At 42.3% G+C, this 144179-nt stretch overlaps 1 protein-coding gene across 1 annotated transcript; it reads right to left on the bottom strand.

Moving 5' to 3' along the window:
• Positions 1-39410: 39410 nt before the first annotated feature.
• RNF180 (ring finger protein 180) lies at positions 39411-124335 on the bottom strand. The gene is made up of 6 exons (XM_048503939.1): positions 124294-124335; positions 122040-122172; positions 105976-106899; positions 64690-64915; positions 55193-55318; positions 39411-40260 (listed from the first exon to the last, which is right to left on the bottom strand). The coding sequence occupies exons 2-6, from the start codon at positions 122142-122144 to the stop codon at positions 40061-40063; spliced, it is 1581 nt and encodes a 526-aa protein (XP_048359896.1). The 5' UTR covers positions 122145-122172; positions 124294-124335; the 3' UTR covers positions 39411-40060.
• Between the last annotated feature and the right edge of the window lie 19844 nt (positions 124336-144179).

Genomic DNA, 144179 nt, shown 5'->3' with positions numbered 1-144179 from the left:
TAAAGAATGTGCTTCTTTCTATTGAATTAGTAAACCACAGTTAATTGTATGAAACCACAAACTTTTCCTGCTTTAGGTTAGCTTTATGATTGTTACAGACATTGTTCATTGTAGTTAAACAAATCTTATGCATGCATATTTATTGTTGCACATACATTTATACATAAGCACATGGCATCTTTCACACCTAAAATTGTATTTAACATAAAGCAAAATGCCTTGAAGAAATGTTTTTATAAGCAGAGGCTGACAGATAAAATCTGTGACTAGAGCTATCCTTTATTCATTCTCTTAGTGTGTACTCAACCCACTTAACAAATTTGCAGAAGTGTATAGATGCTGTTTCAAACCCCCTCTGCCCAGAAAAAAACAAGGAAAATTTGTTGGGAGTCTGAGGTAATAAAAAATTGTCATGCACCAACCAGCTCATTCTCTGCGCCATTATTATAATAGGATACCATGACTTTTTCCATGTCATAAAATTTAGTCACCTACACAGACAAATAAATTAAAAATCCAAGATTATTGCAAAATGCAGTGTATATACTCCATATCCAAACAGAGACAAGATTTCACTTTCCAGCATCCCTAATTACCTCAGGTAGCTGGAAAAGACAAGTATTTCATGTTCTCATTTTGGAGTCTTTCAAGAGAATGCTGCCTTCTCTTGCTACCCTTTGAACCATATTTGTGCTTGGCCTGATCTCACACTGCTTAAAGGTATGTGACTGGGGGGAAGGAGGGAAACATTGGCCCCAGATAGTTAATATTTTCTGAACCTTATACCCCGGTCTTTAACAATATAAGAAGAGTCATGTTGTATCAGAGTAGTGGTCCAGCTAATCCAACATTCTGCCTCACACAGTGGCCAACCAGTTCATCGGGAGTGGCAATACAGACACCTTCCCCGATGTTGCTTCCTAACACTGGGATGCAGAGGTTGATTGCCTCTGAAGTTTCATTTAGTCATCATGGCTACTAGATGTAAGGATGGCAGTTCTGCCTGGTTCTCTCCCAGCCAGCTGGCCTTGACCGGAGTGCTCTGGTACCGGCCGCTGGCCAGAATCGGCGGCAACAACCTTTGGTGGACGGCTTATCTTGTTGTCCAAGATGAGCACCGTCTTTACGAGATGGCCTGGATGGCCCGGAAGGATTGAGCACGCTATAACCTGTAGTTTGGGCGGAGGCTCCTTATTCCGTCATGTCGTAGGTGTTTTCTAAGATGTCTGAATAAACGGCCTTACATCCAAAGCCTTTTTTTATTTCTGCTCTTGAATTCCTTACATTAAGACAGGAATCACTTTTAACCTTGCCGTTACATCGGCGGATCTCTGGTGTTTCTCGACATGCAGAGATTGAGCACGCTTTGACCATGGGCGTAACGATAGCTCCCCATAGAGGCTTCTCGAAATTTCCTTCCAGATTCCGGTGATCTAGAGTATTTTGAGATGGCCCAATTCTGGTACCTTCCAGACTCTAGAGACAAGTATTAAGTTTGCCCTTGTTTCATTCGGGATGAACAAGGTGGTCCGATCAAGGGATGCATGAAACGCTATATTTATCCATGGATCGGGCTTCTGTCGAACGTTCGCTTCCTCCTAATAACAGTGGATTACAAACCCCAAATGCAACCAGTCCCTGAGGAACTGGGACTGACAACCATCCATCACCCAGAATCCATTGAAAGATTCTAGACAAGTACTTTGATGATATCCTGGTGAGCAGCAGTGGTATAGTACCGGGCGTCCCAAGACTACGCTGAGGCTGGACAATGACGTTTAAAGTCGACTGAGCGATCGGTAGAGGGTTCCGACATTTAAAATCCAGTGCTCCAGAGCCGTGAAGCAGTGAATCGAAGCCCCTGTGGAGCGTCGGAGGAACGAAGTTGAAGTCCGCCTGGAGGTGGAACTTAATCCTCACCCCTGACCTGCTCCCAATGCCCTCGAAGCGATGGGGACGATGAAGCGGCCCTGCTGCGAAGCCAAATTTTGCCTGGTTTCAAACGTAATCCTGGGAAGAGGAGCCAAAATCTGCAACGGGATCTCGTGGAGAAGCAACGCGCAGAAATCCAAATGGAGTTGATCGCTAAAGAGAAGCGCTATGCCGACAGTTCCAGCAGAATTCGACAGTTCGCTACAAAGTACTGACTAATCTCAAAATGATTTCTACAACGCCAGCGCTGAAGGCATCAGCTATCCAAACACAGGATGAGCTGAAGCAATTGATCGTGAAAGGGCTGCCTTTGCATGCTAATTCGTGACGCTTTAACACGTAGGGCGGAAAAGCGATGAGCGGCTTTACCTGAATCAGGGACGGCGCAAGACAGCTGGCTACACTCGGCGGTGGGCCTGTAGATAGCCATTGAATTCTCCTCGGCTTCAGTCACCCTCGCCGAGGTACGCCTTTGGCGTCGTCCAGCCGCCCCCCAACCCAGGGCGTTTCAGCCAATTTCGGTTCCTCCAGCCCGCCTACCTCCCTTGCAGCAACCAGGCTACCTACAGCAACAACCTCTAAACGACGCGACTCGAAGCTGTTGGAGAGAGGATTTACAGACTCATCCCAGCTCGCTTTTGACGGATCAACAACTTCCCTACTTCATCTTACAACCTCGATGCCCATATGTTATATGATGACTTATATCGCTCTGAACGGGAGCAGTCCGGCGACATTGATCAGTCTGATGGCATAGCCGCCGGTTCGGTTCGCTACTCTACCGCATCACAGGCTGACGACACCGCATTGCGGTTCCTCCAGGCTACCTCTGCTTCAAGACCCGACGCAGAAAACATTGCCATACCACAGTAAAACCACCAGCAGCGTAAGTAACCGCTCTTTCGAATATACCCGATTTGCAGCGCCAGTAAATCCTCCAGACTGGCCGGAAATATTACAGCCATGAGTACTTTTTTTCGGCGGCATGGACATCAAACGGTAAACGGTTGTCCTTTATCCCGATCCTGCGACAGTAGCTCTAATGGATCAACTGGGGATCACAAAGTCGCTGCCCGTTTTGCGCTACGCTACCAAGAGATGGCCGCCCGCAAAACCCGCCACAACACTAGCACCAAGTACTTCGCGAAATCAACTCCTCTGCCGCCGCAGAAAGAAACTATCGCTGAACGTGCTGCCGCCGCTGGGATTGTGCGCCTTTACCGCGGGGCCTGCCACCTGGCTGCCAACGCCCCGGGTAGCGAAACCCCAAATTCCGACATTAACGCATCGCGTATGCTGCTTCCTCCATTTTAAATCAGGTCCCAGCCAGGGATCGCCTAAAGTTGCTATCGAAGATTTCGAGACGAGATGTATACCTGCCTGTCAGCAGCACCTCGACATTAACCCTACCCAGATGTGAGTGAAGGCAGTGCTCCCCATTACCATTTTAACCGCTGCTTAAGCCAACCCGCAAACATGATTCTCTGCCTCCGTGACTTGTGGACTCTCGGCTGTTCCCGGCTCGTTCATGAGCACTGCCAGCGGTCGACGAACTTGGTTTAGACCGAACCTCGAGAAACCTATCTTCACCCAAATGGATGTAGCCTCTAGGCGTGAAGGTCCCACGCTTTAAACCCAGCCAGTATTTCTCCAAGCAAAGTCGCACCATTGGGAGAAAATAAGTTTCATCCTGCTCCTGTTGCTAAACACTCTATTGTGTTAGGCATGCCTTGGTTGCTCTTACACGCAACCAACCATCATATGTAGCGATGATCCTCCAATTTCGATCCCCCCCTGTGGAGATCATATGAACGAGGAAAGCCCACTTCACGGAATTTGTTTCCGGCGGTCTTAAAGCTTTTAAATGCATTGTTCGCCTCTGGTCCTATCGAACTTCGCATGACGAGATTCTTGTCCAAGAGCAGCTTCAAGAACAGGAGTACACCACCGCCCCCCATAGGGATTTCCGACTGCAAAAAATTCCCCATTGCAACCCAGAGCCTGGTTACCTAAAGGTAGACCTATCGCGATGAGTCCCACCGAGTAGCTGAAATCTCCTCGCTTCTGATAAAACTTGGCTCGCGGATTCATAATGACGAGCCACAAACATACCCATGCGCTTCCTGTTCTATTTGTTAAGAAAAAGGATGAAAGTTCGTTAAGACTTTGTACTGATTACCGATTGAATGCGTAACCAGATCCAACAAGTATCCTTGCTCCTAATTAAAGACTCTTCGGATGCATTGGGCAAAGGGCTGATCTTTACCAAATTGGACCCTAAGAGAGGCTTATTACAGAGTCCGCGATGGCGGAAGGTGAACACTTGACAGCTTTCAATACAAAAGTTTGGACAATAAATATTACCGGTCGATTAGCTGGAGCCCAGTATCTCTATCAACGAAGTTTTACAAGATCTGTTATATGCGGGTGGTCGATATTTAGATGATGTATTAATTTTACTCACAAAACATTGAGGAGCATGAGAACTAGTAATGAGAAGTCTTTACAACGCCTACTAGATAACTCCCTTTGTCAAGTTGTCAAAATGCTGTTTCCATCGCCTCCATAGACTATCTCAGTAATCTAATCTCTCATGAAGGTTTGGAAATGGACTCCAGCAAAATAAAGCCGCAGTAATTGAATCGGTTTGCCTCTACCAACAGGAAGGAACCGTATCCTTCCTAGGCTTTGCCAATTTCTACCGCGGACTTTATTCCCCGATTTGCCGAAATTCGCCTATCACACCGATCTCCTAATGACTAAAGGTTAAAGCAAGCATCGGGCAGGCTTTCTAAACCCGAGCTCCTTCGGTCTCAAGAATTAGCCAGCATTCCAGCAGCGCTAAAACAGCTTACTACAGAACCAATTTCTGGCAATCTAGACCCAGATCTTTCCTTACCGCGGTACGTGGATGCCTTCGATAAGGCGCCAGGGCTGCCTCTTGCAAGAAAAAAATAAAGATAACAAATTGGTAACCGTGCCATTTGTCCAAAAGTTTCTAGCTTGAAATCCAAATTGACTGTGGGGGTTAAGGAGACCGCTGCTATCGAAGTTAGCATTGAAGCGTTTGGCCTAATACAGAAGGAGCCAAACACCTTTCCAGGTTTGGTCGATCAATAGTAACCGGCTGCCCCGTCCACACCACTCAAAGTTCGCAAAACAATTCGGCAATTATTTTTCTCCAGGTTCTCTTTCACAGTCCATTTCTCCCCGGTAAAAGCAAAATCGAACTGGCTGATGCGCTTTGCCTCCCCGGGAGGTATTTATTCACGCAGATATCCTGCACACCGCTCTTCTCCTCCCAGCTTTGACAGTTGTCACCATCACAAATCCACGGCGGCTTCCCTCCGACCATCCCTTAACATCGCCTCCCTTCCTCCAGGATCTCAAGGATGGCGGGCTCCGCCAACTGTCGGCGGAGTAGCTGAGATCCGCCACAACCGCTTAGAGTGGTCGTGTTTGGAAACGGGAGGGTGCTGTACGCCCCTCCTCCTCCGAGTGCGTTCTCGGAATATGCGTCATGATGCCCGCCAGGCTAAAATTCACTTCGTTTTGAAAACGCGTATCTGGCCTACAGTTCTGCGGTGGCGCCCATGCTGTTATTACTGAAACGATATCAAAGCGGTGTTCCGCTTCCAGTGGAAGCTGCCGTATACCGAAAGCCGCATAAGCGTTAAAACCTCCCAGTTGCACTTCACTCCCGGCAGGTCATTTCCATGATTTTATAACCGATGCCGAAAGCCACCGAACACTGTTTTATGGGTGGTGGTGGATCTTTTTTCTAAACAGGCTTATTTTTCTTTGCAACACCATCCCGCCGGGCACCTAAACTGGCCCGTTGTTTATCCAACATATCTATCGCTTACACTCCTACAAGGTGGTATCCTACCCGCGTCCCCAATCCGGTATCTGTTTTAGTTCTGGAAATGTTGGGAACCACCCCAGCAGTCGCCGCTCTTACCACGCCTCAAAGTGACGTGCGCTAATCAGAACGGACGAACAGAACGTTAGAACAGTATTTACGCGCAGTTATACTAACTATCATCAGGACAATTGGTGCGACATTTTGCAGAGTATGCGATAACAACTTCATTCATAGTAGCACTTAAAAGGCCCCGCTTCGAGATTGTTTCTGGTCGGTTCTTTTCCACCGCTATTCCAGCTGCAGAGTACCTGCAGCCTCCAGAATTCAAACACGGATTTCTTCGCTAGCCGAAGCCGTTCAGTGCAGTCTACCTTACAGCAGGCCCAAGAATCACAAAGTAAGTTCGAAGCGATACGCCGCCAGACTTCCTTATGCAAGGCATGGGTCTATTTGCCACTCTTAAAACTTAGAGACGTGGTACAAATATTCAAAACTTGGTAAGAAATTTCCAGGGTCTTTTCGATTATGTTGCGATCAATGATACATTGCCTATCGGGAACTACCTAACCATTAAGTAAATATCTACCCTGTCTTTTCATTCCAGCTTGCTCCGCGAGTGCTCCCCGCCTTCGGCATTACGGCAACCAAATCCTATTTAAAATTTGATGTACACCGGTAAAATGATGTTATTCTGGACTTCGCTTTCTCCTCGCTAACGCCTGGCGGTATCTAGTTTGCTTAAGTTGCTGTCCTTTCCGGCTGCTAATCACGGGTATACAGAAAATATATTGATGCCCCTCCTCATTTCTCTTCTTCTTTTTTCTACAAAGCCTTTTCCTTAGACAAACCGGAGGTTTTTCGGGAAGCAGAGGAAGATGGCAGTTCTGCTCGTTCTTCCCCAGCCAGTTGGTCGACGGACGCTTCCCAGCCGGGCGGCGCACAAGAATCACGCGGTAACAACAGCTTGCAGTGGACCGGCTTATCTTGCTGTCCAAGATGAGCATATCCGTTCCCACATATGAGATGGGCCTGGATGGCCCAGGGAGGGGGAAGGGATTGAGTACGTTATAACCTGTAGTTTGGGCGGGAGGCCTCATTCCTGTCATGTCGTGTGTGTGTGCTTTCTAAGATGTCTGAATAAAAGGTCTTACATCCAAAAGCCTTTTATTTCTGCTCTTTGGAATTCCTTACACTAGACCTATCCTCCATGAATCTATGCAAGCCCCTTTTAAAGATGTCTATGCTTGCAGCCATTACTATAATCTTTGGCAGTGGATCCCACATTGTAATCACTGTGTAAAGAAGTATTTTCTTTTGTCTGTCCTGAATCTACTGCCCATCAGCTTCATTGGCAGCACCTTCAGTTCTAGTATTTTGGGAAAGGGAAAAAAGTTCACAGCTAGAATCAGCTGGGTGTTGAGGGTTTTCCGGGCTGTGTGGCCATGGTCTGGTAGTTTTTGCTCCTAATATTTCATCTACATCTATGGGTGACATCTTCTGAGGCATGTCATTGTAAGATACACCATAGAGAGAAATAACGCTTTCAGTGACATGCCTCTGAAAATGTGGGTGAAATGTTAGGAACAAAAACAACCAGACCTCAAACACACAGCCTGGAACTCACAACACCCAGTCTTTAACCTTCTCTTGCAGTGAAGGTACTCCAGTCCCCGAATCATCTTGTTGCCATCTTCTGTTCCTTTTCCAGCTCTGCTTTTTGAGATTGAGGTGGAATCCCCATGGTCAATATAACATGTGATACTCACGGCAAAAAACACAGTTTCAGGAAGATCTCCCCACTGCCTGATCGCTGAACATGGATTCATCCCAGTTCTGGTGCCCCCTCTCCCCCTTATCATGTGTTTTTTTCAGAACCTGCATGGAAGTGCACCTTTTTTAAAAAAAAAACATGTCTCCAATCCAGATCGGTGGGGAGGATTTGGGTTTGAATCTAGATTTGTTTTTCCCACCGAAAGGAGTGACGCGAGCTTTCCAACCAATCAGAACACAGTGGGCTGTGGGCAAAGTGCGTGCAGACTTTTGTTTTGCGCCAGCGGAGGCTATGTGGAAATGGGGCCGTGTGGAACGTGATCTCTGTGCCAACTGTAAATCAAAATTAGACTTTTGTGCCAGCGCGGCAATGTGGATGTAGAGTACCGAAGCCGCGCATAAACGGAGCTTAGCGCGAAAAACAGCTACTGCCCTATCTACGCATGCGCATGGTGGAATTTTTTTTAAAAAAATTCTCGTCCTAACACAGCACAATCAGGACAAGGAAGGAAGCGCCGCTGAGCAGATTGCACGTTCGATCGCGCGGAAGTGGGGATTACTGCACTGTTTGAAAGCATGATAGAGATTGATGTCCTCCTCACACACATGCGGCAGTGGGGAGGGTAAAACCTTAGTGAAAAGGTGCTGTTTCTTTTGAAACCTGGTTGTATCTAGATTAAATTTCTTGGTGGGGATTCGCCCACAGTGACCAGAACTGTACACCGTATTCCAAATGAGACTGCACCATAGTTCTATCCAGGGTCATTGTACTATTGGTTGTTTTGTTTTCAATCCTTTTCCTAATAATCTCCAACCTAGAGTTTACCCTTTTCACCACTGCAGCACACTGGGTTGGCATTTTCATCGAGCTATCTACTATGACCCCAAGATCTTTCCCATACTCATTCTCAACGAGTTCAGACCCTGTTAGCCTATGCTCCAAATTGGGATTTTTTTTGTACCAATGTGCATCACCTTATTCTTAACAGAACTGAAATACGTTTATTGCTGCTCACTCACCCAATTTGTACAGGTTCTCCTGGAACTCTCTATAGTTTCCTTAATTTTCAGTATCCTGAATCATTTTGTGTCATGTGTAAACTTGGTCACTACACTATTCATTCCTAGTTCTGGATCATTTGTGAATAAATTAAATAGTACCGGCTCCAGTGCTGATTCTTATGGGACTGCTTATTTCCCCCTGCCTCCAGATGTGGACCCCTCCACTAACTATGCTTAGCAATAATATGTCAAACCACAACTTCATTTAAAACTGTTTTATTGACCACCAGTATTTTTAACTGTAACTACATGTTACAACTTCCACTTCAGGACTTATATTTTAAAATTTCCTTACAAGAAGAAATGTCTATCTATATATTTTTCTCACTTATACCCCATACTTTCTGTACTGAGTCCATACTAAAGTACATAAGATTATCAGCTTCATGGATCCGCAAGTCTTTTTTCTATCTGTTATCCCACACTTCATTAACCATCAGTGTAATAATGTGTAATTTTTATAAAATGCTTTGCAATGGGTGTTTCCCCTATTACATACCTCCATAGATACATGAAAGGATGCAACGGTAATGCATACAGTCACAGATCTACTGTATTTAAATACAGATCTACTGTATTTAAAGAAAAGTAAAGAAAAATAAAATACTGAATAGCTGTCTTGAGAAAGAATGTAATTAAATTTGAGTCTAGCAGATGTCCAGTGATGGCAAAATCTAATCTACAGTTACATACACTGGAGTCCTATTAGTTTCAGCAGAACTTAAGAGACTGCATAACTGTGACTGAAACTTCTGAATGTATATTAAAATTATGAGGACAGTGGGCAGAATCAGAGTAAATTTTGTCCTGCTGGGATGAATAAATTACACAAGAATGTAGCAGCTTGCTGGTAAATATTATTGAACTCAATTAAGTAATACACCAACTGTGACTGAAGTACATATCCATCTGTGTTACTCAGCTATCACTCTCATAAGTTGTAGCCTATAGACTCAAGTGAGCAAAGAAAAAGAATTATACAAAATCAGAAGTCTGCTGAAAATACTCTGAGTAGCACACTGGCAATCTGATCCTAAGACTCCAGATACTGGAACATTGCTGGTGCCAAAATAGTGCCAATATGCTTAGTGCCTTGCTTGCATCCACGCAGTGAGGATTCTTCATTTCCCCATCATTGTCATTGGAAATGCAAAGGTATTTGCCCTGTCGAGAGAGTACAAAGATGGGAGTTTTGTGTGTACTTTCTTCTGACACCCACCATTTCGTTTGCATCCCCCCCCCTAATACTATTAGATGATTTTTTAAAAATAGTAATTGCTATTATGTTAAGTGCAATAATGTTAGAACTATGTATTGCCAGGTCATCGTCAATATCCCAGCTTCTATTTTTTAAAACAAAGGCTTATTTATTTTTTTATTTATGCTCATTTTTCTCCCGAAAGGGGACCAGAAATGGCTTACATCATTCTCCCCACTTTCATTTTTTAGTTCATTTTGTTTCTGCAGCAAAAAGGACTAGAAGAGATTTTTTTAAAAAAATCCTGGGAATTCAGAGCAACTGGTATGGCAACAGATTGTTATACATTATTGCAGAACAGCCCACTAGCAATTACTGCTTTTAAGAAAGACCTCCAAAAGCCTTCTATGGAACAAAAGATGGCTGTGAGAGACTGATGGAAGAAAACGGTGCTAGTGAAGTTGTAACTTTGGAAATGTGCACTTTCCTGTTCAGACAGCTTGTTAACATGCTTGAACTGCATTCTTTTTGGGAAAAGCTATGATACCAAGTTTGAGAAATGCAGGGGCGTACCTGGAGCCCTGGGCAAAACCTGAGTTTGATGCCCCTCTCCCCCACGGGCGGCCAACCTCTCCCACGGCAATCAAACAATGATTTTTTCCACCAGGTTGTTTCAAAGTCACCATCACATTATAGAACATGCCCCAACTCACAAATCTGAACACAGCAGAAATATGTTTTGAAAACATTTTCAAAATGCTTTCGAAATGTTTTATTACTGCTATGAAAACATTTTATGGTGTTGTATCCAATCCCCCCAATTGGGGAAAACAGCACCACTTTCAATGTTATTTAAACAGGGGACCCCAGATTCTCCCTTTAAGGTGGATTTAAAAGGAGAATCTGGGCTCCCTAGTTCAAACAAGTGATGCTGGAATCCACCCCCAAACAGCATTATTTTCAATGGTGTTTAAGCTACGGAGCCCAGATTCTCCTTTTAAATCCATCTTAAAGGGAGAATCTGGGGTCCCCAGTTTAAATGACATTGAAAGTGATGCTCTTTTTGGGGTGGATTCTCCCCCACCCTGAAACAGCATCACTTTCAATGTTTAATCCGGGGACCTCAGATTCTCCCTTTAAATCTGTGCCGAAGGGGATGGATTTAATAATAATAATAATAACCTTTATTAGGGATTGAGAGAATAAAAGAAAGAAAGAAAACAAGCATTGGCAGGAAGGGGGTGGATTTAAAAGGAAAATCTGGGGAAATTTAGGGGGTGCCTGCTGTCAGGGGTGCAATTATTAAGATAGCAGCACAAAAATTTCAGAGTATCTTCGTGAGACCCTACTGATGATACCACCCAGGTTTGGTGAAGTTTGGTTCAGGGGGTCCAACGTTATGGACCCTCAAAGGTGTAGCCCTCATCTCCTATTAGCTCCCATTGGAAACAATGGAGGATGGGGGCACTCCCTTTGGGAGTCCATAACTTTGGACTCCCTAAACCAAACCTCACCAAACCTGGGTGATATCATCAGGAGTGTTTTCTGAAGAATCCCTGAAATTTTGGTGCTGCTAGCCTAAAAACTGCACCCCCTGCAGGCCAAAAACGGAAAAAACACTGAAAATACAAAAAATCCCACAAATGAACCTATGCCCCCCCACAAGGCTGCGCCCAGGGCAACTGCCCACTTTGCCCAATGGGAGGAACGCCTCTGGAAATGATAAAGCAAGGAAGGGGAAAGCTTACGAAAGATAACATGGTGCTAGAGTTGCCAGCCTTCATGGGGTGTATTTGGAGGTCTCCTGAGATAACTCATCCTCAGACTACAGATATCAGTTCCCTATCTAGAAAAAGCACTCATGAGAAATGATAGGTACAGTGTAGTTGTTGGATCCTTCTCCAATTCTGTCCAGGAAGGAAAGAAAGAGCAGGTGTTGCAGAAGGATGGGAGATGGCCGGCCATTCATGAGTCTTCCTCAAGAAATTCAAGAACTCCTGGTAACTCTGAACTCAAATGCTTTATTCCAATCAAGCCCAGTTCTCTCATGCAGGACAGTTATGCCACTCCCTCAGAAGTGTATTGAGGGGAAATGGTGCTAGGGCAATACCTTCTCCAGGAGCCTTTCCACCCCCGCATTTGGGCCTGGGGAGGGCAAAAAGCAGCCTGTACGGAGTCCAGGGGAGTGGGGCTCAGCAGCGGCAGGCGTACCAGGTGGGTGCCACAGCTGCCCATTGCAGAGCTCCGCCCCCTCCCTCTCGGTTGGAGCGCATGCCGTTTTGTCATGTGAGGGGAACCTGGCGCCCCCCACATGACAGAAAGGCATGCACCCGGGGATATGGGTGACCCCATGTCCCTATTGTACATACGCCCCTGTACTCCCTGTTCTAATTGCCTGGCTCTCTATGCTTCTGCATGCCATTGACGTCTCAGCTCATGTGTCCTCCCAGCTACTTTCCATGACTGGCTTAAGAGCCGTCATGAGCCTGACTATCAGGAAGAAGCCCTGACTTGCTCTGCGTCAGCATTCTGTCAAGCCCAAATGGGATGCCTTCTTCCATTAGGACAGTTGCTGATCTAGTTATCTAGCCACACCCCAGTCTTTGACCTTTAGGCCACAACCTGGCCAAAACCTCATCATTGCTGGCAGGGGCTGAGTCTTCAACCCTTCTCCCTACCTCCAGGGCCCAACCCTGGTTGGAAGGGCAGGATATAAATTTAATTTAAAAAGGTGTCTTCCCTTCTCACAGATAGGTTCTGATACTGCCAAGGGAGAAACTGTGAATTTGGAAAAGCTTACCTTTTGTCTAGCAGAAAAACAGAAGAAAGAACATGAGACCAGGGTGATGATGTTCCATGGTCATCTGAGATATAGTTGTTTTGGCTGAAGTTTCTAGTAGTAGTGCTTGGGAGAACTGTGATTGTAGACTTAGTTGTTATTCTAAACTGCAGCATGATGGGAAGCAAGCTGGGAACACTTTCCCCCTCTCCCATTGAATTCAGTGTGAGTACTCATATCCATGCCATCTTAGGTATTCAGAAACAAACTAGAAGCAAGACAGTGCCCAACTGTATGTTTGGTCACTTGAGGGAACAAATGATTGATTGTCAATGAACTGCTTTCCTCTGGATTCCAGAGACCTGCAGCTACCTTTTCTTCCCTGAGTCTGAATTCATTTCTTGCAAGGTTAGCCTCATTTAACTGACCCAGTTGTCAGCTTAACATCATAGAGAACTAGATCCCCCGGGTGTTATCCACTCTGAACTCGTAATTCCTATAGCGTGGATTATCTTTCCTGGTGGCTCCACATATACATGAAATATAAATGGACTTTATACAGTTATGGGAATCAAGGCATTCTGATAAAACAAGAGAAGAGTCCTTTTCATAAATATTGCATCAGCAGTGTACTTAGGAGCAATTTATGGTGATATTAATTCTATGATCTCTGAAGTTATATGTGTAGGGAGAGAACTGAGTCATGGAGCACTGCAGGATTGCTTCTAAGATGTACAGGAACAATCCCATATCACTGCTTCCCTGCAATACTCAAATAGATAGTGCCATAAACCCTTTAATTGGGCAATATCCATGCCATTTAAGAATACTGTAAAACTACGTTATCTTTGGCATCTAAAGTTATTATAAATTATTATTATTATAAATCCGATTTAATAAACCATTCTCCCCTGGAGGACTCAGAGCAGTGTACAGGTCAATAAATAACAAAGTTCAGAGAAACATCAGATAACATCATTAAAATACATAAAAACAATAAAATAAGATAAGATCAGTAGCAGCAATACAACCCACCCACAATTTGGTGGATGGCGTCTGGTCCTACCCCCGGGAGGGGACTGGCAAATAGCCAAAAAAGACAGATGGTACTGAGGGCATTAGGAAGGGGTGGTAACTCAGTAGCCAGCCCCCCCCAAAGTCCGGTGGAACAGTTTAGTTTTGCAGGCCCTGCGGGACTCCCCGAGGTCCCGCAGGGCCCTGACAGCTGGAGAAAGAACATTCCACCAGGCAGGGGCCAGAGCTGTAAAAGCCCTGGCCCTGGTAGAGTGGTGGGGGACCATCAACAAATTCATATCCGCTGAATGGAGGGATTGAGTCAGGACATATGGGGTAAGGCAGTCTCAAAGGTATGAGGGCCCCAGGCCATGAAGGGCCTTAAAGGTCAATACCAGCACCTTGAAGACGATTTGGAATTTCACTGGGAGCCAGTGCAGGCTGCGAAGCACAGGGGTGATATGATCCCTGGCTGAACCGCCCGTAAGAAGGTGGGCCACCACATTCTGGACCAGCTTCAGTTTCAAGATCAGCAGCAAGGGAAGGCCCACGTAGAGCGAGTTACAATAGTCTAATCTGGAAGTGACCATCGCATGGATCACAGTGGCCAGGTTAGCCTGAAAGAGTTAGGAGGCCAGAGAGTTCCAGAGAGTTCCACCACAGTCAACAACATTTCCTACTGAATTTTAAATGAAGGTTGTCTGCTAGGGCTCCTGGGAAAATCATGGTCTTGTAGCCAGGGTACAAGCTGAACTGAACTGTATTTAAAATATTGTGTCATGCGGATATTTCTGAAGTTGCAAGGCAACCCAGTTATCAATTACATTCCCCCTAAATCCTGATACATCTAATTTTTCCCTTGTAGTTTTAAAACTACCAGGTGACCATGACTTTGCATTTTTGGAAGAAAAGAACATAATGGCTGTTTATGCGTGGACTATTTGTTCCAGACCCAGTGCTGCTGTTCAGAGGTGGGTTTTTTTTTTTTGCTTCTGCACAGCATCATGGGACACTGGTGTGTCTCTTAGGGTTATCCCAGTTCTTCTCCAATTTTTCCCAAATGTATTTTGTTGTGAAGTTTCCGGAAAGATAACAACTAAGCTTGAACGGCTACTATGAGAGGAGGAAACTGCAATTTTCCCAGTCATGCCCACATGGCAGCCATTATTTTCATTTCCTCCCGTCATAACTGGGGGATTTTTTTTCAAAAAAAAGGCCACTGAATATTGATAAATCATCATAACAATATAATAATTTAGCCCTTTTCACGTGTTATAGTGAACCTACTTACACCCTGCATGTACATGTAGATGTAGATGTCCCCTCCTTGATGAGGGGAGCTTTGGCTCATTCTGCACATGCAGAATAATGCACTTTCAAACTGCTTTCAATGCTCTTTGAAGTTGTGCGGAATGGCAAAATCCACTTGCAAATAGCTGTGAAAGTGGGTGCTGTGTGGTTTCTGGGCTGTATGGCCATGTTCTCGCAGCATTCTCTCCTGACGTTTCGCCTGCATCTGTGCAGGCGAAACGTCAGAAAAGAATGCTGTGAGAACACGGTCATACAGCCCGGAAACCACACAGCACCCAAGTGATTCCGGCCGTGAAAGCCTTCGACAGTTGTGAAAGTGGTTTGAAAACGCATTATTTTGTGTGTGTGGAAGGGGCCTTTGATTCTTGAAAGTTTATACCCCGAAAATTTTACTGGTCTGTAAGGTGCTTTTGGACTTGAATGCTGAAGTAGTTAAGGAGGCTTTGAAGTTGTGTTGAACTGAAGCTACTTCTCCGCTTTTGCTTTATGTAACAATGTCATACTACCTTTATGTAACATTACTATTTGTTGCCTAAGAGAATGCAGATCTTTTTGAATTTGAATATCATCACACTTAGGTATTTTGTCGATTCGATTTTCGAATACCTTTAATGGCATATAAAGGTATTTTGTCATTATCTTATAATCCTACTAGGGGCACTTAGAATTTATTTTACCAATTGTATATAAAAGGGCTAGAGGACGTGTGCCTCTTTGGAATGGTGATCGTTCTTTCTCGGAACTGAACAAATCAAGGACTTATGAAGTTACCAGGACAATTGGAATATGGACTATTAACTGTACTCTGTCACTGTGAATTACAAATGCCACTTTCAAACTGTGGTTTCTTGTCATTTAGCATGTAATCCTCATGCAGGCAGCATTGATACATCTGGGAGTTCTGCCAGTGTTTTCTCTCTTTTACGCTTTTCTTTTTTTTCAGTTAAGGCTGACTGTGCAATCCCAGGGGGGGCGGGCTGAAGAAGCTGCATTGGAAGCTGCAGAAGGGTTTTGCTGGTGCCCATGTCACCACAGCCATGCAAGTTGGCACGGACGGTGGCATGAAGGGACTTACCCCAGCAGCCGGCTGCCACAACACTCCTGGAAGCTGACCCTGCAGTGGATGGCGGCCACCACAAATCCCTGTGCCAGCATGGGGGGAGGGGGCATTCCAAATGCACTATCAGCCCAGGAACACCTTTTTCTAGTGGCACAGACTTCTGCCGCCAAAAAAGGTCACCTAAATCATTTGGGAGAATGGACTATGTGAGAAAAAGTGAGTGTTTTCTCCCTGTCCTCTGGTCCCCATGCTGCTGGTTTCCCTCGCTGTCTCCAGCATCTGCTCTACTCCCCCTCCCCGGATTGGGCTGCCTGTCTCTATTCACAAATAAAACAATATTTCCATCACTGAGTCATGCATACTCCTGTTACAGGCTGGGAAGGGATTTGAGCTTACTGAACCAAGTTGTACTAAACTTGAAGCATTTGTATGTACTCAGTTCACACACTAGATGTTACTTTTCCATGTATTCAATCCTGACTGTTCCCATGCGCACATTCACATAGAAAATCTGACCCTAATCATAGGTGCAAACATTCAAGTGCCAATGACATCTGGAACAAAATGGTGCCAAACATTAGTGCACTGCTTGTTTCATGCCTTAGTTTTTCCAGATACTCATGGGCATACCTCTGATGAAGGACTGAGTCTTCCATAGATTATCCCTGATAGATTTGCACATGAATTTCAACAGAGATAAATGTAAGATTCTACACTTACGCAAAAAAAAAAATGAAATTCAAAGATATAGGATGGGTGACACCTGGCTTGACAACAGTACATGTAAAAGGGATCTGGGAGTCTTAGTAGACCGCAAACTGAATATGAGTCAGCAACGTGATATGGCAGCCAAGAAAGCCAATGTAATTCTGGGATGCATCAATAAGGGTATAGTGTCTAGATCCAGGGAAGTAATTGTTCCACTCTACTCTGCATTGGTCAGACCTCACCTAGAGTACTGTGTTCAGTTCTGGTCACTGCAGTTTAAGAAGGATATTGACAAGCTGGAACATGTCCAGAAGAGGGCAACCAAAATGGAAAACTGTCTGGAATCCATGCCCTACGAAGAGAGACTTAGGGAGCTGGGGATGTTCAGTCTGGAGAAGCAAAGGTTAAGGGGGGACATGATAGCTATGTTTAAATATCTGAAGAGATGCCATGTTGTAGAAGGAGCAAGCCGCCTCAGAGACTAGGACACAGAGTAATGGATTCAAGGTGCAGGAAAAGAGATTCCTCCCAAATATTAGGAAGAATTTTCTGATAGTCAGGGCTGTTTGACAGTGGAATTCCCTGCCTCAGAGAGTGGTGGAGTCTCCTTCTTTGGAGGTTTTTTAATGGAGGATGGATAAACATATGTCAGGAGTGCTTTGATTGTGTGTTCCTACATTGCAGGGGGTTGGACTTGATGGCCCTTGTGGCCTTCTTCCAACTCTATTATTCTATGATTCTATGAAATACCAAGGAATATTGAAATTACAAGCCTCTTTTTTTCCCCACAGCAGCAGCAGTGGCAGGAAGTTTGTGCGTGGGTGGGGGAGAAGAGCGAATATCAGTTCTAGTACATGGTCCCCTTCTTCAGCAAAGTGTGGTCCAGGGAATTGTTTTGCCTCTTTCATCTGGAGGGGTTATTTTTGGAAAGGGGCTGTAATATCGATATAACAGCAATATCAAAATGTCAGCAATTTAAAGGGCTTTAACAGAGCCAGCAATCGTGTGACTATCCAGTGTGATGAGATGTTTGCCTTTAAGAGTGAGTTGATGGGAGGAGTTAAGAAATCCAGGAATTGAGACCTGGGAGAGTTCAGTAGGCAAACAGTGCAGTTTCCCTAGCACAGCAGGCTGTGAGATGTCTCCTTCAGTTTAAAAAGAGAAATGTGAGGAGACCCCACTACAGCCCCACTGCACAGCAAAGAGCCCCAAGGAAAGTATTCCATGCATATTGAGCCTGACTGAAGGTTGGTAAGAATTTATTATTTATTATCTAAGTTACAGATGGAAGAACACAAGAATATGATGATGTGTGCCAGAAATTAAGGATAGCAGACCAGTTCTACCCCAGTGGTGCAATTAAATAATTTTAGACACTGGACCATGGTTTCATGGGGGCATATTATATTAAAATGGTTGTATGTTGTTAAAATTTCTGCACTTGGGAACTCCACTGATCTGTGAGCTGGAGCTTTGGACTTCTTCCACAAAGCCTAACCCTGATGGCACCACTGAGTATAGGGTAAGCCACTTGCCAATTTTTCTACAAACCCAGCATCATTGTGTATACATTTTTTAAAAATGTCATGATAGTGTCTTTTGAAGACAGATTCATTAACAGAGCACCCAACCCCCTCCCAAGCCTCCCTGCTTCTGGAAAGCCCCCCCTGGGATTAATGAACTTATTCCACCCAAAAAGCGGTGTAAGTCCAAAGCCCCAGCTGCCAGCATAACAGGGGCAATGGCCAGTTGGAAGCCAATAGCACTGACTCCTCCCCTGGCCATGCCCCTGGACTTGCCCCTGCTCTGCTGGTGGAGGTGCAGGGATGCTGGTGCAGCATTCAGCAATGCCCTCCATTGCCATGGAGTGTTGTGGTGGGCTACCCACCAGGAGATCCGCCCCTCCACCCTGGCCAGTGCACCAGGAAGGGCAAATCTGCTGGCGTGGCCCCCCATCACTCCCAGAAGTGGATTCAGCCCCTTTTGGATGGAGATGCAAGTTAGCTATTACCAGAACATTCAATATAATTAACCATTGTTTCTGTGTGTGCAGCCTGCCAGATTTAGATGCATACACCATCAACATAAACGTTGGCTTTAGCAGTTGCTTGCAAAGCTACATGAACAACACTATTTGTAAGTGAGTATAGACATGTGTGGACACTGTGACATGGCTTTTGTGTCTCACAATTTCTGTCCCTAGCATAGAAATTGCTCTGCAAGCCTGCTTAACTTTATGTGAACATTAATATTATTCAGAAAAGCTGCCCCTCCCATGAACTGCTGTTGTGTGGCCATATATCTTTCCTCAATTTATCCAAATTTTTAAAAAGTATTTTGGATCGTCAAGATAAGGTGAATTTAAATTTTGGTTTAAGTGATGTGAAACCAACATAAAATTGAATGCTTCTCAGTGACTGATCTCTCTAAAACTTACTTAATTTAATAAAAAGCTTTGGACAAAATTACAGAATTAGCTCAAATTGCCTCTTCGTAATGATGTCAGATTAATTTATATCTTACAATCCTGAAATGATCTGCAAATTAGGAGAAGAGGGGAGAAGAGGGGAGGAACAGCTCAAAGGCCAAGAGCTCCATTTTTGTTTTAAAAAAATTGGTGGCACAGTTCTTTCGCTCTCTCCTTTTAAAAACTTTTGGTCTGGATAAGTTTGCTGGAGTTCTTTTGAAGTGTAGAAAGATAGCTGAAGAGACTGACAGTGAGACTGAGAAAGAGCACCTGGCTGTGTCAGGTACTCCAGCACAGGGGCAGGCAGATATCTGGCAGGGCAAGGCAGGACAGATTACTGGCAGGACACAGATAGGCTTCAGGCAGACAGACTGGAGACAAGATGCAGACAGGCTGGTTGAAGGCCATTAGTCTAGAGTGCAGAGCGAGAACAAGTTACACTCCCTTGGTGCTGAGTTTCCCAGACAAAGTCTTTGGGCTTGAGAGTAATGCATTTGCTTGCCCATATTACCTGACTTCCTGGGCTGGGGAAAGTATAGGCTTTTATTCATTTGTAACCCTTGCTTGAATTGCTTGTAATTTCCCTGCCACCTGATGGCCCAGAAAAGTAAAAAGAGAGGGCTTTCTGAAAGAAATATTTTAAATCAATTCATCTAAGAACATATATACCCATCCACCCCCAATCTTCCAAGTTCTGAGTGAAAATTCACAGAGTTAACTAGTTGCTACCAGATTTCTGCTGCTTGAAGATTGCAGTCATTGGAAAAATTTATTAGGAGGGTATGTTCCATTATCTCCATGCTGTGGACTTAGAGAGCAGTTCTAAACAGATCTACTCAGAATCCTACTGAAGTCTACTCAATGAAATTTACTCCCAGGAAAATATTCTTTGCATCACTCTTTTTCCAGGCTCGCTTATATCCATGGCTCTTCAGATTAGTAACACCTGTGGTATTTTTAACTGGACTTGCAAAACACCATTTCCATGCATTCAGATTAAAATGATACATCATCAACATGTACAGGCAAGTCAGAAAATAGACAAAAACTGAATGTAATTTTCACCTCTATGTTGGCTCTGTGTTGGTGGTTTGGTGAGCCAGCTCTTCAAATAAAGGAAGTTACTAGACTAAGAATCAGCATTCTTTAAATCTTACCATGTATCGTAATAGGCATAATTTTCTTCCATTTCTGATTGCTGACACACATGCACCCTTCCCCTAATTTGGGACAAACTCTTGCAAACTGCCACTTTTGCTGGTGTAATTTTGCTTTTAGACTCTTCCTAAAATTTTGTTTTTAGACTCTTTCCAATCAGTAATTTCCACACAGTTTTCCAGACGATGTAATAGAGAGCACACTAGGCTTGGAGATTTCGGTGTGCCGAATCCTGGATTCGGCTCAAATCTGGGCGCATTTGGACATATTCGGGCCAAAATCGGCTGAATATGTCCTGCCCAAATATGAATGAATCTGAATGCAAGGCATTTGGGCTTTGGGGGGTATTTTTGGGTGTTTGTTTCACATTTCAGCCTGCAGGGGCGCATTTTTAAAGCTAGTGGCACCAAAACTTCAGGGTATCATCCAGAAATGCTCCTGATGATGTCACCCAGGTTTGGTGATAGGGGTCCAAAGTTATGAACCCCCAAAGTGGGTTCCCCATCCCCCATTGTTTCTAATGGGAGCTAACAGGAGATGGGGCTACTCTTTGAGGATCTATATTATAACTTTGGACCCCCTGAACCAATTTTACCAAATTTATAGGGTATTGACCAAGCCTAGAGCACACTGCAGAAATGAGTTTGATATCCAAGATCTGATTATTTCCATACCAGAACAATAGTTTTCTAGTATTCTCCTTTCTGCTACTTACTTTAATCATATTTTATAGGTGTCTCCTGGATTCTGGCACTTGCAAATTAAAATGAGTTGTTCCTTACTCAGTTCTTGGTGCTATAGCACTAAGGAAATGAACCATTTATCAATCAGTACTTGTCAGCATTATGAGTAGTTTCAATCAGAAAAATCTGATATGCTGATAAGGGAGACAGGCCAGCCCCCAAACTCCAATGAAAATAGAGTTCATGGGATTTAAACTGATCTAGTCTTCATGGCAACAGTATTTCTAAACTAGCACAGTTCTGGCTGTACTGATTTATATATCATAGCTGATGTAATCTGAAGGATGACATTGCAGCTATGAAGGAGTTGGAGGACAAAGTTATAGGACAGTTTTACAAGCCATGTAAAAATAGTTAACTCAAAAGCCACTGGTGCAAGACAGGATAGATCTTTTTTTAATGTGACGATAAATAAAAAAATTGAACAAATGTTCAGCTACACCTTTCAGTTCTTTTATGTGTTGACTATGTTCAGTGTTTTGCACTAAAATGTCATTATTTTATTTCAGGTATTTGAAATACAAGCAGATGATCAAGAAGCTATCATTGTAGTGCCTGGTATAGGAAGAAGAATATATCCCATTTCACAAGTGATGAGGGAACACCTGTATCAGGTATGACCAGTGAGGCGAGAAGGTCTGTACATGTTTATTCTGATTTACTGTACTGATTCTGAGAATTTTGATTGTGATTAATTGAGCAAGCCACCCAAATCTCAGTAGGATGCCTTGGAAGGGCTAAATGTCTGACTCTGTAATAAGTGATGTTATGTTAGAATCATTTTGATTCTTATTTCTCTTTTACTCAAAGGCAAGAAAATAGTTTCATTATACATCAAGTGTTTGCACTAAGGCAAATAGAAGTAGAATATAAGCCTTTATTGGCATATAAAAACAACTATAAATGGGCAATACAGGTCCGCTGTGAACCACAGAGTTCAGATACAAATAACATTAGTTCATACCAATAAATTAAAACATATATAAATTCAATTGGTCACTAATTGACCCTGATTATTTCAATTAAAAAGTTAGCCATTGCCTCACACTGACTTGCAATGCTGCCATTTAACAGATAGATAGTTTTCAGTGAATCGGTCTGTTCCATCTGTTCTTGGTGCTCTGGTAACAAAAAGATAGGTTGTTGTGGGTTTTCCGGACTATGTGGCCATGGTCTGATAGATCTTGTTCCTAACGTTTTGCCTTCATCTGTGACTGGCATCTTCAGAGGGGTATCACAGAGAGAACTCTGTTATACATTGTGTCTAGTGAGAAGGGGATGTTTAGTCGAGTATATATGGTCCATATACTGATTCCACCAGATTTAGATCACAGGACCAATGTCTCTCAATCATAGGGACTCCTTTAAATCTACCATAAAGCATGGCTGGAGATAGAACATTCAGTCTGGCAATGGAATATGCCGTTTTCTGTTTAGGGCGCATTAAAATATTTAAATATGGGGATGTACAACCATGTTGAAACGGTATCAATAAGCATGAGGGAGAGCAAGTTCTATTTGCAGCAGTGAGTAACTTTTGAAATTCTAATGGCAATAATCTCTTTTTCATACAATCATATACTTCCTGATATGGATACAATCATATACTTCCTGATATGGTGACATATTAAATGAGTCCAACGTAAACCCCAAATCACCTAGTTTGTATAATATAAAGGTGATCCATTTTGAATGTTATGACTCTGTTAACAGCAGATAAACCAGTGAGAATCTTGTTGATAATGAATTGGAAGCCAACGTCTAATTGTTCGAAGCCAAGCGATTGTCTCAGGTGGCCATTGTCCTGTTCCAGACAAAGGACCGCATATGGCACACAGTTTCGTACTCCTATGATATTATGTAAAAATGTCTAATGAATCGCCTTCAGGGAATGATTAATTTACTTGACCCATATTGGAGTACCTTAGAGCACTAAGATAAATAAAATGCAACTTTTTGCTGTATTTGTAACTAATACCCTGAGGGGAAATTTTTTTCAGTTTTTGTGATTTTTAAATTGAGCAGCCTCTTCAAAAATACATATTTTCACATTTTATACATAGCTATATGTTTTAATATCTACAGTCAAACTATTACTGATGTGAAAATGTTTCACTGACATTATAATACGTTGTTATATATTATGAACATGTCTCACAGAACATTTTAAGAAAGAAATTGGTGTACCTGCTTTATTCTGTAACTGACCAGTTGTACTGATACATTGAACCACATAAAACTCCATCCATGAGATAGGCATACAGGTTTCAATTTTTTAATAACATTTTTAAAAAATTAACCTCAGAAATCATTTATTATGGTTTATGCTCTTAAACTTGAGGGGAAGTGATGCAAATCATCCCTGTCACTCTGAGAAACAGAACAAGGTGCAACTTTTCTATTGGCTTCAAAATAGGCAGCCATGAAGTTGCAACTAAAGCACTGAGTAGTGTATTAATCTGGCTTTTATAATGCTAAGTCACAGCCACATTTCAAGGGTACAACTGGATGCTAATGGCTTTCATTTTGTAATGGTAGTCTAGTAAAGTATGCCAAAATAATTGCTAACCTTGTGAGTTAATATGCCAATCAATAAGCAATACTTTGCAATTATAAAAGCTTTCTAAAGACATTCTGCAGAAGGTCGTGAGGCAGAGCTCTTTTCTGTTTCTGAGGATTTTACTGATGCTGAAGAAATTGAGATACCATAGGATAGAAATTCAGGAGGACATGGTAGTGGATATTTTGTTTGCTTAGCCATATGAATAATGTCTGGCAACTGAAACCCAACCACTGCTATGATTATAACTCACGATTTTGATGAATGAATAGTCTACGTGTGTAGCTGTTGTAATCTGTAGTTTCTGATCTGATGAGTGGTCTTAAAGGGTGAAAATATATGATGACTACATCAAAACCCAGCAGAAAGACCATGTGGTTTGTGGTACCATACTCTTGTTAGTAAGATCCATAGGAGAAGTAGCTCTCAAATCTTGTGGAAGCAGAGAGATGCCACGTGTCTTTCCATTCACTTTCAAACTTTGGGCAGAGGCGTAGCTGCAATGGGTACATGGGCGCTGCCATTGCAGTCATGTGGCGGGGTGGGGTGGGGTGGGGCGGGGCATGTCAGGGGCGGGGCATGTCGGGGGCTGGAGAGGGCGCATGGGCAGTTCATGCCCTGGGCACAGTTTCCCCTCCCTTTGTCACTGACCTTGGGCACAAAATAACTACTTGGGCAATAATCACCCCCTTGTTATTCATCTGAAGTCCTCCAGAGGAAGGACACTTTCGCACATGCAGAATAATGCACTTTCAATCCACTTTCAATGCACTCTGCAGCTGGATTTTACTGTGAAAAATAGCAAAATCCACTTGCAAACAACTGTGAATTTCATTGAAATTGCATTATTCTGCATGTGTGAAAGGCCCAAAGAGGAGAAGAGTCAACACTGGCAGTCATAATGTATTCCTTTCTGTTGAAACAAAGCTCTTTTCTAAAAGCTATATACAAGCCTCCCTACGTTGGATCCAGTGCTATAACAGTGATAGAGAAGGCCTTGCATTCAGACTATGAAATTTGAAATGTGGACATTACTCGCTGCTGATCGGGAAAGTATCCTAGGATATTCTTTTGCTCAGTGAAGTAATTCCAGGCATTCAGATTTAACTCTCCCCTTAGCTCTGTTATTGCTTTTTTCCTTCCAGAGGCTGAAAATACTTTTCAGTTAAATCCAGATTCCTGTTAGAGCAACAATTTATTGTGTTCCTCTCCTTTCAAATCCTGATTGAGTCTGGTCCTGCTTTAACCTGTCTTTAAGGGCCCTGTGTGCTTCTTTTCTTTTCCTGCCCTCCCAGGTTCAAACTGCAGATTACCATTTTAAAACCCTTACCTGTCCGCTAAACAACAAGAGAGGGAGTCTAGTCTCCATTATTAAAAGAGCCTTAATCAGAGGCTAAAGTGGTGAGCAGGGGAGAATTGTTTGCTTTCTTCCAAGTCCTCTCAGGAAGCACTTTTTTTCTGGCTGAGTTCATTTCCAATATTCAGGTTCAGCCAAGATAAAATTGGCCCACATGCCTTTTTTGCTATTAAAATTGGGGCCTTGGACAACTTTTTTTTACAACCGAGGTTGATCTGTGTTTAAACACTGCTCTGTTGCCATTTGGCCCGAGCTACCTCATTAGGCTGAAACTCTAGCCTTAGCTTAATCCCTCCAACGATATAGATTGTCTGATTCCTTATACAGACAGACTGGTTCTTCTTTCTTCTTCGACCACCTGATTTCAACTTGTGCCTCTAGGTCTTTGGATGTTCCCTCAGTCATATCTTGCATGTCCATGCCAATACAGCCTATGAAATGCTGCTCTGTTTAATACGAAGAGGCTGTGCATGCAGATTTATTTCCTTCAGACATAAGGACTTGACTTTTAAAATATAAATGTTAATTAATTAATATTTATATCCCACATTTCCTCATGGCTCAAGGCAGCTTATACATGCTAATTAAAAACATTACAATTTAAAAGTAGCAAACTAACTCCTCTTTCCCCCAAGAGATATATACGATTATATTCCATGAAAAGTTTTGACAAATAAAATAGTGTCTCCTTAAATCCCTAAAAGCTGGGGTTCCCCTCGCCTCCCATGAAATCTGTTCCACAGAATGTGAGCAACAGTTCACAAGACACTGATTCTGGTTGATCCCATGTGGGGTGCCTTCATTGGGGGAACTGCTGGTATGTGGTAGCCTGAGTAGGCACACAATAGATGGGCAGCTCTTGCTCTCATGGAGATCCTGCATTCTCTCCTGTCAATTCATCATTTGTCCAATCCCATCTATTTTTCAATGATTGGGATGTTAAAATTAGTTGTTCAGCTTCTTCCAGAGTCCAATTTAGAATTCAGTTCCTAAAGGAAATACGTTTGATTTTAATTCAACAATAAATTGACTCATTCCTTAATCAGAGACTTCAAAGTATGAAATTTAAGCTGAGTTGTAATCTGTGGAAAAATATCAATTGCTGATGTGACTGTTTCAAATGGTATAAACCTCTTTGGAATCAGGTGACATGTTTCATCTTCATTAATCGGCTGCACTGACTGGATTATATTTTATTTGCAACTGTCATTTCCATTTCCTACCTACTCATGTTCAACTCTCAAACATGATACAATCTCCACTGAGAAAGAAAAAGAACAGTAGCAGAAGAATTTGACATGTCATTCAAATGCAGTGAAAATTGCAGTATGTATGTGTATGATGAGTAAAGCTACTACTTCACATTACCACTTTTATGTACTTGACATTAATTTGGAAGCTTTCACACAAGAGGAAGTGCAAAGGTCAGCAAAACATTTTTCTTTAAAATCCTTCAAGACAGGAAATGACAACAGTCTGCATGTTTTTTTTAAAAAGAGATCAAAAGCTGTCTTTAAAAAACTCCTCTGCTGTGGAAAACTGATGTTCAAATTGCTTGGAGCAGCATAAAATATGAATCTACAAGAATACAAATGGAATCTCAAGTTTCATTCATATTATACAAGTTCTGCAGTTAACAGCATTTGGAAAGCAACAAATGGTGAATATCAGGGTCCTGGGATTGTGCAGAAATCCTTTTAAGGCTAAGTTCCTGTCTTCCTTTCACCCCACCCAAATCCCATATTTTGACTCAGCTATGGGTCAAATCTGCAAAAATGTATTAGGCCCTTTCCGCACAGAGGCGGAAGGGCTTGGGTCGGCATTTCTGACGCCGACCCGACGACGCTGGGACCGTCTGCATGGACGGTCCCAGAAAGAACCAGGAAGATGGCGCCGCTGGGCGCCATCGCCCGGTCGACTTACCTGCTCTCTGGCCCTCCGACGCGTCGCCGGGGCCTGGGGACACGCCTCCCCTGCCCTGTGCGCCTGCTTCCGTGTCGCAGAGCAGGGGGGCGTGTCCCCAGGCCCTGGTGACATGCCGGAGGGCCGGAGAGCAGGTAAGTGAAAGGAGAGAGGGGGGGGAGCGCCGGGAAGCCACGTTTCCAGAAAAGTGTGCTTCCCAAAGTTATGGACTCCCAAAGGGGGGGGGGTGCCCCATCCCCCATTGTTTCCAATGGGAGCTAATAGGAGATGGGGGCTACAGTTTTGAGGGTCCATAACTTTGCCCCCTTTGAACCAAACTGCACCAAACTTGGGGGGAATCATTAGGGCAGGCTCCTGATGAGACCCTGAAAGTTTTGAGACTGTGCCTTCAAAAATGTGCCCCCCCAGCCTGCAACCCCCATGGACAGCAATGCAGAAAACTCAATGCAGAACAAAGATTATTGGGCAAATTTCGGGATGTTCTTGCAGGGAGGGCATTCTTGGACGTATCAGCACCAAAATTTCAGAATATCATCTGGAGACTGTCATGATGACACCCCCAAGGTTTGGTGCAGTTTGGTTCAGGGGGTCCAAAGTTATGGACCCTCAAAAGGGTAGCCCCCATCTCCTTAGCAAAGAATGTTTTTGCCGTCCCCAGGCCGCCATATTCTGCCCGTGCGGAAACGGCCTTAGTTGTTGCCAACTTGATGTTCATATCTCCAGGACATCTTTTTTATATGAAAGAATCCATAGAACCTTGATTTTATCTGAGGAGCATGCCTGCACTTGAGCTTAGAGATCAAGGTGCACAGAGACTAATTTGAAAACCCAAGGGACAGAATTATAATGGAATGTCATAATGAAGTTATAACAAAAGGGAATCAGAATACACATGGCATTGAAAGGCTGCAAACAGCCCCTTTTAAAAATGGTAGAACACATAGAAGTATGTTCTCTAAAGGCAGATCAGAATCCAGGCAGATCAGAATCAGGGAAAATGTTGGAGAATCCAGAATGTTGTCACTCACAAGACAAAGTCAAGGGCAGGTCAAACTAAATTTGAAGTCAGATTCTGGTCTTAATTTTTGGTAATGTTGGTACAATTAAATTAAAAAACAAAACAAAAGATGATTTTCTGTCCTGCAATACTCTAGGAATCCCCCCCCCCCCATCTGAATGGTAAAAAAACACAGATCAGGAGAAATCCTTGAATGTCATGGATACTGTGACATTGTTCCCCTCCATTTTTGCTCCATCTGTTCCATTGAGTAGTATGGCAGAACAGAGCATAGTGGAAGGAATAGACATCCTGGAAGCATGTAATATTTAGATGAAGGAATATTTTACAAGATTTAGTATCATATAGGAAATATTTTGAAAACTTGGGTATTAGTCATGCAACATCTAGGCAACAGCTGTTGTGTTATATCTCATCTAACTCCTTGCGCAGCAATAACTGCTGTTCAAACCTCTTCCTTTCATTGTTTTTCTCTCTCCCTCCTTTCTGAATAGTCTTGGAAGAATACTGAATTCACAAATATCAGTTGTTCGCATCATAGACATACTTTAATTTCAGGAACTTCTTTTCCAAATAACATTGAGTTTCCCATATAATGTGTCTGATTTTCTGACTAAAGCTTTTGTTATTTGTTTCTGGCATTTTATTTATTTTAAGACTATGTATACTCTTGTTTTATACCCAAGTCTCTAGGTGGCTTACATAAAACAATAAATGATCAATAAAACATTATAAATAAACTATGGCTGATTCCGCATTGGCCAAAACCAGCAGTGTGAAAACGGTGTGAAAATGGTGTAAAAGCATTTAAAACAGTGTAAAAGGGTTTATACTGTTTTCACACCGTTTTCACACTGCTGTTTTCGGCCCATGTGGAATCAGTCGTTGTTAGTAATTGTTTAAAGGTAGGTCAAGCGTATAAGAACTGGGATTTCCATATACCGGTAGATTGGTTGATATTATGAAAGACTGTTAAAGATTGGTTATTATCAGTACCTCATTGAATGCATGACATAATGTAATACTGTTATATCAGAAAGCAATGTATTTGAATAGCTATATTTGAATAGGTTCCATTAATTCTGGTTCATGTTCTAACATGAAATGCAGTCCATAATTTGGTTTTTATTACACATAAATTAGGATTTCCTAATATAGTACATGTAAACAGCAGTCTTCCCATGGTTACAGTGCCAATCCAATGTGGTCACCCTCATATTCCTCACTGCCCCAGAAACTATATGCATCAAACAACTTGCTAGGAAGGAGTGGGTGAAATTCTGTTCCCTTTACTATTCAATATATCAAAGTATCTGTCATTATTTTATAAGGGACAGCTTTTAATTTCTACAGTACAATTCATTACGAGCTATCTACTTCTATAGGAGCAATAATCGAAATGGGGAGAGTTGTGGTAATAGTAAAATTGGTCTTCTCAGCTAGACACAGATAATGCCAGACACAATCAACCCCCCCCCCCACCATCTATCTTTCAAAGCATATCTAAATTGCCATTCTCAGACCCTAACTAGATGTTACTTTTTACAAAAATTTGTCATGGGGACTTGCAACTGCAAGTCACAGGCCCCGTCTGCACATGTGGAATAATGCACTTTCAATTCACTTTCTATGCACTTTGCAGCTGGATTTTACTGTGTGGAATAGCAAAATCCAGTTGTAAACAATTGTGAAAGTGGATTGAAAGTGAACGCATGTGTGGAAGGGGCAGGTCTTGTATGTGTGGAAGGGGCCACAGTGGCGACTCCTGTGTGAAAAACACTGACAGGTCCAACTCTGATTGTGACAATAGCACAAAGTTTAGAGGAGTTCCTGTGTTTTCTCCCCCTACAACCACTGTTTTCAGCAACTGAAATGACCTGGAGGCAGTGGGAGTGGACACTGTTCACCTTACAAGCCAGTAGTACATGCACAGCCTTCTAACAGAGTGAATAACATTTACCCCCTCTTCATTTCTGAAAAACGTATGTGTGGAAGCGAGGAGACCCCCCCTTCCCCGCTGCAGCCCCAATCTGAATCGGTCCCATCTGTGCTTTTTGTGCAGGATTTGCCACGGGGAATTGCTGCTGCACTATGGCTGCAAGTCCCTGTGGCAACCTCAAGTAACATGTAGTGCGGTTGTCAGGGGTTGCAGATTCTGGGTGTAATCTGCTACTGTAGAAATCACTAAAGCTTCCTCTGATTTTAATGTAGCAAAGATGCAGCTTTTTTTAAAAACCTAGTTTTTGAAAACCCATAAGTACAAACAAAATAAATACACAAAATAAATAACAAAATAAATGTTATTATAAATACATCATGTTATTATATTATACTGTTTTACAGACATAATCATATTGCAATGACGATTCTATTATATGACTATAATTATAGTATAACAATGGCTTCTATGATGAAAAAAAAGTTAAAAATGCTACTGATATGCCCACAATATAATAACCTTCATGATTAATCGAATAAAAGGCAAAAATAGAATTCCTCCACACCATATCAGATTCTCTGGGCTAGCACAGATGTCAGTGAACTGTTCCTTCAAGAATGGATTGGGCAGCCTCAGGAAGGCAGGTGAAGGGATGAGGTGATTCTGGCCCAGTTAATCCACAGATAAAATTGTTGCATCTTGCTCACTACATGTATGAATGTTGTGGTTTGCCAGTATTCTGCTGTGTGGTGCCTTGTGCTATCAAAGGAAAGCTTTCCCCATTGCAGCAATACTACTCTCTCAGTGGAATGAAGAAATCCTCCCATTTGGAGAAAACTTCAAGGTTGAGTTTTTAATTAGTACATAAAGATTATTTTTTTTAAAAAAATCTAATACCAAATACGAGCAATTAACAATCCACACTGAGCAGAACTAACCATCTAAACTCGCTGGGCATAGAAGAGTGTGACTCTGCTCAGGATGACACTAATTGCAACACAGCAATCTCAGTAATTGGCAAATTCTCAAGAGCTTACTAGATCCTCTCGTTCTTGAGGTCGAAAATGCTGACTTTGTCAGCTACATGAGCAACCCAGTCCAAAGGGTGGTGGTACAGCAGCGTCTGGGATGGTGCCACGACAGTACACCCATGCTGCCTCCAATGGGGTTTCAGGCAATGAGAGAAGGGTGGGGATTTACCTCCCTCCCCAGCAACTTGAAAAATCCCATTTGGAAGACTGCCTTGTGCTGCACTTTTTGGTGGCGTAAGTCAACTGGTGGTGTATTGGGTGTTCCAGGGCTGAAAGTTCTTTGGGAAATGACTATAGTCAGCGCTGTCCCTGGAAACTCCGCCAGAACATCTCCTGGAATGCCAGCACAGCCTCCTGTGGCATAGAAGTGATAGCACTGGGGAACACTTCCTGGTTCCTGCATCACAGGGCCCTACCACCGGGGCATGTCCCTTGGTACCAGCATCTGTGCCACTTTCCACAGTGCTGGTAGTATGGACACCAGTGCAATTTTTCTACCACTTCCAATGCAGCTTCACCCTGCCCCACAGGGGTGGGTGGGGGCGTTGCCCTGCTGCTGAACCCCCCCATTAAAAATCTATACCTACGTCTGCTCTTGTTCATTAAAAACCTCGTTATGTTTTATTTTGTTGTTGAAAGCTCTTTAACCCACTTCTCAGGTAACAGGGGCACATTAAAAAAGAGTGGAAGTAAGCATATTTGTCTCCCTCAATTATGTGTGGATGAGATGCTGCTAGTGAGACTTGAAAGTTCATTGTGCACATGCTAAAAATTATTTTTCATCTGTTCAGCATCTCTCAGTGGCAGTGCAAGTTAGAAAACGTTATTGGGAGTAAGCGTATTTAAACAGGCCAGAGTATGACTCTGTTTAGGATTGCTTTGTCCTTCTACTTCACCTGATAGGTACATTCAACAAGTTTGTTCTTACCTATTCTTCCTTCATCCTTCCACAATGCTGTGAGACATCCCCATGCCAACCCTGTTATATGATATTGCTTTTACTTTCTTTTTGCTTTTTAAATCCTTGTATATTCATGAAGTTATACTGGTATTTCACTGTCATTAGGACAGCATTGCAGGCACATATTGGACCACAATTTTAGAATTAAAATTCTTCAATGCACACACACAGTAAAATTCTGTTACTAGAAGCAAAAGAACATATTTACCACTGACACACAGATAAGAAATGAAGGAAAAACATGAGGTTTAATATAAAAATATTTCAATTTAATTGGTTCAACAAAAACAAAATGGTTGAAACAAGTAGCAAACACATTTCACTGTAAACATCATAGGGAGACATATCTCAGAATTAAGCAGTTTACAGAAATTTTTAAAAAATCACAGAAGACTTGCTCAGTAAGTTCTAAGGATCTCAATGGTATCTTCAGCACACTTTATTTTAATGGAATGAAATGGAGTCCAAATATTTTAGCAATGTTTTAATTGAAGTAGTTGCTGAGTAAAGCATTTCAGTATGAATACTCTATCCCTTTTTTAGGTTTTTCCAAACTGAATGTAATGTTCTCAATAACACATTCAGTAACTTAACAAAAATCTGAATCAGAGTCCATACATTCCATTAACAAATGAATTCATTACATCTATAAGAATGATAGAACTAGTCCTATAGATCGCTGCACAAGCAAAACAGTCAAAATTATTTATTGATGCCTAGTTTCCATTCTATCCTGGAAATCTGGGCAGGGAAGAAAAAATAATTTGTGGAATATGGATGGACAAAATATGTGGTCCTGGATGTGAGCCTGTATAGTGATGGATCTTGGATGGCTAAGCGGTGGATCTTTGTGGTCAAGGGCATACTGCAGTACCTGGCCAAGCAGAACTGACCAGAACTCTGAAACTTTTTTCAACCAGTCAAAATCATTGGTGTCCTACAGAGGAAGAATTTAAAATACAGTTTGCACTGCTGCTGTGATTGAGTGAGAATCCAGACTCACTGGTTTTTAGACTACTAGCCTGTTCATGCTCTCCAGTCAAATGTAAAAAGCAATGCTGTAATATTTATATCACTGTCTCCTTTGTGAGCTAGAAATGAGAGAACTGGATGGTCCAAAAATACTCGCTTCAGGGAGTGCCTGGCTGTGTGATGTCCAACATAATTTCCATCTGCTCCACATAGACATCTTGTTTTCAGTCCACTACATCATGGAGCAGTTTCCCATTTTGTTCAAGTTTGTTCATTTTTCAGTCCTTCTGCCTGAACTAGAATGAATCCCTACTGTAGATTGTACTGTACTCAGAACTTCCAACTGCAAGGGGACTTCCAACTGCATGGGTGAACATGATCTTGGCAGTTTTTCTCACTTTGCCATGTTATCAGGAGCTTCTGTCACCCATGGACACATCCTCATTGCCTTGGCAACTCAGACATGGTCTGCATCCTGGCTGATTCTGGTGGCTGGGTTGTATCCTTACAGTTGCCCTGGCAACCAAAACTGCTCTATCTCATACCTTGGCTCCTGGTGCCAGGGGCATATCTACAGAGAATGGCACCCAGGAAAAGCTCTCAAACTGTGCCCTCTAATCTCCTGTTATGGTCCTACTGATACACCCCAATATTGCATTAGCCTTTTTTGTTGCTGCTTACACTGACTGCTCATATTTAACTTACTGTCCACCCACATGTCAAGATCTGGTTCTCACACACTAGTACTCAGTAGTGAATCCTCCATCCAGAGAGAAAGCGGGGGAGAGAGAGAAGGGGAGGAAAAGAAACTGGAAGAGGAAGGAAAGTGAGAGAAAGGGAGAGAGAAAGAGAAGGGGGAAGAAAGGGAGAAATAACTTTGGTGACAGTGGGTGGATTGGGGGGAGCACTGTTTCACGTCTGCTTTCTCCCAAAGACAGTCTAATGGGGTGGAGGAAAAGATTCCTCCAGGGCAGCTCACCTCCAAGAATGCCCTGGGCTGGGGAAGGAGAGTGTAGCACAAGACTGTGCAGCCCCTGCCCCTGCCCACAGGCTCACCACGAGGAACAGCCAGGTCAGTTGTGGAAGCAAATGTGACCTGAAGGAAATGGGAACTGGCAGGTGACCACTCTTGCATGGCCTTCCCTGCCTCCAGCAGCAGCTACTGCGGCTCAGCGGGAGTGCTGCCAGGAAAGCTGAGGCTGACCTCCGCACCTGTAGAGGGCAGAGCAGCTCTTCTGGGGCAACTCCCTCTGACAAGGGCTGGGAGATCTGCATTGGCAGAGATTCTGAATCCTCTTCTCAGAACCCCTGCCTCATCTGTGCTCATGTGTTCTGGCCATAGCCAAACATGTCCCCACCTGACCATTGAATTAAAATGGCGCCTGGGGCTCAAGCCCCTTTCAACCTCCTTGTTATGCATCTGCCTGGCTCCCAACCATGTATGAGCCTGTGCTGTCATTCTGGCTCCTCAGTAGCTTTACATGCCAGGTGACAAACGGCTTGCTGACTTCTCCAGCCAGCTTTCTCCCAGGCTTCCAAAGAACCAATCTCCTCTGTTTAGAGTTTCCTCCTCCAGGCAGAATAAAACAACACAAGAAAGTTCCGAGCTGCAAGATGTTAAGAAGGTCCAATAGCCTTTTTATTCAGGAACCAGAGGAAGTCTCTTTAGGTAACAAAGAGAGGATGGATACTAATTCCTAAGAAGCCAAACCTCTGAGCACATTTTAGAAAAGATTCCCCCAGCCTCTTTGTCCTCATCAATTATCTGATTTTTTTAGCCCGCAGATGGTGCTTGTTATATCGGCCATTCCCATTAATTAACCCTCAGGTGTTTTCATTCAAGAAATGACCTCCTCTCCTCCAGGCAACTCCCCAACTGGTAATGCTTGAGGCTGCCATGCAACTCCTGCATACACCCTCCCACGCAGAGGGTAGATGAAAAACATCTGTCATCAAGCCAAAGCCACAGATGCGGACTTTGCCCACTATCTAAAACTGTTTGATATAGTTTTCCTCCAGGAGACTTGGATGATGGCCACATTTTCTTTTCCAAACTACTCTGTAATAACATCTGAGGCCTCCGGGAGTGCAAAAGGAGGTAGACCCTCAGGAGGCTTGGGGATACTTATATCCACAAGCTTGAAGTTAAGCATCAAAAAAATTCCCACTCCTTGTTCTAAGGCTTTGGTAGTACTATTGCCTTGCAAAGACTTTGATATAATTTGTGCAAACATATATCTTTCTCCCTCCCAATCTAGGTCTCAGACTAAAGGAAAATGGTTAGAACTGGAAGAGATGATTTTATACCTATTACAAAATTATCCCATGGCCTACTTACAATAATAGGGAGACCTGAACGCTAGAATGGAGTCAATAATGTGATAGTTTGCTACTGGACAGATTTAATTCTTGTGTGCCAGAAGGATGTTGGGCCTACTTCCTTTAACCCAAAGAGAAAAGCTTTGGATGCAGGCTAAGTAATTTTGCAGGGCTACTTGCTTTTTATATCAGTTGTCCCATAAGTTTAATTTAGCAATCTTGAATATAGCACTCCACCCAGGTGATTACCTCGCCCATTGAATTACCTGCACTGGTCAGAGCAACAGAGCTTCAGTTATTGACCTACTTTTTTTGGTGTCACAAGAATTGAAGTGGGCATGATCAGCCATTTTGAAGTTATGCATGATCGGAAAGTTTTTCTGACCACTTTCCATTAACCCTTGGTTTTAGATATACGTACTCGTTTCCGGGCTAAGATCTAGGATTATGCATACGGAACTGGCAGTACAGGAAGTGAACAGTCTGGAGAAGGAAATGCGAATGATGATATGAGGAAGCTATTTTTTTGTGAACTGGTTTGATTCAGAAGATATATATATAGGTAAAATGCTGTATCATCAAAGTACTATTAGATATGTGTGAAGGGAGACTCCTGAAGCCATTTTAGGAGACCACTATGAACAAACTGTTGCAAATTCTTAAACCCCTCCTGTCCAAAAGCAATGTGACCAGCCAACATAAAGGGACCGCTGACAAACAATGGTTTGATCATGACTGTAGAATGGCCAAAAGAAACCTGCTAAGACTATTCCATCAGTTCAAAGAGGGCGTGACTAAAAAAAGAACTGGTAATGGAAGGAAAAAAAAACTTATAAGGCTTAAGGTAGTATTTAGTAAATAAATATAAGAAAAAAATGTCCATTTTTCACAAAGAGTAATGGCAATCTCTAATCAAGGCGGTAAGATCAAGGTGACTCTGCCACTTTTGGGAGACTAACATGGGCCAGTAAGATAATAATCTTAGTAAGATTGGGCCCAGCTAATCCCCAATAACACTAACAATCTAGATGGAGAATTTTTCCAAACTTTTTACAAAACCATCAGCCTTCTTTGGGACATTATATTTTCACTTTCGGATAACACACCTACATGGCCCCCTGTAACCAGAAGCAGAAGTCGCGACTTATGATTCTCCAAATTTAAAAGATCTGGGAAAGTTTCCCAGGGAATGACTCATATATCCCCATGGATCTATTGAGAGAGTCAACATTGACTGGTGGGCTACAATCCTAGCTGAACTTTTCACGATCCTAATAACACAGGCTATATTCTAACAGATTGGAAAGAAGCCGCATAATCGTCCCTATATTTAAAAAAGGGGTAATCACGGACCCAGCTCAACTACAGGCCAATCAAAACGCTTACTTAATCGTCATAAGTAAGATATATACCAACTACCTGTGCACAAGGTTTCTGGCATGGCTCGAGGGAGAAAAGCTGTTAGAGATCGAACAAGGAAGTTGGACTTCCGAAAGGGATCGATCAGCAATGGACCACTGCTTGATTCTAAACCATCTGAGTTGACAAATATGTTATTTAAACTCCAAAGAGGCTCACTATATGCAACCTTTATTGACCTCAAAGGCAGCCTTCTCGATAATGTGCCACAATGATCGCCTCTATGGGCCAAACTAGCAAACAATTCAATATTGACAAACGTTTATTGCACACTAATAATCCAACTGCATGAGAAAACACCTCTTCGCGCAGTAAGGGTGACACAAGAGGGACATCTAACACCATCTATACCAGGTACAGAAGGGATGAAAAGGCAAAGGGTCTGCCTCTTCTAGCACCCCATCTATTCAACTTTTATGTCAACTCTTCATAATAGATTTGCAGGATAAGGACGTTCATGCTCCCTACACTTTCTCAGGGAAAACTACCCATTCTAATGTATCGGGATGATAACCTTGTCGCCTCTCACTAACCAAAGTAGGGATTAAGAGAGCTCTAAAATGCGATAACCCAAAAATCAATGCTTTGAGGAACATCCTAATTATGAATTATTCCAAGCCAAAATAAGATACATTTTAATGCCAAGGTTCAAGAAGGAAAGATGGACAATCGAAGGAGCATCCAATTGAAGTCAGGTCAAATTAGCTTCGTGGATCACTTGGGTGGTAATTTTCCAGTACTAATGGCAAAGCCTACAGCTCATATCTCAATCCCTTGTCCAATCTGCTCAAAAGAGCAAGCTTAGCCGATACTGAGATTCTACACACGCACTCCAGGGGGGAGGATACATTCCAGCTGTTGTTAGAATTGTTTATAGCAAAGAATCCAGTCCACCCGAATTAAGCATATGGAGCCCATTGGCTAGGTAACATATCCAATTACGCACCTTTGGAAAAGTTACAACAACATTCCTTAGATCTCTATTCAAATTTACACCAAAATGCATCGCATCCAACACTGTATTGAGACATGGAAGCAGGAATGAAGCTAAAGTGGAACTATAGTCCTGGAAGAGTAGCCATCAAATATTGGATTAAAGTCCACCTACACCCCCAGGGCCTATTACCAGCATTTCTGTCCAACATCACCATATCCAATCTGGTCGGAGAAGATTATCCCTGAAGCTTAAACAGATTGGGCTAGAACTCCTATGCTGATGCTTGAATGGGACTTTGCCCTTAGCAGCTCTTAAAGATAAAGGTATATCAACGATTGGATGCACATTGACTACCAAAATGATAATGCCTCACTTCCTGCCTCCTATATAGACCATTGAAATCTGGTAGTGGTACAGTAATGGCCCCCTACATTCAACACACATTACCATAGCCAGATACCGATGGGCCTTTTCTAAAGCACGGGTTTGACGCATTTCCATCATCCATAGCTTATAGGGCAGATTTGGGAAAACCCCTTGACATTTGGAGGAAATGTTTTGTAATTCTGGGGATGTTGATTCTATGATTACATATCTTAAGCTACACTGCATGCACTGCATAAGGCCGGAAGAGAGCTCTTTATTTTACCTCTGCTTGTGCAACACAGCTTGATAATTGCAAGGGATTCTGACCAAGAGATTAGGAAAATGCTGTTGGAAGACAAGGATGCAACCATCTCCCAGCAGGTAGCAAAGTTCTGTGCATTGGCGTATAAAAAACGCAAGGGCCTACTTAATCAGGGATGAGCTGAAAGTCAAACATTCATGTAAAATGGATTTGAAACCCTGTAATAATTGTTGTAATTTGCTGTTGACATGGGATGTGTGCTGTTGTTTTGTTTTGTCTTTGCTGGCCTTTGGCCGTATTAAACTATCTATCTATCTGTCATCTGCGTCCAGTCAAACACCAGGCAGCCAGGCAGATGCATCTACCTGGTTCCTTTTGTAGCATTTGATATTGCCATGGTGAAAAGCATGTTTTAGCTACTCTGGGTCTCAAGGGTTGTGGAATTCCATGAATAGATATACTTTGACATATAATTACAAAATGTTCATTACAAACGCCCTGTAATTACATTTAAAAATGTGTTTGTTTGGAACAATGACATCAAAAATAGCAGGACACATCAAGCAATTACTTGATATAATTTCTGTATATCTTTCCGCATTTTTTTTTAAAAAGCTCTTATGTGCAAGCACAATTTGGACAAAAACATTCTTTTTAATGGTGAGCCAGGAACAGTTGAATAATCAATTTAAAATAAAGAAGAAAAAAATTGGTTAGAATTTTTCTATATCATTTTGTTTATTTTTATTTTTTTAAAGTTAACACAAATGTTTAAGATCATACCAATAAAATATAGTTAGCCTTGGGGCAGGGGCAGAGGCTTCTGTAATTGGGCACCAGATTCACTCTGTTTTAAAAATGGCACAGATATTGAGTTAGGAGGCCATATGCACCTATCATATGACTTCCATATATTAATATAATTTAAATACTTGAAATTAGATCATTAGGAAGCCTAATAGTGATGGTATATATTCAGGGCTGGAGAGAGGGGAAACTGTGCCCAGGGCACGCCTGTGCCCTGAGCCCCTGCCACGCCCACGCCCCGGAACGCACCCACCATGCCTTCGCACCCGGTGCATCATGCACCCCCATCCCCTTAGTGCCACGCCACTGAATATTTCACAATGGTATGAGATGTAAGGAACTGAGACATATATCTCCACTATATCTTCAGTTATCTTTGGGTATGTGAGTACTTCTAAAGTTACTTTATTCATGTAAATTATCTGATTCATCAACATTTGATGACTCATCTGACTCTGATTGGACTCCACAAAACAGATTTGTATCTGAGGCAATGCTCCTGGCTAGGTGGCTGCTCTGGGATGGCTCATTCACATGTGCAATTCCTCATAATTCTGCATGCATTTATGAATCTGAGCTAACACAATAAAAAGGAAGCACTCAGGTGCTGGCAAACCAATCGTTGGGCAGATTCACACATGCAAAGCCATCACTTAATAGCTAATGTCATCACTTGTTGACTCATGCACGCACAGGTGAATAGCCTACATAGAAAACATTGTTTAAAATGATATGAAAAAAACTGTGTGTAGCTGATTCATATTTTTGATGATGAAGCCATTGATTGATGAATATGCATGACCGCTTCTGCTTTACCAATAACAAAAAGGGCAGGTCAGCAAACCATGTGCCACTTTAAGTAATCATCGTAATAAAATAATCTGACAATTCTTTTCTACACGGAAGTGATTCTTCACACCACAGTTTGAGCAAAGTTCAAATACTCAGGTCTACCTACAATGGAAAATTAAAGTGGTTAGAAAAAGGGATACTGAGTTATGCTTGCTATATAGTTCAGTCATTTTTACACAGCAAGCCTCAACTTTCATGCGTTCTTTCTGTCTTGGTACATTTGTCCGCTTACAAGACAAGTGAAATAAAAAGAAAAGAAAATGCAAGATCTTAAAAGGGAAAGAAGAAATAGCAGAGGAAACAAAAGACAATGAACCCGATGACCCAGTTGATAGAATAAATGTAGATTATCACCATGTCCATGTCAAACCACCATCCTCGGCTATCATCCTCAAAGTCCATATAATCCATCCTGTGTGCAGCGTGAGGGAAATGCCTTCGTGTAAAAGAATCTGTGCTCCTCTGAAAACCTGCAGAAGCAATTTGGTCACAATTTTGTTAAAAAGTCAGCAATTTCATATTCTTTCTTAATCTTATTTTTTTTACCTGCATGGAGAAAAAGAAGAGGAAGCGGCAGGCTACTGCACATCATAGGTAGGGCAGGATCTGGGAAGAGGGCAAGTGGAGGCAGGAGCCCTGGGAGGAAGGCAGAGAGGGGGTGGTGGCACAAGGTGAGAGAGGCTCAACTGCCCAGTAGAGATGGCTTGCTCTGCAGGTCATATGCCCCATTTTCTGTTAGGCTGCTGCTAGGAGGTAGGAGAGGCTCAACTGCCTAAAAAAGAGGGCTCGTTCTGCAGCACTTGAACCCCATTTCCCCAATTAGGCTGCTGTTGATAGGAAGTGGGGGAGGCTCACTTGCATGGAAGAGATGGCTTGTTTTGCAGCATATGTGCCTCATCCCCCTAATTAGGCTGCTGCTAGGAAGTGGGAGGGAGGGAAGAGGGAGGCCTCAGAGGTGAGTCACAGCCCTTGGTAAGGCATAAGCTGCAGCTTGTATGGTGAGCAAATAGAGGGCGCTACAGGTTCCTGAGATGTTCCAAGATATCAAGTTCTATACAGTGGTAGACAGAGACCCCCAGGTAACCTTCCTTGGCCTTGCTAATCCCCCTCCCCTCAGTGAAGCACACTCTACTCGTTCATCTGCAGAACCTTCCAATTCCTTGTCTTCCTGCCCAGTCCTTCAAAGACAGAGCCAATGGTAGTCTTTGGACATGCAAAACTTCTAGAGGAGGGCACTTATGGTGCATTCAAAAAAATTCACAGTGAGAGTGAATTTTGGAGACTGGTGACCGTTAACAGTTTAGAATGTGTAAGGTGGCCCTCTTTCCTGACCCCTTGCTCTATACTCTACTGAGGTACTGCAAGCCCTGGAGCAGCCTGGGGTTGAATGGAAAGGAAGGGAAAAGTGCAGGCCTGTTTTGGGGTAGATTCTCCCTTTAATGGGGATTTGAAAGGAGAATCTGGGTTCTCTAGTTTAAACAACATTGAAAATTATGCTGTTCCAGGGTGGATTCCTCCCCTCTTGATTAGCATCTCTTTCAATGCTGTTTAAACTAGGGAGCCCAGAGTAAGGTAGATTTAAAAGGAGAATCTGGGCTCTCTAGTTTAAACAACATTAAAAGTGATGCTGTTTCAGAGTGGATTCCTCCCCTTCTAAAAATAGCATCACTTTCAATGTTGTTTAAACTAGGGAGCCCTGGGTGTGTTCAGATTTGTGTGTTAGGGCATGTTCTACAATGTGATGGTGACTTTGAGATGACCTGGTGCAAAAAATGTTGTTTGGTTGTGGTGGGGGAGGGTGGCCGCCCAGATTTTTGCCCCAGGCTCCATTTTCCCTAGCTATGCCTCTGCAACCAGCAATTTGTTTTCAGTTATTTGCAAATGCTAAATGCTAGCTTTAAAATGTATGCAAAATAGATTTATGTATATACGTCTCAGTCCCATAATTCTGACTGTGAGACCCAGTTTCATAATTAACATCTACCCCAAATAGAAATTTTGCATTATCAGCATCTTTTCAAATGTGTTGGTTTTACCTACGCTGATTTAGTTTAAGATTTCCACTGAAAGGGAAAGCTCACAGCCCCAATTTACACCAGGTTTTAAAAGTTTTTAAAATATTCTTTTAGTCTCTTTTAGCCTTCTAAACAGTATTCCAAAACAAGCACATGTTTTTTATTTCTATGTTAGAAATAAATGTGTAACTGTCAAAGCCCTGCCACTGGGGTGAAAACTATTTGCTTTCCACACATAAATCTTCAATGTGCAGCATGCTCTTGAGAGGACTCTAATCAAGTTGGCTATATGTGATTCACGTGTATTTATTTCTACTCTTATAGCAAATATAACACAATATGCCAGAAGACTACTCTTGCATCAACAACTTTGCATCATCTTGTAATCACTATCATAGTATAATTATGCAAACATTTAGTGACATTAGTCGCTTCAATTGAGAAGATTTAGATGAACAGATGTAATGCATCTTTGTGTGATTTACTTTAAGCAAACCTGCTTTACCCTGGATTAGACTTTGTAATGTAATCATTTTACATTCAAGAATAGCAGTTCTATTACTGTAATTGTTCTTACTGTGGAAATCCACAGATATACATTGCATACTGTATTATCAAAATATTTGACCTAATTTTGCCCACCCCATGGACAGCCCCAACGGAATAAATCAGTGATAAATATACAGTGGCCCAGGGATGGCAAAACGCCACCCCTGGGCGGCTATTCACATCGCAGCAGCGCCATCCTGGTCGCCTGAAAGCGGCGTGAAGCCGCTGCTTTTAACCTCGCAAAACAAGCAAGGATTTTGCAAAGGAGCGTCTTCCCAGCAGTGTGGTGCGAACCGCACCATTGGGAAGATGCTGCTTCCCCTGTCGCCTCCACTCACCGTCATGTCCAGCGTCGCCCTGGAGGGCTGCAGGGACCCACCCATGCTGCCCTCCGTCCCCTGAAGGTCGGAGGGCAGCGTGGGCTGTCCCTGCAGCCCTCCAGGGTGACGCTGGACATGATGGTGAGTGGAGAGGGCTGACTGAGAGGCGGCTCTGGCTTGGGGGGAGTGGGGGCCGCTTGCATGCTAGCGTGCGAACAGTCTCAGAGCCTCCATCAGCATAAATTATGCCGGTGGAGACTCGTTTCCGCCCATGTGCGGAAAGGGCCTAAATGTAGCATAATAATATTGGGAACAGAATCCCTTGGTTCCCACTTTCCCTGCACATTCTTGTACAATTATCTTGGGTCTAAATGCTAACCTACTGCTGTTGCTGTTGCTACTGATGTTCCCCTTGGCCAGTTACATTGTAATGCTTTTGGAATGAGAAGGGGAAGCACAAGAGCTTTTACACTCAATCCAATTACATATTAGGAATACATAACCTAAAACAATTATCCAGTTTATTAATGTAATGACTACCATGTTTCACCTTTGCTTTTGACCTTTCAAGGAATGTGTATATCTTGTGATGTTAGAATGACATATGATCAATTACTGTTTATAAAGATTTTTCAAAATGGAGGTTTTCATGTTTTTCCTTTTTCATCTCAGAAAGCAAAAGTGCAACTTGATAACCAGCCTCTCCTAATCTAATCAATATGAATCTAGAGCTAATTTGCTTTGTTTAGTTAGATTATTTAATGTCAGGTTAAAGTTTTTGATTTTTTAACAACTTTTTGTGAAACTTGTGGGGTTGCATTGATCATATGTTATCAGCACATGTTACATTGTTTAACTTCAGTAGTGTTATACAATGAAGTATTAGGAATATTCCTTTAAACTGCATGTATGTAGTATCTCTTATCACACAGCTGTATGGGATGACTATCATTATTATCACCTTAACTAAGCTCTCCTGTGATTGCCATGATTGCCAAACTAGAGAAAGTTTTAAGCCAGCATGGGCAGTGCTAGCCTGCTGGTTAAATTTGAAAGTATCTTCTTTGTAGCTTAATTGTAATAGTATATTGGCAGCAATTTTGCTGTATCTAGAGACATTATTTTTAGGTGCTCTTGCCTCCATTTCAAGTCCTAAAAAACTGAAGACTTGCAGAACTCCAGTGTCTCAATACACATTTTGTAATTTTTTTGAGAGATAAGCCTTTCCCCCACATTCAGCTGCGTTGTAATTCATTAGGTTTGTGTAATTTTTTAGAGTATTATGCAATGTGACGTTAATTGACTGAGGCTGAAGAAGACAGCCAAAATAGGAAAACATTCACATTCCTGTCCTATATATTATATATGTTATGTTTTTGTAATTGTAAACAACAATTGATAAAAATTGTATATATTACATCATTGCCATCGCAAACAATAGTTTCTGTATACTAATTGGCCACGAATTGCGTATTATTTCATAGTGTATTGTCATTATTTATCTTGTCACTGTGATCCCTTGTTTTTGTCTTTAAAAGTATTATGCATATCTTGTGATGAAATTAAGCAAAACAGTTTGTGGGTTTGGAAATAGCATTATTACAAAAATATTTATAGTGGGATTTGTTTTTCTGACAACTCAACACCAATCAATTTAATGTTATGCTTAAGAGAATTGAGTCTTGCATGGGCATGCATACAAACACATATATGCAACCCAACAACATTAAGTATATTTAGCGCTGATGAATTTCATAAATTTCAGATGAGTAAGGCTATGCTAATTAGTCTTTTTAAAGTTAATAGGGCTGACTTGTAAATTTAGGTGGAGGGAGGGGGAGGGGTGGCATGCAAGGGAGGGGATTGAGTGAGGGGTGGCATGCAAGGGAGGAGAGGGAAGGGGAGGGGGCCCGGCATCTGGACCTGGCCCACCCACCCTAGCAGAGGGAAGAGGAGGGGAGGGGAGGGAGGGGTAGCATGGAAGGGAGGGGAGGGAGGGAGGAGGGGTGGCATCAAGGGAGGGGAGGGGAGGGAAGTAATTTCATACTTGAATAGGTTAATTAACAGCTACTTATAGCAGTCCAAAGTTTGGGTGTAGAAATATGACCTAAGTGATGCAGAAGATAGCTTCTCCTCTCTGAAAGTTTGGCCCCACATTTGTGCCTAATGCTATGATAGAGTTATTTCTCTCTCTCCAATATTCTGAAATCTGCTAGCAGAACTCAAATGGTTCCACTTAAAAGCAGTATACAGAGGGCTACAGTTACCCTTGGTTGAATAAAGCCCTGTGTGAAATGCAAATCTAATAAATTGCACAAATCTTAGGGTTGCCAGACTGGAGATTTGGGAGTGAAGCCTGGGGAGTGTACCGTTTGGAAACGGTACTAACCTCTGTGGAACAATTCTGTGGAGTCCACTCTCTGAAAGAGCAATTTTCTCTAGGAGGGCTCACCTTTGTTGTGTGAAGGTAAACTGCAATTCCAGATCTCCAGATGCCAGCTGGAGGCTGGCAACCCTACAGTTAACCTAAACTCTTCCAAAACAGTTTTTAAACAGTCTCCTCTGTGCCACCTCCTGTGGCAGTATACATATCCTCAATTACAAACTACATGTATTTACCAAGGAAGTGTACATTTGCTTATAGCTATCTGATATAGCTATCTTAACTACCAGTTTAAAATAATATAGTTCATTTTTTCTGCATGTATAACATATTGGCCCTGAAGAAAATAAGGGTTTTCTGGTTGTTCCAGAAAAGTACCAGAAATAAAATAATTTAAATTATTCTTCTACACTAGTGTTACTTTTGTAAATGTACAGCAACAATAACTATATTAAAAAACCAACAACTAATTGTTTTAATATTCTGTGGCTTATTGCATGTATATTTGCTGATGCAATGGAAGTTAAATGATTTTTTTACAGTGGAAACAACATTTTGTTTGGAATGTTCGGAAACTCTCTGAAGAAAAGTATCTTATTATGTACTCAGAATGTTCTGAAAGTCTGGAAAGGTGAGAAAAGAAACATAATGCATCATGTTTAAAACATGGCTTACAGAAGACTTGGGGGGAGTAACCTAAAAGGCTTTAGAGATATTATAAATATTTTATCAGTCCTAAGAGACACAATTTAGAAAGAAAAGCGAGCAAGTAGTTTGCAGACAATGAAATGAAATTAGGATGATGTGCTATTGAGGTTTTTACTAAAAACAAAGGAGCACAACCTGATATCTGTTCTTTCTTGCTTTTCAAAAATCTCTCTATGACGTTATTGTCTCAGAAACCATTTTTTGTTGTTCAAATCAACTCTCAGAACAAAAACAACTTGAATTCTACTTTGAGTTGGAGACTCAAATTACAGAATGGGAAAGGAAGAACGAAGTTGGTGCAAATTATGGTTACAAACATACTAGTAAGAATGTAGCCAATGCAGAAATTAGATTTGAAATGAATGATCATCTACAGAAAATAGAAAAAACCCTGTAAATTACTATTAAATATAAATTATTATTAAGTATGAATTTAATACTCTCAAAGGAAATTCATGCAGCTAATACCAAAAGCAACTGAAAGTACTTTGGTGGATAGGATCATAATTTAAAACTGGTTCCCAAAGTAGGCAGTATCACAGTGGGATTATCTAGGGGGGGTCTTTTAAGCAAAATTGCAGTGGCGGGGGGGGGGGGGGGGCTCTTTGTCCATGTTGTTTATTTACAAAACCAGCCTATGGCTCCAGGCTGGCAAATGGCACTCCAGGTATTTGCCTTTACATAGTGCTGAATTCTAGCGGAGACTATTAGAATTTTTAGTAAATAAGAACATAGAACATAAGAACAAGCCAGCTGGATCAGACCAGAGTCCATCTTGTCCAGCTCTCTGCTACTCGCAGTGGCCCACCAGATGCCATTGGGAGCTCACTTGCAGGATGTGAAAGCAATGGCCTTCTGCGGCTGTTGCTCCTGAGCACCTGGACTGTTAAGGCATTTGCAATCTCAGATCAAAGAGGTTCAAGATTGGTAGCCATAAATCGACTTCTCCTCCATAAATCTGTCCAAGCCCCTTTTAAAGCTATCCAGGTTACTGGCCATCACCACCTCCTGTGGCAGCATATTCCAAACACCAATCACACGTTGAGTGAAGAAGTGTTTCCTTTTGTTAGTCCTAATTCTTCCCCCCAGCATTTTCAATGTATGCCCCCTGGTTCTAGTATTGTGAGAAAGAGAGAAAAATTTCTCTCTGTCAACATTTTCTACCCCATGCATAATTTTATAGACTTCAATCATATCCCCCCTCAGACGTCTCCTCTCCAAACTAAAGAGTCCCAAACGCTGCAGCCTCTCCTCATAAGGAAGGTGCTCCAGTCCCTCAATCATCCTCGTTGCTCTTCTCTGCACTTTTTCTATCTCTTCGATATCCTTTTTGAGATGTGGCGACCAGAACTGAACACAGTACCTCCAAGTGTGGAATTCGCACCACTATACTTTTACTCATAAGGGGCATGATGACAATCATCCTTTGCAGTTTTATTCTAAATTCCTTTCCTAATGATCCCCTAATGATCCCTCACCACACTACATAATTTGGTATCATCTGCAAACTTGGCCACCACGCTACCCACCCCTACTTCCTACATTACCAGAGTTTCCGTCAGACCAGTATACCACATTTTGACAAACTGTTGTCACTGCATGTGTTTTTATATCATTATATCGTTGTCATTCTAAAAGTTTTTGTTGATAGATCCTTAGCATAATAATATTGAATGTAGTATATATTTTCCTGTGTTCTCGGTTACTGAACCTGTTGATTATGAAGCACACTTTTTAGCTATATATGTGTTGTTTTTGTTGCAGCCTGCCCAATATTAAGATTTCTAGATTATGTAAGGATGTACAATTTACTAAGTGTTGTGTTTGCTCTTAATGTTTTGCCCGCATCTATGGCTGACATCTTCAGAGGTATGTCACAGTACGATTTGTTTCTCTCCATGACAGTGTGAAGTGATCGTGTGATGGGATATATATTTTATCTACCTCACAGGGGGGTGAGGCACATTCGAATGGGTGGAGTTAACTTTCAGTTGCATTTAAATGTCTGCTTTTTTTGTTTTGGTGTTTTTTACTACTGCTAGCAGGTTTTGATGATCAGTCTCTCTTCCTTTTTGTTGAAACTGTCCCAGCATTTGTGGATTTCAATGGCTTCCCTGTGCAGTTTGACATGATGGTAGCTGTTGGAGTTGCCAAGAATTTCTGTGCATGTTTGCTGTTATCACAATAAATATCAACTGGAGATGTCAATGGTGGAGCTGGCAGGCTTATTCTACTTCTGCACTGAAACAATGTTCTTTATTTTAAGTTTATTTAACCATTTTAAAAGATGAAAATACAAAAGAAAAGAAAAGATTGGTTGCAATCATCTTCATCAGTATATGTCACAATATAATTGTCCAAATCCATTTTGATAAATTTTGCATATCTTTTTTAGGTTATCTGTCCATACTCTTAGCAAGTTGTGTTGCCAAATATCAGTGCAGTCCTGATGGGGGGATAGTTGTGACATGGCTGAGGACCTTCTCTTAAGAGGCTTGCTGTGCCACAGCCAGCAAGCAAAAATGACACAAACTCTTTTCCTATGCAAGGGGCCTTTGAAACACAATGGGCTGTGCCACTGATTTTGCTGGTGTGTGTGCCAGCAAATTGGAGTATTCTCAGCCTAAAAGAGCTCAGGAAGACAACTAAATCTGGCTTCACCCCCCTCCCCCGGAACTCCCCCTTCAGAGCCAGCTCTTGTGGCTCTGGGTGCTGGCATAAATGCGCTGTGCTGGTATAAGTATTCCTTACATCAATGTAAGTGACATTCATGCTAGCACATGTGTCATGCCACCTCCTCAGTAGTTTCACCCCCCTTGAACTTTACTTCAACAATATTCTATTGTGTTCTGTTGTCTGTTTGCTGTAGCTGATTTAAGAGGTTTTTTTCTTGTTTTATTTCATCAATAATATTTTATGTTCTTTTGTCTGTCTGGTGTAACTGAGTTAAAACCTTTTTAATTTTTAAAAAATCTGTTGAAAGAGCTTTGATTTGTTGTGAGATAGATGTCATTATCTTCTCAGTTCTTCTGTCCAATCCAGAGCCCAATCCAGAGCTCCAGGAAGCTGGGAGCAGTGCTGCTACTGCACGGCTGCACTGCCTCAGAAGGGCGTTCAGGCAGCATTGGAAGGCACTGAAAAGAGAAAAAAATCCAGCCACTGGAGAATTCCCCATAATGTTAAACAGACGTATGTCACCCAAAAGTCTGATGTAAGTCTGACTAGGTCAAAAGACTGGTGGAAGCTAAGATCAGTTCCACCCCCATGAATGCCTCTGGAATGCCCCCAGTCACACTGGAATATCATCCTGTGCTGGTGAGGCTGGGAAATGGTGGCTCTTCTGGGGTTGGGTGCTTCAGAGCTGTTCAGCTCCTGGCCACCCTCCTAGCTGCCCATTCCTTCAGCACATTTGTGACTTGCGCTGGCGAGGTGGGCACCAGCATTGGAACAAGGCTGTACTGGCTCCAAAGGTGAATTTGCCCTCCCCCATCTGGATCGGGCTGTAAATTGTGTATTCTCAGCTGTGTTCTTTCTTTGCCCCTCTGGTTCCTGATGCCATATTTCTTAATTTTCTTCTTTGTTTAGATGCTCTGTATAATGTTCTATATAACCATATAATCTACTTTAGTTTTACATAAACTATAATAATAAAGTTTGGAATTATTATTCCAAGTTTAGTTTAATTGCAAACTTTATAGTTAGTAAACATTGATATACAATATTATTTTACTCTCTAAGCCTCTAAGATAAAATATAGTTATAGAATATATATATATATATATATATATATATATATATATATATATATATATATATATATATATATATATATATATATATATATATATATATATATATATATATATATATATATATATATATATAAATGGTTATAAAATACAAAAGCCCACATTGTATAATACAGTTCACTACTGATGAAGTAAAAATGGAAAAAGCTGATAAAAAGAATTAACAATTAGCAGTTGGCAATTAACATAATCAATGGAAGAAACAGCAGATGGCAGCAAATATTTTCTTAGTCCAGTCTTTGCTTTTTAAAGCTAATAAAAAAGCATCCCTTTTGAAAACAGACCAATTTTTGAAAGAAAAAAAGAAAAAAGGACAAGGAAAAGAAAAGAAAAGAAAAGAAAAAAAGAAGTAATATTGATAAAACTACTCTCTTCACTTGTTTCTTATTTTTCCTTTGTTAACTTATCTGTTTTCTGCTCCAATTCAAATATGGCCCATTAAAAACCAGTTAGTAGATTCATTCATCTTTTTCAACCCTAGACCTTCTAGGGAAGTTATACAGAATTCTTCCTTGCGGACTTTCAAGAAAAGGTTAAACACATCTTACCGAATGCTTTAGGTATGGAGTATACTGGTAGACAGCAGGAAACTAAACAATAATCCATTGGTTCCTTGTACTGTACTATTGCTTTTTTCAAAGTGAAATTTGGCAAACAATAATACTAACAACAATGTATGTCTTGTGTTGTACTTTATAACACAAATATGAGATCACAAGCTCAAGAGAACAATGGCATTTACTGAAACAGGAGAAAAATAACCTTTGCTTGCAGTAATTTTTGCCCTGGAGCTGTACTACAAAATGTTATAGCTATGGAACATTTCTTGTTGTTTTCAGTGTCAAAAGAATGCCCTCAACTGACTCTTTTGTAAAGTAGCTCTGTGAGGGACATTTTGTGTTAATGGGCTTTTAGTCATGAATAGAGAGCCCTCAAGAAAGATCTTCAGTGTGGACCAGCAAATGAATTTGGCACAACAATTTTGAACACTTCCAAATCAACAGCATACTTTGTTACATAGGAAGTATCCCAAGTAATAACAAGATGCTACCTACCAGAAAGCTGAGGTATTCACAGATAATGTTAGGTGAAGTCTTGTGTTTCTGCCCTATTGCTCATAATTCACCATATGTTTTTCCCAAGAAAGATGGTCTCCCTGAGGGACCAGGAAATGAAGGTTTATAGTTCTTCCAGGTCAGCGAAAGATACATCAGCTATATTCACAGATTGCTAATGGCTGCAGGAGGAGTTTGCACAAATGGTGTCTAACTTAAACTTAGAAGAACCAAGGTCTTATTATGCATTATCAACATCAGACTTGGAGCAGAGTATAACGCCTCCCCCTCACAACTATGCCGTGGGATAGGTCTCAGGTCAGACAAAGAATGAGCATTTCCATATCTTGGATGATATTTCTCATATAGCCTGGACCTACCACCACTATGGTCCATGATAAAGATGAATGCTAACAATATAATGGATATGTTCTAGCAGCATTCTCTCCTGATGTTTCGCCTGCATCTGTGGCTGGCAAAATCAAAGGGAACAAAAGCCAGGCTACTTCTATTCAGATGCCCTCACCTTGCTATCTTCATTGTTACTCACAGGTATATATACTCCACTTGCTTTCCTTTACTACTATCAGATCCTCTGAAGATGCCAGCCACAGATGCAGGCGAAATGTCAGGAGAGAATGCTGATAGAACACGGCCATACAGCCCGGAAACCACACAGCACCCTAGTGATTCTGGCCGTGAAAGCCTTTGACAATATAATGGATAGTTTGCAACTTGGCAGATGTCATATTGAGGTATAACTCTGAGAAAGGAAGCTAATGTGGAAATTGATCAGGTAACATAAAATTGGACAATTTAAGTGCCACTGGATCCAAATTTAGCTTTTGGACACACTAAGGAAGAGGTCATCATATTAATTGATAGCACAGCGTAATGGTGGAGATGATCTACTTGGATGGCATTGGAATGGGCACATTGGAACCCTTTCTAGGTCCTTTGTAGCATCAAAAATTACTGCTATCTTTTCTGAAACTCTTCCTGTAATGTAGGAAAAAGAGCAGAGCTCAATTCATATCTAAATTATTAAATATTCTTTATTCATCATCTAGGGATGATGGAAGAGTATTGATAGCACCATCACTTTTGGCAGAAAAGTGATGTCAGAATGAAGTACTCACTCAAAGGTCACTAGCTTATTTTGCACAAAACAAAAGGTCTTAAGAAAAGAAGCCTGAGAGCATATGTTGCCACGAGCTGAAAAGATTTCCCAAATAATTTTGACAGGACCTGGAAAAACACATAGGTAGATAATGGGGGTTTGATCAAACTTTGAGGTTCAATTTAACAGCCCACTTGGGAAACATATACCAGTTCCTCTGATACAGGGGTTGAGTTGCATGAAAACTCTCATTGAATGGCTTGCATTTTTTTTAAAAAAATCAGTTTTGCCACAAAGGCTTTTCTGGCTAATGCCTTCTCGGAATTGCGCAAGTATCTGCAGACAAATGGTGGAAATGTAAGTAGGGAAATGGTGGAAATGTAGATAGGGATGGATCCTCTATGATATCAAAACAGAGGACATTCCCATTTCTTTAGGTGAGTAGGTTGTAATGGAGTGTAAGATGGAGAAACTGATCTATTGGCAACTGTTAGAGTAAGGTAAATCAGGATGGTCTTGACCACTGTGGAGTTATGATGATGCACAACACTTTGTCTAGCACAATATTCTGTCATATAGAAAATGAAGTGAGAACACATCCCCGATAGAGAAGGAAAGCATCTCCTTTGAAGTCTTTTTGAATACCTCCTCTACTGAACTACCAGAACCATGTCTTGCTGTTACAAGCGACCAAACAGTCAGTGTGTGATATTCACTGAAGAAAAATCAGAGTGAGATACAGAGAATGCAGCAACCATTCACATGCCACTGTTCTGCATCTCTCTTGGGGTTGTATACAACTGTGAGGTTGTTAATAAGATTATTTTTTCAGTTATTTATATTTATAGCCCACCCTGTACCTGCAGGTCTTAGGGTGGGTTACAAGATAAAAGTCATAAAATACTGATTACCTTTTTAAAAAATCCTATCTATAACAATATAACAATAAAACTTATTTAAAATTTAAAAAGAACTTATTAAAGCCTATTGTAATTCATATAACTTATTAAAATTCATAATGTTGAAGTGGATGCACCCATACCAAACGTTAAAATTCAGATGTTGACATGGGTGCGCCTGTACCAAATGTCCAGGATGATGGAGTTGGAGATGCTGTGTCCTTTATACAAACTTTTGTCGCCACATTATCTGTGATAATTTGAACAGTGGCATCAAGTGGATCTCTAGAGAGGCTATAGGCAGAACATAAGTTTTCTAATCAAGTAGGTGAATAGAGCAGTGAAGGAAACATATAAGTGCATTTCTTACTGCAAGGAGTTCAATGGGATTGACGTGTATTCCCAATTATTGCCAAGCTGGTATTGAAATGAGTTGCCATAGTCATGTCACATAATGGAGGGTGCATCATAGCATCTAAATGTGTGATATGTTAGTCAAAGTAACTTGCTTACTTAAATGCTACTACAATTTAATCTTTAGGTAGAGTCAAAGTAGAGTTAAAGCAACCATATTGGTCTCTCTCTACAGTCATCTGGCAGATAATATGGGAGCTGATCTTTTTGCTATTCAAGAAGTAAAGTGAATCTGACTTGAGATTTATGAGACCTTCATGAGTAATGAAGCAATGGGTGTGAAAGAAATGCGGCCTTTGATTTCTGGGAATAATGCAACACAGGATGCTGTGCTACCTTGAAAAGAGTTATTAGTAATGCTCCAAGGCCAGCTCATCTTATACCAGCAACATGTTCAATACTGGTAACAAAGTGGGCAGCAGCTATGTGTTAGATGCAACAGTTGATATCACAATGGACAGAGCAGGAATCACCAAGATGCTGGTTGATTTGCTTTGCTTCTTCTCAATCTGTTGTCCAATTGAGCACTTGCAGTGGTTAATTCCCTCGGGTCCTTGAGAACAGTCAGAATGGAACTAATTTGTTAGCTGACTGTCCTTCTATGCCAAGAGCCATAGTATGAACTACAGACAGAGAAGTGGGTTTGTAGTGTCCTGGTTCTGGCAGAAAAGGACAATAGAGATAGAGCTGGTTCAGCACAGGGCATTAGGGTCAGTTGAGCTGGGTTGCAGGGGGTTGGCGGTAGGTGACAAGATTGCTGCTAATGCATGCTGTAAATCTGGAGAGGCAGTTCTCTAAGACTACCTTGTGAATCTGACTTTCTTCCAGAAACAACAGGCAGATAGTGTGGGTGTCAGGGACCAGTAGCTTTCTTGCACAGTCATAGAAAATGTAAAACCCCTTGCTCTTCCATAAGGCCACCAACTGTACAGAAGGGGATGGAAGGAATATTTAATCACATACTTTTATGTTAGGATAGGAAAAGAGCTGATGATAAAGAAAAAGATAGCTAAAGCTAAATTAAAACAAAACCCAATGCAGTTATCTGGAAAACCGCTCTCAGAAAACTGACAGGGAAAACACCTGCCTCTCCCCTCTAGGAATGTACGGAAGGAGTATGGAATTCTGGGGCAGGGGGTTTAACTCTTTAGCAAGAGTTCTAGAAATTTCTGGAGTTACGTTCTGCATTAGTGCCGAACCCATCTATGGGACTGCAGAAAGACGGCAAAGAACTGATTTTTATTCAAGGAAAATACCTGTCCTTTTAAAAATTAAGACAGCTGTTTATTATCACAAATATTTTTGGTGAGTTATTTTTGGTGAAGGAAAAGAATATCCCAGTGAGATGTGTGGATAATAATTATTTATTTATCATTTAGATTGGTTCTCTACTCTTTATGACAGTGTAACAATGGGTTATAATAAAATCCATAATAAAATCACATGCAATACGACAGTAAGATGCTATAAAACTAATCTTAAAACCGTAAAACATTCTAGACTTTAAATTCCACCCCGACCACCCCCAAAAGTGGGAGGTGTGTAATAGGGCCACCTGGTGCAACTGGCAAACCTAATTTATGTTTCATGTAAGTGTTGCAGCAGCAAATTGTACAGCTGGTACACCTCCAGTCTGTTTCTTCCCTAGCCTTCCTCCACTTGCTATAGTTAAGAGCGACATTGTCCCATAATAGATGAGGGAGAGGAGGTTGGATAGAACAGAAAAGGAATTAGCAGGCGGCACAGCATCTGCAGAGTCTTTTTCTGAATTGTTAATGCTAAATGTACACTCAAGTTCTCTGGATTGCAAGCCTCGGGGGTAAACTGTTTGCAGGAAGCACATCAAAGGAGGATTTGCAAGAACTGAGGCTAGAAATGGAAGAACTAGAGGTTAAAGACTGTAAGTTCCAGTCTTTCAAATTTTTACATTGCCTTATCCATTGAAGTTACATTGGGAACGTCCAAGCCTTCTTCCCTTAGGGGCTATTACCATCATCAGGTTGGTTATAGAATTACTTTAGAAAACACACAAATACTTCTGAGAAAATCAGATGCTAATTAGGCCAGTATAAACCCTGGACTGTAAGATCTGAAATGCAAGGGCAAAAAAATCAGCTATACTTGTCTTACCTTCAATAACTCTCAATGCTTTCTTGCAGCTTGGGAGAGGCCAGTTTGCTAAACTTGATTCTTGAAAAATTTCCTTTAATTTCAAGTATTCCATAGGAAAGCGAGCTTTTGTGGAATGGTTCAGTTCTGTGATACAAAACAAAATTATTAAAAATGCTCAGATTTCTTGAAATCTGTGAAGACTCGAGAGAATGATTTCTTACAAAACATGTAAGTATGTGAAATTGAGACTGCGGAGAAATGCATTTTACTTTGGAGATTTAGGCTGTTTTTGCACGGCAAAATTGCATTGGGGTGGAACCAAGATCTTATGTACCGGATCAATTTTGCCCTGGTTTGTACCTCTGCATAGATCCCCGCTTCTGCCCCTGTAATGCTCCAGTTGTTTCCACACGAGCATAGAGCTTGTTTCATTTGCCCCGTGATCTATTCCACTTATGCACGACCTCTGTTTCCTGCATTCTGATTGGCTGCTGGTCATGTCATACACATGGCGTCATTCTCCCCCATTCCCCCACTCATTTTCACAGTGAGAGAAACCGTGGATTAAGAAAGAAAAGTGGGGGTGGGGTGGGGTGAAAAGAAGAGGAATGAATAGCAACATGCCTTTCCCAGGCAAGCGGGAGGAAAGCGTGTAAATAGGAGGCGGCAGTGGTTGCAGAATCCTCCTTGCCACATTCCTGCAATGCCAACTGAGGGAGAGATACTATTCCCCACACAAGGCAGAGATGGCATTCTCTCTCCATTACAGGGGGACATGGCATTCCTCTGCCAATGCAAGGTGAGATGGCAATTCCCCTGAGAGGGGGAAATGGCATTTCCTCCCTAGAATGGAGAGATGGAATTCCCTCTATAATTGAGAGATGGCATTCCCCCCCCCCTTGCGAGGGGGAGATGTTTGTCCACCCACAAGGAGAAGATAGCATTCCATCCGCTGTAGGGAAGTAAGATGACATTCCTCCATCCCCACAAGCAGAGATGGTATTCCCCGGATAGGAAATACACCCCCTGCAAGGGGTGAGACGGCAATCCACCTGTGAGGAGTAAATAGCATTTCCTCTGTAATTGAGAGATGGCTCCCCCCTTGTGTAGATAGCATACCCCTCCTGGAGAGGGGGATGGCATTTCATCCCAGAGAATGGGGGGATGTTGGCATTCCCCCTCCACCTTGAGTTATGCAGGCCTCAGAGGTTTTTCCACTTTGCAAGCAAAACCTGACCTCCCAGTGGAAACAACTTTTCTTGCCCCAGCACCGCCGCCCCTCTAAGGAGTCAAGTGCTGCAAGTGCAAATCTTGCAATGGGCTGAGGGGCATGTCATCCCCTGCCCAGGGAAGGGCTGAATCTTCTGACTTTAAGCTGGCTTCTGTGACTTATGGTCTTATGAAAATGTGGGACAGTCCTGTTTAGAAACAGGGCATGTTTTCTGAGATGTGGACGGCCGGTGTGGCTGGGCTGGGAACGGCGGGGGAAGAGGGAACTCCAGCCTTGGGAAAGGAAGGTGGGAGTGTGTGGCTGGCCTGGTGCGCTGCCCGCAGAGGAGTGCCCGGCATTGCTGGGCTGGGAGAAAGCATTGGGTGGGCCAGAACGTTGAAGTGGGAAGACTACACTAGTTCTGGCCTGGTTCTGCTCCTGTGGTGTTTGCATTCCTTCTTGGAGATATCTGGAAGGTATTCTTTGGCTGATTATGGATGAGGGAGTTTACCTCCTCTCTGGTCCGTCGTGGCATCAGGCACACGTCTGAAGTGCTTTTGCTTTCTGCGGGGAAAGCCGAGAGCAAGAGCAGAAGGTTTGCAGCAACTTCCTTGTACGTCGGTACAACGAAGTTTGCCGCATGCCACTTCTGCTTCCCATGTGCAGTAACTTCCTTGTATGTTGGTACAAATAAGTTTCCTGTGCCAGGGTTCAGTTGCCAGCATGCTATGGGGGCCTCCTGCATTATTGACCTTTGACTCCACAAGGGGTGGGTGGACAGAAATAATAACAGACCAAGAGGAGGGGCTTTTTTGCTGATTCTATCTAGAGATATGGAACTTTAATACCTGGGCTCCTTGCCATGTGGGAACTGCAGGTCTGAAAATTTCTCCCAGATAATAGGAACCTTTTCACACTATTGAAGCATCTAAGTTAATGAAGCTGCCTTAGAATAAGATTAGCTGGGGTATATACAGAGTGAGAGTGGTGGCAGTGTGTGAATTGAAAGTGGAAAATAAAAGCTTCTTCAAGGACTGGGAAAAGAAGAAGAAGAAGAGTTTGGATTTATATCCCCCCTTTCTCTCCTGCAGAAGACTCAAAGGGGTTTACAATCTCCTTGCCCTTCCCCCCTCACAACAAACACCCTGTGAGGTGGGTGGGGCTGAGAGAGCTCCGAAAAGCCGTGACTAGCCCAAGGTCACCCAGCTGGCATGTGTTGGAGTGTACAGGCTAATCTGAATTCCCCAGATAAGCCTCCACAGGTCAGACGGCAGAGCTGGGAATCAAACCCAGTTCCTCCCGATTAGATACACAAGCTCTTAACCTCCTACGTCACTGCTGGATTTAAAGGGAGAATCTGAGGTCCCCAGTTTAAACATTGAAAGTGATGCTGTTTCAGGGTGGGGGATAATCCACCCCAAAGCAGCATCACTTCCAATGTTGTTTTAACTGGGGACCCCAGATTCTCCCTTTAAGGTGGATTTAAAGGGAGAATCTGGGCTCCCTAGTTTATACACCATTGAAAGTGATGCTGTTTGGGGGTGGATTCCAGCATCACAGTGGCCGCCCATGGCGGGGGGCGCACTCAAAACTCAGATTTTGCACTGGGCTCCACTTTCCCTAGCTATGCCTCTGCCCGGAAGGGAGGACAGAAGGGACTGCTGGCTGCGGCTGGGAGCCCAGCTAGTGGGGAGGTGGGGGGCAGGGCAGGGGAGTCTGCCATCCCTGGCCTCAGAGAGCTGCTTTGATAAGCACTGAGGCCGGGGGCGGGGCTTGGGGAGGCATGGTCATGCCCCCAGGGGAAGGTGGGGCCGTGGCCCCGCCCCCAAATCCCCCTATTAAAAATCTATACCTACATCACTGCTTGAAATGTAAGAGTTTCAAACTCAGTTTGTGATACAGTATGAAAGTCTGCAATTTTAAGGCTTCTGACGCAATTCTGTGCAAGCTTACTGGGGAATAAGTCCCAATGAATTTACAGTAAGTATGCATAAGATGAACAACATAATACCCTTTGCTTGTATGCAACTCTTAGATCATGTCTCAGTTTTCCACTGGCCCTGTAGCCCAAGATAACAATCCAGTACATTTTATTTATTGATGGCTTTATGTTAAAGGGGAGGTACACAGTGAATAGCAGTGTTTTAACGGCAGCAGGAGTTAAGCAACTGTATAATGAACCCAGGGGGGAAAGTCTGCAGGAAGTTGCAAATAAACCAATATCTCTTCATTATCGTCTGTGCAACTGAAATTAGCAGTGGAGGAGCCCTCTTCACAAAAATTATGTAGGTGCACCCCAAGTTTGCTTTCAGTTTATGACCTTCTGGACTTTGCTGCTCTTCTTTAGATTTCTAATAGCTTATAATACATGGCCAATTTTTTTCTCCCTCTGCCAAAACAGGCTTTAAGGGACTGAACAGGCTAGGTCTTCACAAATGATGGATTCATTATGCCATGGTTCTTGTCACAGGGCAAGTAGTGATAAGTTGTGTTCTCTGTTAAGAGATCTATGATCTTTATTTGTGACTCATCCCTAGTCTATTAGTCACCAAATCTGGCTGTGAAGAAGCTCCCATGAAGTTTAAGTCCATTTTTCTCCACGGCATCATATTCTTTCAAGTTGGAAATTGGGGGTAGTAGGCATATGTAATTGCAAAATTTTAGCTTCTAATAAGCCAAACAGCTGCATATACTGGACGTCTTTGATGTTATGCAACAGCATAATTAGGAGTACATATATATATTATTAAAGTACTATTAAAAATCACCAAGGAAATAGCCTTTGAAGAGGTTTTGATAGTCACTGGATTAAGGGAAAAAAATTAGCAGTAAAACTGCAATTCCTCAGTTCCTAACTGCTGCAATCCTGTGCTCACTTACCTGGAAGTAAGCCCCACTGAATACAATGGGACTTACTTCTGAGTAAACATACACAGAATAGGATGTTGTGGGTTTTCCTGGTTGTACGGCCGGATTCCAGTAGTATTTTCTCCTGATGTTTCACTTACATTTGTGGCTGGCATCCAGCCACAGATGCAGGCAAACCGTCAGGAGAAAATACTACTGGAACATGCCCATACAACCCAGCAAACCCGCAACATCCTAGTGATTCCAGCTGTGGAAGCCTTTGGCAATACACAGAATAACTGAAAATAGAGAAACTTGCAGTACCATTTTATGCAGAATTACTCCACTCTACGATCATTGGTTTCAACTGACAGACTGAAGTACCTGTGCATACAACGGAACTGTTAGTATGCTAGTAAATATCATTAGTGTAGAAAGCTGTCAAACTGTACTTTAATAGTCTCCATGTACTGATCAGCCTTAGAAACAATTTTTAAAAATCTTTTGAAAGACTGTAGAATTCTGCAAAGAGAAAGCAATTACATACCTTTTCGACTGACCTGAAGTAATCATTTTATCCCTAATTTATTAATTTTATAACCTATCACATTATAAGTAATCTTCTTGGATGATTTGGCATGTGTTAAAATGTAATAAGACAACCAGATAATTTTCTTTTTTGTAGAAGGCTTGAAACAAAATTTCTTTTCAGAGAATGTTGAAAACGTACTTCCCTGTCTACTTTTATAGGTAAGATGCATTAAACACACAATTCCAGTTTAAAGCACCGTATTTACTTCTGGAATCTGTAAGCAATCATTTATTTTCTCCGGGACATAAGAAAATATCAAATTCCAAACGTTTAATAATCTTTGTATGATAAAATGTTCCAACTGCTAAATAAATGAAAAAAATATGGCTCATATCTGGGCTCCTGCATTTCTTGCTGCTAATTTATTTCTTTACCTCCTGAATCCACTCCATCTTGGTAAGGAAGTCCAGATCCTGACCAGCAATGGCAGTCTCTATGGCTGCGGTGTCTACAGTTGAAGCACAGAGCTGTGCCAGTTGGGTGAGATCTGTCCCAGTGGCAATGGGAAATGATTAATATAAGCTAGCCATGCCACACCAATGTCCCTGTTTAAGGAACCGAGCTGGTTGGCGATTGTGCAGACTTCTGGGGGGAGGGGGGTCCTCAGAACCGATTCCTGGATATTTTGAAGCTCGGTGCAGCCATTGGTGGTTCTCTTCTTTAGCATTTTAGATTTAATTGGGTTTATGGGACCTGAGTGCTTCCAGTCGGGGGTATGGGGAGATTTAGAGTTGGTTTCCTCAGGCAGAGACTCTGCAAAGACACGTTTGGGGAAGCCAGGGAGTCCATCTGGGTGGACAGTGGCAATGACTGCAGTTTGCAGGCTTAATTTTTCCTTAAGGTTGCTAATTTCCTTACGACACACATCGTGGCTAACTTCCTTCTTTTTTTCCTAGCTGCTGGTAACCAAGAATTGTGCAGCCTTTTGGACAGTATGGAGCCATGTCTCTAGCTTCTGACGTCTGTGTTCTAGCTGTTTGATTTTGTTAACAGCCTCTTCCAATTTAGCGGCAGCAGACACGTCGTTACTTGTGTGCCATGAAGTTCTCCGATCGCAAATTGCCAATTTCTACTAGGAGAGCTTCATTTTTGGTGCTGGCTTCTTTAAAGCTCTCTGCACATTTTTGCAGGGTGAACCAGGCTCCATGTGGCAGTAGCATCCTTTTTTGGCCTGTGCCATTTCTTTGCCTCACAGTGTGCCTGGAAGGTGGCTCTGAACATACTCAGAGGGTCAGGACAGTGAAATGACTGTGTCCCAGGGATTCTTTTCCTTTTTTTGTTACCCATTTCTCAGTTTTGCTACTGAAAACAGTTTCTTTTCTGAGCATGCTGATGGCCTTTCTGCTGCAACAACCACACAGATGGGATAGAACAAGCTTCGGGCCTAGGAGGAAAGTATATTCCTTGATGTTCTGGTAAGCTCCGCAGAACACTTAACAGCTATACCTCTCAGACCGGTATTCCACTGTGGCTGTAAACCCGTACAGGGAGTTTCAGGCTCATGGATAGTATTTTTGAAACACTCTGGCACCTACAATCTGGTAGAATAACCTAGAGGGGAGAACAAACACTCTGGAAGTGTCTCTCTACATCTGTGCCACAGAACTGTGCATGTTATTTCGGGGTACAAGACAACGCCTGCGCGAATTTGTCAAATCTGTTACTTGAAACAGTGGGAGTCTGTCCCTTTTAGAGTGGAGAAATTAGCAAGAGTAGATGCTTTGACTTAGCAAAAGGCTGGGCAAGCCCAAAAATTTTGGGTTCACTACCAAAAGTCAGCTTTTGCAAGAAATCTGGGGGAGAGAAAAATAAAGTTTAACAATGTTATGAGGGGATAATATGAATATACAAGCACACAATAATCAAAGTAGCAGAACACACACACAGTCCTAGCATACAAGCAGTGTTGAGGGGATAGGTTTGGAATAAATGAAGGTAATTTGGGGAGTAAGGGTTATAGTCACTTGATTTTGGAGCAGAAAGGTCTGATGAACAGAGCTGAGTGATGTGCGCTTAGCTCTGGGAGGAGAAATATCAATGCACTGGGAAAATATCAATAGACAGAGAGGTATCCAGAGATACTGAAAACTGGCTACTGGGAGAGGGGGCTTCTTACAGGGAAAAAGGGATCCTAAGGGTTATGCAGAGCAGCCTTCAATCTCCCAGGGCAAAGGGGAATCCTGCCTTTCCATGGAAAGACAAGGCACAGTCATCAACCTTCAGTGCTGAGTCGTTAATGCTTAGTTTGGTTTGAATGCTTAGCCTGATGTGCTAAGCTGGGAGTGCTTGGAGGTGGGCAGAGTTCAGTGTCAATCATAACTATAAAACAATGGCAATGTAAGTAAGGTTAAAGAGAGACTGGTCAAAGGAAGAAGTTTTTGTGTTAATACAATACTGGCCAGAACACTTGAGATATACATACATTAACCAGTCCTTTGTCTTTGCAGGGCAGATAGTCCAGGGCTGAAGATGGGAACGCCCTCCAATGCAGGGGTATTATCTTCTCTTAATCCCTTTAGGAAGAGTGTGTGATGCAGGTATTTTGCAAGACAGATAAGGGCTAAGGCAAGTCCAGAAAAGATTTCACTGTATCTTTGTGAGTACACTAGCCAATGCAGATAATAGGCTCCCCATTTTGGCATGATACTGCTAGGCACCCCAAGGGTTGGCAGGATGGGTAGAGACACTGTTCTTAAAACAGAGCCCCCCACACCCACCATGGGTCAGTCTGGTAATATGTGCACCCACTCCATTCCGTTTACATCCTTTGTGAAGTAAGTTCTCCAGAACTCCACACAATACCAGGTGCAGCTTGACCTATGCGATGTACAGCAGGACTATAAAATCTTGCAATTTTGATGTTATATCTCTGTTGATTCACTCCAAGATCACATTTGATTTTTTTTCTGCCACTGTGTCACACTGGCTGCTCATGTTTATCTTATTCCAAGATCTTGTTCACAAACACTGCTACCCAGCAATGTATCCCCCATCCTGTATCCCTGTTCCACATTTTTATTACTCAGATGTAGAACTCTGCATTTCTCTTTGTTGGACTGAATCTCTGTGTTTAATCAAGAGTTTTAAAATGCAGCTGGCTGATGGTTAGCGGTTGGTGACTTTTGAATACCTTTCCGTATTTTGTTGCTGTTTACTTTTTAACTTATGTGGCTGTTGGGTAATTCTGATTTAATATTTTAAAGTGTGTATTTCTGTTGTAAATGTCATCGCTTTAACACTTTCTAAAACTTGGACAGAGAGGATCGAAATTTTAAAAATTAATAGCAACCAGTCATGTCCATTTATGTAACTGGTCTGTGTGTCATATAAGTTACTTGAACTATCTGGATATATCCCTGCTTTAGGCTTTTGGCCTGCTTTTTGTTTTGTTGAACTTTATATACATTCATATCTTCCTCTGCATTTAAAATCATTTTTATGCTTTTTTACTCTTCCGTTTGCTATGCCTTTGATCTGTAAATTGCTACTCTCGGGGAATTTTCCTTCTTTAAACTTTTATACTTCTCAATTTTTCTCCATCTTAACACCATGAGGGCAAGATGCATCTTGCATCTCTATTCATACTACTTAGATTAGATATCACTACCCTACCCTGTCTAGAAATGGAGTTCTTTACACTAAAGGAAATAATAGTTTTACAAAGATAAAATGGCTTTGTGTGTAACTTGGTTTTATAGCAGCATACAAACCAGATGGTACTCTGCTGCATGTATGTGCCCTAGAGCATTCTGCCAATGTAAAGGAAAAATCGCAACAAGGAGAAATACATTTGTGGGAATGGACTTTATGGTCTGCTCTCCCACTCTGTTTGCTCATTTCCTCCCCAGGGAGTCTGTCAGTCCCCTTCTGTCGCCATCTTCTGCCGGCAGGTAAAGAGTTTTTTAAAAATGTGTTTAGCATTCTCCCACTGTTCCCTCCTTCCTGCCCAATGTTTTAATTGTTGTTTTTATGTCTCTGTATGCATTTCAACTCTTTTTAATTGTTTTAATGATGTATATGTTTGTGGGGTAGTGATGGCTTTAAAATGTGATTTTATTATATATTTTGTTGTTATGATACTTGTTTACTTTTGCTGCTAAAATGCTATTGATGTTCTGTTATTATGTTATGAAATGTTGTTATTGTTGATGCTATATTTTGTTATATGATATTTGCTGTTACTGTCTGCTGCTAAGATGCTATTGATGTTTCTATTATTATATTATATGGTGGCAGGGGTAGCACATATGAGGATTATAATAAACATCCAGGCATACTGCACAGAGCCCTTCGGGGGAGGGCGGTTTATAAATATAATAAATAATAATAAAAAATAATAATAATTATGAAATGTTGCAATTGTTGATATGTTATGATTGATAATGTTTTGATAGATGACTTTTGTTAAGCTGCCCTGAGCCCTTTAGGTGAAGGCGGGGTGTAAATCTAATAAATGAATGAATATATATTTTAATTTGTTAGCTGCCTTGATGGTTCTTGTGGGGGCAGAAAGGCAGATATAAATTTTGTAAATAACAACAATAATAGTCATAGTAATAATTTTACAGGTCCATGGCAGATCCAGGTTTAAAAAATTAGCCTGCTGCTGTCACATATAATTTGACTCTATCTCCAATGAGAATAAGCACTTATCAATATATTAATACTAATACAAAAATAACGCACTTTCAATATACGAATACTAATACAATACTCTTTAACATGCTAATATACAAAATACTTGTATATGAACTTGTTAATTGAGCCTGGCCATTGACTTCAAAAGGAAAGGCAAATATTTGCTAATATTTATCTTGAAAGGTCCATGGTAGCCGAACAATACTATTGAAAGTTAGTATTTTATACCTGATTGAAAATAGACTTGGGCAATTATAGTGCGACACAGAGGACACGGAGTGTTGGTTGGGTTATCTTTGGCAAGGGTACGCAGGCAAGGTTCACAGAAGATATGGTGGCAGGGGTAGCACATATGAGGATTATAATAAACATCCAGGCATACTGCACAGAGGTAGCTTTCTTTCTCTCTTCTGTGTTCATGCTCTTCTTCGGGTTTCAGGTTATCATTCATAGCCTACAAGGAGAAAAAATAAATATGCATTAAAATGATTTCCATCATTTAAGTAGGATATACAATTAAGTGGGATATACATTGATATAATACCATCAAAGTGAACTATGGCAGTATGCTCTGAGGTTAATGAACAGTTCTTTCGTGCAATAACCCTCATACAAAAATCTACCCCCTCCCCCCACACACAATTTGTTTATTTTTATTCCTTAAGGAGAAAACAGATTATGGACTTTATTATGTAAATAATTCAAAGAATCCTAACATATAGGTAGGTGTAAATCAAAGTGGGTGATTTTTTTGCTTTGTTGAATCAGTTAATTGCCACTTATTCTTACAAAGACTGTACTTGTAAGGTCTCTTTCAGCATTTTATGTGATCTTTGTTTACTTTGTTTACACCCCACCTTTCTCCTCAGTGGTGGGGGATGGGAGGTGGCAAAGCAGCATGTATCATTCTCTTTTTCATTTTTCCTCACAACAATACTATGAAGTAGGTTCGGCTGAGAGTGTTTAATTGGGCCAAGATCACCCAGCAAGCTTCCATGGTATAGTGCGGATTCAAATCTGGGTCTTCCAGATCCTACCGTGACACTCTAATCCAGTGATGGCCAACCTTTTCGAGACCGAGTGCCCAAATAGCAACCCAAAACCCACTTATTTATCGCAAAGTGCCAACACGGCAATTTAACCTTGATACTGAGGTTTTAGTTTAGAAAAAACAGTTGGCTCCAAGGCGTGCGTTGCTCGGGAGTAAACTTGGTGGTAGTTGGTGGCTTTGCTTTGAAGCAATCGTGCAACTCTTCCAACAGGTGAATCACGACCCTAGGAGGGTTTACTCAGTTTTGCCAGCAACCAAGCTTACTCCCAGATAAAGGATCGTGCTTTAGTTCTTCGTATGAAAATCAGTGGGCTTTAACAGTGCTTAACAGGGTTACCTACACTGCTTCCCCAAAACTAGGTCTTAGGTTTAATGCTAATAATCAAGCCCAGCGGCCCAGGCCAGCCTAGATGTGTGGGGGTGGGGGTGGGGGCAACTCTGTTTGTGTGTGCCCATAGAGAGGGCTCTGAGTACCACCTCTGGCACCCATGCCATAGGTTCGCCACCACTGCTCTAATCAGTACACCACATTGGTTCTCTGTAATATATATAAAGTATTATGGAAGAGAAATTATTTATTAATATCCCACCTTTCTTCTTGGTCCAAGGCAGCTTACAAGTAAAACTTTACAAATTAAAACCAAGTAAAATATAAAAAAACCCAAATACTTTTCCTACTTCCCCCAAAAATGTCTGCTGTTCATACACCATCGAAAGCCTTGGCAAACAAGCGTTGCAGTTTCTTCCAAAGGAACTACTAGTTCTAAATCCTGCACGTTTCAGATATCTCATTCTATCATGTTTTTGACCTCATTATTTTAAAGTGTAATCATTCTTGATTCTCAGTGAAAAAGGCAGGCTACAAGTAAAGCAAATAAATTCTTCTTGGTAGCATTTGGCTATTTGTAGTCTGCCTTTCTTGCTGCAATTCAAGGTCATTCCATAAGATGGGTGCCACAACAGAGAATGCACAAGTATGGGCAGTTATCAATTTTGCTTACTGGCAGAATGGAACCCACAGAAAGCCCTGCTGGGATGAGTGAAATTGGTGTGATGAGGCAAAGGGAGAGAGGCAGTCCTGTAGATAAGAAGGACCAAGGCCATGAAGGGCTGTATAGTCAATACCTTGAATGAGCCTGGTAATTGATGGGCAGCCAAAAAGGTAAATGCAGAATGGGAGTGATGTCCATGTTCTACCTAGCTCCTGATTAAAAACTAGCTACTGTATTTAGAACTATACTCTGTTCCACTGAAAGATGATAGTAGGGTTGTATATTCATCCAGCACATGCTGGACCTTCTTTGTTGTAGAATGGTCTGGCTGGGCCCTAGTGCCTACCTAGTCCTGCTCCCTCCCTCCCCCCGGGGTTTGAAAGTAAAGATACATTTGGCATTCAGCTTAAGTATACTTTATGCAATCGTGCCACCCAACTCAATTATACACTCTCACTCCTGGCTGGCCTATCCTATCCATTCACACGCACTGCCAATGCTGGCTGGCCAAGAACAGCAGGCTACAAGTGGGCTGCAAGCCTCCCTTACTTGGATCGCGTTTGCTGGCCATGGGCAGCTACCAGATGAACCATTGACCCAGCAGCACCGGAGAAGGGTGCCTGCCTACTTGCCTGCCCTCATGACTTCGTTGGTGACTGTGGAATAACACATTCAACCAGTGCTCTGTCAGCTGCACTGGCTCCAAGTGGAATATCAGATCAGGTTCAAGGTTCTGGTACTGACATTTAAGGTCCTCAGCAGTCTGGGACCCCTGTATTTGTAGGACCATCTCTCTTAATATCCCCACCCCCACTCCCAGAGCACTGTGCTTAGCAAATAACAACTTACTGGTGGTCCCTGGCTTGAAAACTGGCTGGCTGTACTCCACCAGAGCCAGAGGCTCTGGACTGTGGCCCTGGACTGGTGGAATGCTCTGTCAAATGAGACCCTGGGCCCTGCGGAACTTGCTTCAAGACAAAGTGCCTTTAAGAACAGCTGTTCTGCCAGGCCTACAGCTGAGGACAGCAATGGTTCTCAATTTAAATGGCTGCCCTTTTCCTTTTTGACCTATTTCAGTTTTATACCCTTCCTTTATTTCTCTGTTTTTTCTCCGATTTGTCTCCTACCTATTAGTTCTTGGGCACAAGTTATTATGGGTTTATTTATAGTTGATTTTATTATTGCAAATTGTAATGGTTGTAAGCTGCTCTGTTCAATAGGAAGGATGGCCTAGAAATCAATTAAACAAACAAATAAATAAACATCTGCCACTGTTACCACTGCCTCATAAGTTTTGCAATGGGCTCTGTAGCATGCTCTATCAGATTCAGCATATTTTCCATTATTGTCTTTTCAGACATCTTCCAGCTCTGGTTCAGAACAAAAACAGAGTCATCTGGAGGCTTGGATAATGAAACATAGAGCTGGGTGTCATCTGCATATTGATGCCACCCAACCCCAATACTCTGGACCACCTAATTCAGCAGCCTCATATATAATGTTAAACAGCATGAGTGAGATAGAACTCTATTGGCACTCCATAGGACAAATCCCACCCAGTTGATTCTGCTCCTCCAATGGAAAGACTTTGTGCCTGATCAGATGAAAGGTTCAGTGTACATCCTTCTTTCTGTGTCAGCCCATCACAACCAGAAGCAGACAAATGTTGTCATGGCAGCCATGTTGGCCCATCACAACTGGAGACAGACACATGGTTGTCATGGCGGCCATGAAGTCCTGAGATCGGGCCAACAAGACTGCCTCAGCATGTGTGATGAAATTCCCAAGGACAATCAGCCTTGTGGTCCTCAGCATCACTTCCCTGCCCCAGCCCCCAGATAATGTAAGCCTGCAAAAATGGGATTTTAAAAACATCACTTTCTTATCTTCTTTGCCTCAAACATGAAGGAGTTACAGTATTAGCAGCCTCTTCATGCATGACTATTCTGTATAAAGGAGGAAAAGAAGCTTGAAGAAAGAACAAAAGCAGTTTTGAATTGTAGAAACATTTCAGCTCAGCAGAAATTAAGTAGAATTAATATATTAGTAAAATCTCAGATCAGCCATGCAAAGGCAGAAGTCAAGAACCAAAACTGCTACAAAGAAACAAAAAAAAAATATAACCTTGTCTGAATCAGATAAGCTTCTGTTTCTGTGCCTAACTTATTTCTGATTTGCTATCTGTTTGTAACGTACCATATACTTTATAAAAAGATCAGCTTGCTGTGTGTCATTTTTTGCTGCTTGATTTTTAGCAACTTTTTAGCAAAGCTTGACTTTTGAGAGAAATTTGCATGGAATGGAAATTTGATCATTTTTTATAAATAAAGTAAGTTAGCTAGCTCAGGTCTTCCTCTGAGTTTAGATGAGCAGTAGGCAAGCTTTTATTTGCTTTGCCCAGCTGCCTTTTCCCATCTACCACTTCCTTCCCTGGATGAAAGGATAGATACTTATTTAGTTGCAACCTTCCTTTTCTCCAAAGGATCTTAGCCTTAGAACAACTCCATGAAGCCTGTTAGGCTGCAAAAAAGCATTTCAGCTACAAGGAAGTTTTGAAGTTCATCAAGCAAGATACAGGACTTGGCCAACAGTATAGCATGGCAGTTGAAGCAGTTTATTTATTATCACTTAAGTGGTATTCTAATGGCTTTTCTGGGACAGCTTCTTTTTAACAATACTTCTATGCTCTGGTTTGCTTTTAATGATTGTATCATTTTATTGTATGATTTCACTTTGTGAGCTGCCTGGGTTGACAAAAAAGAGGCACCATAAAAATACCATAAACAACATTAACAACAGCATCTTTACCTGCTGTCCATTGTTATAAACTTGTGGAAAGTGTATTTCATTGGTGAATAAATCTCTCAGTTCATCTCACACTTCCCAACTCACCAAAGCAACTGCAGTTACAACTCTTCACGTACAAAAGGGCTGATTCAGTTGCAGAGGCTCTTCTGCAGTATGGTATGAGGTGGTGGCATGGGTTGTGTAAGATATGTAGAAAAACACAGCAAGGTATAAAATGAAAGGGGACCAGAGAGGGGCCAATCCCTTCTTTCAAATTAGACCAGTGAGTCCTTTGAGCTTTTCATGCTCAGGTTTAGTATCCAATATGCATCATTTCAGGCTTCTAGCAAATGTATACTTAAAATCAAGGCTAGCCAAAAAGGTCAAAGACTCCACATTAAGTTAATAATTACTGTTAATAATTCATATACTTACCCCTCCCCCCAATTCTGGCTCCTTACTAAAATACAAGCCAAAAACATCAAGAACAAAGTAGGTTAAGAAGCTCTTTGGAGCTATGAATTGCAAAGAGCGATATCTTCCTCTCAGGCCTTTCTGCTTCAGCTTGGGAAAGATAAATTGCTCATGGGGAAAACAGAAAATGGATATCTTCTTCAGCACAACATGGAAATTTAAAGTGAACGCTGTCTATTCATGATACCAAAAAGGATCAATAAACACTGAGAGCATGAAGGGATAGAATTCTGAGGAAATTTTCATTGGAAATTAAAGGCCTTATTCTAACATAGCAGCTAAGAGATTTAGCTGTGAACCCCCATCTTGCCTTTGCCATGCAGGTGGCTTTGGGCAAGCTATCTATCTCAGCCTTATCTCCCTACTTGCCATGTGTGGATATGCAGAGTGCCATCAAGTCACAACTGACTTGTGACAACCCCAGAGGCGTAGCTAGGGAAACACAAACCTAAATTTTTGTGCCCCCCAGGCGTGCGCCCAGTGCAACGTGTACTCCCCTGGTCCCCTTGTAGCTCCGCCTCTGGACAACCCCATAAGGGTTTTCAAGGCAAGATGAAGCTGATGTTGTTTGCCACTGTCTTCCTCTGCAAAGTCCGACTTGGTGGTCACCCACCCAAGGACCAAACTTGCTTAATTTTTGATATTTGACGAGATCATGTCATTCCATTTTCCACTTGCCATATAGGGATGATCCAGACAACCTAACTTGCTGCTGCCCTGACATTGATAACCCTGGCTAGCCTGATCATGTCAGAGCTTGGAAGCTAAGCAAGGTTGGTCCTGTTTAATATTTGGAACAAGCAAGTCCAGGTCTGCTATGAACAGACAGACAATGACAAACTACCTGCTTGTCTCTTGCTATGAAAACCCTACAGAGTCACCATAAGTGACTTAGTGGCAAGCAACAACAACAAAATCCTTGGTGCTATTGTAAGAATAATTGAGATAGGCTGTGTGGAATGTTTTGAATTGTCTAAAGTGCCATATGAATGTTAACATTATGTAAAATGATCAGGTGACTGAATGTTTGTCAGAAAGCTATGTATCATTAATATTAATTTCTCAATAACACATCATGAGATTGGGCTGTATCCAGATATGCAATTTTGAAAAATTTAGATTTCTTAAGAAGTATTTGCAGTTTCTGCTGATTCTCCCGTTCTGCTATAGACCCTGAAATTCCTTTAAAACAAGATGTGGGATAAATTGTGGGTCTGCAGTAGAAGAAAGAAAAGTTAAGTCCTTTAAGCTCTTGGAAAGGGTGATAAGTATAGGCTAATCTGTGGAAGTGAAACAAAGCAACTATCAACTCCTTCAGGATATCACATGGAAAAAGGATGACATAATATTGAAAAGACAGATGGAAATATTTTAAGCCACTAAATGATTTAAAGATTTTAAGCCATTAAATTCAAGCCAGTGCTGAATTTAGTAAGCTAAGGATATATAAAAAAGTAAAAATATATTAAAATACTCGCAAAATATATAATGTATATGTACAAGCTTGGGAAATCTTTTCAAAATTATTGTCCAAATAGGGGGAAAGAATGCAGAAGAATGAAGACTTGGAATGAATTTTGAGAAGTACACACAACTTAGCTATCAAAAGCTCACTGTCCGTATTTTAATATTCATTGACCACTAGTTCTCAATCCGATCATAAAATCAAATCAACACTACCCTTTTTTGGTGCCATTTCTGTACAATTCTTTCCATTATTTGAGGAGAGTCCTAATCTGGGCTTTCTTAGGATCTATAGTTTGTTTGTACACACCAACGCTTCAGTAAAGAATCTGAATAATCATATTAATGACATAAATTAATTATGAGGTCTTTGGTTGAATTGTCCTTTGAGGAAACACTAGAATTAGGTCATGTCCACACAAACATAATTACTTTATCGTGACTATGTAATAGGCTTAATTTCTATTCTTAGTGGTGAAAGACAACAGAAAGTTGTCTCCCATGCCATAGTAGATGGATTATGCAGGCACAATAGGCTCATGTATGAATGTTGACAGATAGATGCTGCTTTCACACAGCAATGATTCTCTGTGTTGCACTTGCTTGCAGTTTTCCATGCATTTCCTTTGTCTCCGTTCTCTGAGGTCTGCAATCCTGCCCTTTCTCCCACACTATTTAAAAAATATTTGCAATTCATAGATCACTGCAACACAATTGGATTATAATATTATTCTGCCACGATCCAATAGCTCCTTTGAATCCTCGGACTTTATTTTTAAAAGTTAAGTCTCTAGCCTTTTTCCTCATGGGAACAAAAAGGCTAAAAACTTTGCGGGCTGAGGCGGGACCCTGTTGGCCCAAGCCCTCTCAGTAACCCATCATGGTTTAATAATGACATTCCTTTCGTAGGTAAATATTTGGCCATAGCCAGTTGTATTTATTGGCAAGGAGTTGACAGGAAGCAGAATTGGCGCAGCATGGGGGATGATCCGACCCTGTTTGCCCCTGTTTCCCAGGGGCAAGCAAATTCCTCAGCCCGCCTGCTGGAGGAATTGACAGTGATGGGCCAGATTGTCAGTCAGTCAAATTAACGTTTATTAGCCATAGGCCATACAGGCATAAGAATACACTTCAACCATAACCCCGCTCCCAACAGTTTACATAAAGGATTAAAACACGTTGTAAGATTTTTACAAAGCATTGATATACAAAAACGGAATAATTATATAGTATTGAAATACAAAAACAGAATAATTATATATTTAATTGTATAATGAAAACAGAGTCTAATTGTAACTTTGGGAGGATTTAGCCACCTTTGTTACAACTTAGCTTTTATATTTGGGACTTCGGTTAAATTTTCTCTGATTTTTGCTGCTAAAAACATAAAAGTTGCTACTTTAGTTGTAACCTCAGAATAACATCAGCCATAAGAAAGCAAACCTTCTCCTCAACCCTGCCTGTCACGCCTATCAGGATGTCATTAATATATTTGGTACGGATAATAGAATAAAAAGGGCAGTGAAGTGTGTAGTGTATTATGTCCTCACACTGATTTACGCTACATCTGCATACTCGTAGCTCTCTTGGTGTTTTAGCATATCTCCCCAGTAAATATTCTGATTTAAACATCTGAAATCTCAGGGAAGTGAATTATTTTCCTAAGTTTGCGTCCTTGAGATTTGTAAGATATTGGGCATAACATTTATTCTTTTTAACTTGAGAAAACAATGGGGAGTATTTCAGCTTTGATGTCTTGTAGAACATCTTTATTATAAAGTCACTCACATTTTTTTCTAGCGTCCCATAATCGAATAGTTTCCAGGTCAGGAATTTCATAAAGAGCTAGAATGGGAGAAATTTGATCCTCCCACCTATTTGTTCTCATCATGTGTCTATAACTCAGATTCACTAATTGGTTGGACTTTAGAACTGCCAGACTTTTGTGGTACAAAAGTATTCTTGTATGGATTCTAGTCCTGATGGAAGATAGCCCTACTTCCACATGGAGCAACGGGGCAGAGGTGAAAGGTGGGAGGCCAAGAATCTTCCTCAGAAAACTATTTTGGACCGTTTCCAATTTTCCAAATGTAGCGATGTTCCATCCCCAAATTTCTGCTCCATTCAGTAATTGAGACAGAACTTTACTCTGAAACACTTTAAGAATATGATGGGCCAGATTGGAGTCGGGGGTGCCAGGTGTGCGATGGACCCCTTCCTGGTGTCTGTTCCAATCTGCCGCTAGGGTGCAAGCCTGGTAGCCCCTGCCGGGTGTCCCAACCTCTGGCTCGCTCCGCCCCTGCACTTTAAGGGGGCATTCCAACAGGAGAGCTCCCGCTGTTCCCCTTTTTCCATCGGTCACCCCCCATGCGCTACTGGCCAGAAAGTGGGAGGGGAGGGCTAAACCCTCCCTCTGCTCCCGCCAAACCGCTTCCTAAGCGCCCAGCCAATCGCACAGTTCTGATCTCAGGCTATGCAACTAAAGGTCTGTTCCTTCCTCTGACAGGTGGACCACATCAGAAGTGTACAATGCCTCCTGCTGGAATGAGATGTCATGGTGTGGGACCTCCCACTCCCCTAACCCCCGTACAAAGCATGCCACTGCCTGGCAGGTCCTCTCCCTTGCCTGGTCCACCCGGCAAGGTTCCAATGCCTCTCACCAAACGCGGCGTTCCAGGAGGTGTGACCAAAACAGCATTGTCCTGGGCATGAGGTGGCGTAATGCGCCAATGTCCGCAATGATTGATTGAAGCAGCTGGACCCACTGAACCGGGGGGGGGATGTCGTTCTCTCCCAGTTGTCCCTTTTAAATGTGGGCACCAGTTGTCCCTTTTAAATGCGGGCACCAGCCTGGGCGGTAGCGCAGCTTGTGCCGGCGCCTGACCACCTGCAGTGGGTGGGCCCCAGCTGAGCCGTGGCCTCTTTTCTACTGGAAGTTGGAAATTCAGAGGAGCAAGGAGATTGTTACAGAATTTAGATTATTACAGAATTTCAGCATTGCTGATTTTTAAAAAGCCCTCTGATGGTGGGGTGGAATGGTGGCTATGTATGTACATTCAGCAAAACCCTTGGGGTTTTTTTATTCTGAAAAAGAATGCAATGATTTCAGGTAGTTGAAAAGTGAATCCCGAATAATGCTGATTTTTTCCTTAATTATTGGGCTGTTTCAGCCCTGCCCACATTTAAGAAAAACTGGGGGAATTCCCTCTTCCCCCTCCTTCCATCACCTCTTCATTTACTCCTCCATGTTGCATGCCACTTCTGAGACCCACATGGAGTTTGGAGGCATCTGGAATCTTTAGGATTTGGGTTTTAACATACCCCCAAAATTTTGAATATCCAAAAAAGGCTGAGCCTCCCCCACCACAATCTCAGTATGGGGACTGGGCTTTTTTCAGTTTTTTAGAAAAATTCTGGGTCTATTAAACACAAACCTGAAAAATGCTGGGAAAAAATACTGCTCACCCCTAATGGTGGCTGTAGGCAGTTGAGGCAAAGGAAATGGAAATAATGTTCACAGGACCTTCATATCCCCCAGGGCCAGAGCGAAGGGGAAGGTCAGTGGTGGGATCCAAAATTTTTAATAACAGGTTCCGATGGTGGTGGGATTCAAACAGTGGCGCTGCCACACACACGCACCTCCAGTCCCTATTGGGCAGGGAGGTTGCTTTAGTAACTCCTTCTTGGCACTCAGAAAAAATTAGTAACCACTTCTAGAGAAGTGGTGAGAACTGGTTGCCATGCCCCCGCCTGGCCTGGGACGCCCCTGTGACACCCCTGTACGGGCGCACGCCTGGTGTGTCATGCACCCTCCTTCCCCCTTGGCACTACACCACTGCTGTCCCCATAGTTATTCTATAAGTTAGGATGCTGAACAACAGCCACCTTTCACTTTTAGTACTGATACCTGCATGTCTGTTATTCATTTTATATTTCTGCTAAGAAATATATTGTCAACTCTGCTTTTTAGTTTGATTGCTCCTTTGCATGCAAGCACCAGGGCAAATTGTGGGGTCCCACCATTTACTTTCTCTTTTCTGTTGATCACCCTGTCCTGCACCAAGATAAGTATTAGTATTTGTATTTCCTTTCACCAAGTGATGCTTACTAAGTCAATTTCCTTTGCACAATATTCTAAAGCCCATTTCTGAAAGCACTGACATCACCTCAAAAAGCTTTACCGAAGAGCTTTTTGAGAACCCTACATTTCTCACTGTGCTGTGTGGTGAAAAGTCTCATCACAGTGAATAGGACTGACATCTGCCACAGCCATGTGAGGGCAGGTCTCTTTGAGCATTTAGCAAAAAAAAAAATCTGATGACATTCTACATCATCAGAATTGTGGCATGCTTTGTTATGTGGCTTCACTAATCCCTCTGGATTATTTCATGTCCTATTTGGACTATCACTCATCAGAAAATACATCCAAAGAGACAACTAATTTGCTAGTTTCCTGATAATCATTACTGGAAAAACTACATGTTTCATATTAACAAACTTTGGTAACATAGGTCTCAATGTAGCTATTGGCAGTCACCCTGAGAAGTAGTAATTTATCTATTGAAGCATGTTAACAAGAAATGCATCATGTAAATAATTTTCTCAAAGTGTTTAGACACTCCCACACGCCCAGTTATTCCCAGTAGTATAGATGAACCTCCAGGGATTTGTGGATGCTTTAGAGGTTGTTATCAAGATTGTAATCCGGAGAACTGGGTTCCATTCCCCACTCCTCCACATGAAGCCTGCTAAGTGTCCTTGGGCTAGTCATTGTTCTCTCAGAACTCTCTTAGCTCATGCAGAGGAGGGTAATGGTGCCAAACACAGAGCAACGCAAGCTCTTGGTTATGCTAATGGGACTGGCTGAATCAGGACAATTGATAGCGGAGCCAGGAGAGAATCCCGCTCCTGGACTGTGTCTGAACTAAAAACGTTTGAAAGATTTATTCTGTTTTGTATTTATTAGGTAGAAACTAGTTTGTATTAGATAAGAATAGGATTTGTAAGTTTCCCTGTACTTGTGTTTGTATGGAACCTCCTTGGCCCAAGGCAGAGAGCCATCTCTGCCTCACCCGGACCCATCCCATTCACGCAGTAAAGTTTCTTGATGCACGCGGACAAAGGGAAACCTCCGGTCGAGGTACTTTGCCCTGCCTAATCCCATCAGCAGGCAGATATGGGGAACACGCCATCGCCTTCTGCCTCCTGACCCTGGACACCTGGAGAAAACCTTTGTAAGCCAGTGAACACGTCATCGCCTCGCCCTGCTCTGGCGCGAAACTTGAGAAGGGGATGCCTATCGGACATTGATTGGTTCCTGCATGTTGCAATGTATGATTGGTTGTTTTGAATTTGTTAGTTAATGGTGGTGGGCTGTCTTTGGTTCTCCCGGTCCCCCGACGGGAGAAAGTGTACTTAAGGGGTTGCAAAGCTGCTAGGCGGCAGAGCTGTTGTGCGGAAGGGAGGTGCTGACACCTAGGTCAGCATCTCAATAAATCTCTTTTATTTATCTGAGCCTTGTCGGGTCTTGCTTGGGTTCCTGGGCGCTGCCGAGAGCGGGATACCTCTGAGTAAGGAAAGTGTTATCCTGAGCAGCGCGGTAACACAATGGCTTACTATCTCACACTTCATTTATTCATTAAATTGATACCCAACTATATCCAAGCTCTCTAGGTAGCTACAACATTAAAACATTCCCATGCATAAAACCATCTTTTCAAAAACACAACACCCCCAACCAGCAGCATCATAGAGGGAGCAGCCAGAAAGACAAACCAAATGCCTGAGTGAAGAGGAAAGTCTTTGCCAGGTGTCTAAACCCAAAAAGGGTAGGTGTATGGTGAACCACTGAGGGGACTTTATTCCAAAGCCTTCAGCACCTTCTCCTCCCTCAGAGGCATTCAATATCTCCTGTATGCATGGATCAACCCCCCAACTAGTGTTTATTAGCCAGGATGGACAAGGGTCTAGAGGACTAATAGGTTGCATCTCTGAAAGCAACTTGTCCACATCCTTGGTCCTCAAAAACTGAAACTGATCCAACAAAACAGGACTAAATGATGCTCTTGATGCCTCCACAGGACACTGTTCATCAGTGGCATCCAATCCTGTACAAATCTGAGCGACTTTGTCCTTAAAGTGCAGAACAAAATTGTCACAGCAGATACTAGGGGGCATTCCAGTCTGAGTAGAGGACCGTAATCTGTTCACCGTCCTAAATAACTCTGGTAGACAGCTACTTGCAGGTGCCACCACCACCACTTGGTAGGCCTGGTAATAGGCTCTCACCAGTGTCCTATCAGATCCACCACACGTTTTCTGCTGCCTGTGCTCAGGTTGTTGCCCCTCCTGCTCAGGAACGATCATGTCGATGGCCCTATTAATCTCATCATTCCAAAGTGAGACTAGAACCTTGACAGAAGTACCAGCTATGTCACTAGGAAAATCACTCAAAGCTCTCAGGAATCCTTGGGATTCCATATTCCTTCAAGGACGGGCCATTTTAACTGATCCACCACCCCTGCAGTGGGGAAGAGGTATCTGAAGGCCAAACTTCACCAGACAGTGATCTGTCTATGGCAAGGGACAAGTATTAAGGCACCCAATTAACGGATCACCCTCAACCCGCTTGGTTGCAAAGACCAGGTCAAGTATATGTCCCACTGAGTGTGTTGGACCATAAACAGAGACATCCCCATGGTTGCCATGGCAACCATAAAGGTCCTGAGCCAAACCATCAGAGACAGCCCATTTTATCTTTGAACATATGGGGTTCCAGCTGCAATAACTGGCATCTACATTTATTTATTCACTTGAAATAATTTATATTCCATGATTTCCTGTATGGACAAGGTGGCTTGCTGACAACTAAAATAATATGTGGTAGACTTTGCAACTGGTAATGTTAGACTGGCAGTTAAATATATTGAACAATGTAATGAGGGGAAAGCTACATAAAATACATGATGGAAGATTAAATGGCAAATAGCAGCAGACACTGTAACGTTGCAAAGCAACTGTCATATAAAACAGAAGCTTTCCTGCACTAACAAAAAATAGATGCACATGTTGAAAAATATAAAAGCTTATAGCTGTTCCTTTTTGTTCATATAAATCAGCATATGCTCGGAGCTGTTCAAACATCTATATAAAACACAAATATTCTGTCAAGGCAAAGCTATGCAGACATGGATTGGTTTGATTCCTAATGGCTCCCTTTTGGGTACTATGGGATAAAGTAAACAAGTTCATTCTAGGCCACAGTTGTAAATTGCTGTGAAATGCTACAAATGACGAGAAAATGAGATACATGTATTCAAATAAAGAAAGACATTTATTTTGGAGTTCGTTGAGGGGATGAGTTCAGATTATCAGGTCAATGTGGGTAGATTTTAATTTCTTCTTTTTCTGGCTGATGTGCATTTTCTACAATTAAGAAGAATGAGTCATTCCTAGGTCCTGTATATTTTAAATGTCTGCAAAGTCACAAGCATAAGGGCTGAGTAGGATTAGTTTAAATGTTTAAAATAGGTTTTCCAAAGAGAGTAGAGCAAAGCTGCTAAAGCTCGGATAAATTATTCTTGTCCTTCACCAAATGTTTCTGAACCCCTATCATAAAATAACTGAGCTACTGGATTCTATCCCCGAAACTAACTAATTCTAAAGGGTAAAAATGAGGAAAATGTATCTAAATTTCAAAAGTGATATTTTGGATTTTCCAGAAAACTAGCATTTTATTACATTGTGTCAATCAGTTTTAAAATTCTGATGCATTTTTATTATCCAGTTCCTTAAAAGTAACAGCCATAAACATATTTTTGTTATTTTTTATGCCTAATTAAAAAAAACCAAACACATCCTGTAGAATGAAACTGTTAAAGCTGCAGTTTCTCAGGAGTGCCCTCCCCATTTGTCACAATTAAGATTAAATACCTACTGTCACATTATGTAAATTCACAACTCTTTATCTCTCTTGCAGAAGGAAAAGAGATACCAAAAGAAATATGTGTACTCCTAAGCTATACAGTGGAACCTCTGTTTTCGTCATCGTCAGCTTCCGTCAATTCTTTCCCCGAAATTTTTGTCTTGGTTTTTGGCATTTGCTTCGGTTTTCGTCGGATTTTGTCAGCGCATGCGTGCTAATTTTGCAACAACAAACGACGACCCATGCAGTTCCATTGCTTTCCAGTGTTTGCCTCAGTTTTCGTCAGTTTCGGGTTTTGCCGAGGTTTCCCAAATAGATTATCAACGAAAACCGAGGTTCTACTGTATATGTAATGCCACTATATCCAATTAGTTTATAAGTACAAGAACAGAAGAGCCCTGTTGGATGAAACCAGTGGTCCAGTCCAGCATCCTGTATTAAATAGTGGCCAACCTGTTCTTCTGGAGGTCCAGCAACCAGGCATAGAGACCAAAACTTTCTGCTGATGTTGACTCCTTGCACTGGCATTGAGAGATTTACCGCCTCTGACCACGAACACTTAATAATGTAGTACGTTCTTTCTGTGCTCAGGAAAGTATGAATAGGACTGCAGCCTTAATGTTAGTTTTACTAACTAGCCTTCAAACTGAACATATTTTTGACAAAGGACCTAAACCAGTGGGACAAATAGCAATTTCAGGTCAGAAAAATTACCAAGGGAGGGAGACAAACTTAATGCTGCTCACACTGCGCTCCACTCCCAGTTTGAATCAACCCCCCATGAGTTTAGGATTAGAGTTCTGAGCAGGGTAATTCAAAGCATGCCTAATCACCAGGCCCAGGGAAGATGTGAGAAAAATATATAGTTAAGAATGCTACTATTCATGGCCCAACTTTACATTACAACAACTGAATTTTAGATTGCTAAATTAGCAGTTAGAGGCCTGAAAACCACAGGAATTTATGAAGCAGGGTTACTTATGTAATCTGGTTTTTTACATTACATTAACAGATAAAGTATACATTACATTAACAGATAAAGTATAAAAAGATAAGATTTTTTCTTACTTGGTTCAGTATTTCAGTTTATACCAACATCGCGGTTGGAATGTCAGCAGAGGGCTTTCAAACAATTTTCAGATTTCACCCAAACAAGCCAACCAACAACAAACAAAACATATTTCAACTTTGGAAAAGTTAAATTGAAGGTCAAGATATTCTCCAAAATATCCTATAATACATTATGGTCACTGGTTGACATATAAAACATAAGAGCAAAAATTAAAAATTTAGCCTCTGATCTACTCTGCTATAAAATAGAAACTATATTTTAAGACAGCTCTTAATGTTGAGCAAAATCATTGGAAAACTTTTTTGGAAAAGACATTGCAGATCTTGCATGGAGGAATAATACAGCATTCTTAAAAATGAAATGGGTTTGACTTAGGTTTGGTGTAAGTATTCAGAACAAAGTAGTAGAAAGTAACATGGAATCACATTTTTGAATGCTATTTGACATTAAAAACACTGTGATGATATGAAGCACAGCTGGCAAAATGGTGGGGCAGAACCCTTCTCCCTTACATGCTAGATTTCTGCTTGCATGTAATCTGTATGGAAAATAATTCAAAAGAGAAATGATCAGGGCCCCCCTTGGTCTAAAATCATACAGTCCATACTATGACTTCTTGATGCTGCAGGTACGGAACCAGAACCATCCTGAATGCTTCAGATAGGGAAGAGGTGGGAACAATTTATCTGCTATCATTCAAGTCATCTTCTCAAATGGAAGATTTTAGATGCACTCTAATGAGAGATGGGGTTTCTGGCTTGATGTTCTTTGGCAAGTAAGCAGTTTTAGTTTGAGATTACATTCTGCTTTGCATAGATATTCATTTATGCAGATATTATATAAAATATTCATTCATGCTCTTATATCTTTAAAATGAAGATAACAGCTCTATGATAGAATGTGCATAGTTTTCAAGAGATCAATGGAAAACTTATGCCTGCCAAATAAAGCTCAATTAATAATTCACCAGATGGCTCCAACCGCTGCAATCAATACAGGCTTTTAACACAGCCCAAGGAGGGACAAGTAGGAAAGAATCCTTATAATTCTCAAAAACAAGAAGATTTTAAAATGTGAAGTACATTCTTTTAAACAAAAGCATATAAAAAAATTAAGTTTTTTTATTTCAGAAGCAACCCCCCCCCCCCGATAGGATTGCTTATGAACAGAAGTACAAAACTAAAAAATATTGTTTAAAAACCTTCAAAAACTTTCTTGGATATATAACTTCTGCTGGCATTGCTTTTTTGCACACTGGCCTGTGGTAACAAAAAGAGTTAAAAACAGTTAAACAATTATTCATGTTGTGTTCTCCATAAAATATGATTTAAATAGAAAATAATAGATTTCTATTATCTATTAATGTGTTTGTGTACATTAGCAGAGTAGAAGCTGCTTAGTTGCTTCCTGAAGCGCCACAGTCCACCATGCAAAGAAAAACAGGTTGCATGCCTGTAACTATGGCGCAGTTGTTAATAGCAGGTATACTCTAATCCGGAGGAACCGGGTTTGATTCCACGCTCTGCCACCTGAGCTGTGGAGGCTTATTTGGGGAATTCAGATCTGTACACTCCAACATATGCCAGCTGGATGACCTTGGGCTAGTCACAATTCTTCGGAGCTCCCTCTGCCCCACCTACCTCACAGGGTGCTTGTTGTGAGGGGGGGAAGGGAAAGGAGTTTGTAAGCCCCTTTGAGTCCTTTGAGGAGAGAAAGGGGGGATATAAATCCAATTCTTCTTGTTCTTCTCTGAGCAGCCATTTGTAAATTCACACTGGTGGGCTATGTGCATGCACAGAGCCAAAATTTGGAAGCTTCTAGATTTAGGTACAGGAAAACTCCTCCCCTCAGAAGACAGCTCTGAACTGCCTTCAGTATCCCACAGGGAGGAGATGCACCTTTGTTAGTCAATCTTCTATGTATGCCCCAGAAGTGACATCAATTTGGAAACTGGGGGATGGGCCTTGGTGATGACTGCTTTGGAAGGCCCAATTTATATATGCAACTAACTTGAACTCTGTAAAACAGATTATGCTGAAGGAGTATGTCTGGTCCACAGTACCCTACTGAGCTTAATGGAAAAGTGGAGATCTCTGTCACCTTTGGCACTAGCAAAATAAACTAGAAAGCTTCTCCACGGCAAAGATTATCCATTTTTCTACACACATGGGAGGGTTTTTCCCCTGCATATTCCTGAAGCTAATCCCACATGGTTGTCATTTTCCCTACTATACCACCGGATAGCTTTAAAAAACAAACTCAAAACCTTGTCATGACTATAGCATGGTTCACAGTTTATTTGAGAACATGTCAATGCAACCATCACCAATGTGATAGTGTTTAAGAGCGGTGGATTCTGATCTGGAGAACCAGGTTTGATTCCCCACTCCTCCATCTGAGTGGTGGACTCTTATCTGGTGAACTGAAAAACTAAGTCCAAGGTGAAGGGTGAAATCCAAGGCAGGGAGGTTCATTGATTTCAGGCAGAGTAAGGAAGCAGACTGTCAGTCCATTAGGCTGGTAGTTTTGCCTAGGCGCTTGATTGAATCAGGATCAAGAATGCAGTGGTTTATGGTATTGAAAGCCACTGTTTTCTCAGAACTCTCTCATCCTCATCTACCTCACAAAGTGTCTGTTGCGGGGAGAGGAAGGGAAGAAGTTTGTAAGCCACTTTGAGACTTCTTACAGGAGAGAAAGGTGAAGCATAAATCCAAACTCTTCTTCTTCATGTTGTATTCTAAATGTGGCTACTTCTCACATTTATTTATTACTGGCTGTTTTACTTTGAGTTCCTAATAAAGGAGTTTTTTTAAAAAAAAATAAACCCTAAATGGGACATGTTTTGGAGGTTGAGCAGGGAATCGACATTTCACTGTGAAAAACCAAAACAAGATAATCTTTATAGAAAATGAAACCTCAAATAGTGTGGAAAAAATCAGGACTACTTTCCTGTCAACACTTTTACTTGCAGTTGTATGAATTCTCGTAATTGCAATTATGGTACTGCTGTAATTATCGTTAAAGCAGAAGCTGCTATCACTGTTTGGTGGGGAAAATGTACTAATTGTGCAGCCTTCGTTGTTTTAATAACAGACACTGTCATGTGCCACATGGTTCTGCAAGCCACCATTTCTAGGAAAATAAACCAAAAAAAATCAAATCGAAAAATAATAGTGAGTAAACATAAATTCTAACATGTAATGCAATTGTTGTAAATGAAGGAACACTATTATAGTTGACATTAGTAATTCTAATGCTATTTTTTAAAAAAATATATCAAATGCCACATTATTTAAACTTTTTTCTTTTTGATTCAAAGATCAAAACTGCTATTTAAATGACTATTACAAACCATGAGACAAAATAACTGATTAGTTCTTCAAAACAAACAATAAACATTATGTATAATATATAATACATTGCACATAACACTAGCACTGGTATTTAGAGTTAGGGAACGTAAAATTGTCAAATATTTAAAAATGATCATAAGCTATAGGGAACCATATGCGGCAGTGTTCTCCCTGAATTCCCAACTTTAATTTTTGAAAAGCAATCCTCTACTCCTTTTTTTCTTGCAGAGATATAAGGGGAAAGTATAAGCCATTTTTGTCTAGATTGTCTGGGAATGATTTGGGGAGAGCAAGCTGCATAATGGTTACAGTTCAGTTTTTAATGATCAGTAATTATTATCTGCTGTCACATCACCTTTTGCCACTGGGCCTTTTCCTTCTTCTGTCAGCAGCAGTGACAAGTAAAAACACTGGGTAGAAAATCTAAGTAAGTGACAGTATTTTTCAATTGCTTCCTCTATTTGTTGTGGAGAATCTGCCTTAAGAGTAGGTGGGGAATTGGGAGGAGCAGCAAAAACGGGAAATGCCCAGTTGATTTCCTGGGGCAGACTGGCCATGAAAGCCAGCAGGAAAAATCCTGGTAGGCCAAGTGTTTGAACTACTTAGCCACAAGTGGAGAACAGTCCTGGTCCCAAGCTAAGGGGCTGGTGGGTCAACATGATACCAGCAGCTGCAGCCATGAGCAAAGGGAAAGGAAGATGAGTGCAGCTGCTAGGGCTGGAACAAGCAGCCACAGCTGGAAGCAGGACAGGCAAGTCAGCATAGCTGTCAAGAGAGAAAGAATGCATAGGCATGAGTACCCACAACAACAGTAGCCACCATAATCTTGAGTGGCGGAATAGATAGGTGGGTATGTGCAGCTACAGCCACCCTAAGAAAAGGGTAGTAGTAGTAACTGCAATTGAAAGGATGAGCAGAGCAGAAATGAGAAGCAGAAGATCAGAGGGTAGGTGTATTTGCTGAGATGAGTGGCAGGCCTGCATAAGCTTCCAGCATGACCCATCAAGCTGGAAACTTGATCTTACAACTTTTCTCTGTCTTTTGGGAGGTGGGGTCAGTGGTGGTCTGGGGCTGGGTCCATTTCCAGGACCCCCCCCCCCGATTCCCCCCTATTTTCTTCTGACTGGTATCTGATTTTAATTATTAATTAAATTGTGATCCACCTTGTTTGAAAGAAAGCATGCCTATGAGCATATGCAGAACACATTTTATTAATCACTTAACTGCTGCCAAGCTCTGTTCTTACTTCTCTCAAAGTCTAGAATTAGTGACAAAAATGCAGTCCTTAATGTGTATATTCAAAAGTAAATTCTGCTGAGTCTAAAGGCACTTACTCCAAAGTAAGTGTGCTTTATTATAAAAAGAAGTACTTTATTCCCATAGGCTAGACAACTGGGAAAGCATCACCTCATGCTACATAAAAGGGATGTTGGAGGCAGGCTACATTTTCTAGGGCAGAACGGAATTTTCTCTTCCCCCCTTCATCTCCATGAAAAGTTGCTTCTGGGGGTGAGAGGACCTGGAGGGATGACATGGGGGGGGGGGGGTTCTAGTGGGAAAGAGAATTGGTAGAAATCACCAATTTAGTCTGGACCCATCCCAGGACATTTGGGATAATTGAAATAAATCCGCATGGGGGAAAAAAACCCTATTCATTGCATGTGAATAGAGTGCTTTCCCCCCATTACTCAGGAATAAGAATACCAGCCTCCAGGTGAAATTACAGCTCTGCTCCAGATCAAAGAAATCAGTTTCCCTAGAGAAAATAGATGCTTTGGCTGGTGGACTCTATGGGCATTGTACACCACTGAGGTTCCCTGGTGCCACCCCCAAATCTCCAGGGATATCCCAACCTGGATCTGGCAGCCTTATCCCTCCTACTCAGGAGCCACACACACAGCTTGTTATTAGGGGATAATTTCTGAGTTCAAGGAAGTGATTTGCAGGGCGGTAATCTTCCATGTTTCTCATTTAGGCACTAATTAAGCATTATATCTCCCCCAACTTTCCCAAAACAGTTTTAAAACCTACCCCCTAGCCCTGCACCATCTCCTGAGAGAAGCATGGAAGCACACTAATTAAATCATAACTAAAACATGTTTCAGCTGTTTCTGCACGGCACAATCATACCAGGTTACAATCGGTATCTTACAATCTGGGTCTATTTTATCTTGGTTTCTCCCTTTGCATGGCTGCCTGTTTCTGTGAAGGAATCGCATGAAGACCGGGAGGAAATGCTCCAATTTCTTTTGCATGAGCCCGGCTTTTTTTGTTTTTACAACGTAGATGTGGCACACATGCTTGAACATTCCCAGTGTGCTGCATTCTAATTGGCTCTCCTCCCCTCAAGGCAATGCTTCTGATTGACAGATCCACAGCAACCACAGAAAAACCAAGCAGGACATGCACACACAACTTTTCTCTAGGTTTGGAAAGGAGCCGTTGCAGTGAGCAACACGGCAAGCACATTGTGCTATACAAAGTAAAAACTTTTGACCAATATTAGGTAGAGACCTATGTTCCGTCTACATTTAAAGGTGCACAGGAAACCACAGAATGAGACACTCCCCACCCCAATATACCAAATAACATTTGACTGGTCTTTGGGGCTGTCATGGAATGAGAGCATCCTGTCAGGCAGGCACTTCCCCACCCTCCTCTCCCAGGATCCTGTTGGGAATGTGAGCCAGAAGCTGCAGAACTGGGTTGGCTGCAGTTCAGCTAGTGAGCAGCGCTTGTGAGAGTAAGCTGTGGTGAGAATGATGTACGGCAGGGAGATTGGGGGCGGACAGCGGGGCAGGAAGATCAGGTGGCTGGGTGAGAAAAATAAATCAATTTTTGAAAAGGATCACTAATCTGGCGATTTTTGAAAAACCTGGGATGAGGGAAATATTGCGGGACAAGCCCGCTTTAGGATTGGGAACAGTGCAAACTTCTTGGCCAAACTGGGATATTTCTCTTGCTCAACCTGGGATATTTGGACCGTGTGGAAACAGCCTTCCATGGACAGCTGATCTTGTGCTGCATTGTTTATTGTGTGTTTTATTCTCTAAAACGACACAGGCCTGCTTCCGATAACTACCAGACTGATAAGTTGGAGATGGGACAAAAAAAGAAAAGAAAAGCTAGGCTATATTTTACATTTACCAAGTAGTTAATTTTCATGTTATATTTGTATTTTTGTAAACAGTCTACAAAGCCATATGATTATGACTACATACAGATACCATATTATACATCAAGTAATATGTAGAAGTGCCAATGAGACATCACCAGGCCCCATGCCATGAGATGAATGTATCTCACCCATGAGATGAATACAGCGGGCCCTACGCAATGAGTCCCAGGGTTTAAAATGATGGGTGTCTGGAAACCCAAGCTCCTTCATGATACTCAAACCTCCTCACCTGTGGGCCAGCAATTTCGAGTGCAGAAGTGGTTTGAATTACCCACTCTTAGAGTATGAGACATAGTTTATTCTGCATATATACACAAGCTTGGATCAAATGGTACACAGAATGAACAAGGAATGTTACTTTTACTCATGCTGTGATATCTGATTTCAGTCAGTACCTACTCCTAGCTTTAATCCACTGCACTAAACAGCCTAACCCAGAGAAGCAGTTTTGTGAAGAGGGGGGAAAGTCCTGTGCAAGCAGAACTCTGTTCATGCTGCTTAAGATTCACGTCAAAGGAGCATATTAGTTGATAGTCATCTTGAAATGGAATGGAGAATCTAGTTGATGTTCCACCTAAAATTGTATCCTGCATTTGTATTTTGTATACCAAAATTGTATCCTGCATTTCTGCCCTTAACATGGGCAGTCAAGGCAGGTAACAATTTAAAACACACACAAAGGAGATTTTTCTCACTCAGACATAAAACGAATCTTTCCTGAATTGTTTGCAATATTGTAATCAGTTTTCAATTCTTAATAGTTTATTTGATGGTTTTTGATTGCTTATTTATGGTTATTCACCTTTATTGAAAAAAAAAAGATTCACATTCAGTAATGTTCAGCCCAGGATAACGTGGGTGGACACATTAAGCATCACAAGCTGCATTTACTGAAACGCGGTATCTACATCACTAAACTCACATGTAGAATCAGAAGGCATTTGAATCTGAAACCAGTGACAAAATACTTTCTCCCTCCCTAACAGTTTGATGTAGACTGCTGCTGCAACATTTATTCTTGCACAAATGCCCTGAATAGACACTAAGCCCCCCCCCCCCCCGGTTTCTGGTTTCATGGGCTTAAATCTGAAAGAGAACAAAGATCTGTAAGTACATATGACAACTATCTGCTTTTATTCCCATGAGTTAGAGTTGAAGACCAAGGTCCCCAGAAATGTCACAGTGGATGCTGAAGAACATTCAGAGTCTGAGTTAATGACCTTGTGCTGAAGCAATGTTGGCTGTACCTCGTCATCCACATGATTGCGAAGAGACCCTGAGACAAGCCTCTGGGCTTATGCGCTGCAGCCAATTCCCCTGATCATCTTCTTACCCTCTAAAATCTCTTTCCCATTCAAGGGCTGAGAGCACATTGCTCTTGAGGGAAGACTGCCCAGCATCTACTTTAGTGTTCTTGTACAATAAAAGCCACCTACTCTGCTTCCATTCACTCACTTTCAATAGATTAATTCAGCTAGTATGCCAAGGCCATTGTCTATTGATGATTATTGCTTTTCTGGATTTTATCCTTAAGGGGTTTGATGGGAAGGGAGGCTTATAGTTAGCTTGACAACTTTTTGGAACTGGCCACTTTTCTTTTGGAAAGAGAATACAAAATCTGAGGCACTTCAGCAAATAAAAGAGAATGTCTTTTTACATTCTTATGCCATTACTGGCCAATACTGAGAGGAGATGCAACAATAATAAATGCCAACAATAAATGCCAAAAAGGAATGGAAAAAGACCCCTACTTCGATAGAAAATCTGTGCGCACAACATTTGTTTATTTGGAATACTTCTATCTGGCATGCCTAAGAAAATGTGCTCTTGGGACTTACATTGATGCTTCCATAGGTCCAGAAGAGTAAAAATATTCAGTTTATTTTTTAAATTACTAACCAGCACAGTTGAAAAGACATATGAAAGAATGTAAATTGCCTACTAAACTCCAGTAAATCAGAAAGGAATTGGTTTCCATTCCTTCCCTTTGACAATAGTCCTGATACTTTATCAAAGGTTTCAGCTAATAACTATACATTACTGTCACTCAACAGTTCCTGATGCATTTATCTCTTATTCTTGTCCACTCCCATAATTTCTAGAGAGGGACAGTGTGTGTCCCCATGGCCTACAAAATCACTTCTTTGCAAGCTGCGAAATATATCTTAGATCATACATTCTAACAGCGCAATCCTGGTTTGCTGGGAGTAAGACCCATTTTTTGGACCTGATTAGAGTTGCTAAATGTCGAATCTACAAAATTTTCAAAGGGTAGACTTTATTTTTCCTTAGTGCAAAATTCTTGACCAACATGATTCTCATCAGCCCTGTAACTTGTCACTCAATAATATAAATAAATGTTTTGCTATTTCTGATGGTGAGCCCAGGTGTTGGTGGAGGAAGCAATGAGCAGGAGGAGGAAGGAACACCCAGAAGGAAAATGAGGGTAATCCCAGCAAATATTACAGTCCTTGTTATCCCTTAACTGCATCGAACCAGTAAGCCACTTGACTGGCCTCCATTGCCAGGAGCAGAAATCCTGGTTAATGAGTAAAGTTGCATGCAGAAAGTTCCAGGTTTATCCATGAGAACTTATGGCAGTTTGAGTAGACAATATTGACCCTTATGGACCAACAACATGACTTGGTATCAGGCAACTTCATGCATTATCAATCTACCCCAATCTATATCTATAAACGCAAAATACCACTGACTGACTCACTGACTGACTCATCAAAAGATCTCAAAAACCACCGAACCTACAAAGTTAAAATTTGGCACACCAGTTCATTATGTGGTTTAGGTGCTCACTAAGAAAGGATTTTTCAAGATATTCAGTTTTACTCAAGTTATTACACATTTACTGTTTTCACTGCTCATCTCTGGCCATCTGCGTGAACATTCTAAGGGCAAACCAACTGCTCAGTCCACAGACATGCTGCATGAACATTTTAAGGTGACAGTTAACACCACCAACTTCATGTCTTTCACCAAGGTGCGCCAAATGCACTCTAACACTGCCCTCCACAATGAATGCGAACCTATCCCTTCTGCTGAAACTGCTACAGGGAGAAGAGGAATTAAACACAGAAAGTGTTTTACACACTGCATTATAAAAAGACAACTACAGGAAGCTGCTGCAAAATATGTGAAAACAAACCCATCAGTCCACAGACAGGCTGTGAGGAAATATGCTGCATATCACCCCAAAGTTCACAAACAGGCTGCAAAGAAGTATGCTGAATGTCACCCCAATGTTAACAGACAGGCTGTGAAAAAGTACTCCTCCACCCACCCTCATGTTAACAACACTGCTACAGCCAAATACTATCAACATACATTACAAACCACACTATCACCTTGGACTACTAAACATTTGTTGGGTTTTGCATATGGACATTGGATTGATTACTGTGGAGACAAGTTTACTGCTCTCGGCCTCCGATCACCCTGTGCTTGGTGTCGTGCTCTGAAGTGAAGCGGGATTAGTCCCTGAATGTGCTGGGTGGTGATACAGTCCAGCTCCCTGCCCTTCAACCCTACCCTGAACCTCTTCACAGCCTTCTCACTCATCAGCATCCAATGGCAGAACACTTCCTTTCTGCATCCCGAAAATACAACGACTGCTTCCACATGACATCTTTTGGAGCCCACCAGGTGAAAGAGAGCAATAACACATTGCATTAGAAAAAGACAACTACAGGAAGCTGCTGCAAAATATGCGAAAACAAACCCATCAGTCCACAGACAGGCTGTGAGGAAATATGCTGCATGTCACCCCAAAGTTCACAAGTAGACTGTAAAGAAGTATGTTGAATATCACCCCGAAAATCATAGAGAGCCTGTAATGAAGTATGCGTAGCAAAGCACGGGTGCCCTGCTAGTTTTTTATAAAGATGTTTGTCAGTCCTAGACAGTATCCTGTGTATATAATGGCATGTGTAATGGACAGCTGCATTCTGAGGAGTGTCCTTTTCATAGAACCCCTTGATTGATAGGGAGTTCAAATGGAATTTTAAGAATGGCAGTTAGAAAACTGCTGTTGAAGGAGATCTATTTAACAGAGTAGGAAACAGCTGAGGGAGCTGCAAGCTGTCTGTGGCCCATTATGATGGAACACTTACTTCAGGGCTCCTCTCGGCAGTGACCTTGCAGTAGGCTCGCAGTTCTGTTTAAACACCAGGAGGCACTCCTGCCATGAATTTTTTCTGCATATAACTGTCTTGGGCCTAGTTCCCCTTCAAGTAATCCTTAAAGCAGACCTGGGCATTATACGGCCCGCGGGCCGTATCCGGCCCGCCAGATGACCCTGACCGGCCCCCCTGCCTTGCTGGGGAGCACAGGCATTTTTGCCTAGGGACAGTACCTCTTGTCCCCGGGCGCATCCATTTTGATCACGTGGGGGGCGCCAAAACGTCCCTGCACGCAAGCTGATTCAGTAGGCCTTAGCAAGCCGGGCACTGAGGCAGCGACTGTTGCCAGTGACTGTTGTAGCCCCGCCCACTCTGTACGGTGGCCTGGAGTGTCCAGGGGGCGGGGGAGAAATCCCACTGTGCTCCCAGGAGCAGGACTGGGGTGCTCCGCCTCCCCTCCCTCTGACCCAGTGTGCCTTATTCTCCCTTACTCACAAGCCTTCTCGGCAGACTGGCTCCGATAGGCACAGGAGAAGGGAAGTTGAGCTGGATCCCAGCAGCAACAGAACTGATGATGATGTGCCTGGTATCGTTCGGTAAACCTCTCAGATGGGGGGTGATTTGCGGGAGATTTATATGCGTAAGTTAATTGCCCCTTGCACTGGCTTGGAGCGGTTTCTCAGGCCAAATACCTCACAGGGTTGGTGTAAGGGACAAAATTAGGAAAGAGAGTTGGGTGGGGAGAGAGCCATGTATGTCTTTGCTGGGGGTGGGGGGTCATCTGTGAGAGACATTACTGACATTTGTTTGCAAATCTTCTGATGGGGGTGATTTGTGAGAGATTTACAGGCCGTTAATTTTCCCTTGAACTAGCTTGGAGCTGTTTCTCAGGCCTACCTCAGTTGCTTCTCAGGGCTAACCTACCCTTGCCAGGGTTGGTGTAAGGACAAAATTAGGGAAAGAGAGTTGGTGGGGGAGAGAGCCATGTATGTTTTGCTGGGGGTGAGGGGTGTTTTGTGCAATGGTGCAAAAAATCATTGTTTGGTCGTGGTGGGGGAGGGTGGTCACTTTACATGAGGGAGGGGGCGCTTAAATTCAGGTTTATCCCCTGGCTCCAGGCTTTACATAGATACACCTCTGCTGGGGAGTGAGGGGCGCTCGAAAGTTCCTGCAGAAGCTGGTTGTCTTTGGTTAAGTCGGCTTCTGCGGGGCTTTCAAAACCACCTCGCCCCCCAGGAATGCTGGGGAGCGAGGGCGCTTTTGAAAGCCCCCCCGTAGCTGAGCAATGGTTGCCGGCTTCTGCAGGGCTTTCAAAAGCGCCTCGCGCCCCTGCCTTGCTCAGGAGCTTGGCGGCTTTGAAAAGCCCCTGCAGAAGTTTGTCGTCTTATTGCCCGCTTCTGCAGGGCTTTCAAAACCACCTCGCTCCCCTGGCTTGCTGGGGAGTGAGGCGCCTTTGAAAGCCCCGCAGAAGCCGGTTGCCTTATTGCCGGCTTCTGCTGGGCTTTCAAAACCACCTCGCCCCCCTGTTTGCTGCGGAGCCGGTACCTTTGAAAGCCCCGAAGAAGTTGTATTGCCTTGGCTGCCGGCTTCTGTGGGCTTTCAAAACCACCTCGCCCCCCCTGCGTTTTGGCCCGGCCCTCCACAATATTTTCTGTTTCTTATGCGGCCCCATGGAAAAAAGGCCACCGCTCCACCCCTGCCTTAAAGGAACAGATCTTATTGTACCCGATAGTCAAGATTGCTGGCTTAGCCCTTTAAACTGCACTTATATCAATATTACTGTTCCAAAAATAATCCCCGACCCCCACAAATGAAAGAGGCAAAGCAATTCCCTAGACCACAGGCTGCACAGGCAATTGGCAATTGGAATGAACTGCTCTCCCCAGAAGCAGGGAAGAACTGAGGAGAGAGAGAACAGTTTTCCTGGCAACCAAAAACAAGAAATTTGGTCCTGCCTCCCCAATAGAACAGTGGAAAACATCCAAATATCCAACAGCTCGGAGAGAGGAGTTGGCTTTTATACCCCGCTTTTCTGTACCGTAAGGAATCTCAAAGCCGTTTACAATTGCCTTTTCTCTCCCACCACACACCTTGTGAGGTTGGTGAGGCTTAGAAAGTTCTGAGGGAACTGTGACTAGCCCAAGGTTACCAAACAGGTTACAAGTGGAGTGAGGAGTCAAAGCCAATTCCCCGGATTAGAGTCTGCCGCTTTTGTGGAAGAATGGGGAATCAAACTCACTTTAAATTATACACCAATAGTTGGGTGGGTGTTGCTGGGATTACTTGTTAAAAGGAAGAGAAGATTCATTTATGGATATAAGACTTGGAAGATGGCTAGTAGGAAGGGAAAGGGGATTGGACCTTTAGTGGAACACACTATACTTGGTCCAAGAAGGAAGATATTCCTGAAGCCACAAGGAAGAGAAATTCACAGGAAGTTTTTGCAGGGACAGTGGAGGGGGAACTCCTTCAGGGTCTAACCCCTGAAGTCAGATGCAGTGGCTAGAGGTGTCAGCAACAAGAAATGGAACCGCTAGAAGCACAGCTGGAGAGGAAAACAAGCAAAAAAGACCGCAAGCACTGTTAATTAAGTACTTCTACTCTGACCATTGGACTCAAAAACTCTGTTAAAAGGGATTAATTCAATCATTTGGTTCTTCTGTACCTGGTTTCTTGTTGCTGTGGCTGGAGAAAATTTTATTAAAATTAGTTATTGTTAATTTGTGTAGGAAATAATACTTCCAATTTATTGTAATCATTCTCACAATCTTTCAGCCACATGGAGCAGGAAGCCCCAGATTTGCTCTGATAAGCCATGGTTTGTTTTTAGACATCAGCCACACCACAGAATTAAACTACTTCTTGAACTGGTATAGCAAAATTAAAATATAATATGCTCATTTGTATTTTTTTCAACTGAACAGAGTTGATAGAGTATACCATGCAAATTAGGTTATGAACTGAAGGCAAAACTGGCTAATAAAAATTTCATGAGCATTATTTTGCCTGCCTCATGTTAGTCATTGATTATTTTCCAGTAATGATTTCTGGGCTCAGAGCAAGTCACTCCGCCAGTTAAAATATTTTAAATACCATCAACATCAACATTTAAAAGACAAGAAAGCACTTCCTTAGCTAAGAAATTACAGCTCTATCATAAGACTTTTTATGGATACATTTTAAAAATCAGCCAAAAAAGACAGCTTATTAGCAAATGCTGACAGATTCTAAGCTACAGCACTGACAAACATCCTTATTATGTTTAAAAGTTAAATCAACAGACATTAGCACACTTAACTATTCTAATTCAGAAAACACTCTCCATTCCTAAAAGTTCAGTTTTCCATTGTTTTGTGGCTAGAGGGAATTTGGTGCCCCCTGCTGTTTAAAAAATGCAGTTCTATTATATGCCTAGCAGGGAGTCCTTTTATATAGTCAGATTAGAAGCAAATATGGATGAAATAGCTCTGATGCAACTGCACATTGCGATGTGCGGGATTTATATTAAAACTATAGACAGACATATGAATGACTTAAGTTTGGTAAGAACAATCACTGCAGTAGGAGATTTTGCATACCACCCAAAACACATGGTTGCATTTTCTCTTAATCTCCAGTATTACATATTATTTTGGAGAACCGTATTAAGGTATCAGTCTTAATTTTTTTGCATTTAAAAAGAAAAATTAGAAAGCAAGCGACAAGTCTTATGGCACAGAAAGGGTTAAAATGAAAGAGTGCAAATGTTTAGTAGAACTAGAATTTGGTGGTGCGAAGCGCCCTCCATTTGCAGCAAATGCCAAATTTATGGAGACCTTGTATGGGTTTCATTGCAAGAGATGAACAGAGATGGTTTGTTACTGCCTATCTCTGCATAACAGCCCGGGACTTCATTGGTGGTCTCATTTCTAAGCATTATCCAGGGCTGACACGGTTTAAGTTCTGAGGGTATTCCCAAAATTTCCACTCTCCAATACTCTTAGTGGATTTCACAGCTCTAATTTACTTTTCCTGGTAATAGAGTTTCATAGATGGATTTGTTTTTTGCCATTAACCTGGTTTGAATTCTAAAATTTTAGAGGAAGCAGTGCATGCACACTTGCCATGATCTTCCACTCTTTCCATCCCTTGTTTAGTCTCTTCAGACAAAGCATGTGCAGGTGCAATCTTATATGTTAAAACTTGTTTTTGTCACTTTCAGCAGGTAATTCTGCACACCACATTTATTAACATTCCTTAGCAGCTTCAACTATGCCCATTTTGCAACTGTATGTCTTGCTAGTGCTTCTCCATTTTAAAGTCTCTCTGCTTTGCTAGTGCTCACCTAATTCCCAACCTGCAGCCATTTTTAGCTAGCTGATGCTCATAATTGGTTCCCATCCCCATTACATATACTAACAAATGCTAAAAAATTATAATTCAGTCTTTTCACAGAAAATGAGTTGGTAGAATTCTGTAAATATTCCTGAGTGGCTTCTGTTTTATATGATTTTTTTAAAAAATAACTGACTTGCATACTCCAACTTGCTAAGGCTTGAAGATGAAATTGAGAACATGGAATAGCAGGGTCTGCTTTACACCTATCAGGCCTACAGCTATCGCACAGTGATTTATATTATTGTCTTTTATCCAGAAGCAGTGGGTTCTAGTCCTACAGCATGTTGTAGGATTCTTTTTCTTTCTACAATTCTTAACACAATTTTGACACTCTTAGAGTTGGATGACCCAGGCATTTTTTCAGGGGTAAGGAAGTAAGTATAATGCTATCTATTCCATTTTGTTTATGGAAAATAGTGTATTTTTATTGCACCTAGTGGCACAATCCTTCTTCTTCAAAGATTTTATTGAACAGGGCTTTACAATATAAAGTATAAAATAAAAATTCAAAAAATAGATTAAATCTCAATATCTGTTACAGAGAAGTATAAACTCAACAATCACAAGGCTCCTACTTCAAAATTCATCCCAATAGTTGAATAGATAGTGTTAGACCCTTTTAATGGTGCAAGATCATGCTTATAGGAGGGTTATTCTGAGTAGACTGTTTTCTTTGATACATCCTTGGTTCTGATCCTAGTGGCTGTCAATGCAAATGGGGCCATCCTATAGAATATAAAGGAATCAGAGTTTGAAAGCAAAAAGTTTAGTTTATTGAAGTCCCCATATCCCTTTTAAAATCCTGGAAAGAGATTTAAACCTCAGGTCTACATAAAGAGGGCAATCAAAGACATAGTGAGGTAAATCTTTTACTGCTCTTTTACAGATACAGAGACACTGGCCCTTTCCGCACGGGCCATAAACAGCGCCCTGGGGATGGCAAAAATGCTCCCCCCTGTGACCGGTTGACCTACCATCTCTGCGGCCGTCCCGCGAGTCGCCGAGGCCTGGGGACACGCCCTCCTGCCCTGCGACGGTGGACCAGTCACGCAGGGCAGGGGGCGTGTCCCCTGGCCTCGGAGACGCGCCGGACGGCCGCAGAGATGGTAGGTCGACCAGGCGACGGCGCTCCGCGGCGCCGTCTTCCCCACCGCAACCGAGACTGTTCATGCGAACGGTCCCAGGGGGGTTGGGTCAGCGTCATGGTTTTTGAGACAAGGATTTGGCTATTCTGATCTCAGTGAGGCGGTGGACCATATCAAGCGCTGCAGTGAGATCTAATAACACCAGCCGTGCCGAACCGCCTCAATCTAGTTGGAGCCGGAGTTCGACCACAACCAAGATCAGCACCATTTCAGTCCCATGGCCAGCGCAGAAACCATACTGCAAGGGATCCAACACATTAGCATCATCCAGGAACTTTTGTGGCTGCTCCACCACCACTCACTCAATTACCTTGCCCAGAAAATGAAACTGACCAGATCCAAAGCATCTAATTGAGGTTTTAACACTGGAATCCTCCCTCTGATATTGAAGAATCTCATTATTGAACCAATAGTTTTTAAAGCTGAGGTCTTAACTGTTGCTAGGTGTCTGTCCCAATTTAGGGTTTCACTAAACATGACTATTAGATATTTAATGGAGTTACGTTGCTCAATGGGGATGCTGTGAATACTCCACAGGAATTGTTTTGGCCTTTTCCTAAAGACCATTACTTTAGTTATTGTATAATTTATAGATACTCTCCCAAACTGAGCAGAAGCCTTTTAAGTCCAAATTAGGGCCATGTCATCAGCATATAACAGAATCGATCATTTTTGGTCGCTAAGAGTGGGAGCAATAAATTCGGGACCTGAAAGCCTTGATACTATATAATTCATATATAAGTTGAAAAGAGGGGCAAGCACACACCCCTGCTTTTCTACATTTCTTGCTGAAATCTCTTTAGTTAGGAAGCCCAATGTGCCCATCCTGACACTTACATACATGTCCATATGCAGTTCCCGTATAAGAGATAGCAGATGTTTGTCAATATTTGTCCTTGCTAATTTCCCCCGAAGTCACTCTTTAGTGATGGAATCAAATGCTGTTGCTAAATCAACAAATGCCACATGCAAAGCTTTTATAGGGCCTCTCATCAACTGATAAAGGACTTGACAATGTAGTTTGGTCCACTCTGAAGCCTGCTTGGTGTGGATGTAAAATCTGATTTTCAGCAACCTTTGCTCTAGCTTTAGGAGGAGATATTTCCCATAGAGTTTAGTCTTATAGGGCAGTAATTATTTGGATCTGACTTGTCCCCTTTTTATATATTGGGACCACTATGCTGGTTTTCCAGTGGTTAGGGAAAGTTCCTTTGTTACTGATTTGTGAAAAGAGTTTGGCAAATATTGGTATCCACCATGTTGGAAATGCTTTAAACAGGTCTGATGGGATCTGATCCTCCCCAGGTGATTTACCTGGGGTGAGAGATGTAATTAAGTTCTCAAGTTTTCACTTACTTGTAGCCACTCTGGTAGAATTTGAAAGTTTATATGGGTATCACTTTTATTTAATTCTGAAGGTAAAAGAGGAGATGAAGAAGGTTCACATTTTTTTGCAAAATGCTTACACCGGGTGTCTCCAAGTATCTCGGCATCTAATAGTTGCAGATGGCAGCCCATTCCAGATGAGACTAGTTCCCAAAAATGGGCTTTCTTGTTCTCAACAGCTGCCTGGGTTAATTCTTTCCATAAGTTATCAGGCATGATTGATTTTTTTTGCATTTAAGCAGAGTCTTATAAGATGGCGATGAGATAAACATGCTGGTTGTATCTCTCTGAAAAGATAAGTTTTCTGCTCCTTTATTTGGTCACTAGTTAGCAGTTGTTTTCAATAACGAAACTACTTTTAACAAAAGATTTTGGAAATATCTGTTTGTTATATCTGTTAAGAACTTTTTGAAACTCTTCCATCCACAGCCCCCTTAGAAGGCTACACCCTAAGTTCTTATTGGTTGTTTTTGCTAGCGACCCTAATTTGGCTGCCAGCAGTTGCCAGCTGATAATAGTGTATCGGTCATCTAACTCATACAAATTGTGCTGCGTAGCAACTATTTTAAGCATGAAAATTATAAAGCAGCAGAGTTTCTAGGCTGCAATGCCAAGTCATCCTCCAATTAACTGAAGAACTGACTCAAACAATGAGTGTGAAAACAAGCAAAAGGGACACTGATGAGTTCACAGCTCCTGCTTATAAACAGATGAAAATAAAGGATTATCTTACCCCTAAAGATGCCTTGTCATTTAGTGTCCCCACTACAAACTGATACACATTTCTTGCAGAAATCTTTACCCAGGGTGGAACAGAAAAAGAACCAAAGGACACGGTACAAGCAGAGGAAAGTTCTGAGAAAGTTAATAATGCTACAAAAGTGCTCTCTTTCCTGACTGCCAAGATGGTGGAACTTATCTTCAACTTGCTGACGCAAATCAGCACTACTCTTGAACAGCTTTCCAAGAAGGTGACTGAACTGTCTACTGAAAAACTGCCCAAGCTATCTGTGCCAACTCTGCCTCTTGGCAATTGGCCTTGCTACATATGCCAAGAGTACATGGCAGGGTACAGTCTGGAGCTTGAACCACAGCAGTCAGGGGGCAAAGGAGATCCAAAAACCAGATATGGCAACACAACAAGGTCTGTTTAACTATCAGTCGATATCAAGGACACATGCCCTATTGGAACTTCAAGAAAGAGGCCAGCTCTCATTTAAGAATTCCACTCTTCTTTTTGCAAAGAGGAACCTGGAGCCATGCATAATTCCACATTTAAAGTTCTGATCAGCTGGCTAATGCATGATAATAGTGTTGGAAGCTATGATGAGCTCTAGCATGTTAAAAAGGGCTTCGAATGGGGATGCAGATAAGTATTACTGGTAGTAACCCAAAGAGACCGCATCACCCCATACGTCCCTACGCGGCCTCTCCGATCGGCGGAGGCCAATCTACTGGTGGTCCCTGGCCCCTCGGCAATGTGGCTGGCCTCCACATTGTGACCTTTACAGCCCTAATTCCCGCCTGGTGGAACGCTTCTTCCACTGTTGTCTGGCCCCAAGGGACCTTGGGGAGTTCCGCAGAGGCCTCGTAAGACGGAGCTGTTCCGCCGGGCCTTTGGAGGAACCAGCCGCTAATAGTGCCCCTTCCTTGGCCCTTCACCTCTGGGCCGCTAACCACCTTATTAGACTCGCCATGCCTCCCTTTACCGCGGGGAGGGAGGGACTTTATATTTTCGGAACGCTGGACGCCACCTACATCTTGAATTTAAATTTAAATCTGAACTTGAGTTTTATACTTGGTAATTATATTGGGAAATTTTATCGCTGCTTTTAAATGTTTATTTAATTATATTGCGTTTTAAATGTTGTACACCGCCCAGAGCCCTTCGGGGATAGGGCGGTATAAAAATCTAATAAATAAAATAAAAATAAATAAAAAGTAGGATCAGAAGGGGGAAGCAGATTGTCTTAGCAGTGTTGGGTAAAATGTGTATGCATAAAAAGTGGAATGCATTTGACCATTAATGATCATACCTTAACTGTTCTCTATCAATAGCCAGAAGACAAGCATTGCTAATACATAAAACAGTTCCACATTTGAATTTGGAAACAGAGATTTTGTTCTATAACCTGTAAGCTCAGTCCTAACCAAGATGATGGCATCATGAAATGACTGGGAGATCCTCTTTCTTTGAGACAAGCAGAAACAAGTGACAACTTCCTCCTGAGGGAGGGGCATTTCTGCTACCTAGTCTCTAACAAACTGGAGAAGAAAGTAAATGCTTCAATACACACAAAAGTTTATTTTGTAAACAGAGTGAGAAAGGAAAAGTCTGCTGTATAATGAACAGTGTAAGAAATAAGTTAAATGGCCAATTAAAGGAATAGGACAAACTGACTGTATAAGATATCTGTACAAGAGTTAGGATGATTGTACAAGAGTTCACCTAACATTGAAATAATCTACCCTGAAGACATAAACAGGAATGAGTTAACGTGTTCTGTTCATGATGATGAAAGCAACATGGGTAAGAGACAAAATCTGTTTCTTTAGGCTGGTTCAGGATGGTAGACTGAAATTATTGGAACATACAAAAACTGGTTTCCCACAGTGAACTTCCTGTGAGCAAGTATTCACCTTTTGATACCTAATGAAAGTATGAATATCTGGCCAGTGGTGCAATGGATATCGCCATGTATGCTGAAATGGTAGGTCCCTGAACAGAATGAGCATGAATAATCTCAGGCATGTGTTCTTCCAATTACCTCTAAGTTCCACTTATAAACACTACAAACCATTAGACTCTTTCATCTCTAGTCCAGGAAGGAAATAAAAAGGTAATTAATACCACGAATCCCTTTGAGCAGTCAATATTAGTTTGTGAGAAACCTTTTCTTGGGCAAAAAGAAAACAAAGGGAGCCCTCACAACATATGAATGTGTTTGAACTTTAGGGAAGAATAATAGTTCAAGATGAAGGAAAACCTTGTCCTTATGAAAGAAGAGTTCCTCAGCCAAAGAAAAGTTGAGACATGCTTAGTTGAAATTAGGGCATGCTTCTCCAAGACTATAACTTCATGGGAATCTGATCTCAAACAGAACTTAAGCAAGGAGATAGGGGAACTTAAGGGGATAAATTCATACCAGAAATATGTACCAAGGTTTGTCACTGTAATTGAACTCAATGGTACAAATAATCAAAATATACACTATAAGATAAAATTATTCAAAATTCAATCTACAATATTTTCTGACCTAAGCTTTAAAACATTCACAAGAAATAGGGTCAATTCATTAACTAGATAAGTCCTAGTTTATTATTGGAATAGATCAGGACCATCAAGAATCATTTTTCAGACTGTGGTTGTTCATGGTCCAAATATCTGTGTAAGCAAGGTTAGAATGCATCATAGTTATTTTTAACTATTTATTATGAATCAAAACTTTATTAATTTAACATATGTGGTGCATTAGTGTTTATTCTGTTATTATACCTTTTGTCAACCTTCTTTTTCTGGGTTGAAGTTTTTTCTTTCCCTTTCTGGTTTGGTTTCATAGTAACTTAACTCCAGCAAATGCTGACAGTAAAGATGATCTGAGATGGGTTTCCTTCTCCTGCTGAAGATAATGAAACTAAGTGTCTACTTGGTGCTTGCTTACAGACCCTAATTCAATCTCCTGAAGACAAGTCAAGATTTTGAGTACTTCCATTTGCTCTGGTGGACCAAGAATTTCTAAACTACCAAAAAGTGGATTACAATTTGGCATTACAACCTTAGTGGACATCTGGAGTGGAGATAGTTTAACCCAGTCCCCCAATGAAGTAACCTAATAAAGTTAATAAGCCTTTAGTATTCATTTAAACTATAAAAGCTGGTTCTGGGTGAAGAAGCAGTCCCTGTGGTAGACTGTTTGAAAAACATGGCAACTTCCAAACAGACTCAACTGGGAAGGCTTTAATTTTCAAAAAACTGAGAGGGCTTTAATTTTCAAAACCCTTGGACCTTGGTTCTGTGAAGTGCTATAAGGATGACCTTTGTACATTCCTGCAGTATCCTTCAAAAGACTATTAAGGCAAGAATAATCAAAAGGATAAAGAAACCATCTTGGCAAGGAACCTTGAAGATGTCTGACCTCTGGTATGAACCATGGGGTTTGGTAACTACCTACAGAGGTCCATTACTGATAGAAAACAATGCAATAGGATTTGGATCGTCGAAATGTGGTACCACAACTAGAAATCTGAAATAGCAGACACAAAGCATAATTAATTAAAAAGACAGGTTAAATAATGTTTAAAAATTGAATACTACGGTCCTATTTACAATCACAGACAGTGAGAATTATACACTGTAGAACAGTCCACAATCTCTAACTCTTCATCCATGCACTTCTAGAAGTATTTTGTTACAGTACATCCTTGTTGCTTGTGTAAAAAAAGACCTCTTGAATAATTCAGTTTTGCATAATTTGCAGAAAGCCAGGAGGGTGGGAGCCACTCCAAAACTAGCTGTCTGAATATCTTGGGACTGAGGGTCTATTTCTCCTGGAACGAGATACCTTCTGCTTATCCAGCAAGCTGACTCATTTGTGATAATATAAGTTTGTCTTCACCCAAAGGAGCATGCTTATAGTCTGTCTGTGAATACAACAGGCCTTCATGGTAGTGATGTATATGTGAATTAGCATACACTGATTCTATATATGCTCTCAGACCAATAGATTCAGACAAAAATCTGAATTGGACGACTTGGCTTTGTTCCAGGTGCACTGGTTACTATTTCCTTGCACTGTGCAGCTCATTCCAAGGCTAATTTTCATGGTGATGAAACTGGCTGTTTCTTCCACAAGACTGCCCTGAGAGAAACTGGAGATTCAGCTGTGAGTGTCTACATTAAAGGAATATGCAGATTCTGCTTGGCACCCAATAGTAGCTAGGCTGTGGCATTCTGTATCAACTATAGTTTCCAGTGTTGCTTGCTAACTTAAGACATAGCACATCCATTCAGACTAAGGAATTATTTAGGGACTCCAGGCTATCTCCCAAAAAGTAAAATAAGAACTATCAGTGTTTGTATAATTAATCTTAACAAAGTACCAGAAATTAGATGGGACAGCTTTCATGAGCTGGCATAAACCAGAATCCTGTAAGAAAGCTCTAACGATAACAATTCTGGCAGGTCAATTCCCATGTACTTGCCTGTTTGGAAAGCATGCTAAAAGAACTTGAAAAGTGGCACTCTCAAACAATTAAAAATGCATCTCCAGTACTTCTATAGGGCAGCTAGAGATATGGTAATTTTCACTCTGCAATCACATGTATGTGAAAACTATTTTTGATGGTCTTAATTATGATGGGCAGCGCGAGAGCTGGCAGCAGGGAGCAGGCCACCGTCACCATCCCCCCTCTGTCCCATGGAGCAGGTAGCCACCCACTGTGTCAGGCAGAGGGGTTTTCCTGCTCCCGGCTGCTAGCTCCCGCAGCACAAGAGCTGGCGGCAGGGAGCAGGCTGCCGCCGCCATGCCCCCTCTGCAGCCTGCTCTGTACGGCAGAGGGATTTTCCTGCTCCCGGCTGCCAGCTCCCACAGAGTGAGAGGCAGTGGCACCGGGCAGGTCACGGCCTCTATTTCCCCACTGCCCAAACGGAGCAGGCAGCTGCTTGCTCTGTCAGGCAGAGGGGGTTTTCCTGCCCGACGCTGCCGCCTCCTGCGGCGCCTGGGACAATCCGCCCCAGATGTCCCTGTTGGTGCTACACCTCTGCTGTTTTGTGGTCCTATTTGGGAGAGTTGATTTCAGAAAGTGATCCTGGGGGACTGCTGCTTAGCCACTTGGCCTTCAGCCTATGGAGTCCAGCAAGGTTCCATCTTTTAAGGAGCTGGAGCACCTTTCAGGTGAGGAAAGGCTAAAGAGTCTGAGGGTTTACAGTTGTTTAGACAAAAGGTAACCAAGGGGTGACATGATAGGTTAATAACATTATGAGTGAGAAGGAAAAAGTGGATAGAGAAAACTCTGTCACATAATGCTAGAATTCAGAGGTATCTCATGAAGTTGATGAACAGATTTATGATAAAAGGAAATTTATTTATTTACTCAGTTTGTAAGCCACTTGGTGACTCCTTGCGGTTGAGAAAAGTAGAGTAGAAATCCAAACTCTTCTTTTTGAGCTGCATTGTGTCATTCTGCCTTCAGTATCAGCAAGAAAAGCAGATTGGAAAGATCTACCTTCTTGAGTAATTGGCTATTATCTGCAAAGCTGGCCATTACAAAGCTCACCCCCAATTCCAGGTCACTTGTGAACAATTAATAATAAATAGTCCCAAGTCAATCCTTGTGGGACCAAACGTGCTACTTTATTCGGCTGCAAGAACTGGCCATTTATCTCTATTCTCTGTTGCTTGTTGTTTAATCTACAAAAAACACACCTTGTTATCCTTTGACTCCAAAGCTTATTTGAGAGTCTTTGGTAAGGAACCTTATCAAAATCCTCATGGAAATGCTATTTAATGTCCACTGGAACACCCTTAATCCACATGCAAATTAACCTTCTAAAAAAACTCAAAAGGTTGGTGAGGCAGGCCTTCTGTAGAATTTAACAACCAAACCAGGACTGTGGTTCATGTTCACCTGTTATCTCTTCCTTTCTGTGCACAATCCTATTTTACTCCTAGCTTCCATGGTTTGTAATTCTGATCTGAAGGGCAATCAGAAGCCAAAGGTTACAGAAGTCTATTTCTTAGCAACTTTGATCTGGAGAGTAACATCTGGGTAGTTTGGAAAGAATCTGTGAATGTCCTCAGGGTATACAGGTTAGCACAAAAGTTTAAGACAGAATAAGCCATGTTTCATAGCAGAATAAAAGGCTGCGCCCTTGCAGGTATAATTAGAACCTAACCAGTATTTTTAATTCAAAAAAGAGTTCTATTAAAGATCTGGTTATCTATTCTCAGAAAAGGCTTATAAAATCAAATTAGCTTATGAGGTGGAAGATTATGTTAATGGAAATTGCCAGGATGTTAAAGGTACACAGAACTGGCTTCTAGTTACAAAGAGGAACTTCCGCCTAACACACCTGTGATATCTTGCATTAATGTAAAACATTATCCTTAGATTGCCCAGCACATACAGAAAGGGTAATTTCCTTGTTCTGGTAATCCAGTACTTATTAGCAGGGAAAAAGAGAAGAAGAAAAAAACTACTGCCAAAGTTTGTACTTGAGAGCTCTTACTCATGCTTTACATTGATACAAGCTTTTTCTAAAGAGAAAAAAAGTTTAAAATATAAACAGTTATTTTTATATATTTGTAAGACCTACTGGGGCATTACACGACAGTGGAAATGGCACTCTAGCTATTTCTTCAGATACCATATCAGACAGAAAATTACAGAAGATTAACTGATTTCAAATTACATTTGAATTGACAACCTGGTAAACAACAAGAAATCTTAATCTGAAGTGGATCTGCAAACCATGGTTTGATGAAAGACTTGAACTGTCACAGAATGGTTATAGTTGCAACCACACTTCCATTAGCCATTGCACCATAAAAACAAGAACATCAAGTGCACTTAAAACAAAAGCACATTCATAAACGATGTAAATTCTCAGCATCAAACCATGAGTAGGCTTCTCAACTATGCACAGCTTCCAAAATGTTTCATCATCTAATTTGTCTTCACAACAATAGTGACCTTATGAGGTAGGCTATATCTGAAAGAGTGACAGGCTCAAGGTCACTCAGGAACATGGCAGAATGGGAATATGAACCAGGGCCTCCAAGATCCTAGTCAGACACTCTAGCCACTATATCATATTGCCCCCACTATTGACTTCGAAGTGTTAGATTCAGACTATGTGTTTACTATCTGAGATTCATTTTCTGCATCACATTCATTCTACATTAAAAAAACAGGCAATCATCCATAAATATTTATCAACACCAGTGTGTGTGTATTTAGATTTTTAACTATTAGTAATTCCGGTACTATAACATAATAAAGATTTTAAAATATGAGGCATAATATCACATTCTGCACAGTACTATTAGTATTTCACAGTACTAACAAAATCTTTAGAAATGTTCACTGATTTCACATAACACTCAAACTTTTCTTGGTAATCACACAATTGTATCAGGCAGGACAGACCCCCCCCCCCCCACACACACACACACATACCTGCTTCTGTCGCCACCTCTCTTTCCAACTTTGTTTTCTCCTCAAACTGTTCAATCTGATTCTTTTCCTTCTATTTAACTTTTGCTCCACAGTTGACAAGGGGTGAAGGAGGCTAAGAGGTGTAATGTGCTGCTGTCCAACATAATCTTTTGAAGTGCTCGCTGATGAAGACAGGAATGAACACTGGTCAGCAGTTGCATTCTCAAGATAGTGTTTGGAAGCTTCTAGACTGCTCCTAAGCTCAGTCTCTTGTTTAAATACACTATACGAAGTGACTGAGAAACATGTTGGAAGCTCACCAACATCTGATTTAAGCGGGCAGTGAAAATAATTATGTGTGCTGTTGGACTTTAATTGTATGCAACCCTTTGTGTGAAAGGGCTGTGTTCCACATCGCCTGGAGAAAAAGGGTCTCTGCGTAGTAGAAGTTCCATATAAAGTAGGCAGGAAAACAAGCTTCTCTCTGAAGTTCAGATCCAAACTCTGTGATTTTCTATGAAAAGCTCTTACAGTGCATCTGTCATTCACAGCCGGTGAAACGGAAAAGCTTGTTTTTGGATAAGACACTTTGAAGTGTAATTTTTTACTATTCATCTCAAAGCTGGTTGATCTCACCTCTAGGCAAAGTGCTTCCATTAATCTTCCAGCGCTGGAGTTATTTTTGGCCATGGATGAAAGTTCTTGATTTCTGTCTCCAGAAGTCCCACCTGTCTGCCACATTTCCTTGTTAAAACCAGGCCGAGCTTTACAAAGTGACAAGTGTTTTAGTGTAACCGGACTAGCTGTCTGGGATTCAGTTTGCTTCTTGAAGAGATGGATATTTGTACACCAGCCACAGGAGCATTTTGTATGATGGGCAAAGTTAAAGCCCCCCGGGTGGGCCTCACAGAATGGGCAGTTCAGTTTTCCAGTTGTCCATTCTGCCTATGGATAATGAGGAAGGAGACAGACAATGAAAGCTTTGTAACAGGGAAGATAAGGAAGAAACTATTATGTAAATCCCTTTCCCCAGAAAACAACAAACATATAAATACATCACTTTGGCCGTTTCCGCACGGGCAAAATATGACGTCGTCGCAACGGACAAGAAGCCGGCCAGAGCTGAGCTGCTCGCGACGCTATACGCTGAGGTAAGAAATCGCCGCCAAAACGCTAAACCGGCGCTGCCGTAAGACGGTGTATTCAGAAAACGCTTAAGACCACTCTATTTTCCCATGTGCCGCATCGACGCCGCACTCGTGCGAACAGCCGCCACGGAGCTGTCGTCACAAATGGCGTCGGGCTCCGCGCGGCTTCTCAGTTAGTGCGCGAGGCGCAACGTCGCGTAGACGCCGCTTCCGCAGCGCTTCGTTGCGAACCGTCACATTTCTGCGGGGCTGCGGACGCCCAGGCTTCCGCCTGTCTGTGTGAACGCTGTGAATTAAAAAGAATATATTTTTAAAAGTAGTTTAAGCTAGGGAAATTGACATATTCAGAAAAATTGTATTTTTCCTAATATAATTGACCTAAATTGTTCTTTGATATTTTTAAGTAATTTGACTTTAGACTAGTTAAGTGTCACATACTATTTTAAAGCAGCACTTAATGCTAGAAATGTTTTGGCTTTTTCAGCTCCCCCCACCCCTGAAAAGGCTATCCAGATGAAGCTGAAAAGCTGATATCTGAAATGCAAAAAAAGACTTTTTTTCAGGTATCTAAAAAAAGAGAGAGAGAAAAAAGAGAAAAAACCAAGTACGGGTATTCAGCATTTTTTAGCTTTTCCAAAAAAAAAAAAAATTGGGTCCAAGAGCAGACTGAAATTGAATCAGTTGAAGACAGAGGTCCTGTGGCTGGGGTGAAGATGGTTGGAAGGGAGTTTCCAACTGCCCAGACCAGGCAGAGTGGTGCTAACACCTGCCCCATCTAAAGCTTTAAAAGGGGCTTGGATAGATTTATGGAGAAGTCAATTTAGGCTACCAATCTTGATCCTCTTTGATCTGAGATTGCAAATGCCTTAACAGACCAGGTGCTCGGGAGCAACAGCCGCAGAAGGCCATTGCTTTCACATCCTGCATGTGAGCTCCCAAAGGCACCTGGTGGGCCACTGCAAGTAGCAGAGAGCTGGACTAGATGGACTCTGGTCTGATCCAGCAGGCTAGTTCTTATGTTCTTATGTGATCTTGGAGCCCTGTCTGTCAATGGAGGCCCAAGTTGCACATACAGCCAAGGTGGCAGCTGGTCCCTTATCTGTCACACTCAGATCTAGCTACAAACCCATGCAACGGTCACCTCCAGGCTGAACTACAGTAACTTGCTCTATGGCACACTGTCTTTGAGACTGCTCCAGAAGCTACAATTGGTCCAGAACACAGTGGCAAGGGTTCTCATAGGAACCCCAGTAAGAGCACATATTTGACCTGTGCTTTGCTATCTGTGCTGGTTGCCAATTGAATTCTGGGTCATGTTCAAGGTTTTGGTGTTAACCTTTAAGGACTTGAATGGTCTGAAACTGTCGTATCTACAGGACTGTCTCTTTCTGTACCGCCTCCGGACAGAATTAAACTTTGCTGGAAGTAACCTCCTTGTGGTTCCTGGCCCCAAGAATGTCCAGCTGGCCTCAACCATGGCCAGGGCTTTTTCAGCTCTGGCCCTGGCTTAGTGGAACTTGAGACCAGGGCCCTGCAGGACATAACTCAGTTCTGCAGGGCCTGTAAGACAGAGATGCTTCACCAGGTCTTTGGTTGAAGCAGTGACAGCTTCTCCAATTCTGGTGGCCTCCCAATCCACCCCTCCCTGTTTTTACATAAATCTGAAATAAAGTGTGTATTGAGCTATTGAGGTTCTGTAGTTGTGGGGTGACATCAGTTGAGAGCATGATATTTAAAGTACCAAAACAATGTTTCAATGCTGTGATTATTAGAGATAAAGAAGGAGTCCTGAATACAATATCTTTACCATTGTATGGGTCTCCCAATCTGGAACAGCTTCCACATTCATGTACCACACATTACGGACATATTGTGAGTCCCTATTTCCCCCATATTTCCCATTTCTGTTCCTACATACCTCATTTCTCTCCCTCATTTTTTCTCTGATTTCACCATTGCCATAAGTAAGTATATGGTTTGGCCCTGACTTCCACATGGCTTCTAGGTCTCACTCGGGCCTGCCCTGCGAGATTTGCCTTATCACGCGGCTTTCAAAAAATGCTAAAGTTGGCAGTTCTTTTGAAAAAACCCCTGCCAATCCGCTTCCATGCAAATACTGGAAGACACTGGCTGGTTTGTTTTTCTGGCTTCGCTGCCTGCTCTCCCCGCCCCTTAGCTGCAGCCAATCAGAACACTGGAAAAACAGAATCTACGAAAACTACGTAAACATATGCAAACTACGTAAACTATGTAAATGATGTAAATGTAAACATTCATGTGGAAAATGAAAATAAACCGGAGGCTCGTGCATAATTCACTGGAGTTCTTCCTCCCAGCCTGAATGTGCTGATGGGCAGCCGTGCAAAGGGAGAAACTGGGACAAAAACACCCTGGGATATATGATCCCAGGTCTATCCCAGGAAAATTTGTTGATGGGGAAAACGCCTTAGAAGTCTTTCCTTGACCCTAGCTCTCCTTCCAGTTTCTGCCTGTCCCCACTTCTTGTCTTCACTTTCACCTTTTTATGCACATAGTTTGTATTCAGTGTTTTCCATTTGACTTCTCCAACTCTTATTTGTTACAATCTTATTTTTGTGCAGAGTCAGACTACTACACTGAAATCACTCTCATAAAAGGTATTATCCTCCATGTCTTTAGGGATTATGCAAAACACACAATGTGTATAGCCAAGAGTCAATATATTATGTTGTCACAATCCTGAAAGTTTTAAACAGGTGTGCTGGAACCTGCAATGTTTTCCTAATAAGGTGACTACTAAGAAAAACTGCTGGGAGCCAGGAAAGATATACAGCAGCATAATCCATCAGTAAATACAGCATATCTCTTGTCATTTTCAGCTGAATACTTTTCTGTTTCATCTACCAATCCCTTCCTACCTGATGTTATAATTGCTAGTTTCTGTTTTTATACATGTATCTCATCTTTGTTTTTTATTGGTTTCATGTTATTTTTTTAATTGTTAGCCATTTGTTAGATGGCCCTGATTTGGCAGAAAGTTGAGATGTAGATTTTGCAAATAAAAATACACTAAATTCTCACTAACACTTCCTAACATCTAACCCTAACATCTAACAGCACATTGGAAAAATATTATTCTGCCAAAGCCACAGGTAAAAGTGAAAAAGGTTTTCTGGGGAATTGTTTTAAACAAATGGAACATTTCATGACAGAATCGTTTTAGGATTACAGACAAGTATTTCCATTCACGAAACAGTTAATCCAGAGCATTGGACACCAAATCTAGTTCCACATCAGTGACACCACTGGTGATAAAAATCAGGTGTCATCCAATTATTCTAGCACAGTGATGGCGAACCTTTTCGAGAATGAGTGCCCAAATTGCAACACAAAACCCACTCATTTATCGCAAAGTGCCAATGTGACAATTTAACCTGAATACTGAGGTTTTAGTTTAGAAAAAACAGTTGGCTCCGAGGTGCATGTTACTCGGGAGTAAGCTTGGTGAAGCAATCGTGTGATGCTTCGAATGGGTGAATCATGACCCTAGGAGGGTATACTCAGAAGCAAGGCCCATTGCCAGCAACTGAGCTTACTCCTGGGTAAAGGATCATGCCCAGGCCAGCCTAGGTGTGTGTATGGGGTTGATTTTCCACTCCCCCACATGATGAACTCTGTGCACGAGTGCCCACAGAAAGGGCTCTGAGTGCCACCTCTGGCACCCGTGCCATAGGTTTGCCACCACTGTTCTAGCATAACTGACTAGCAGATTGTTCTGATGAGTAACACTGCTGTTCACAAACCAAGGAAAAACATTAAAAAGAACTGGTTAGGAGTGCTTTCTTTTGTGAAGTAGACACCAATAAGCCATACTTTTCTGCCTGACAAAACGGTTGCAGGATCTTTTTTCTGTTGTACCTGTGAGATGCAAAAATTCCAAACAAATTCTCCTTGATTTGCTATTAAAAATAGAAGGCTGTCAAGAGTGGGCAAACTGCTATTTGGCACCTTTCTAAGGCCCCTTCTGCACACGCAAAATAATGCGTTTTCAAACCACTTTCACAACTGTTTGCAAGTGGTTTTTGCCATTCCGCACAGCTTCAAAGAGCACTGAAAGCAGTTTGAAAGTGCATTATTCTGCATGAGCGGAATGAACCTAAGAGTTTAGCATCCATCACCTTTATGTGATAAAGCTGCCATTTTCCACTTTACTATCATGTTCTCTGCACAGGCAAAGGAGGACAGAAGCAGCATGACTCCATTTCAGGGCTCCATTTTTAAAGTATGCTGCTTCTTGCGGCTGCTGCTCTGGTCTGTTTTGGATTTCTACTACCTGCTACCTGCCTTTGAATATATATTTTTGTCATTTGTCTACTGTACCTCTGCAGAGCTAGTGGAATTTGTTTCAAAATATTATTTCAAGTTTTTCTGTGGGATTTCTTTTGGTAGGGGGTAGCAGTGAGAAAAGTCAGCCTTTTACTTTCTGGTTCTTTTAAAAATACTGTTTTTCAATTTTGTTTTGTGGATTCATGGAGTTTTGAGGTGCTCCTGACGACTCTGCCCCTTGAGTGTCAGTCACAAGACCACGCGATTCAGTTGCAAAAAGGCAAATGGTTGAAAAATCAGTGAAAGTTTATTACCAGAGCTCTTACAACTAGATCTAGTTGGGTGCAGGACGAATTTTGCTAGCAATACATTCATTTTTATAATGATACGTCAACAAGCAGCATTGAATTAATGATTGGCTAATTAGTATTTCACCTCCTCTTTCTTCCTGTCTATGTCTTGTCTAAATTTGGATGCGTTCCGGTATACGTGGTTGGTGACCAGTTTGTTGGCTCTAACTATAGTGAGATAGTTACATGTCACAGATAACCCATGAAGCAAAGTTCTCTGGGGAGGGGGTCAGGAGGAGAAGAGAGCAGGTGGCTTTTCTGAGAATCACAAGAACACAACATCAAAGAGTATTTCTAAGAGAAACTTCGGTGGTTTTAACACCTCTAGTACAGGATATAGATAAGCTTGGTCTCTGCAAGGCAAGAAGTTTGCGGTCAGGGCATCTTAGCATGTTTGCAAAAAGAATACTTTTCAGAAAATAAAATGCTTTTCAAAGTTTTTCTCTGTAGGTGTTTAAGCTTCAGCAGAGAGGCCTCTAAAATTATCTTTTGGGGTTCACCTTACACTCCTGATTTTAAAAAAAAGAAAATATGAATTGTTGTAGCAGGTTCAGAAAAAAAAATCTGGTTAAGTTTTAATAACCATTAACTGTAGGTGAGATGAAGTTGATTTGGCTTGGATTCTTGGGCTGGTTTGGATTGGATGTTACTCCTGTTGGGTTTGTTATGTTTGCACTGGAGGTTTGTGGACAGTAGTTGCTCTTGGGTATTTGGTTATTGGTCCAATCAGCTTTAAACTTGGGTGATCTTTAGTGGACAGGCAGTACTAGATTTCCTGCAATTTTGATGTCCTTTAGGTAATAAAATAGCCACTTCAGCCTCTCATTCCCAACCCTCCCCCCAGGAATAATGCAATCTGAGTAACTCTGGGATCTTGGAAAAAACCCAAATAATGAAATGGTATCAGGGGATCAAAATACCTCACCCCGCATCCAGCCTTCATACCTTCCTAAAACCTACATCAGAAAAATATTTGGTTCTTTTAGCTGCATATCCCTAGAAACTACTGAAGATCTCTGATTGGCCATTGGTGTTGACATATGTTACAGTGACTGTAGTTTTAAATTTATGTAATTTCACTTGATGTAGTTTTAACCAGTTATCTATTTTAATTGTTTATATTTTGTAAGCTGCCTTGGGCATTGTAAACAAAAAAATTTAAATAAATAAATATGGCAGCAAAAAGGAAGAACAAACAAAAACCCTAATAGAACAGTACATTGATAATGACTATGCTGCAATACAGCACTGAAATGTTATTAAATGCTACACCAAGTGCACTCTAACTAATAACAATTTAGTGCCAATAAGTGCATTTTCAAGTTATTGTACAAAGACTGAATTCACTGCAGCATATGAGAATGACATTTTAGGATGCTGCAAAGTCACTGAAAAACAAATATTAGTGATATCTGAGATATAAAAAATGTCTCAACTCCAAAAATAAGCCATAAGCACAAATAAGACGTCCTGAGGATGGGGGAAAGGCATCTTGGGGAGGAAGTCAGCACAGCTTTTTTCCCTAAGACATCCTCAGGATATTTTATTTTTGCTTAAGCCGTCTTATTTTAAAGTTGCTAAAATGTTTTTTCCAGAAGTCATCTTCAAAACATCTCCTGCCTGGCTGGGAAAACTCAAAAGGGCAGATGTTTTATTTTTCCCGTCTTTCACCCCCACCACCATTAGAGAACTCACTTTCATTTTTGAAGCACCTTGTGCCCACCACTTTCTACAGCTCAACCTTGCTTAACAATAACTGGAATTTTTTACTGCAAAACCACTCCCCATTCCCCAACCTGATTCAATCAAGCTCCTGGGCAGAATTTCCAGCCCTGTCCCAGAAAATTTCATCCTGAGTACTTCTGTCATGCCCCCAGAGAAGCTCTTACTATTTCTTATTAAGTCTCAGTTGTCCCTTTAGTTACAATTGGTTTATTTCCTTTTGTATAGTGTTCTAAGGGAGGGAACCTTAGTTAGACCCTGTCCCTTTACGTAGCCCTGTAGAGGCAACAGCCTTACAGTCTTTTTAAAATTACCCAGGAGTGCTCCTGTTCAGTTATAGTCTAAGGTGCCAGTGGAGTTGGAAGGCTGCAACTTCTGTTATGTATAAGGTGTAGAGCATTAAGTATAAGGTGTATAAGGTATAGATCAGGGGTAGGGAACCTTTTACGCTCAAAGAGCCATTTGGACCCATTTTCCACGGAAAAGAAAACACATAGAGCCGCAAATACTTTTTGACATTTAAAATGAAGATAACACTGTGTATTTTGGTTATTTACCTTTACTCTTGTATATAAAACAATTATAGTGTGTTGCTTATGAAATCCACGAAGTGCTACAGAGAAAAATATTTTTTATTTCTGTAAAGAACACATTTTTAACATTTTGAACTTTTAAAAGAAAATAACTAAAAATTAACAAAAAAACACGCGACCCCCTCCCCTCCCAAAAGGGGGACGGACACCCCCCCCACACACGGATCCCAGCCAAGAAGGCTGCCTTGCGCCTGCCCTGTCCTCCGGCTGCTCTGGAGGGCGTTTGGCCTGCTCGACGGCGGCGGCGGCTTCTGCAGCCCGCCTTCCCTCCATGGCAGAGCTGAGAGTTCCCCAGCTCTGCCATGGCAGGAAAGAGGCTGCAGAAGCCGCCGCTGCCCCTCGGGCGGGCCAAACGCCCCCCAGAGCAGCCGGGGACAGGGCAGGGAGACCAGCGCCCAGGCCACCCCCTCCCTCCCTCCCTCCCAGGTAACACCCCCCACCCCCCGCGAATGATCGCAGCCATGAAGGCTGCTTTGTACCTGCCCTGCCCCCGGCTGCTCTGGAGGGCGTTTGGCCTGCTCGACGGCGGCGGCGGCTTCTGCAGCCCGCCTTCCCTCCATGGCAGAGCTGAGAGTTCCCCAGCTCTGCCATGGCAGGAAAGAGGCTGCAGAAGCCGCCGCTGCCCATCAGGCGGGCAAACCGCCCCCCAGAGCAGCCGGGGACAGGGCAGGGAGACCGGCGCCCAGGCCACCCCCTCCCTCCCTCCCAGGTCACCCCCCCCGCCCCCCCCCCACGAATGATCGCAGCCATGAAGGCTGCCCTGTACCTGCCCTGCCCCCGGCTGCTCTGGAGGTCGTTTGGCCTGCTCGACGGCGGCGGCGGCGGCTTCTGCAGCCCGCCTTCCCTCCATGGCAGAGCTGAGAGTTCCCCAGCTCTGCCATGGCGGGAAAGAGGCTGCAGAAGCCGCCGCCGCCCATCGAACTAGCCAAACGCCCACCAGAGCAGCTGGGGACAGGGCAGGGAGACCAGCGCCCAGGCCACCCCCTCCTTCCCGCCCAGGCCCCCCCCCCCCCCGCGAATGATCGCAGCCATGAAGGCTGCTTTGTACCTGCCCTGCCCCCGGCTGCTCTGGAGGGCGTTTGGCCTACTCGACGGCAGCGGCGGCTTCTGCAGCTCGCCTTCCCTCCATGGCAGAGCTGAGAGTTCCCCAGCTCTGCCATGGCAGGAAAGAGGCTGCAGAAGCCGCCGCTGCCCCTCGGGCGGGCAAACCGCCCCCCAGAGCAGCCGGGGACAGGGCAGGGAGACCAGCGTCCAGGCCACCCCCTCCCTCCCTCCCAGGTCGCCCCCCCCCCCCGTGAATGATCGCAGCCATGAAGGCTGCTTTGTACCTGCCCTGCCCCCGGCTGCTCTGGAGGGTGTTTGGCCTGCTCGATGGCGGCGGCGGCTTCTGCAGCCTCTTTCCCACCATGGCATGGAGGGAAGGCGGGCTGCAGAAGCCGCCGCCGCCGTCGAGCAGGCCAAACGCCCTCCAGAGCAGCCGGGGACAGGGCAGGGAGACCGGCGCCCAGGCCACCCCCTGCCTTTCTCCCAAACGACGGACGGACACCCGCCGGCCGCCGCTTTTTTCTCCCCCTCATTGCAAAGGGGGGGGGGGATTCCCCACTCTCCCCAGGAAGGGGCCGGGAGCCGCACCACAAGCTCGAAAGAGCCATTTGCGGCTCGCGAGCCGCGGGTTCCCGACCCCTGGTATAGATCATTAAGTATAAGGTGTTACAGGAAGTGAGGTCCAAAGTGAGGACAGAGGATACTGAAGGAACCAAGAGGAAGTATAGACAAAGTTGCAGAGGTGTTCCTCCCATTGGGCAAAATGGGCAGTAGCCCAGTGTGCTCCCTTGTGGGGGAGGGTGCAAAAACTGCAGGTTTGTGGGATTTTTTTGTATTTTCAGTGTTTTTCTGTTTTTGGCCTGCAAAGGGCGCAGTTTTTAGGCTAGCAGCACCAAAATTTCAGAGATGTTTCAGGAGATGCTCCTGATGCTATCACCCAGGTTTGGTGCGATTTGGTTCAGGGAGTCCAAAGTTATGGACTCCCAAAGGGGTTGCCCCATTCCCCATTGTTTCCAATGGGAGCTAATTGGAGATGGAGCTACATGTTTGAGGGTCCATAACTTTGGACCCCCTGAACCAAACTTCACCAAATCTGGGAGGTATCATCAGGATAGTCTCTTACTTATGCCACCCAGGCTTTGTGAAGTTTGGTCCAGGGGGTACAAAGCTATGGACTCCCAAAGGGGTGCCCCATCCCCCATTGTTTCCAATGGGAGCTAACAGAAGATGGGGCTACACCTTTGAGGGTCCATAACTTTTGACCCCCTGAACCAAAATTCACCAAACCTGGGTGGTATCATTAAGAGAGTCTCCTAAAGTTACCCTGAAAGTTTGATGCTGCTAGCTTAACAATTTCACCCCTGACAGCAGGCACCCTCCAAATTTCCCCAGATTTTCCTTTTAAATCCCCCCCCCCTTTGGCATGGATTTAAAGGGAGAATCTGAGGACCCCAGTTTAAAAATTGAAAGTGATGCTGTTTCAGGGTGGGGGAGAATCAACCCCAAAATACCATCACTTTCAATGTTGTTAAAACTGGGAGCCCCAGATTCTCCCTTTAAGGCGGATTTAAAAGGAGAATCTGGGCTTCCTATTTTAAACACTGTTGAAAATGATGCTGTTTGGGGGTGGATTCCAGCATCACTTGTTTAAACTAGAAAGCCCATGGGAGGCGCCAAACTCCAGTTTGTCTAGATATGCCACTGGGCGTAGCTACAAGGGGACCAGGGGGGTGCGCGTTGCACCGGGCACGTGCTGAGGGGGGGCATCAAGCTCAGGTTTTGCCCAGGGCTCCAGTTTACCCAGTTACGCCACTGCAAAGTTGACTTTCTTGGAAGTAGTCAAGAAAGGATCAAGGTCTCAAGCTTCAAGCTGTTCCAGTCAAGCAAGTACTTTATTTTAGTCAGACCCTGGAAGGAGTCTCAATTGTTCTATGCAATAAACTTCTTCTTTTTTTTAATTGTTACACATTTGAGTCTCCCACTCTGTTCTGGCTGAGTACAAGGCACCTAGAATACTTTACCTGGGGAACAGAACACCTTCTAACAGACTTCCCAGCTTCTTTTTAGAAACACCATCCAAGTTTCCCTTGTGGAACAACTTTATCAGTTATTTTCAAACTCTCCAATAGACTTCATGTTTCAACTCTAAGCCCAATCTTGTCCCAGCAAAGGCACTGTGACCCTGTTGATACCTCTGAATTTCCTATCTTGGTAGCTTATTTTTGGATACTAACAATTACCAACCTCACAGACAGTCTACTACTTCCTTACTCTGCCTGAAATCGATGAACCTCCTTGCCTTGGACTTCACCTCTTATAGTTGGTTTTCCAGATCCAAGCCTGGTTCCACAGTGGTACATTACTATTATTATTATTGATTAGAAGAAGATTTTTGATTTATACCCTACTTTTCTCAGCTGTGTGGAGTCTCAAAGTGGCTTACAAACTCCTTCCTTTCCTCTCTCTATAACAGACCCCTTGTGTGGTAGGTGAAGCTGAGACAGTTCTCAGACAACTGTGACTAGCCCAAGGCCACTCAACAGGCTTTATGTGTAGGAGCAGGGGTGGGGTGGGGAATCCAGCTCACCAGATAAGAATCCATCAGTTATGTGGATGACTTGGGAATCAAATCCAGTTCTCCTCACTGGCTGTCATTAGATTTCCACCTCTGCCTTCCCCAATTAAGGCTGGGGTTAAAACAGCTAGCAACCAATAAATACAATTTAATAAATATATTAACAGCATAAAATCAAAATGTAAAATTATTTCCAGTGGTACATTATGAATTCAAATGGCACCCCTAATACTAATGGGAGAACAACAAGGAACAAGAGTAGGGAGAGAAAAGGAACAGGAAAGGAAGGGAATACAAGGAAAGGGAAGAGAGAGGGGGGACTATTTCCCCCAAAGGACCACTGGCTTGCCTGCTAGCCAGTCTCCGTTTCCCAGGTTTTCCCCAATAAACAACCGCTCTTAGGCAGGTATGCTGATGTAAAGGCTTTGCATTTGTTTATTGTACTTTCTCCTTTTGCTGCTCCATCTTTCTATTTGTCCATTCTGCTCCTTTGTTAACAGAACAAAGATGTTTCCATTTAAGAGCTATTTTCTCCCTCATTCTTTTGGAGGACTGTCCAAACTGAAACCCTGGTATACATGGGCAGAAGATTTCAAAATTAATTGCCCAGGTGATGTGTGTTGAGTTTTAAATTTGAAGACCCCCTTTTAGAAGAAGAAGAAGAGTTTGGATTTATATCCCCCCTTTCTCTCCTGTAGGAGACTCAAAGGGGCTTACAATCTCCTTTCCCTCCCCCCTCACAACAAACACCCTGTGAGGTAGGTGGGGCTGAGAGAGCTCTGTAGAGCTGTGACTAGCCTAAGGTCACCCAGGTGGTGTGTGTGGGAGTGCACAGTCTAATCTGAATTCCCCAGATAAGCCTCTACAGCTCAGGCGGCAGAGCTGGGAATCAAACCCGGTTCCTCCAGATTAGATACACGAGCTCTTAACCTCCTACACCACTGCTGCTCTTTAAGGGACTTATCTGGGTAATAGTACTGGTCAAATATTTTAAACACTCCTATGATTTTTTTAAAAAATATTAAATAATTCAGTGTTTTGAACTGTATAAAGTTTAACAATATCTAAATATGTTGACAATCCTACTTATTGTTATTGCATCAAAGTGTTTCTGTCCATATAATTCACTTCCTCATGTAATGGGTATACTTGCAAGATATTTACATTTAAATTCCATAAACATGCCACCCAGTACAATTTTTTAGGCAAGCTAAATTATAAAGGATGTATTTTATGTTGGCTTCCTAATTTACGGATTTGTTACATCTCTAGGTGGATGCCACTGATTTTGATGCCCAATGCAAAATTTGCACTTACATAGCTCTGCATGATGGAATGCACCCTGTCCTGGACATAAAAAATGCTCCAAGCACACTGACTTGTTGACTTGAGTGCATGACAACTTATACCACCAGATTTTGCTTTGAAACAAGTGGAACAGGAGAAAGGAATGGTCCTCATTACTGAGACGCTTCTTTATGCAAGCTCGTCTAAATGTCCTCCCCTCTGCAGTTCTCCATGGCAGGTACCTTCAGGTCCCGTTACAAGCAAGAACTTGTCAATGTTCGGCCAACTAAGTGGAAACAACTACTCATATACTATTGTATTGTTCTCGCCACACAGAACTCAGGAGTCTCTACATTGAACCTCATATTAATTCGTGTTTTGCCACTTCTGACCAAGACAAGCTACGTCTGCTTTTGAATGACTGCTGCACTAAAAGAACTGCAGACGTAGCAAAGTTTTTGACAACAGCTTTATCAACATCTGCGCACTCCTGTTGATCACCTAATAACCTTTTATTGTTGTTATTGTTAGTCTGATTGTTGTTTTATCCTATGCCTAATAAAGGTAATGAATGAATGAATGAATGAATGAATGAATGAATGAATGAATGAATGAATGAATGAATGAATGAATGAATGAATGAGAAAGGAATGGCTTCAGGTGAAGTCAAAGTATAATTAAAAAGGCATACAATTAAAAAAGCATACAACTATAATGGTGTGAGGACAGAGCTATTTCCATCAGTTGGGATGCTCAGTAAGCTCTTACCAGACTCACAAAAGTATCATAAAAATTGCATAGGGCTGATGCACAACTTCTGGGAATCTTTGCTTTTTTACTTAGCAATACAAGACAACATGTTTGCTGATTTCACACTGAACCACTGGTTATTCACTTAATGCTTATCATGCTGAACTGTGCAATCACATCAAAAGAACGTGTGAGAATGTTTACAGAATCTGCTGCAAGTTTACAGGAACTCCCCTAAAACTGATCTTTTCATTTCCTACAGGGGGCAAACTATTTCAAGAGTTGCTAATAAGATACAGGAAAGAATGGAATTCCTGATTGTGTAGGAACCATCCAATTTGATTAAAAATAAAGCTATTAACAATAGGGTATGTTTATATCAGCAAAGAAGTCTGAAAATTAGTGTTATTCGCCATCAATTACTTCTTTCTCCGGCAAACACTGCATTTCATTGTGGATAAAGAATCAGCATGGGGCACTTTCACTTTACTCTTCTCTCAGAGCCAGCATCATAAAAGGTATCAGCAGGAGAGCAAGTACAAACTAGAGCCTGATAATTAACTGATACTGCAAGACAGCAGGAAATTGTACAAAGAACTGGGTTAAAACACATATACAAAACCAAAACCAAAGATTTGAACTTCTTATACATCACATTTTAAAATGTCCCTGATGTTCTGATTTGGAGAATTAGGTATACGTAGCATAACAAACAATCCATTTTCTGCAATCAAGCATCCTGCTACAATCACATTTGCTCCAGTATTTCAGTTGATGACTAACACCTGAAGGATTTACCACATGGAGTCTTGGGGTTACAATACCAACTCAATAAAGCGCGGCCACGCCTGAGACCCAGCCACCATTGCAGGAGGGAAGAGGGGCCCGGCGAGGGCTTCAGGGCCCATTCTGCGCAAGCGCAGCTGATCCGCGCATGCGCAGAGGGCCCAATGGCTTTGACCCAATCTGCGCACGTGCAGAGGGCATAATCCGCTTGGAGACGTTGTCTTGCAAGGCGGGAGAGCATGTCATCTGAGTGGGCTAGAGGCAGAGCCTATAAAAGGCCCTGCCTCGTGATCCAGGGCCCACTCTGCTTCCGGACGGCGAGGGATTTCCCCACCCACCCGATCCCTGTATTTTTGTAAATGTTTAAATGTTATTCTTATTGTCATAGCCGTTTGCGGGTTGCACATGGGGGGTGATCCGCTGGCAAGGGGAGCTGGGGGAGCTCCCTTGTTATTACACCTCCTTAAGAGGCAGGGGTGGAGCAAGCCCATGGTTGGAACACCCCGCGGGGGGCTAAGGAGCTTGTGCCCCTAGTGGGGATGGAGAGGGGGCTCCAGTCATGGGCACTTTGCCGGTCTGGAATGTCTCACTCCAATCTCCTGCTTGCTTACATTCCTCTAGCAGGTGGGCTAGAGGAACTGGTTATCTTCTGGGGGACAGCACTCGGGCTGCCCAGATGCTTGGATCACCTCCCATGCTGTGCCAATTTGCTTTCCTGTGCTTTCTGTTAATAAATTCTTTGGCTATGGCCAGTTTTCTTACCCACACTACATAAATTGTCTGGCATATTATTCTGCAAACTAGGTTACCAAGCAGGAAGGGCCACACCGCTACCCACAAAGTGAAGAAACAAACTGACAAGCCAGAATGGTACCCAGAAATAGCCTACTACAAGGCTGGCCCAAAAGAGATAACTATAGAATAACCACTGGTTGTCATTTATAGCTTACAACTCAAGCCAATCTAACCCAGCATATCCTGGATAGCAGTGTTTCTCTCCCACAGTCTTTGGTGACAAGCTTTTCTTTGTTTACAGACAGCCCTAACCCAAAGCAGCTTCTAAAATAATAAAACAAAACCTCTCAACAGAGACTCAAACCCAGGAACCAAACCAAACCTTGCAACAAACCTAGTTGCCAACTTTGTCTCCATATGTATTCATGTCACAGTAGTACAAAACCTAATAAATTCAGATAAACATGCTTGGGCTCGTCCACTTTCTCATCCTCGAAAAGTGATATATGCCTTTATGTGTCAACAATACCCTTGTACTGAACAATGCCCTACACTGAAGAAGGAAGTCACTCCCAACCCAGAAGAATATGCTAATTTAGTATTAAAAAATCACAATATTCAGAAACAAATAAAATAAATTTACTCAATGAGCTGCTTAAAAATATAATGCCCATATTCTGGTGTATGATGACAAAAGACCTAAAAATAGTGAAATTTTTAATAGGGAATATCTAATATTCCCCCCTTCCCACATAATAATTGTTTGAAAGAAAACAATATTTTTACTTACTTTAAATAAATCTGTGGTTTGTTCTTTCATGAGGCTATCAGCACTAGCTACATATTTTCTGCACTTCCAGCAATGAAGCATGTCAACTCGTTTTGGATGGTTCATCGCAACTTTGGTTACTTTAATTATATATCTGTAAGAGAAAAATAAAAATAGAACATCATTAATATTCTGTGCTTTCTTTAGTTTTATATTTTTAAATGCAATTCACTGGTTCAATATTAGAAAACTTGTGTCTGTGGCTATTGCTTGGGTTCAAACAGCAAGGATCAGTTTATTCTACTAACTGTTGACAAAGGAGAGAAAAATGAACAAAACTTTGCTGAGGACAATCAGTACCTCACTTGAACATTCCTGCACATTATGCTAAAGAGGAATTTTGGCTAAGTTGTTCACACAAGCAAGCCCTCCACAACACTTTGTTTGCAAGTATAAATTCCTGATGGACAAATGTAATGCATTGCTGTGGAACAACTGCCAATTTGCTCTGGAACAGCACGTTCCCTGACCATGAACCCATTGCTTTAGATCAAGAGCCAGGTATTTCTATGCAGGGCTAAAGTGAATATTAAAAAGATCCAGGTCTAACAACTTAGCAGCACAATCTTACATTCCGTTTTTAGAGAAGGCGTTTCTTATTTTTAAGCTCCTAGTGCTTAGGGATCCACGGACAATAAGAGGGATATCATAAGTGAGCTTCCACAGCAGAGTGGAGATTTCAACCTGCTTCTCCCAGATTCAAGGCCAATACCACACAGCAAACGTATGAAAGGTTGCAGTCGTGAAAAAGGAACCGCTCTCCTGTTTTCCCATGCGCATGTGTGCTGCGCAGGCAGTGATTGGAGCCCATGGAAACAATCTGGGTTGCGTTCACACTTCGCACGGAGATGCTTCTCTCTCTCTCTTTAATGTCCAGCAATACAAGTGTAGCCATGCAGGCATGCAGAAATGAACCCCTACAATCATCCCACAATATGGTGCAACCTGGAAAAAATAAAAAAAGAGGGGGGGGGGCTCCCTGCAATGGCCAGGCAATGGCAGGCGGATTCTTCCTACTGTAGACAGCAGGGTGGAAGGGAGGGAAATGAAGTGCCTTCTGCCTGGCCATTCACGTGGCAGCGGCTCCAACCTGGGATTTTAAAAAAGGTTTAGTGATTTTCAACAAACCGGGTAGGGGAAAATAAAAACAGGGACCTGTGCAAAATCCCTCCCCTAACTGGGTTATGTAGCATCCTGTACCCATTGTATTTGCCCTGTGCAGAATCGACCCAAATCTAACAAAATATTCATGAAGATGATTTTCTACAGCCAGGATACAGGACTTGCATGTTTTGTGGGCCTAGAGGGCTGGCAGGGGAGTATTTATGAGTGGCACGGTGGTCCTGGACAGCACTGACAAGGTGCCACTATAAAGAAGACCATATCCCCAATTACCATCTTCCTAACTCCTCAAAGCAGGTGCACCCACCTCTGCAAAGGCTCTCAACAAATGAGCAAGAAGTCCCCCCCAAGAAGGTCACTAAATGCCAGTGGTCCAAACACACCCTCTGTCTGCTACCTGCTTCACACAGCTGTAGTGAAGATAAAATTGGGGAAAGCATCAAATGCTGCTCTGAGCTCCTTGACAGAAGGATGGCATTCAGAGGTGACAAGTGACTAAACAGCCAGAATACAATCTAGGCCCTCTGCACGTGCGCAGATTGGGTCAAAGCCATTGGGTCCTCTGCGTATGCGCGGATCAGCTGGAATCCCTCACCCCAGTTGCTCTAGTGCCACAGGTGTCAAACTCGTGGCCCTCCAGATGTAATGGACTACAGTTCCCATCATCCCCTGCCAGCATGATGCTGGCAGGGGATGATGGGAACTGTAGTCCGTAACATCTGGAGGGCTGCGAGTTTGACACCTGTGCTTCTAGTCTAAGACAATGGAACTGTCTTCTGAATATACGTGCAGGGGACCACTCTGCACGAATTCTCCCACACCATCCCCATAGGTTTGATGAGGTAAAAACGCTGCCAGGAGAACTTCCCGGCCAGGCGAAGAGAATGAGGCCAGCGCTGCCAGAGCCACGCTCTGCAGTCGAAAGGGCCAGAGCCTCGCGCCCCTGCACGAGAAAGGGCCAGAGCGTCAGGCTCGCCGCGCCCAGGGAGCAGCAGCCCAGTCCCTGGGAGAGACGGGAGGGGGCGACGCCTGCTCTGCTCTTCGGTGGCCGCAGCGGGGGGTGGCCAGAGGAGAGAGCCCCGCGCCCATTTACCTGCTTCTGCGTGGCTTCGCGCGCCAGCAAGGCTGGTGGCGCTCTGCAGGAGGTGGGAGGCTGGACCCTGGCGGTTGCGCCCACTCCTGGGGCCAGATGCAGAGATGTTGCAGCAGCAGCAGCAGCAGCAGCAGCAGCAGCAAACGGGAAGAGATGGGAGACAAACGGTTGCGGAAAGCGCTCTTTCCCCGGTCAAGGAAGAAAGCTGGAAGCAGAAGGCTGATCATCTGCCATACCAACCTCACCCCCGCCTTTCCCTTCCTGCATCCCCTTTCCTTTCAGGGGTCCTTGGGTGGGGTCTGTTCCGAGGGGGGTGGGGGGTGGGGGTCCATGTCTGCAAGCCACGGAGTGTAGCAAGGCTGCTGCTTTTATTTTATTTTTTTAAGCATACCGAAAATAGAAAGGATTTTACCTGCAGCCCTTATTTAAGGAAAGATCCTGAGACAGATGGCATTCATGTTTCTGCGTTGCCCTCCTTTACTCTCCTGTCTCTAAGGTGCCATTGCCTTGTCAAATTACAGGGAAGGGGTAGTGGCTCCGTAATAAGAGGATTTCTTTGCACACAGAAGGTCTCAGATTCAGTCTTCAGCATCTCCTACTAAAGCAAGCGGGGAAATTGGATAGTAAGTCCTATAACCTGTTGCTGACTGAGACCCTGGAGGGTAGCTGGTAGAATAGACAATGGGGACCAATGGTAGTCAGAATAGACAACCATTGGTCTGACTTACTAAAGGCAGCCCAGTGAGTAGATAACAAGTTTTGGTGGCTGTTATCTACATGGTAGCTAAATAGCTGCTGGTAGTGTATGAAGAAATATCAGTTGCTAATGCAACAATTAGGATAATGGTCTTCATTCTATACTTGTGAGCATTCTAGAGGCATCTAATTGGTTACTTTGGGGCACAGGATGTTTGGTTCTCTTTTGGCATAGTTCACTAGGACTTGCAAGTCTGTTTTCCTGTAAAAGTCTTTACATGTGCATGAGAAAGTTGCTTGTAGTTGTAATGAATGTGCTCATTACATCTGACAAGGACATAGGTAAGGGGGGTGGTTCTCAGGTTCAACCCCCCCATTGCATATCCGAAGCCTTCCCCCCCCCCCCCCCGGTTTGTGTGTTTTTGGTATTTTTTAGTGTGTTTTGGTTTTTGGCCTGCAGGGGGCACATTTTGTTAGGCTAGCAACACCAAAATTTCAGGGATTTGTTGGGAGACTCTCCTGATGAAACTAGCCAGGTTTGGTGAGGTTTGGTTCAGGGGGTCCAAAGTTATGGACTCCCAAAGGGGGTGCCCCATCTCCCATTGTTTCCAATGGGAGCTAATAGGAGATGGGGGCTACACATTTGAGGGTCCATAACTTTGGATCCCCTGAAGCAAACGTCACCAAACCTGGGAGGTATCATCAGGATAGTCTCTTACTGATACCACCCAGGTTTTGTGTCCAGGGGGTCAAAATCTATGGACTCCCAAAGGGGGTGTCCCATCCCCCATTGTTTCCAAAGGGAGCTAAAAGTAGATGGGGCTTCCGTTTGGGGGTCCATAACTTTGGACCCCCTAAACCAAACTTCACCAAACCTGGGTGGAGAGACTCCTAAAGATACACTGAAATTTTGGTGCTGCTAGCTTAACAATTGCACCCCTGACAGCAGGCACCCTCCAAATTTTCCCAGGTTCTCCTTTTAAATCCACCCCCTTCGGCATGGATTTAAAGGGAGAATCTGAGGTGCCCAGTTTAAACATTGAAAGTTATGCTGTTTCAGGGTGGGGGAGAATCCACCCCAAAACAGCATCACTTTCAATGTTTTTTTAAACTGGGGACCCCAGACTCTCCCTTTCAGGTGGATTTAAAAGGAGAATTTGGGCTCTCTAGTTTAAACACCATTGAAAGTGATGCTGTTTGGGGTGGATTCCAGCATCACAGTGGCCACCCATGGCCCCCCCCCCCGCAAAACTCAGATTTTGCACCTGGCTCCATTTCCCCTAGCTATGCCTCTGCCCAGTGGGGAGAGCAGAAGGGGCTGCCGGCTGCTGGCTGGGAGCCCAGCTGGGGGGGGGCGGGGCAGGGCAGGGCAGGGCAGGGCAGGGCAGGGAAGTCTGCTATCCCTAGCCTCAGAGAGCTTCCTTTATAAGCACTGAGGCCGGGGGCGGGCCTTGGGGAGGCATGGCCATGCCCCCAGGCCATGCCCTGGCCCCACCCCCTGAGCCCCCCCATAAAAATCTATACCTACATCCCTAGTTACATACCTTGATATTCTGCATTAGATGCCGTATCACATTGTATAGATAAACTTTGGTATTGAAAACGGATTCTGAAATCTACTCAAATAAATCTGGACTGCCTTATCCTGTTGGGATTCTACATCTCTATAAAGTATTTGAATTATACAACATAAACTCTCAGATGGCCTTACTTGAGTTTTTTTTGTTTTGTAGCACAATCTGAAAATGTTCCCTACAACTTTTTTTGCAGAGAATTCTTCTGATTTTTGGTTTCTAGAGTTGTGTTTGAGTATCGTTGGCACCTATCAGATATTAGCGAACAGTAATACCCGTCCTCCTTTGGCTATTTTTAAACATTTTGGTTCACTGAAAACATATACAGACAAATGTCCTTGAAAACCAAATATCCCTTCTATGACAGCTCTGTCATGGCAGTTGGGGGGGAGGGAGTATCTTCTGCAGCACAAAGTAACATGGCACATATTACTGTTAAAAAAATGGTAGTATCAGAATAGGTGTTAATAGATGTTAATGTTCAGTTGGAACTGGGCGGATTCTTCATTCTTGGGATCCTGCTGAGATAACTGTACAGAACATCTTGGTCCAGTAGCAAGTGATGAGCTAGGGTGCCTTTGTTCTTTGGAGTCACAGGGCAAATGACTGTGGGGACAGTGATTTGCTGGAACGAATGGCAGAAATCAATGTCCCAAGTACAGATCACTTCTTTGGCCTATAGCTGGGGGGTGGGCCAAAGAAATGATATTTTTCCTGGGAGAGAGGGATGCAGTTTCCCAGGGGCTCTTGGTCTTTTGACTCATGGAGGCCAGAGAGCCCTTCCCCCTGCTTTTGTGTCACAGAGCAACTCATATTTTTGTCACAGTTATTTGAGTGATCATCGCACAACAGCTGAAATGTGCTTCAGGCATATTTTCAGCAATTGTGTGGAAAAACTCAGGACCAAAATGGGCTGTGTGGCATATGTCTGTTTGAATGAGACATTTGGTTTCACTGCTGGGCTCGGTTGACAAATTATCTACATGTAACTTGCTCTAAAGCTTTTCACAGCATCTATGAAGTCAGATTAGGTTATTTACAACTCATTCTTTGCATCCAAATATATCATGACAATGCAGATGCTAACATCTGCAAGACCTGCAGCTTAAGAGTACAGAGTTCAACTTTAGTGGGTCAAAATCAAGGTGTTTAGTGTTTAGCAGACAGAAGACTAATAGTAGCCAGGGATTAATTAAGGAAGTAGTAAAAGGTTACCACCACTACAATGCTTGTGTCGGCTGATTGTTTGCTTCTTAATCAGAAAATTGTAGCAACCTCACAAACTGCATGTATATGTACATTTCTCCAATATGTTAGTTTTTCGCCAATATTGAGGACAGTAATACTGTTAGATATGGAAATAGTAACCTTCACTGCACTCTGCTGAAAACATCACAAGCACATGTATGTGCACACACAGATATCAAACTAGCTCTTTGTTTCAGAATTTCTGCTTTTGTAGAGGACAGAGATGATAGATTTTCACATTTGTGAATTGCTTTGCAGTGTCAGACCCAAGATCGATCTTGTTAAGTGTACTGCCTCCAACAGTGTACCCAGAAAGACTCATAAAGGTTTCCTAACTGAAGGCAGGATCACACATTACAAAGAGTGGTTCTGGTGGGTTTTCCGGGCTGTGTGGCCGTGGTCTGGTGGATTTTGTTCCTAACTTTTTGCCTGCATCTGTGGCTGGCATCTGTGGCAGGCGAAACATTAGGAACAAAATCCACCAGACCATGGCCACACAGCCCGGAAAACCCACCAGAACCAGTTGAATCCGACCATGAAAGCCTTCAACAATACATTACGAAGAGTGTTTAGATCAAGGGATGTAATTGCACATCTCTATTCTGCATTGGTTAGACCTTACCTGGAATATTGAGTACAGTTCTGGGCACCGCAATTCAAGAAGGATATTGACAAACTGGAACATGTCCAGAGGAGGGCAACCAAAATGGTAAAAAGTATGGAATCCATGCCCTACAAGGGGAGTCTTAGGAAGATGGGTATGTTTTGTTTGGTGAAGAGAAAAGAAGGTTAAGAGGTGACGTGATAGCCATGTTTAGATATTTGAAGAGATGTCATGTTGGTGAGAGAGCAAGCTTGTTTTCTGCTGTTCCAGAGACCAGGACCAAGAGTAATGGGTCAAGAGTAATGGGTTCAAGGTGAAGGAAAAGAGATTCCACCTAAACATCAGAAAAAACTTCCTGACAGTGGAACGCACTACCTCAGAGTGTGGTGGAGTCTCTTTTGGAGGTTTTTAAAGAGAGGCTGGATGGCCATCTGACAGGAGTGCTTTGATTGTGTGTTCCTGTGTGGCAGGGGGTTGGACTTCATGGCCCTTGGGTCTCTTTCAACTTTATGATTCTATGAAGAGCACAAGGCTTTTTGCTAAAAACCACAGCTTGGTTGGGTTCCCCCCCCCCTTCTCATATTCTGAAGTTGCTATAGTGTGTAGCACCTGCCCTGTCTTCACATTATTATTAGTAGGGGTAGGAAAATAGCAAGTATAATGTCATCAGGAAATTAGGCATGTTGAATGACACTGTCAAAGACAAGTTTTGACTTAGGCTGCCTCTTTTCATAGAGCTCAGATAACCATCCTCTGCTTTTTGTAATCAGATGTATGCTGCTTCTGATAAAAGGATCTGCATTCTGTTAGCTTATTTGATTTTATGAAGCCAATAATGCTCTTGTCTGTCTTTTTATTACCTGATAGGAAAGGGTAGAGTCAGAACCCCTTGTAAGGCATCCTAGTAGGAATCTGCACATATTTAACTTTCTGCTCTGCATTCATTTTCACTACTTCCTTTCACTTTCTTCCAAATTTAAGGTACTGTAGCAAAGGAAGAAAAGTTCAATATATAGAGTTTTATAGAGATTGCAGTTACGTAGAATTTAACGTCATTTCTTCATAATGATACTGTTAGGCATCAATAGTTGACTTGGGTTTTTTTGTAATTAACACGTCTGTGGTTCATCATCAATTATCAGCATAGCCACATCCAAGGATGTAGGTAAGGGGGGGGGGGGTTCCTTGAGTTCAACAGTCACATTCATGTCCGAAGCTCCGCCTCTCTGTTTGTGGGTTTTAAAAACATTTTTAGTGTTTTTTCGGTTTTGGCCTGCAGGGGGCGCATTGTTTGGGCTAGCTGCAGCACCAAACTTTCAGGGGTTGTTTGGGGGACTCTCCTGATAATACTGATGGTACTGATGAAATCAGGGGGGATGTCATGGGGTGGCAAGATCCACGGACAGCCTCCCCAAAGGGCCGGGGGAACAACTCAGTTTTACAGGCCCTGCAGTACTCCTTAAGGTCCCGCAGGGCCCTAACAGTTGGAGGAAGAGTGTTCCACCAGGCAGGGGCCAGGGCTGTAAAAGGCTAGCCACATCATTGAGGGGCGAAGGACTACCAGTATATTTGCCTCTGCAGAACGCAGAGGCATATGGGGTCAGACGAATTATTTGGGACATATGGAGTCAAATGAATTTAATTTTTTTTAACAGCATACCCATGAGCCTTTGCTAAATATGCAAACACCAACTGTGACTATTAACCTAGTTTGTACTTATTGCAAATAACATTAGGTTTTCATAATGTTGAAATAGAGTATTGAAATTTTGGCGAATGATACATTATGTTGTCTGGTCAAAATCATTCATAAAAAGCTTGCTAAAATATCTCTAAGAAAGACTGAATCTCTAGTTTAAAACAACACAGAAATACATGCTAACTTTCTGGAAGACCAACTTGCATCATTTTCCTCCTCAATGAATATAATTCACTGAGCTATTACTCTCCCTTCACAAAAGCTGCCACTTTTGTTTTAAAAAATGAGGGATCATCAAGGGTCCTTTGTGAATCTGGAGTGATTATTGCTGTTTGAAGGATGCAACACTAATTGCTATTTCTTGTTGCTCTATGCAGCCCCCAATAAAGCGCACTGCAGGTGCTGACAAAAAATAATAGAAAGACTTTGTTCTAGTCTACTTGGTGAAACTATCATATGCTGGAGCTGAGGGAGATTGTTTTGATGTGAAATATATTAAAATTGCAGCTAAAAATATGTTTGAGTTCATCATTAATCCCAGGACTGCTAAGTGGAATTACAAAACGAATAACAGCAACCCACCCTCTCTCCCCAAATTTATTTGGTTGATTTTTACCATGCTCTTTCCCAACAAGTTGAGCTCAGGGCAGCTTTCATGCATTGTCCTGATGTCAACTGGTCTCCTGCACACATTATTTTGCCTGGTAGCAATAACTTTTGTATGCAGATAAACAGGCAGGTTTGTCGTTTGTATGGGTACAACAGGCAACCGGTTTTCAGACCATTAGAGCATTATAGGTCAAGTTCTACATTTTGAATTGCTTAGAAACAGATGGGAAGCTAGTGTAGTTCTTTTGGTACTGGTGTTTGCTGCAGTGCATCCCAGTTAATAGCTTCAACACAGTATTTTGAATCATTGGAAGTTTCCAAATGCTTTCAAAGGTAACCTGGTGTACGTATTATAGTATATCAGTGTTGACCAGGTGTTCCTAGTGTCTTTTAGCTAGTGGGGACCTTTGGAATTATAATGCAAGGTGGTGGGTGAAACCATAAAATGGCTTATGTGGGAAGAAGATCCAATCACAAAACAGCTACCTCAGGAGGCGAGGTACAAGAAGTCCAAGCGCATGAGAGACAAAGAGAATTTTGAAAAACAAATACTGAAACTGAGCCATCCCCACCTATTTGAGTAACTTATCCAAAAAGGAGGAGTTTGGTCAGGGTTGGTAGTTAAAACAAACAAAAAAGAGCAATGAGAGAATGAAAACACTATGGTCTTAGTTGTCAGTGAGAGAACATTATTTTGACCTGCACTGCCAATCAGATATCCAGCAGCTCATCAGAAGTCCTGCTGGGCAAAACCACACTCAGTTTCTAAAAATTTCTAAAAACACTTGATGGGCATCAGGAAAGGTGTTGGAAGGTGCTGTTGTGCCCATGGGCACCACTTTGGGATCCTCTGGGCAAGACATGGGTAACTTGGCCCATGATATCAAAGAGACCAGAAAAATAAACAGGTCCACATGTCCCTTATCTGTACCCTGGGACAGAAAATCTGCCAGAGTTGACAGTGCAGTTTCCATACCAAAGCCATAATGAAAAATCATATTGAAATGGGTCCAGGTCTTTGGAACTCATTTGTGATCATGCTGTACTTGAATCCAGAAAAGTGATTGGTGGAGCACACAACTTTGTGAGAGAAATATTAACAGTGTTTGAGGCTGCAGCATTGGGAACGCTCCTCTAACAAGAAGGCAGGAGGAGGATCAAAGGAGGATACCTTTACAAACATCCCTCCCTGTCCTCTGTCCATTGGTGGGTTAAGAGGACTGCAGAGGCGAAGCTACCAGGGGACGGGTGGGGTGTGTGGGGTGTGTGTTGCACTGGGCGCCCCCTTGTTGGGGGCGCAAAAATTGCAGGTTCGTTTGTGTTTTTTGAGAGAACATTATTCTACACTGAGGGTAGAATTTTTTTTAGTGTTTTTTCAGTTTTTGGCCTGCAGGGGGTGCAGTGTTCAGGCTATCAGCACCAACATTTCAGGGATTTTTTGGGATACTCTTCTGATGATACCACCCAAGTTAGGTGAGGTTTGGTTCAGGGAATCCAAAGTTATGGAATCCCAAAGGGAGTTCCCCCATTGTTTCCAATGGGAGCTAATAGGAGATGGGGGCTACACCTTTGAGGGTCCATAACTTTTGACCCCCTGAACCAAACTTCACCAAACATGGGTGGTATCATCAGGAGAGTCTCCTAAAGATACCCTGAAATTTTGGTGCTGCTAGCTTAACAATTGCATGCCTGACAGCAGGCACCCTCCAAATTTCCCCAGATTCTCCTTTTAAATCCACCCCCTTCAGCATGGATTTAAAGGGAGAATCTGAGGTGCCCAGTTTAAACATTGAAAGTGATGCTGTTTCAGGGTGGGGGAGAATCCTCCCCAAAACAGCATCACTTTCAATTTTGTTTTAACTGGGGACCCCAGATTCTCCCTTTAAGGTGGATTTAAAAAGAGAATCTGGGATCCCTAGTTTAAACACCATTGAAAGTGATGCTGTTTGGGGGTGGATTCCAGCATTACAGCAGCTGCCCATGGGCGGGGGGGGGGGGGATCAGATTTTGCACTGGGCTCCATTTTCCCTAGTTACACCTCTGGAGGACTGGTCATCTCATTACCATTCTGCCCTCCACCCTTTGCCCACCTTGTACCTCTATATTTGATCAAACATCCTATTTTCACTGCATAATGGTTGCTGTACCAAGTAAGCTCTTATTTTGTCTTCATGTTTTTGTGCTGTTCTGCTGGTCTTAATTTTTACATAAATTCCAATGAATCATTTTGGCAACTGAAATATGCCGCAATTTATAATCAGTCTGCGTGATCTTCTAGCATGAGCTGAGAATGTGATCCACAGTTTCACCCACTTCAGTACTCAATCAGCATTTGGCATTGTTAGATGTTTTATCGATTTTTGTTTTTATTGCAGTTATTCTAATCGCTAGTTCTTGATCAGCGAGAATTAATCCTTCTGTTCCTTTTTTAGCGTTCCAGATGTTAACCATTGCCATTGGCAATGTCCACTTTTCTTATTCTTATTTTCATTATTTTATGAAATTACAGCCTCTAAATCTTCAGCTGGTGTTGGCCTTTTATATGCATTGGGTTCATCCCAAGAACCTAGGATGTCATACTCTGTTGGTGTAGTATATGTGTGATTCAAGCAATGTGGCTTTTTGTAATTGATATTTGGAGATGTTATAAATATGAAGATGGTTCAAGTGCCATCCAAGATTTTCTTCATATGAAACCAAGTGTTCCAATAATCACTGGGATCACAATTGAGCCCGCTTCCATTCTCAGATGTAATCTTTTGAAGTTCTTTTTCTTCAACCCTGCTGTCACAAGGTATTGGTACATCAATTATGCGCAATTTTTTTCTCTTCAACCACTGTTACGTCTGGTGTATTATGTGCCAATATTTTGTATTCGGCAGTCCCACAATATTTTGACCTGCTCATTTTCAATGACTCTTCCAACAGTGCATTCAGTTCATTTTTTTTCCTGTTGCCAAATGATAATTTTTACATTTGTTCCAGTGAACAATTTTAGCAACTGTGTTATGACATTGTTTATAATCAGTTTGTGTCATCCCCCTGCACGAGCTTAGTATGTGATCCACTGTTTCTTTTATTTCTTTGCAGAATCTACAATTTGAATCTGTTGTTGATTTTTCAATTCAGGCTTTAATTGCACTTGTTCTAATAGCTGATTCTTGAGAGGCTAAAATCAAGCCTTCAAATTTTTCTTCAGTGTTCCAGTTATTAGGCATCGCCAGATTTTATCTTTGTCCACTTTCCTTTTAATTTTCTCCAGAAATTGACCATGTAATTCGGGGTTTGTTTGTTTTTTGCCAGCTTTCTGTTAGCATTTCTAGTAGTTTATTCTGGTATTCACATTTTGTTTCTTATATTTTCAATAAGTTCCTGTTCTTATCTTGGATTAGCTTCTGTTTTCAGCTGTCTTTTACATAATCAGCTAAGCAGCACAATCCAGAGGGACTGCACTGGTGCAGCTGGTGTACCTGACGTGGTGCCACACTGCCTCCAATGGGCCTTTCCAGTGGCATGAGGAGGGAAGAAACTTAAAAAGCCTCCCCACTGCTGTGACATCTCCAATGCAGCCCTATGCATTTACATATGGGACAAGGGCTGGAGTGCAACTGGAGCCAAACCTGGGGTGGGAGCTGACCTTGGAAATGCCCTCCCCAGAGCTCTTATCCTGGCAGAGGTGGCTCCAGTTGCACTGCAGTCCTGGTCCTATATGTAAATGCGCTGCAAATGACCTTCGTGAATGACCCTGCCATTCCCCCACCCTGGTGACATGGGAGTGCAGATGTGTGGCTGGGTGCTAGCGGATTTGCCCTCTTGCCAGGATAAATGCTCCGGGGAGGGCATTTCCACTGGCATGAACCCCAACCACTTCTAGAAGGGGGATTCACCCCCCCTTCTGGATTGGGATGCCCAGCATGTTTTTCTTCTACAGTTTACCTGACTTGCAAAAGTCTTCTGCCTCCAATTTTACTGGGTAGATACAATCACCATGAGGATGTAGTGTATAGTGAACAATCTTGAGTTTTCTTGTTTTTCAGTCCAGACTATCCAGTTCACCTTGTGTCCAGTTAATAATTCCAGCAGTGTATCATATAAGAGGTATAGTCCCAGTTTTAATGGCTTTAATGGTGTTTCCACCATTTAATTTTGTCTTCAGTAGTTTTCTAACTTTTTGAATATATTATTTACTGACAACCTTGTTGACTTATTTGTGCTTGATGTTATCCAACTGTAAAATGCCCAAATAGTTATAGACTTTATGTCGGCGGTTCCTGCCTTTATGCCTGGCTATTTGACATTTTTGTTACTGTTCATAAATTTGCCTTGTTTTATTGCTACTGTAGCACATTTCTCTAAGTCCAAGTTGACTGCCCAACTCTGTTGCAATATCTGTGCTAAACATTTGTACAGTATTTGTCAATGATTGGATTTCATTCTCTGATTTTCCATAGAACTTCAAATCATCCATATACAACCAATGTAACATTTTATCGGCATTTTAGTTGTTCGATAGCCAAGGTTTGTATTGTTGTTGTTTTTGTTAATCACTGGGAGTAATAGTTGGGAAAGATTAACACCTCCACCTCTCACAGCTTGCCAGGTCAGCCCTTTCATCCAGAATTAAATCATGGATGGCTGTCACATTGTGTGTAACTGACCTAGACTTTAAAATCAAGATATTAAAGCCCAATGGGGCTTGTTGAAACATACATTTATAATGTGGTTTGGATCTGAGGCCACCTCCGCACATGCAAAATAATTCATTTTCAAACCACTTTCACAACTATATTGTCGAAGGCTTTCACGGCCGGAATCACTTGGGTGCTGTGTGGTTTCCAGGCTGTATGGCCGTGTTCTAGCAGCATTCTCTCCTGACGTTTCGCCTGCATCTGTGGCTGGCATCTTCAGAGGATCATCTTCAGAGGATCAGAGGATCAGAGGATCAGATCAGCCCGGAAACCACACAGCACCCACTTTCACAACTGTTTGCAAGTGGATTTTGCTATTCTGCACAGCTTCAAAGAGCACTGAAAACAGTTTGAAAGTACATTATTCTGCATGTGCGGAATAATAGTCTCAGCAGTTTTGAATAGTGGACTATTCAATGCAAGGGGACTTGGGAAAAGACAAGGAATTCCAAATGCTCATTGCTGGTGGCACTGTGGTGATGTTAGTATACCATTTATGAAGCGCCAAATTTTTCAGGGTACACTTTCCAAGAAGAAATCCTCTGCATGCATTCTGGGATGGTGCAGTCAAATGGAAGACCATGCCCCATGTGTACTTGATGTTTGGATTAGCTCTTACTTCACAGAAGAACAATTTCTCAGATTCACATCCTGATTCATATAGAATGTATTTTTGGCTACTGTGTAATACCAGAAAATGTCATTTGTCTTCTTTTCTCTGAAAGATAATCATTCTAAATAACCAATTTAATTTCAAATCTGATTTATAAGGTGAGGAATATTATTATGGCAATCATTTTCCTTTCCTGTGCAGAAAAGGAATAGTATTTAACCCAGTTAGAGAAAATAATATTTTTTTCATTTCTCTTCCATGAGCAATCAAGTTAGTACTCCATTCCTTTTTCTATAAAGGAAGCACTTGTTCTAGTCAGAGTGAGTCACATGTCACGATCTGTACTGTGGAAAGAAGTGAAATCCTCAAATGTGCAATGTACTATGATTCCTTTTTTAAACTGTACTGGATTTTTGTGAATGGCTGAAGTAAAAAGTGTTAGAAAAAATACAGCTTGAATAAATAGGTTGCATTTAATGAATATCGCTTGACGTTTAAAATTGTGTGTTTACAGTTAAATCTTAGTCCATTTTGCATTTTAAAAGAAACAGAAATCAAATAAATGACCCTTATCATTTTTTAATTGTACATCTCATAAGATGCAATCCTAAGAGCCCTTTCTCTGAGAGCAAGCCTGCAGAGGTGTTCTGCAGAGGCGAATCTACTGGTAGTCCCTTGCCCCTCAATGATGCAGCTAGCCTCTACCAGGGCCAGGGCTTTTACAGCCTTGGCCCCTGCCTGGTGGAACACTCTTCCTCAAACTGTTAGGGCCCTGTGGGACCTTGAGGAGTTTTTCAGGGCTTGTAAAACTGAGTTGTTCCACTGGGCCTTTGGGGAGGCTGGCTGTGGATCTTGCCGCCCCCATGATGTCCCCCCCGATTTCATCAGTACCATCTTTGACCTTCGGCCAGCTACCCCCCAAATGTGGGATCGGGCGCCACAAATTATTTCTGTGTTTTGCTGCTACTGTGTTTTACATAATTTTAATGTTTATATTTTCATATTTTATCATTTTATATTGTATGTTGCTTTTTTGGCCTTATTGTTCACCGTTCAGAGCCCTTTGGGAAATTAATTAATTAATTAGTTTGTTAATAATAATAATGATGTTGGTGGTGGTGGTGGTGGTGGTGGTGGTGGTGGTGGTGATGATGATGATAATAAAGCAGCCATGGCAAATAACAGCTATTTGTGAATAAACCTATTCCCATGGATTCCTGAGGTAAGATGGGCAGAAACAGAGTTCTTTTGGTAGATAGGCAGGACAAATGTCACCAGAGAGGAGAGCAGATAAAAATGCACTTTGCTGGCTGACCAGTAGTAACATAAAGATACCTGGAATTATACAAGGGTGACCAGCACTTCTGGCATAGAGATTAATTGGAAAGATCTACATGGAATCTACCTGTGTTAGTAAAATTCACTGTGGTGTGGGAAAGAATATTTCTGTCTTCCCAGTGAACAGGGCTGCCATCATAAGAACATAAGAACAAGCCAGCTGGATCAGACCAAAGTCCATCTAGTCCAGCTCTCTGCTACTCGCAGTGGCCCACCAGGTGCCTTTGGGAGCTCACATCTGATCTGAATTTTCCATAGATGCTAGGTGAAACAGTTCTGTAAATACAGAATTGAATTGGGATTTCTCTCTCTCTCAGCGATATATTTTTGTACCTCATTAGGTTTTATTGTACACCTATGATTCACTGAGCAGTTTAGAAGGACCTTCTAGTGCAGCTTCTGTTGGTGCACATCCTAATTAGTGGAAAAACAGAATAGGTATGAAAATAAAAGATAACAAACCAGGGAAAGGGCATATCATCTCTTTTTCATTGAGCAGAGAGTTGGTGTTGTTCTGCACGGGCCAATAAAGATAGGTTAAGGACAGTAAAAATTCTGATTTGGGGGGGAACTTCACACGGATCCCACCCCTAAAGTGAGTCTGCCCCATGTTATTTAATCCCAAACTGGGTTTTTTGAGAATCACATTATTTGCAAGTCTTTTGAAAAATCCCAGGTTGCAGCCGCTTGTGAGCGAAAGGCCGAGCAGGAGGCACGTTATTAGGCTGTGCTTACCTTTTTAAAATTTTTGCATATATCTGTGTAGCTACACAAGTGCAAATGGTCGTACTTTGGTATCGTGAGACATCAGCATGGCTGTGAGGGTTCATTTGTCCATGTCTGCGTAGCTACGCATCGGTGGGAGGTAATTTTTTTAAAAATTACATGCCTCCATGTGAAGGCGCAACAGTAATTCACATAGTTTCCGTGGGCTCCGATCGCTGTCTGCACAGATGCATGTAAATGCAAAAACAGGAAAGTGGGTCACTTTATCCCAAATACAACTTGCTATGCATTTACTGTGCGGATGGGGCCTTGGTAGATAAGTAGGGGTGCTACTTGGAAGGAAGGCCACGAATGAAGACTTTGCAGAGGAAGGCAATGGCAGAACACCTTTATTTCTCAATTGCCTTGAAAGCCCCTTGTTGGAGTCACCATGAGTTAGCTGCAACTTGACGGCACTTCACACACACAACCAGTCATAGAAACAGCTTTGTGGGTTCACCATTCAGGCTAATGGAAGTGATGCTTCTATAAGTGTCCCTGGAGATTAATATATGATTATTATTTATCATATCCATACTGCCTTTTGGTATAGGAGGTATTTTACAATACTTGTCAGACTTTATTTTCTTCATGATAGCACAGAACATTCTTGCAATGTTATGAAATATATCTGTATTCTGTAAGAGTTGCTCATAGCTGCATCTTGCCAAGAAGAACCTGGAATATAGAACACATTTAGAAAAATGTTGACAACTTGCCTTCTCCAAAGTCCAACAGTGCACTTATCAATGCAAATTGGACTTGTCAGTTCAGACTGACCACTGGTAGAAGTATTAACTTAACTCCTCTTTTCCTCCTTCTGTCCAGCTGAATTATGGTGCTGAGACAGAATGGTATGTGTAGGTTTTATGAACATTTCCATCCTTTGCAAGATTAAATCCACCCCTTTTTGGTGTGCCCCTGTGCAAAAGGATGTGAAACTGTTCAAAAGATATCAGGGAGAAGGAAGAAACCACCTCATTACTGAGCAACTGAGGCAATATTTTCTCCACTGAACCCATAATTGCAAGATGATGTCATCCCGCTTGAACACTTCATTGGTCAGGCCACATCTGGAATACTGTGTGCAGTTCTGGAGGCCTCATTTCAAAAAGGATGTGGATAGAATAGAGCACCTGCAGAAGAAAGTGATGATGATGATCAGGGACCTGTAGACCAAGTCCTATGAGGAAAAGCTGAGGGACATGGGAGCATTTAATCTGGAAAAGTTGAGGATGGACATGATTTCTCTCTTCAAATATTAGCTAGGCTGTCACTTAGAGAAGGGCAAGGAGCTGTTCCTGTTGGAAGCAGAGGATAGGACCTGCAATAATGGGTGTAAATTATAGACATAAAGGTACTGACTGGGCATTGGGACTTCTTTTTTTACAGTGAGAGTAGTTTAGCAGTGGGATTGGCTGACCTGAAAGGTGGTGATTTCCCCCTCACTGGCTAAGTGAACACTTGTCATGGGTGATTTAGGCAAATCCTACATTAAGCAGAAAGTTGGAGTAGGTGGCCTGTGTGGCCAGTCCAGCTCTTTAATTCTCTGACCACGGCAAGGTCAGGGTAGCAAGGACTATCTCCTCTTCTCTGCTTCTATTCAAAGATTTTTGTTTGCTCAAAAGAGTGTACTCATTGTAGATAAAATCTGACTCAGATTCATTATTAATAATCACTCATATAATGAATTTCTGCTTTCTGATTATTTGTGCACTTCCTTTCAAAAAGGATGCACATTGCTCTCAGGGAGTAGGCAACCAAGAGAAAGAGGAAGCCTCTCTGCATCATAAACCTTAATTGCCAGAGATTGCAAAGGCATAGAAAAGGCACTGAGGCAGCAGTTTGTTGAGATGTTAACAAGAGAGTGTATCAGGAAGATACCATGATGGTAGGATTGAGTTGAGGAAATTTTTGAACTCCTTTACAAACCAATTTTCCTGGCAGAAATCAAACCTCATGAAAATTGGGTATAATAGTAGAAAATTACTTAATTGACTTTCCCCCCAGAACAGATCCCTTTGTACCACTAGAGGGAGTGGTTAGAAAATAGCAGGATTTTTTTCCCTCACAGGCTCTGAGGGTTAGGTTTGAAGAATGGAAGGAGAGCACACAGAAAAACAACACTGCTTATTATTCCCCAACACAATTCAAACCAAAGATTCTTCCTCAGGAGCAGATATAAAAAGATAAACTAATTAATACATACACAAACCACTCAACAGAACAAGCTGGCCAGCCAGAGCTATTTTATGGTTGCCTTGTTTGTATAATGTACTCCTAGAATACTTACAAAATCAAAATCAAATGACAAAAATTAAATTACTATATGTGCATTCAAAGCAAGAATAATGATATAGGTATATGTTTGACTTATTAAAACTGTTTTAAGAAATGCATTGTACTAACTGACATTTAGTAAAATTTATTCATTTTTTCCACCCACCTGTCTCTTACAAAAGGACTACATTCATCAGATCTAAAGCAAGATGTATTCCACAGGGCAGCTGTACAGGTGATAGCAGCAAATCAACAGAGCCGCACTGTTGTAAATCCACTGATGCCAGTGAAACTAGTACAGTAGTAGATTCTGTTTAGGAAGGCTAACAAACATATTGTGGCAGAAGTTGTTCAGGGACAGAGTATATTTAATCAAACTTGACCCAATCCACTATCGAAAAATATGCAGCAGATGTTAGCTTTATTACAAGAAGGATTTGGACAAACAGTTATTCACCCCATCTACTGATATATCTTCTAAAGCTGCTAATGAAGAACTGAGTAAACTTTCTGCCACAGGATGTAGCACAAGTTCAGGAAGCATGGAGCTATCAATGGCTATTCATTCATTCATTCATTCATTCATTCATTCATTCATTCATTCATTCATTCATTCATTCATTCATTCATTCATTCATTCATTCATTTAATCACACTTGTAATCTGCCCTTCCCTAAAGGGCTCAGGGCAGCGTACAACAGCATAAAACAACACCAATATATAAAATTCAATTCAATAAAACAGTTTCAATAACTCAGATAAAATTAGATGGCAACAAAACCCACCCCCCTTCCTTCCGCACCCATGAACGGCCGAGGCAGTAGTTGAAGGATTTATGATCTCTCCAGCTGACCAGGTGAAAAAGCTCGATTAGACAAGGCTGTTTCACAGGCCCTCAAAATTCCTGTAGGTCCTGCAGGGCCCTAACCTCCCTATGCAACCTATTCCACCAAATGGGGGCCAAGGCCATGAAAGCCCTGACCCTCGTGGATGCCAGCTGGATGTTTTTAGGGCTGGGGGCCTCTAACAGGTACTCTTCCTGGCCCTGAGGGGGCAATATGAGGAGACACGGTCCCTCAACCAAAACTTTGAACTCGATTGGCAGCCAGTGAAGATGGTATCATAATGGTTATTTATGCCTTCTAGTTCCAGAGGCGGTATGTTCTCATCAGTTGCTGGGGAACATAAATGGAAGGGTGTTGTTGCAGTCTTCTTGCTATGGGCTTCTTAGAGGCAGCTACTTGGCCCTGTGTGGATAGAATGCTGTAGTTAAAGGATTTTTTTTGTCTGATCCAGTATGATTTCTCTTATATTCTTATGTTCTTTCACAACTCTAGGTTGAAAGACTAAGGCCCCTTCTGCACAGCACAGGGAGAGTGGGTTGCAGGTGGGATAAAGTAACCCGCTCTCCTGTTTACCCATTCGTATGCCTCCATGCAGGCAGTGAACAGAGCCCATGGAACCAATGGGGGTTGCTGTTGCACCTTTGTATGGAGGCGCAGGTTTTTTTGGTTACCTCCCTCTGCTACGTAGCTATGTGGGCAGGCAGGCATGGACCCCTGCAGCCATGCTGCCATCCCTGGATGGCTATGCAGCAGAGAGGTGGAACCTCTACAAACACCAGGAAGTGTGCCCAATTAAAGCGCTTCCCTGGCAGCTATTCACTTGCAAGCTATTGCAACACGATATAAAACAAAAGAATCATAGACAGTGCGATTCTTGAAAAACCCAGGTTGGGAGGGAAAACATGTGGTGGACTTGCATAAGGAGCAGGATCCATGCAAAGTCCCCCCCCCACACACATGGTTTCCCCCCATACTAGCCTGGGTTTATTAGCCCATGCGGAAGGGGTCCACAAGACATTTTGCAGTGCAACCCACGGGGTGGGAGCAGAGCAGTGGGAGAAGAACAAGAAAAAAAAATAGAACAACAGATAGAGGATACCATGTGGCCTGGCCTGCTATATTAAAATGAGCTGTTAATGTTGTTTATGTTGTACTTTTGGGTACATTACTGATCACATATACAACTCAGAATTTTTATACAGTACATTTTCATCAGAAAAGTTTTTTATTTCCTTTTAGTAATCTTTACCTACCTCTGTTGTCTCTCTGGCTGCAATGTATCAACATAATAACCAACCTTAAGTAAGCATATGTTTAAGATGCCTTGAATCTTTGCTTAATTATATCCTTAGGGTTTAGAACATCCTTTCATTAGTACTATATTATCCAGAGCTATATGGTTATCTTTGTTGTCAATGAGGGCTCTCATTTGCTAAAGCTTCTCAACTGGCCAATTAAGGTTTTCTGTTTTCACTGTTCATATCACCTTGCTGTTTTCATTATAAAGTCATTGAGCACAATCTACTGGGAGTTCCTTCCACTGAAGCTCCATCAACATGAATGGGGTATACACACAACAGCAGAGCTCCTGAGATTTGTATGGAAAGATTTTTGGTGGAATCTTTGTAATGAGCATTACATTACAGAGTGTGTAACTCTTCTAGCAGTCATTTAGCAACACAGTCGAGACCTATTCTTTTTTTATTTCTTTGAATTTTGCAAACTGAATGAATAATAGCCTAACAACTTATTCTGAATAAAAAAGCAAATTAGAAAGGCAGTATAGAGTGCCAATGTGCAAATCAAATCAAACACATAAAAAAGAAAATTGATATGAAACTATCACCTACTGGATGAATCCAATCTTTCAAAAGAAAATCCAAATAAAGTCCTCACAATTGCGACTGTTAACTGATTTCCCCTCCAAAATCATGTGCTTATTAAATCCTTTACACAGTACCTTGGAAGTAAGCCACACTGAACATAGTGGTTGAACTTGCAAATGATGCTTTTGTGCTCTTCTGTCATTTCAAATATATAGAGCACCGCACTTGACAAGTGAAAGTATTTCTTTATCAAAGACAGGGAAAAAAGTTTTCAGTGGCTCAGCACTGAAACAAGAGCCAGCATGGTGTTGTGGTTAGAGCAGTGGGCTAAGATCTGGGACATTCAGGTTCAAATGGCTACTCTGCCATGGAAGATCATGCGTGACTTTGGGCTGGTCACACATTATCAGCCTAATCTCAGAGAGCTGTTAGTGTCCCTCTAAAATGGAGAAGGTGAGAATATTATTGTTAGCCACTTTGAATCTCCATTGGGAAGAAAGGCAGGGTATAAATGAGGTGAACAGATAGACAAGATAATATGTATGTATTTATTTATTATTAAATTTATATATTGTAGCTGTCAAATCACAGCACAGGTGCAGAAGAGGAGTATGTTGGTAAAAGGAAATCTGTTGATGATGGTTCTCCTCTTTGGTAAAAGGAAATCTGTTGATAATGTTTCTCTTCTTTGGTAAAAGGAAATCTGTTGATGATGGTTCTCTTTCACCCCCAGTTATAGAACAATATTTATTTGTTTTGATTCTTTTATGCTGCCTTTTATGCTGTAATAAAAGCATTTTAAAAGTTTTTAATTTGCCTCCACATAGTGATGCTCTAAGAATCTCCCTTGTCTCTATAGTAAAGACCATAAATGCAATCTATGCAAATTATTCAGGCACCTTCTACAGATCTCCTGGCTTTTGCTGAGATGTTGGGAACCCTGGGGGGAGGGGTAGTTGGTCCTTCAGGTACCATGGCCCCATAACAACATAATAACATAAGAACAAGCCTGCTGGATCAGACCAGAGTCCATCTAGTCCAGCACTCTGCTACTCTCAGTGACCCACCAGGTGCCTTTGGGAGCTCACGTGCAGGATGTGA

This window comes from Sphaerodactylus townsendi, linkage group LG07 (assembly GCF_021028975.2).
Source record: "Sphaerodactylus townsendi isolate TG3544 linkage group LG07, MPM_Stown_v2.3, whole genome shotgun sequence".
Classification (NCBI taxonomy): Eukaryota; Metazoa; Chordata; class Lepidosauria; order Squamata; family Sphaerodactylidae; genus Sphaerodactylus; species Sphaerodactylus townsendi.
This window is presented reverse-complemented; position numbering and strand designations above follow the sequence as displayed.

What these genes read in the sequence shown, in the direction of transcription:
- RNF180 (XM_048503939.1), bottom strand. Translation starts at nt 122,144, where the DNA reads ATGAACCATCCAAAACGAGTTGACATGCTTCATTGCTGGAAGTGCAGA. An exon ending in AAACCACAGATTTATTTAAA is followed by an intron (nt 106,900 to 122,039) that starts GTAAGTAAAAAT and finishes CATTATCCATAG; the next exon opens with GCAGAATGGACAACTGGAAA. An exon ending in AGAGGTGGCGACAGAAGCAG is followed by an intron (nt 64,916 to 105,975) that starts GTATGTGTGTGT and finishes TTCTCCTTGTAG; the next exon opens with GCTATGAATGATAACCTGAA.